This window comes from Mytilus trossulus, chromosome 2, assembly GCF_036588685.1.
Source record: "Mytilus trossulus isolate FHL-02 chromosome 2, PNRI_Mtr1.1.1.hap1, whole genome shotgun sequence".
Lineage (NCBI taxonomy): Eukaryota > Metazoa > Mollusca > Bivalvia > Mytilida > Mytilidae > Mytilus > Mytilus trossulus.
The window spans coordinates 17957592-18101770 of NC_086374.1; the positions used below are offsets into that span (position 1 = coordinate 17957592).

Sequence of the window (144179 nt, forward strand, 5' to 3'; positions counted from 1 at the left end):
AGTTGGCTTCCTTACCTTACAATTTAAGATTGTCACATTTACCAAATTTTGGCAATATACTGGAACTGTCGTCCAAGTAGAAGGTTAAGCTATTTATAAAATCCGGTATAACCCACAACGTCCTTCGACTTGAAAATACCTGTAAGAATTCAATAATATGACAGTTCTCTTCCTTTTGTTCCGTGTATCTGAAGTTTGATTTTGACAGTTTTTATTGACTTTCTCCTTTTTGAATTTATACCTTGCATGGAATATGGTGTTTTTGTTAAAAAAAAAATCACGTATTTGGACTCTGTTTTGATATTTGTTTCATTGACAATCATAGAACATCTTCTTATCTTTGAAAAGGAATTATACTTGCATGTCAATAGCATATACGTTCAGTTATACGAGATTGCTTACAACTTTTAGGTTTGGTTTCAAAACAGAAGAGCAAAATGGCGAAAACACCAGAAACTTCTCGAGAGAGACCAAGGATTAAACCAGTCAGGTATTTATATAGTGATATCTATATAATCTTTTGGAGATGCTTTAGCTTGATATTAAGCAAGCAACACTCAATCTCAAAATAAAGAATTGTTTCTTCTGATGAAACTGTCGTAATTGCTCTCTAATTAATCTTTGTTTGGTTTATCTACTTATATATATGCTTTTATCTTCAAAACGCATATAAGTCCTATGAAAAACGGACAGAGCCAATTTCTCCTTTATATGTTTATAACTGTTAAAATTTGAATACCAATAGAAGTTTGGTTTTGATTAAGAGTATCTTTTCCATATTTACTCAACCAGCAGAATGATACCTAAGCGATTGCATCTCCACCTAGGTTCGTTTGAGAATTATTTAAATATTCCTCATGTTGTGCCGATTATGCTAGATAGAATTGGCTCTTACACAAAAAGTTAAAAGTATTGCACAAACAAATCTTATAGTGTCCTCTTCTTTTTCAGTAATGCCAACAACGAGAAAAGCAGAAAGGTCAGCGGTTATTCGTGGCAATTCGGCATCTACACTTACCCAACTCTCAAATGTGCCACCACTGCCTCTTTCTGGGATGTATTTCCATGGGAACATGGAATGGTCAAGGTCATTTGGCAGTAGCTTAACAAACCAAATGCCTTCTTATCTCCATGGAGGCTTTAGGTATGACAGAAGACAACCACAAAATGGAGGTAAGAATTAAAAAAATCCATGTAAAACGAATTATAATTTTCAACACCCCAGAAAAACAAGAAATTCAGGAAACTATCAGATATCAGCTAGATAGATTTCTTAGAGGCGGATATAGAGGGGCACAGGGGACCGGGCACCCCCTTTTCTTGGGAAAAAATTGGTTGATTATATAGGGAATCACTGAAGCATGACTGGATCGGGCCTCCTCTTAAACAGTCAGTGCGCCCCAACTTATGAAAATTTCTGGATCCGCCACTGAAATTCTTCTTTAAATAGAATCAAATTGACATGGGTACGTGTTCACAAAAGAAACATAATAATTAAACACACAGTACCACAGTCAATAGTTGGTGAGTTAAACAAGAGTTGAAATAGAGATACAAGAAAATGTCACTTGAGAATGTAACATGTTTGAGAAAAGATGACCATGTATGTATAGACGTGTAATTTCAAAGAAATTCATAAATTTTCATGTGCGTCACCACGTTTCAGAAATTGTGCCTGTTATTCAATGGCATATCCTCTTTGCGACAATAAAGCATACTCGAAAAAAAATGTTATATTTAGTTTATTTCTTATGTTGTACTGTTATACCACTGTCCCAGGTTAGGGGGGATCCCGCTAACATGTTTAACCCCGCCACATTATTTATGTATGTGCCTGTCCCAAGTCAGGAGCCTGCAATTCAGTAATTGTCGTTTATTTATGTGTTACATATTTGTTTTTCGTTCATTTTTTACATAAATAAGGCCGTCAGTTTTCTCGTTTGAATTGTTTTACATTGTCTTATCGGGACCTTTTATAGCTGACTATGCAGTATAGGATTTGCTCATTGTTGAAGACCGTACGGTGACCTATAGTTGTTAATGTTTGTGTCATTTTGGTCTTTTGTGGATAGTTGTCTCATTGGTAATCATACCACATCTTCTTTTTATGTCCACCTACGATAGTAGGGGGCATTATGTTTTCTGGTATGTGCGTCCGTTCGTCTGTTCGTCCGTCTGTCCCGCTTCAGGTTAAAGTTTTTGGTCAAGGTAGTTTTTGGTGAAGTTGAAGTCCAATCGACACAATTGGTACACATTTTCCCTATGATATCATCTTTCTAATTTTAATGCCAAATTAGAGTTTTTATCCCAATGTCACGGTCCACTGAACATGGAAAATGATAGTGCGAGTGGGGCATTCTTGTCCTGGGGACACATTCTTGTTTATATTTAGTTTATTTTTGTTGTTGACAAGGTAAACAAGTTTTGATAAACATGGACAATTATTGGGAAATGAAGTCCGCTAATGCTACATAAACAAAGCGAACGAAAGTTCAGCATTTTGTTCTTAAACACGTAAATAGGAGACACAAATTAACTGGTTTTTAACAGAATTTCAAATGACATACTAATGCAATAATTCCCATATTTCAGGTGTATCACTACCTCAATGTAATGACTTTCAATATTCGGCAGCTAATAGAGGTCTAGATGGACTGTCTCCTACACAAGGATTAACACAGCTTAGACTAAGAGCTAAAGAACATTCAATAACCATGACACAATAGAATGGCAGTTATATGATAAGCAGGACTAGGTAGCTGACTACAGGTTATACATTGAGGACATTTGATAGACAACTGCATGTTTAACTCTTAGTCAAATAAAAATGGCACATTAACTGATAGTTTGTTCTTGTTCTTGTATGTTCTTTCATTTACCCTCTGTTAGTCATTGATCGAGAGACATAAAACAACCAACCATCAAATAATTGATCGATATATTGAAATAAAAACAAGAGGCTCCCACGGTCGAATAGACAGCAAGACCGGATTTTCCTGCCAGCAATATGCTTATATATAGGACGAGACCCCTAAAGGACCTTGAGAAGAGGAACAAGACCCCCAAAGGACCTTGAGATGAGGAATATGAGGAACATAGATGTTTTACTCTCATTAAAAAATTAGTCCGCCATGCATATGTGGGAGCTGTGATTTTAAAAATTGACATAAATGAACTAGGACTGGTGTTTTATAGAGCTGATGTGATGTGAAAAAAAGTATACAAAAATAAACCTGATCAAAAAATTACAAAGGACATATTTTTTAATGATTTTTATGGTCAGAATTTTGGGATTATTTCCTGTGGAGAGTGACATTTTTCACTATCTTTCGGGGTTGGGCACTTGACGGGAAAACGAATCACACTTGCCACCCCGAAAATCGCACCACATATGTCCAAGTGTCTCAGCTTCAAAACGAGCTATCATACATATCCAAGTTTACGATATGGCCTGAGCAACAGAAGAAAACGTTAACATTATGGCCTATGGAGAATATAATGCGCATATTGCCCCATATAAGAAGATGTGATTTGAGTGCCAATGAGACAACTTTCCATCCAAGTCATAATTTGTGATAGAAACCCATAATACAAGTAGGCCAAAGTACGGTATTCACCACGGAGCCTTGGCTCACACCGAACAACTAGCTATAAAGGGCCTCACAAATTACTAGTGCAAAGCAATTCAAACGGGAAAACCAACGGTCTTACCTTTACAAAAAACAAGAGTGCACACACTGAAATGTCTCGCCTTCTTTACTTATCATTGATATTATGTTGATAGTCCTAAGTATAAAGCTTTATTACAACTGTCACATAAACGTTACATTAACCAAGATATCTAAACAGACCAATGAACCATGAAAATGAGGCCAAGGTCAGATGAACCATGCCAGGCTGACAAGTACAGCTAACAATGCTTCCATAAAACAAATATAGTTGACCTAATACTTATAGTTTAATAAAAATAGACCTAAACACAAAAACTTGACACTGAGCAATGAACTATGAAAATGAGATCAAGGTCAAATAAAACCTGCACGACTAATATATAGATCATAAAATATTTCCATACACTTAATATAGCTGACTTATGGCGTATAGTATTTGATAAAAAGACCAAAACTGAAAAAAAAAACTTTGACCACTGAACCATGAAAATGAGGTCAAGGTCATTTGACATCTGTCCGCTACACATGTTCACCTTACAATCATTCCATACAACAAATATAGTAGACCTATTGCTTAAAGAATGAGAAAAACTGACCAAAACACAACAACTTAACTATAACCACTGAACCATGAAAATGAGGTCAAGGTCATTTGACACCTGTCCGCTAGACATCTTCACCTTACAATCATTCCATACAACAAATATAGTAGACCTATTGCTTAAAGAATGAGAAAAACTGACCAAAACACAAAAACTAATCTATAACCACTGAACCATGAAAATGAGGTCAAGGTCAGATGACACCTGCCAGTTGGACATGTACACCTTCCAGTCCTTCCATACACTGAATATACTAGCCCTATTGCTTATAGTATCTACGATATAGACTTGACCACGAAAACTTAACCTTGTTCACTGAGCCATGAAATAAGGTCCAGGTCAAGTGAAAATTGTCTGACGGGTATGAGGACCTTGCAAGGTATCTAAATACCAAATAGAGTTATCCTATTACTTATAATAAGAGAGAAATCAACATTACAAAAAATCTTAACTTTTTTTCAAGTGGTCACTGAACCATGAAAATGGGGTCAAGGACATTGGACATGTGATTGACGGAAACTTCGTAACATGAGGCATCTATATACAAAGTATGAAGCATCCAGGTCTTCCACCTTCTAAAATATAAAGCTTTTAAGAAGTGATCTAACACCGCTGCCGCCGCCGCCGGATCACTATCCCTATGTCGAGCTTTCTGCAACAAAAGTTGCAGGCTCGACAAAAAACGAGAACGAGAAACACTTATGAACCTCATCAACAAACGACAACTATTTATCACCTGATTCCTCACCTAGGACAGGTGCTTACAACAAATGCAACCTGATGCGGCCATTTCGCGTTTTTTCCTTTCACTTTTCCCGATTTCGCTTTCCCCATTTCCCAATTTCTCACTTTCGCTTTCTCAATTTCCTGATTTCTCGATTTCGTGTAAAGTGAAAGGAGAAAATGCGAAAAGGTGAAATGGCCGCTTCCGGCCATCATATACTAGTATGTGACTTTATCTGTGGTTGTCTTTTGTCGTATTCTAATATTTATGTTTATAAAGACAATTTTGTATTGATGGTATTCTCTTGAAATTGTATTTACACAACTTATTGACTCAGAACATTTAGAGCATGTGATAATGCATAGCCTCCTTTCTATTTGCTCATACTAAAATCCTTTAACTGTTTAAATAAGGTACCAATTTGGTGATGGTATAACGATTGTGATTAGAAAGCCCACGAGTGATAAGAGGCTGGACCATTTTGTTTACACACCAAGTCAATAAGTTTTGTTTTTGTTTACACACCAAGTCAATAAGTTTTGATTTTGTTTACGCACAAAGTCAGTAAGTTTTGTTTTTGTTTACACACCAAGTCAATATCGGAATGGCGTGGAATTCGAAAATTTTAAAACGTAAAGATTCGTTTTTCACATTGATCTATCAAGTTACTCATTTGGTTCGATACATTACACTCTAACTTTTTCTCTGCGGTTACAAAGCTCAATGTCGAAATCGGCTTTATTTATCAGTAGTCCACAACTCAGACAATAAAGTACAATACCGTCTTTGATGTTGACACAGATAACAACAGTGTCCTAAAACTGACAATGTCATTTTATAAATTACATTGTTTCAAGCATCCCTGTGCAATCAAACAGTTGATTGGATACTGCTTGAACAGTTTAAATGACTTTGAGCAATTCACTATGCTGTTGAATATTAATCCTCTCAAAAAAATGTTTGAAGAAATTTTCTTTTTATTTATGAAATCTGAAATGAAAAAAATTGACCCCCCAATTTTTTTTTTCACATCCCCCTTTCCCTTATTTCAAAACTGATCTCAATTCAAATTTCTAATGAAGTTTGCAACAATAACTACTCATTTAAAAATACATCATAAAATATTAAAATGTAAAAAAAGTGCTTGTTATCACTGAATGGTAAAGATTGTTTTAATCTATTAGTTGGTAGTAAAAGTGAATATACATTGTATATTGTATAAAACAATGATTTAAGTTGATTCAACTACTATTCTGGACAAAGAAAGATAACTCCAATTGAAATCCAATTGGAATTTCTTGCTATTGCACAATATTGTGCAATTAGATATTTCTTGCTATTGTGCAATACTGTGCAATTGAAAATATTTGCTATTGCACATTACTGTGCAATTGAAGATTTCTTGCTATTGCTGAATACTGTGCAATTGAAAATTTTTTGCTATTGCACAATACTTAATATAATAATTTTGGATCCTGATTTGGACCAACTTGAAAACTGGGCCCATAATCAAAAATCTAAGTACATGTTTAGATTCAGCATATCAAAGAGGCCCAAGAATTCAATTTTTGTTAAAAACAAACTTAGTTTATTTTTGGACCCTTTGGACCTTAATGTAGACCAATTTGAAAACGTGACCAAAAATTAAGAATCTACATACACAGTTAGATTCGGCATATCAAAGAACCCCAATTATTCAATTTTTGATGAAATCAAACAAAATTTAATTTTGGACCCTTTGGGCCCTTTATTCCTAAACTGTTGGGACCTAAACTCCCAAAATCATTACCAACCTTCCTTTTATGGTCATAAACCTTGTGTTTAAATTTCATAGATTTCTATTTACTTATTCTAAAGTTATGGTGCGAAAACCAAGAAAAATGCTTATTTGGGTCCCTTTTTGGCCCCTAATTCCTAAACTGTTGGGACCTAAACTCCTAAAATCAATACCAACCTTCCTTTTGTGGTCATAAACATTGTGTTTAAATTTCATTGATTTCTATTTACCTAAACTTAAGTTATTGTGCGAAAACCAAGAATAATGCTTATTTCTGCCCTTTTTTGGCCCCTAATTCCTAAACTGTTGGAACCAAAACTCCCAAAATCAATCCCAATCTTTCTTTTGTGGTCATAAACCTTGTGTCAAAATTTCATAGATTTCTATTTACTTAAACTAAAGTTATAGTGCGAAAACCAAGAAAATGCTTATTTGGGCCCTTTTTGGCCCCTAATTCCTAAAATGTTGGGACCAAAACTCCCAAAATCAATCCCAACCTTCCTTTTGTGGTCATAAACCTTGTGTTAAAATTTCATAGATTTCTATTCACTTTTACTAAAGTTAGAGTGCGAAAACTAAAAGTATTCGGCCGCCGACGCAGACGACGACGCCATCGTGATAGCAATATACGACGAAATTTTTTTTAAATTTTGCGGTCGTATAAAAACGACTATTAATTATAAGTATACAATTGTCATCCTGATTCAAAACTAAATTGATTTGGAAAATTAGTTTTGAAACCACAGAGAAAAAGTTTAGTGTTATCATGACCATACATATTGATATTTAGATATACTGTTCCAAGCAGGTGTAATTGATGTTGAAGTGTTGACAATTTTAGTCTTACCCGCAGAATGCGAGTCATAGGGATTATAATCGGGCAGCATATTATTATTATTAATATACTATTAGCTTAAAGTTTTATATTTAAGAAAGTGTGAATGCTTCATTCTTTGAATGTAGCCCAGATGAAGGCTTGTGAACCAAATGATTTCCGACTGTCAAATGTCCTTTGTCCTTGACCTCATTTTCATGGTTCAGCAGTAACAGTTGGAATTGTTTAGTTTTTCTTTGGTAATGAAAATGCTGTCTAGCTTAATATTAACAATATTTGGTATATGGGTTTCTGCCAAGGTCTACATGTCCCTCAGGAAGGGTGCACATAACCTCGACCTCATTTCATGGATCGTTGGTAAATGGTATAAATTCTGATGGTTTTGCCTGTCTGTATACTACAAGCAAAAAATTAATAATAGTTTGTTTAGGGAATGATTGTAATATGTGCATGCCTATCTGACCTTGCCCTCAGTTTCATGGTTTATTACTTAATGTGAAGTTTTCCTGGTTTAGTTTGTATTACAGACACTGTATGCAATAGGTCAAATATACTTGGTATATGGAAGGATTTCATGGTGTAAATGTTGTATGTGACTTTGACCCCATTTTCATGGTCTATTGGACAATTGTTAATTTTCGTATTTTTGGTCTGTTAGTCAGATCACATAAGGCATTATAGATTATTTATATATGGTGTATGGTATAATTGTAAGGTAAACATGTTGGTCATGCTGGGTTCCTCTGACATTGACATCATTGTTAATTGTATATGAAACTGATAATAAAACCATCATATTAGAATGTCAACATAACACCAAATCATGCATAAAGCAGGTGAGACATTTCAGTACTATACAATATATGTTAATCTTCAGTAGTATAATCAGTTTTCTGTTTTCTCTTAATGTGGTGGAAGATGAGGAGGGAAACATAAGTGCCACTATTACAGAAATAAGTGCTTGGTTGACATTGAAACAGTGGAATAATTCAAAGTTTTACAAAATTCTGACAAGCAGTTCAGGTAAATATCTCAGAAACAATAGTGGGACAGAAGGATGAATAAACTGATGGACAAACTCACCCATCACTATATATCTGTTCCAGACCATATGAGTATTTGGATCCTATGCATATACTCCTTCAGTCCAACCATACTCATACTGTCAGACCGTACGAGTATATTCATAAGGTATAGTACAAGCTTACATGTATTTGGACTGTATGGGTTTATGGAAAACAGAAATTTATCAAAAATATTTACTGAGTTTTTACAAATTAATATTATTACAATTATATGATTGAAGTGAATAGTGAAATATTGAAATCAAATAATTCTTAATTTTCTATCTAAATACTAATTTTGCACTTTTACCATGATGACACATGCTGCCACAAGGAACGTCAGATTCTAATATTAAGGGAAAGAACATTTATAACAAAGGGTGGAAGGTCGAGAGGGGAAATGCTTTGATCCCCAATTTTATGGAAAAAAAGTATTCTGTTAAAGCAGATGACAAAAAATATATTCTGAATCCAGATTTTTCCCATACTTTATAATGTTAAATATTGAAAAAAATATTTTGATTGATAGCATTGAAAAACTCAATAAAACTTATAGTGTATAAAAGCTCTGACTCGAACAAAAACCCTTAACATAACTGCTTTCCAATAACTTCAATTCAGTAAGTAATATTCAATTTCATGTACATGTATTACTGACATGCTAAATCAGGAGATTAACAAATTAAATTAACGCGACTTTTTAAAAAAAATAGTTAAAACTTTTAAAAGATTTTATTCCAATTACAATAGAATTTTTATATATTTATTCCAGATTTCAGTTATGTTGATCTGTAATATACATTTGCATCTAATAAACTTGACCAACTTCTTTAAATCAGGTAGACTGTATGTGTACGGTCTGACCGTATGCGTATTTTTGAATTTTGAAAAAGTACTTATACGGTGCGGACCGTACGCGTACGGTCCAAATACTCGTATGGTCTGGAACATATCCACTGTTTAAGAAATTGTCTACAAAGGATCTTTATGTAGTTCCAATGAGAACGAAAATATGGTTTCAAAGGCATTCCTATTAAGGAATATTTGTCAATATTGTGTAAAAATATCAAGTAAGCTGTGGACTCTAGTTTCAGTTCAGTAACTAATTGTAAATTTATGACACTGCAAGAATCATGTAAAACTTAGATACCATTTTATTTAATTTCAAGCTACAAAACAAACCAGACAGAGGTAGAAACAATAACATGGATGTTAAATCAACAGATCTGTAAAATAACTCATTGAAATAAAGTATCTAAAAAAAGCATACTTTATATCTTATCCAAATGATGAAGTATTTGGTGTAATGTCTGTAAAAACAGTAAATTTGAGTAAAAAGAGCCATTATTTGCCACTATAATTACCAGAATAAGAAGCTATGTTTTAATAACATAATGAAAATGTTAATTCTGCCGGTGTCATATGGTATTTTGAACCACATGGTATTTTGACCAAGGGTTCACTTTTTGGGGGTTCAAAATACCATATGACACTGGGTCATTATAGGATGCAACTGGCAAATATTACTTAAAATGCACCTTTTGAAAAAACATCATATTCACAAGTCCCATGGCTAGATTATTCATATCTTCATTTAACAGTTTTGCAATGATAAACATGTCTAATATGGACAACTCTGTTGTCAGAATATTTAACCAATGATGATAATTTTTATCTTGCTTTACCCTTATCAGATCTACACCAATTTGAATAGCCAAAGTTAATGTGCTGATAATAAGTCACAACAGTCCTATTAAGTGTTTTGAATGATATACATACATATTAGCTGCTCAAGACAGTATAAAGCTTTTTGAGATTGCTTTTGTTGATCAGTTCTATGTGATACATGTAACAATGTATATATAGTCTTCTCATATAAGACAACTTATATAAATAGAAGAAATAAGTAATAATTTAGTTTTTTCCTAGTCTTATTATAAATAGAGCATTGGTTTTAATAAAACATGAATTGTGTCATTATCTTAAATTTGCCAGATACAGTAACACTTTCATTAAATGTTTTATTTATTAGGAATAAAAGATCAATTGCTTCTATTTTTCTGTCACTAATTTGATACCTTATAAATGCTTAAGTATAACTATCAAGAACTATTTTTATATATCTTCTTGTATTTGAAATTGCCTGTGTCTGGTGTGCCAATTTTTATCTAATTTGAAAAGATATATATATCATCATGATACAAATAGCATAAGTTTTATTATAGGAAGTACAGTGAAAAATAACAGATGCTGCCCAGTTAGAATACTATAAATTAAATTAAACCTTAACAAATAACTTGGTTTCCAGTCTACATGACCAGAAATTACCTATGTAATAGTAATTAGAGATTTTTGTTATCAGTTAAAATGATATGCAAATTACTTTAGACCTACAGAAAACATCTTCCTATTGAACAAACATAGTTACTGTAGTTTATTTTTCTTGGATCTGAATAATAAAAAAGAATCAGAAACAACCTGGTTGCAGACTAGTTGGAAGATACATTATAGCTGTTGCACTCTCATTTGAGTCATTTGTTTTAAGTAAGACTTGTTGTAAATTGTCTTCTGTTGTTTCATAAACTTCGCCATCTGTTGTGATGATATCCTGTACTAAAGTGGCAGGTTGTGAATCAAGTGTCTGAAAGATCTGAGGTATGACTGTCTCTACATTGGAAACAATCTGGGTTGTTATCAGGTTTGTTGGCTTCTCATGTATTCGAAGGTGTCGTAACAATGCAAACTTTGTGTTGAACCTTTTCAAACATGAATTACATTCAAAAGATCTGGGATTATGATGAATAGATTTTATATGTTTCTGTTGACAAGATTTTGTCTTAAATGAAGTTCCACATATATCACATAGATACTGACGGATGTTAGAATGCATAGCCATGTGTTCATTCAAATGTGTCTGAAAAAAAGAACATTTTTTTTTAAAATTTCACTTTTTATCACCTTGTAGAAATAAAAAAGTTACAGTTGTGCACCTGCTGACGACAACCAAAGCCCCGATTTAAGGTTGCTTCACAAATATCCTTCTCACAACTCCAAAATATACATACATACCTAACTTTTGTAATAGTTCAACGACTTTCACGACCGCAGATTAAGTTTTCTAAATTTATCAACTAGAAATGAAAAGCATTACTGTGATTGTTTTTGATTCCCCCATTTTGTTTTTCCCAAGTTTTTTTTCTAAACATTCTTTGAAAAAGAAGACATTGATTATAGCGTTTTTACGCCTGATAGTTTAGCTTCTTTAGTTTTAGATGGAGAGTTGTTTCATTGGCACTCATACCACATCTTCCTATATCTAATTATGATCCTATCTCCCTGGTTTTTTTTTTACCTTCTGTCTGATTTAAATACCTGTTATTATTTCAATGTGTCATGTGATCTACCCCAACTCTTTTGCAATCAATTATAACATGAAGTATATGTTGTGTACGAAAACATTTGATATGACTAAGTTTTAAAGGGAGTTTGTACTGCCAAAATTTCAGTTTGTCCATTCAAGCCAGTAGGTTACTGCATATTATCATAATTATTGCAAGGTTATTAATAATGCAAATATTGCAATTCATTGAGAATCACAATAATTCTGAAATCTGAAACCTATTTCTATACTTATTTTAAAATCTCTCAATAATCAAACTCACATTTTTGTAAATTTCTCAAATATTAGTATCAAAATTTTAAATGCACATACCAGTAATAATTTCGTAATTTATAGTATTAAAAATAGACGTACCTTTGATCTGAAAGGCTTCTTACATACTGTACAGTGGAAAGAATAGTTCCTGTTTAGTTTATCAACGTGGGTTATTTTGTGTTGTGAGAGAGCATCCTTCCTTTTAAATGACTGACCACAAATATCACATAAGAAAGGTCGATGATCAGTATGTACATTGTTGACATGTCGTACAAGATGTTCCTTCCTGATGGATTTATAGGAGCAGAGGCTACACTGGAAAGTCTGCTGTTCTTCAGGCTTATCCTCAAACTGTTGTAAGGCTAACATGATGTCACTACTACCCGAACCACTCAGGTCTTTGTGAAGTCTAAGATGAGCAGCATAACGTGAAGGCATCATTGAAGTGTAATCACATTTTGGACATTTATAAATAGTTTTCTTTTTCTTTTTTGATATGGCCAAATCATGTTTGATTTTCATATGACGATCGAGACTTATAAAATCATCTGTAGTGTACTTACATTGGTTACAATGCATGACATTTGAACTGTGTGACATTTCATGACGTCGTAGTGCCCCGTTACGGATTGTCTTGTAGTTACATTGTTTACAATAAAACATTTTTCTAACAGTTTCATGGAATTTTAAATGTTTAATTAAATGACTGTGACGTTTTGATTTAAATGAACACTTATCACAAAAGAACTTGAAAGGAGTGGCAGCTTCATAATCTTTCTTGGATTTCTTTTTCGTATTTGTTTTTGACTTTGATGGTTGCAATTCTGGAACTTCTGTCAGAAAAAGAAATAAATAGAGTTAATTTTTTGTTCTGCATCACTAAATTATTATCTATTTGTTTGATATTCTACTAGATTACTAATTTTAAAACAAACTTTGTGACCTTTTGCTGTTGTTTTTTCTATGGTCAGGGTTTTGACTCTTTGCAACATTCCCAATTTCCATTCTCAATTTTATTTTTGTCTGAAAAAATCCAGAAGAAATGTAACATCAAAGCTGTGTATAAAAATATTTTTCTGTTTTCTTATGATGTAAAATTTGATAAATATACATGTAGGCAATCCATTTTTACAGTTTAAACAACCTATGTCATTTCAAATTTATTTTTTACTGTAAGTCTTTCCAACTTTTTACCTACCTTCAAAACAAATTTGACTAGCTCTAAGTGCAGCTTGAATTTGATCTTCTTGAGGTAAGGTGTTTAGTCTGGTACTACCTACATTATTCTGTATAGAATTGGGCTCATCAAGTAAACTGGTTCCATTTGCTATATCATTCTCTTCTGAACTGTCTTCTGATGTAATAGACGTATAATCACTAGTTGAAGCTGTGAAGACTTCTCCCGTAGATTTTAAAGGTTCTGATTGGATAAATGCAGCTTCATTGCATGTATTTGTGTCAGCAGATAAATTGTCATGTGACTCATAGTTGTGTACAACGTCATTGTTTTCTTCCATATCAGTTCCTATAGACTGATAATTATCAAGTAAATTAGTAGCAATAACTGGCTGAGTACTAAAACATTCCATAGTATTATTTTCATTTGTCCCTGGTATTGATATGTCCTGGCCTGTCTCGTTACAATTTGTCTTCCCATTTGTTGTATGAATACTAGCATCAGTCGTCACGTCTGCAGGTTGTTTGGTGGACCGATTTGGTTTTGTATTACAGTCTTTGACAGTAACAGTATCATCTTGTACAACAACAATCCTCTGACTTTGTTTGACCTTGTCATTTTTTATCTTCATATCACTATGTTCATAAGCTATTACAGCTCTTTTAGGTGCCTGCAAATATTTATAACAGAGGTTGGAAAATTCTTAAATTTTAGAATTATTAATGTGTAAACTTATTAAAAAAACCTTAAATATTTTAGCCATGACTTTCTTTTTAAAATCTAGCATGCATGAATGACACCTTTTTTCAGGATCCTTGATTATGACATCAATAATTTGTTCTGAAAAAAAAAACCCAGTTTCTATATATATACCAAATAATTGCTTTGTGTCGTACCAAAACATTTATCTTGATTTGTTATCTTGCAAATTCTTCTATAGCTGTTCATAAATTAACAATTTGAATTCAAATAACCATGATTACAGCAAAATCATAATTTGATTTAAAAAATAATAAATGCAAGCTATACTTTATTAAAGTTTTAACATGGGTAGGCATTATATTCATGATTATTTTTGCCTGAGCAATAGTGAGGGCTAAAATAACATGAATATAATGCCTACCCATGTTAAAACTACAATAAAGTATAGCTTCGTGCTTGCATCAATTATTTTGATTCTGATAAGGATAATTAATGTATTTTCTATGTCTGATGTGTAAAACTTAAGAGTAAAGTGATTGTGTAGGCACTTCCATGAACCTCGTTTTTTTGTTTGTAAAGAAGCAAACGGCTGGCACTGTAATTTTTCAGAGGGAGGAGTTTTTGAACAGCCAGCATGAACAGTTGTCGTATCTAGGTGAAATATGCCAATTTCGGAATGCAACACATTACACTCATAATAAATGAATAAGTAACAAAGATGTGCTTTATTTAAGAGTTTGGAAGTGTTTTAAGTTAATGAAATATATTAAATGAATACCAATTTGATAAAATTCATTATTCTGCAGTAGTCAATATATGCATTTACAAAAAAAAATATTGGATTTAGAGCATGGGTTTATTCATTAAACGAAAGAAGCATGTCATATTAGAATACAATAAAATCAGTGAAATGAAATGGCTACAGTGGTCTATTTACAGCACGATCCACTGGTAATCTCAGAGTCCAATGCTGTATAAGCATGATACAAAATGTATAAAATAATTCTTTGTTAACTGAACATTTAGATGTTCAAGCTTCAGATTCTCTATTTATATTTACTTCCAAACATATTGGCATATTTTATGACAGAACTTTGCTTGTATTGGGACAAGTTAGATGTTTAATTACAGTACACTTAAGAATTAATATTATTTTGTTTTTAATCTTATTTATGGAAACGTTTATTTTTGTGCATTTTTTAGTTGTATTATCATATTATAACTTTTAAATATAAGTATGGTACATATATATACGATGTATATAATTCTGGACATGATCCATCTACCATAATTGTAAATGCAAGTTACACTATTCTGAATGTACAAGGAAGATAATTACCTTCCTTTTTCTTCTGCTTGTCCTCGGTGTATATTCTTCATCCATGTCTTCATCAACAGAATGAGAGAGGAATGTAGAAGTATTAGTGTTATACCTCCCAGATTGTTTTATTTCCCGCCCAAAAGCTGTGACAGAGGGCAGGAGGATTTCACACATTGTACCACAGTTGACTAATCCTTGTTTTTTTATTGGATAGTTAGTCTGAACAGCTGTATCAGTTGTCTTAGGTTTTTCTGTCTGAACACATTTGTTACAGAATTCTCGTTTCTTGTATTCTGCTGACTGTTTTTTACCAGTTCTTAATAATTTCTGTAGTCTTTTCTGAAGCATCAGCAACGACCATAACTCTCCAGCGACAGTATAACTTTCTTCTTGTTTTGTAATTTGGAACACATCACCTTTTTCTAACTGATCTAAGTAACCAGAATGGTTGGTAAACATCTCAGCACATATGTCCTCTGACAAAAATGCAACTACATGTGAAAATATCTGAAAAGAAAAAGCGAAGAAATATGATCTTTCAATTTGCATTACATAAACTATATGATTACATTGTCAACTAATAAAGGGAATATACTAAGTAATTGTTTGTTCGTCAATAACTTTTTTCACATAATTCAGGGTGATTCTTGATGAAACAATCAGAAAATCTGACATCAATATCAAATGGAATTGTTCACCTCTAATTTCAGTTTTTTTTATATATATATATTTGATGTCCCTGGTGACCACTGCTCACACAAAGTGTAAAAGTGTCTTCAAAATCAACAAGTTTTCAAATTTAAACCTCTGCTTAAGGAAATGAAATTTAAGCTGATATCAAAATTTTACCAAAAGCTGTATTTAAATGTATATTAAAACTTTAGTTAAAGCTGTCAATATTTAAAAATATATGCATTTCCATTTTCCGTTGCAGATGAAGCAATAAACCAGAATGGAATTTTAAACATACCTTCTTTTCCTCATAAGGTTCATATGACTGTATTCTATATTGTAGACTTATGTTATTGTGAAAGTTATCAGATGGGACATTGCCATTGGCAACCACATCAGGCATGTAGTCAGTGACAAAGGTCAATGTCTGGGTCATGTTGGGAACACACAACATTTGATTACCAACAATAGGGAGACCATCATTGGTTGAAATTTGATTGTCCACATTTCCTGATGAAGTAAATACAATCTGATTGGTACTTTCAATAAGACTTGATGCTTCAATGTTGTTTTGTGATAATGATTCTACACCATTAACAGACAGAAGCTGTCCATTTTGAACATCACTAAGACCAGTCTGTAGGGTAATACCATGCTGGGCAAGCAGCCTGCAAAAAATACATTAAATACATATATAATGCAGTACTTTTACTTACAGAACATGCAATTTCTCATCAAATTTAATAAATTACACAAATCAGCACGACAATCAACACAAGAGTGTATACGCTGAACTGAATTGATTTTGAAAACACTTTTACCTTGAAGTTACATTAAAAGTATATGTAACATTAAGGTTTTACAACAAGTATCACTTAAACTGAACATTATGATCAATGTTCTATTATAATGAGGTAATAATCAGATAAACCAGGATTCCAGTCCTGTAAAGTTGTTTGTACTATATCCAGAATACCATACACATTTGTTGAGACTATATATAGTTTTATATATCCAGAATACCATACACATATTGTTGAGACTATAATTTTTAAAAGAATCTGCATACAGGCGGCTCATAACTACTACCACTGTTAACTTTATAATGTTTCTAAACTTAAGTTATTATATTTACCTTGTTAGGGCTATATTATTGCTTCCATCTACATGTAGCAGTGGGATGTTAATAACTTCCAGTCCAGCTGTATTCTGGCCTTCTTGTGGGCTATATTAACAAATATATGTTTAAGTAAATTAATGTATGTAAATATGAAGAAAAGAAAAAAAGTATTCTCCAACTTTTTCTTAACATTCTCAAATCTGGTCTATTAAAGAAAAATAAATTAAATCATTCTTCAGTGGTAATGCTTGAAAGACTTAAAAGAAAAAGTTCAGCATGCGAAACTACAAAAAACAGAAACTTTTGAGTATGCCAAAAAAAACGCAGTAACTAATCTAATTAAATAAAATATCTTATCCAGAATCGTACAAAAATTCCCACCAAGATTTGTTAACTGTTATATATCTAGTTGATGCTAGGCCTGAAATATTTTTAAACTGGACAGGTTTACTGGTTAGTCTGTAGTTTTTCAGTTGTAAATACAGCCATTTTTGTCCATTTGGCCCCTTCATGCCCTTTGAGCTCACTTTATTTTGAAACGATGAAATTATAGCAATACACTTACCAAAATGTGATTAGGATTTATTTAACACAAAAAAAAATTATATTGTCAGAATCCAACCTTATTTCAAAACAATGAAAACAATTACATGTATAGCAAATACACTTTCCTGATTATTATTTAATTTGTTTAACACAAAACCAATAAACAGGGTGCACACAGATTTCGGGGCCAACGTGTAGGATGCAAAAGTGAAAGTGGGAACGTGAATGGGCATGAATGTGTTTTAGGATGAACCGACCCTGATTCTCATATGATTGCTATTTTGTTAATTAGACTCTCCACAATTAGTCCGAGATTATTCTGCTGTCCAACGGCTGTGAAAATTGGTACCATAAATGTTATTACTACCACTGGGTCTATGCCTTTGCTGGTGGACTGTTAGTCCTCGAGGGTATCACCAGCCCAGTAGCCAGTACTTCGGTACTGGCATGAAATAAGGATTTTTTGTGTTATTAAAATTTGCTGTTACAAAATGTTAGAAATTACCATAAATTAAGACATATATCTCCCTCATGCAAAGCTCTGATTCCTTTCATGGATTTGGCTATGCTCTTTGGACCTTTTGGATTTATATAGCTCTTCAACTTCTATATAATCATGATAACATGTACAATGTATTAGCTTAGGATTTCAAATATTTTGGCCACGAGCAAAAATCGCATACATCGCAATGTTAACAATATCGTGTCCACATTGTGTTTAAATTATGTATATAGAGTCTTTACCTTTATGTTTACATCGTTCACATGGTATACATTGCGATGTTGACAATATGTTGTCAACATCGTGTTTATATTGTATATATAGAGTCTATACCTTTATGTTTACATCATTCACATCGTATACATCGCGATGTTGACAATATCGTGTCAACATTGTGTTTATATTGTATATAATATTTAACTTTTTTAGTCTTTTGGAAAATGTTGTTTGTGCTGTATTTCGACCCTTCTACAACGAAATTTGTTTTACATGCATACGTATAAAAGTGGGGTTTTTATCCAACGCAATCATTGGTTTCAACGTAGTTTTCAATTTAGACTTGTTTATATCGCGATGTTGACAATATAGTGTAAACATCTTGTTGTTGTTGTATATACATTTTTTTGTTGTTCTTTTTTTGAATAAGTTATGCAGTTAGTTATATAGTTTAAATTGTTTTCCAGCTGTCATGTCGGCGTCTTTTATTGGTAACTATGCAATATAAACTTTGCTCATTGTTAAAGGCCATACGGTTATCTATAGATGTGCCATTTAGTATGTATGTACTGGAAATTTGACTTATTTGCAATCATACCACCTCTCCTTTTTTATATATATACCTTTCTGTTTAAATTGTTCACGTAGCAATGCTAACAATATTGTGTCAAAATTGTGTTAATATTTTATATTGAGTCTATGGTACGTATATAAACGTTAAACTAACTGCATTTGTTTGCACCTGTCCTTAGTCAGGAATCTGTTGTTCAGTAGTTGTCGTTTGTTAAATTGTTCATACGTGTTTCTGGTTTCTCGTTTTTTACATGTACAAATATATTACACCGTTATTTTTCCTGTTTAAATAGTTTTACACTAGTGTTTTTCGTGCCTTTTAAAGCTTGCTACTCCATAAAAAAAAAAAACGTCCGTGTTAATGACAATACTTTGACCTATAGTGGTTTAATACTTATAAAACGTGTAACTTAAATGCAAAGTTGTCTGATTTGAACTTATACCGCATCTTTATGCTACTAATAATAATTCATTGAAATTTTGCATGCAGACGAATCATTCTTAAATTACAATATTTAAGGCGGAAAAAATTTGGGTCACCGATGTTGTTTTCAAGATATAACGTCATCAAAAAGTTTTAAAAAAAAGTCAAGAATCGCGTTATACCGAGTATAGAAATAGCGCTTTAAGTTGCTAGTTGAAGGCGAAATTATAGAAAAACGATCTTTAACTACAGTAGTATAACTAAAACATTCAAATGTAACTTTTACCTTATAAACATTTATTTTCTCAATTTCCTTATTTTTCAAGGCCTTTGAACATTTCCCGCCATTTTTAATTTATATTTATTATAGATTTTTCTTGAAATAAAAAAAGTCTACTAATGTTTTTTCCTTCAAACTTTTGCATAAGTTACAGCATCATGGGAGATTTTAAAAGCATAAATAAACTAGATGCTCTAAAGAGCCTGTGTCGCTCACCTTGGCATATGTGAATTAAACAAAGGAAGCAGACAGTTCATGATTTTAAATCAGGAATCTGATGTACAGTAGTTGTCGTTTGTTTATGTAATATATACGTGTTTCTCGTTTCTCGTTTTGTTTATATAGATTAGACCGTTGGTTTTCCCGTTTGAATGGTTTTACACTAGTAATTTTGGGGCCCTTTATAGCTTGTTGTTCGGTGTGAGCCAAGGCTCCGTGTTGAAGGCCGTACTTTAACCTATAATGGTTTAATTTTTAAATTGTTATTTGGATGGAGAGTTGTCTCATTGGCACTCACACCACAGCTTCCTATATCTATAAACAAAGGAAGCAGACAGTTCATGACAAAATTGTGTTTAGGTGATTGTGATGTGTTTGTACATCTTCCTTTACTGAATATTCTTGCTGCTTACAATTATCTTTATCTATAATGAACTTGTCCGTGTATTTTCAGTGGAAAATGTTAGTAAAAATTTACAAATTTTATGAAAATTGTTAAAAATTGATTATAAAGGACAATAACTTCTTTGGGGGTCAATTGACCATTTTGGTCATTTTGACTTATTTTTGAGTCTGAAATTGCTGCACATTATTGCTGTTTACAGTTTATCTCTATCTATAATAATATTCAAGATAATATTAATAACCCAAAACAGCAAAATTTCCTTAAAATTACCAATTTAGGGGCAGCAACCTAACAACGAGTTGTCCGATTCATCTAAAAATTTCAGGGCAGATAGATCTTGACCAGATAAACAATTTTACCCCTTGATTGCTCTAAATGCTTTGGTTCTTGAGTTATAAGCCAAAAACTGCATTTTACCCCTATGTTCTATTTTTAGCCGTAGCGGCCGTCATAGTGGGTTTGCCAGGTCACAAAACACAATTTTTAAACTAGATAGCCTAATAATGATTCTGGCTATATTTGGTAAAATTTGGCCCAGTAGTTTCAGAGGAGAAGATTTTTGTAAAAGTTAACTAAGATTTACGAAAAATGGATAAAAATTGAATATAAAGGTCAATAACTCCTAAAGGGGTCAACTGACCATTTTGGTCCTGTGACTTATTTGTAAATCTAACTTTGCTGAACATTTTTGCTGTTTACAGTTTATCTCCATCTATAATAATATTCAAGATAATAACCAAAAACAGTAAAATTTCCTTAAAATTACCAATTTAGGGGCAGCAACCCAACAATGAGTTGTTTGATTCATCTGAAAATTTCAGGGCTGATAGATCTTGACCTAATAAACATTTTTACCCCATGTCAGATTTGCTCTAAATGCTTTAGTTTTTGAAATATAAGCCAAAAACTGCATTTGACCCCTATGTTCTATTTTTAGCAATGGCGACCATGTTTGTTGATAGATCAAAATTTTGGATACAATTTATAAACTAGATACCCTAAGGAACATTCAGTTGAAGTTTGGAAGTATTTGGCCTAGTGGTTTCAGAGGAGAAGATTCTTGAAATAGTTTACGACGACAAGGACAGACGACGACGGACGCCAAGTGATGGCATAAGCTCACCTGGCTATGCCAGGTGAGCTAAAAAGGGGGATTTTTAACACTCGGACAATAACTCAAAAAGGCTTTCACCAATGTCCATAAAACTTTGGTGAATTGTTTATATCTATTGATGTAAGCTCCCTTTCAATTTTTATAAATTTCAGATTTTACATTTCTGTGTTATGAATTTTTATGCTTAAAAAATGGGGGATTTTCCAATTTTGGGACAATAACTAACATTTTCACAAAATTGTATGTTTGGATGAAAAATTAAGACAACAAACTTAGTGAAATTTGAGGTAGCCTTAATGGTGCCAATTTTTTTGTGCATTTTCATTTATTATTTGGGGGGGGGGGGGGGTATTTGACAGGGCTCACAATATTTCTGGTTGATCATATAAATTCATTTAAAGCATAAAAGACAAGTTAAAAGAGCAACAGGCATATCATGCGCTAAAGCCCAGCCCTTTATTCCTTCTTATTCTGCAGTATTTACCCATTATTCTGTTTTCCGTAAACCCCAATACAATGAGACCCTTCCTCAAGGTTACATATTTTTAATTTAATTATAACAGTGGTAAAAAACATGATATGTTCATTATCATTTTCCTGCTTAATTTGAACCTCCCTTTGGGCGGCTCGCTATCTTATAAATTAGCAACTTTTACAATGGACTCAAAAACGGCGACGTCATAATACAGTCACAACACTATAGCAGCCCCGAGAACGATGCGTATAGTGTGATTTCCCTTTAACGATGTCAACAATGTAAACAATATTTAAGAGATCAAAAATGTCAACAATGTTGACACAACATCAAGTTAACATTGTAAACATCGCGACGTTAACAATGGCAACGATGTAACCAATATATGAGGGTTCAAACAATGTAAACGATGTTGACACAACATCGTGTTTACATTGTAAACATCGCGATGTTAATGATGTCAACGATGTAAACAATATATAAGAGTTCAAACAATGTCAAATGTTGACACGACATCGTGTTAACATTGTATACATCGCAATGTTAACAAAGTAAACGATGTTCACACAACATGGTTTTAACATTGTATACATCACGATGTCAACGATGTAAACATTATATAAGGGTTCAAACAATGTAAACAATGTTGACACGCTATCGGGTTAACATTGTAGATATCGCGATGTTGACAATATTGAATAAACATCCTGCACTGGACATGAATGCTTTTGTGGATAGTTGTCTCATTGGCAATCACACATCTTTTTAATATCACAAGTCGGATCTGTACTTTGTAACTTTTGTGTTTTTGTTCGGATTTTATGTGCTTTGTATCGAATTAATGAGTTAATCTCTTTGCAAATGATATTTTGAGTTTGTTTTCATTTGTTTTAATCAGAACTAATGTTCTTTACACAGAATTATCTTCAGGTAAACCACTATTTTCCATCGCTTCACTTTCAAAACATCATCTTCGAGTACCGGAAGTTCATTTTCAAGTCCAGCCCGACATTGCACAAGCTTTTAGATAAGCTACTTCCGGGATTTTTTTTTATTGTAAGAAATCAAAATTTATTGCATCTCTGTCACAATATCAATCACAAATGCATAAAAAGTAAAAACAAAATGGCTCTAAAGCAGATCTGCATGAGTAGAATTTTACTGAAGCTCTCACAATCAAGTTGTCACATCTTGATAAAAGGGGTACAAGTCAAATCGGCAACTGGTCAAATCGGCACCCATAGTCAAATCGGCACCCATCGTCAAATCGGCATCTGGTCAAATCGGTATCAATTTAAAGTCAATTCGGCATCCGTTAATAGATAATATGAGGCAGGCATTACCTGTAAATGCGGACGAAGTCTGTATGAATTATTTTTGTAACTTAAATATTTGAAAGAAAAAGAAACGGAAATACTCACAGGCACTTGTTTCTGTCAATATGGGGTTTACTATCAATACCAGTATAAAAAAAAACACAAGGTAGCTAACGGGAATTTTCGTTAGCTACCTTGTGTTTTTTTTATACTGGTATTGATAGTAAACCCCATATTGACAGAAACAAGTGCCTGTGGAAATACTGTAACGTTTCCGATGTTGGTTCTGTTATTTGGGATTTTTTGTTGTGACGTTATTTAAGTTATGATGTCATATGCAATGTAAACAAAGAAACGCTATCATCAGGTAACGTTTTTTTATATCAAAGAATTATTTTAAAAAATGAAATTGGTATAAACGTATTTACACTTTTGATATTTAGCTGTATTTCGCCTCCGAATGACCTTATATCACCTCCGAATAACCTTTTGACGTCAAGCGACAATCACTTTTTAGTTGTGACTTCATATGTTTTGAATTATGAAGTCAAAGTTTACGGGAAACTGTGTGATGGCGGACAAATTTGCATACTAGTGTAAATACGTCTATTGTGTTCCTTCCTATTTATACTAGACTGATAAATAAATATTTTACTCAAAGATTCATACAAACGAGACCGGAAAAAGGAAGTATATTGTAGATTTCTGCGCAGGACTGGGATTTCAAAACATGACAAAAAAAGATTGGAACGATTTTGAGTTCATTAGTACAAAGAAAAATTCGGAAAATTTTCCCCGATTTTTTTTTTAATTGAATTTTCTACTGTTATTGGGGACTTCGTCCACATATAATATATTTTATAAATTATTCTTAAAAAAAGTATAAATTCATTTTTTTTTGGGGGGCGGGGAGTCATACATTACATCGTTAAAAAGCATCTAGCAATTACAAAACACTGATAAGTTTCAATTAACTATTTAAAGTTTTCTCAATATATTCTATAACTGATGTTTTGATAAGTTTTCTAGCCAGTGTGATTATCTTTGAAATTATAAATTATTTGTCTTGAACTTGAATTGTATTTGTATTATTTTATCATTTGATATAAAAAAAAAGAAGTGCTCCTTTGAAATAAAAAATAACTTATATAGATACAGATAAGCCTGTAAATAAAACAACAACCGCAATCAGTGTGCCCAAAAAGACCATGTTCGCCCCCTTTCACTTTCGCACCTTACACATTAGCAATCATTGTCTGTTTGCATGCTTCTTGTTAGTTTTTGTCAAGGATTTGTACAGTAAGACGTTTTGGGTTTCTAAATACAATGTAATATTATAGTAAGATATATGAAAAGTATGATATTTAGAAGTATTTAGCCAAATTACTTGTTTTTATGAGGGTAAGGTCTGTTTCAAAATAAATTGTTTTAGAAATTATGTATATTATCAAGGACTTATATACGTCCCTGATATTATAATATAAATATAAAAGAGAATGATTGTTTAAGGAGACAACTCTCCTCAAGAGACCAGATGACACAGAAGTTAACAACTATAGGTGACCGCACAGCCTTTAACAATGAGCAAAGCTCACACTGCATAGTCAACTATTAAAGGCCCCAAAATGACAGTGTTTAAAAATTCAAATGAGAAAACTAATGGCCTTATTAATGTACAAAAAATTAATGAAAACAAAAACTGTGTAGACATCAATTTTCGTGGGGTTAAAATATTGTGTTTTTGTCACTTTATAAGATTTCATGGGGATTTAATGTTGTGGTTTCCATTAAATAGAAGTGATATTATATGAAGGTTAAATTTTCATGGGGGTTTTAATTTTTTTGATATATTTTTTCCACTAAAAAAACAAAATTAAATCCTCCAAGAAAATTTCTGCTATTACAGTATGTAACACATAAACAAATGACAACCACTGAATTACAGGCTCCTGACTTGGGGCAGGTCTGACAAGTAAATCTAGATAGGTCAGGTACATGTCATTACTAAAATTATGGTAATTCTTGCTTGTTTGCGTATCTAGGCATCCTTGTAGTGGACACATTTTTGTTATTACTATAGTTATCATTTATGGAATTTAAGAGCCAGTATGGAGGAAAATTTTACCAGTATAGATCTATACAATGTTAATGTGCAATGAATTGTAAAGAAGTTAGTATTATACATGTACATGTACATGTACATGTACATGTACATGTTTTATATGCACCAACTTTTAACAGATACAATGTATCTTGATCAATGAAAAGTATATTTCATGAAAATATGTTTTACTATGTAGGTTGATGTAAATCCCTTTGATCCTTTTGTTCATATATGAGAAGATAATGGAACCAGCTAGTTCTAACCAATCAAAAGGCAGTATATTCTGTAACAAAGTAAAGACGTTATTGATGAGAGCATGGAGAGAGCGTTGGCAGGATAACCATTGGGGAGTTATGTTAAAGAAGATGTTGCTTGATGTACCTGGAGAAGCAAAAGAATTGACAGGTATGTTAATAGGAGAGAGAGAATCTTATGTTTAGTTGTCAGGTACTCATGTTTATTCATTAACCCTTTATGCTGAAAAGAGACAATGTTTTTAAAAAGAAGTTTTAGAATGAGATTCACTTAGAAGTTTTATGTGAGTAATTGTACATGTACTTAGAAATTTGAATTATGTTTTTTAAATACTTACCATGTAAACATGACATCCATTTATATAATTTGTTGTGTAGAATTATTGCATGTTTGCCATTTATTTTCCTTACTTTTTAAAGTCATAAAGAATGTGCATTTGGCATTAAAATAAGAACATATTTTTATAGTCTGTTCTTTGATTCAATGAAAAACTTCTATCCTTCATGTCCTTACTACAGATATATACTTTTGAGAAGTTGATTTAGTTTCAAGATGTTTTGCCTAATGTTATCCTAAAACTATTATCTTTTAATTTATTTTAGAAATTTTAATGCAGCAAGCCTTAGTTGGACCAAATCCAAATAATCTGATTTTATCATATCTGAAGCACAGTGTTACTTCCCAGGTATATACACATACATGAATAAAATTATTTTCTAGAAAAATAAACCTGTATATACATGTATAACAATAATATATAGTTTAAGTTAGTTGAAAGATTTTCAAGAGCAGAAATCTGCATAAAATTTATAGAAAAGAATAAATTATAAATATATTTTAACAATTCAGATTCAACATAATATTTACTAATGTGATTGTATATTTTCAGGTTATACCTTACAATACTGCATTAGGACTTATAACAAAATATGATGAATTCTCTAAACCTTACTGTATACTAGGTCTCATCAATATGGTGGAAAATATTGCCACAAATTTCAGGTATTCTATCATACATGTATGTAGCTCTGTTTATTTTTTTTGAGAAAGAAATGCAGACCATTTGTAGGAAAACTGCTAGTCCTATTCTCTTAAGATGAGGCTAGGAGTCGTATGCACCTGCACAGTGTGGGACTCAAAATCACAATCTCAGTGCTGACAGGCTAGTGATACACATGACTTAGACCAATCAACCACAGAGGCCCCTATTAGATACAGATAAAACAACTAAAAGCTTGAAACTTCATATCCAGAATGATGTTAAGTAAATACCACAAACAAATTTAGGTTATGGTAAAATGCGTATTTTAAATGAAAAAAAAAATCACATAATTTGCAACAGATACAAAATTTACACTAGGATAAAAAACTTAATAATACTCCTGACAAAATTCTATATTTACAGAACTAAACTCTGTGAAAATATTGTAAATTTTACAGGACTTAAAAACTACCTCAAAGAATCTCTGGTACTAGAAAAGAATTTATTTTTTAAAAGAAAACCTTTTCATAAGGCCAATATCTGCTGGGACCCCTGGCTTCCGATTTTAGAAGACTAGTTTATTATCAAAAAGTGGTGCATTATGTACCAGAATTATTTATACGTACATTCCTTCCTTATCCACACCACCACCAATGTTATAATTTAATACTGTTATATGCTGGTTTTATATATATGCTTGATGTTTTGTCTATGTTTATAACTTCATGTAGGTTCCTCTAAGTTATTGCCTGTATGCAAATATTTGAATAAATATATCCTGCAACGGCTGCAAGTAAAATATATTTATTATTTTTTTTTTTTTTTTTTTTTTCTCCAAAATTCAAAACTTCTGTGTTTTTTATTTTATTTATTCTTTATAATTTTTTTTTTTTTTTTATCTATTCAGATTTATTGATCATTCTATATTGATAATGTTTTTAGTTGGATATATTATAATTTACAATGATTTATGAATGTATATATTACAGTTAAAGAAACTAACAAATACTAATCAAATTAATTATATGCTTCTAATGGTTAACGAGGCCGGGATAAGGTACCAATATTTGGTGTATCCACTAACAAATGTAAAAATATCAATAAAGTATGATTACTTCAAAAAAAAAAAAAAAAAAAAAAAAATTTAAACTAGATATCTATTTAAGATCGTACATAGTGTTGGTTGTTTGCCTCATTGACCCACATCCCTAATATCCTTTCTAGCCCTTACCGATAGTGCTTTACTGCAAAGGGGAAGTAACTATGTTTGAGAATTTATTTGTTGCTGCTGTCAGATTTCCATCAAGAGTTGTGTCCCATGTACCACTGATTAAACTTTTTTGTTACCATATGGTTACAAGAGCGCAATTATTCGTAATGCATTTTCCATAGGGTACCACTAGTGTTCCATATTTTTTTTCTTGAAGACTACACAAACTAGGGAAAAACGGGTGGAAGTTCCTGTTACTAGAAATGCCAGTGTTGCATTACAACCAAAAAAATATAGGGTCATGCGGCTCAAATTGACTTAAAATGCAGTTGAAAAAGATCGTCTACTTTTTTCGCTTGATGAAAAAGGCATATTTTTAATGGCTCCGACGTGCAGAAATTCAAGATATTTTCTATACTTCATAAAATGTGAATATGATTTTCGGCAATTTTTAAACCTAATTGGATAAGCTCTCGATTAAATGTAATTCCAATCCTGTATCAACCAATCAGAAGCCGTATAGGATTCTTTTCTGAGTACCATCTTGGGGTAAAAAACTTGCCGGTAAAATTTAAACAAATAATTGCGCTCTTGTAACGATTATTCATTGAAAGAAATAGAAAACAATTTTGGTTGTTTCCTTTTTAAGATAGTTTAAGTTAGGATTCAAATTATTTATGCTATTTATTATGCTAAATTTTCATCAGGTATTAATAAAAACAAAAGTAAACCTATTAAATTCCATTCATATTGCAGATATATTAAACTTAACTATAAATGCCATTACCTAGACTGAAATGAAAAGTAGAAATAGTTGTAGGATACATGTTCATTTCCTTTTATTGTCAATACTTATATTCATCCATTATGGCTAGTAACTACTTATTTTGTTTAGATTAAGCATCAAAGATCAGTTATTGTATTATTTAAAAGTGTACAAAAATATATAGACTTATGTTTGAAGCATTATAAACATTTGAAAACTATTTTATTTTAAGTTTTGTTGCAAGTATGGATAATGGTCTAACCACTTGCCGCTGTTTGCAAAGTACCATACACTGGTTACTGATAGATATATTACAATCACAACAGAGAGTAAAGGAGTCGAGGCAACCACAACAGGAATACATCTCTATCATTGATAGAGCCAGTACAGCTATACAGAAAATTATAGAATTACCAACAGTACAAGCATTACTATATGTGGCTATGTCAGATGACATGGGTAAGATTTGATATATAAACTTCATTCTTAATCCTGTATTTTATTCCATTCAACTTATCAATGAGATTTACGCTTGTTATGTAGATTTCTACGAAAAACATTTAATAAAGAAATTATCCAAATTAGTGTAAAGAAGAAAATAATAACTCATTTTACTGTTAAAGCTCTTTCATGATTTCCAAAACTGTTTCCTTGATATATATTTATGGCCTGGTTCATTTCAGATAAATTTAGAGAATTTGAACAAACAGAAGTGAATGTACGTGGAACATTGAGTCAGATACACAATGATGCTTTACCAGCCCCGGCTAGACAGAAAGTGACAGCAATGTTAAATTCATTGTCAAAGTAGGTTATTTATTCCGTCATCCAGAGTTACAAACATGAACTTGGTAATCTGAGGGTCCAGATAGTTGATTACTTATGATACTGCTAGTAGAGAATTATGTAAACTATTTTTATGCCCCTGCATACATAAACTGTATTCCATTCTCTTACCTTAGTTTGCCTCTACGCAACGACACTTATACACATTGCTTATTACCACCAAACACAGATAAAGTATTTTAAGAGTATAGTTAAGTATTGTTCTTAGTAGAATGTTGTATTCATGCAATAATCTTTTAATTAACTTGAAATTAAGAAATCAATTGATCTAGTGAAAACACCTGAATCATATGAATGAGCTGGATATTTGTCTGTAAGGTAATTATTTCACATCATTGTGAAAGTAAAGAGGATAACAAAACTGAAGTTGATTAGTTTTGCATAGTTAAAATTAAGGAATGCATTTCCATCATGCATGGCTGATTCTTAGTCGAGCTTGGCTATGCTTTTAGTTCTTTTTGGTGACATCTTTTCTTCAATGTTTAAAACTAGTTTCAGATTTTCTTTTACCTTAAGAATCATTTAGTTACACTGATTTTCAAAATGTACATCTTAATTTTTAAAATTGGCTCTTTTTAACCTTATTACTGTTTTATCAGTTGCAACATAAATCATTTATAATAAGAACTTTTTTTATATGTAATTTTCCTACTTGATTTTAGGATACAAGAATTTGCACCTCCAAGTCAGGCAGTATTAGAAGTGACTACCTTACCAATATGTCCATCCATCAGTGTGTTAGTTGCCATAGAAGCCATACTGAACCCAACCAATGATATACAGCCATTTGCAGAACAAATATCTGTTACAGAGAAACTCATGGTAGCCATTCTGATTTTAAACCTAATATAGATATAAGAGTTTGACTTAAGAGAATAATAGAAGTATTTACTGAGTTAAAACATATTTATTTATAGTGGATTGGGAAACAAGTTATTGCAACTTATATTTACCCCTTTCCACTTTGCGGGTGTGAAGGCTGTCTTGTAGCGGCATTCGCCTACTCTTTTTGGAAATCTACAAGGGTGTTTTTTTACGTGCAAGAAATATGGCTCTCTCTTAACAGGGGTCAGACATTTATTGTCCCCTTCCGATGGACTGTCATTGTTTCTCAAGACCAAACTTGCAAATGGTGTCAAGAGAGAAGTCTTTACTTTATGATACAGATCTACTAGTGGATTTAAAGACAATATTTTTTGTCTCTTCCATAATTGTTTTCGTCAGTTTAAAGCATCTTTACTTTATTGTATACAAACAGCATTGAACTGAATTTTAATGTGCGTATTGTTATGCGTTTACTTTTCTGCATTGGCTAGAGGTATAGGGGAGGATTGAGATCTCATAAACATTTTTAACCCGACCTCATTTTTGCGCCTGTCCCAAGTCAGGAGCCTCTAGCCTTTGTTAGTCTTGTGTTATTTTTAATTTTATTTTCTTGGGTACAATTTGAAGTTTAGTATGGCATTCAATATCACTGAACTAGTATATATATTTGTTTAGGGGCCATCTGAAGGACGTGTCTGGGTGCGGGAATTCCTCATTGCATTGAAGACCTGTTGGTGACCTTCTGCTGTTGTCTGCTCTATGGTCGGAATGTTGTCTCTTTGACACATTCCCCATTTTCATTCTCAATTTTAAGTTATCTTAGCTAACTTGCTAGAGGGACCATGGAAACACCATTACTTTCATTGATTTTCTATTGAAAGAATAATATAAGCAACCAATCAAATCATGAGCCATTTACAAAAGAATAATGAAAACTTGTGTTTTGTATCATATTTACAACAACTAATAAAAAATATTGTTTCTACCAAGTAAACAAGCAAACATTACTTTTATGGACTAAATACACACTTACATAGATCAGCCTGTTAGACAAATTTCAATATTTATTTTACAATTGCATTATGTATACCATGCTAATTTATGTATTTTTATTAGGGTTGGGGGTACTCCTTGCAAAAACAACACATGCAACTTGTTCAAGTTGAAGGTAATGGGAAGGGGAAAATTGCATAAAAATATTTTATAAAAAATAATGTTCAGCATTCACTTTTATATTGTTTTGGTCTTGAATTTTCAGAAGTTGACACGGCCCTATCTATATAGTGAGTTGATTAGGGCCTGTTTCATGGGTCTTATAGATGCTAATGAAAAGGATAATGAATTAAACTGGGCTGCTTTCACATACCTAAAGGTAGGAAGTTGTATATTGTTAAGTATTTAATTTTGATGAATCTTAAAAGATGTGTAAAGTTTTTTTTATAAATCCATAGAATGTTAGCTTACTTTTATGTGTCATAAATAATACTACCATTGTCTACGCCATGCCAAAGTAAAATCAATTTACATGTTAACAACTCAAAACAGTTTTATATTTTACAAAGTGAACTTGTCATTGTACTATCATGGACTGATCATTTTTAAATACTTATTTAATGGTATAGATACTACACTCTTGGACAGATTAAATTGTATGTTATTGGAAAGAAATAATATGTGATTGATTGATTAGAGACAGAACTCTAAGGTAGTATAATTTGAAATAATTTTCTTGCAGCTTCCACAAGTAGTTGTAAAGATGAACCAGCAGGCTCCAAGAAATGATTTCAGTACAGATATAGAGCAAGGCATAGATCTACTTCTTAATTCTGTTCCTCTTTTGGACTTGACTGATATTAAACTAAAGTAAGTATGGCAAGAACTGGCTCCTAGAAAATAGTGAGATATAACAAGGCACAAATTGTGAATTCCCTCTTTTTTTTAACATAACTGACATCAAACTGAAGTGAGTGTAAAGCTTTCAGTCATCAAGACAGTATAATTAAATAGTTATTCGTTTTCATTCTTTTTGAACCTGTTTAGTTATTGTTGTTTGTTGATGTGGTTCATAAGTGTTTCTTGTTTCTTGTTTCTCATTGCTTATATAGCCAATTTCAGTGATAAAAACCTACCTCATATCTTTTGTGAATTTAACACTATTTTCAAGGTGAGAGTAGAAGGTATACTACATTGATTTTTAGGTTGTGCACACAATAATTACAAATTTTTTTATTCATTGACTACAAACATGTTTACATGTTTTTCTATTCCAGTTGTGATTGTGTTCAGTTTCTGTTACTAGAGTTTACTAAGCATGATCTGATTACTGAGAGCCAGTCTCAAAGACTCTTACATAGAAGGTATTTATAATTACATTGTATGTAAAGCTGGTTCCATAATTATGGATGTATAGAAAATATTTTAATAGATTCTATTAGAAGAACATGTTTCTACTTTTAGAGGTGAGTTACATAAAACAAACAGGGGTAGGCTAGATACTTATATCATACAAGGGCATTACCACTAAAAACTAAGCAGAATAGTAAAAAGCATCTTGGGTCAATTTTTCCTATGAAAGTTGCAGTAATATTTATTATATACTTACATAGTCAATAAACTAAAAATTCACACTCAAAATGTATCAAGTAAATTGGGTCAACACTTAAGTACAGACTTTACTTCAATTTGCATGTATCTTACTTGTATGTGTGACTGTTGAGATAACTGGGAAGACAAACATATGACAATACTCTACTTGTAGGAGCACTGAATCTGAGAAACCTTCCAAGGCCAGTGATGTTGCTACAAAACCTACTCCTAGCCTAATTATTAAGGCTGAACCTACAGTTGGCAGTATCTTAAAGGTATTTACAGAGATATCCTCATAGCATTATATTTCAAAGGTAATAATCATCAATATGGAATGAACTTGTCTTTGTGAGTATTTTGAAGATTATCATAAAGTCACAGCCTTCTATTTAATTGGTATACATGTATGTCATTAACAGTTGTCTTACTATTACAGGAGGAATTTTTTTTATAATTTATAATTGATATAATTCGTCTTTTGTTGAATTTAAAAAAAAATGTGATATATTCGGGATACACGAAAGTTTTCTTTTCCTACTATACAAATGCTTATTTTTTCATCAGAAAATCTTGTGTTAAATTGTATCCTGCTGGCTTTAGAGAAAACTGTTACTGAGGGGAGATAACCTGTTTTCAATGGTACCACAAAGTTCATTAAAGGCATCTTTACCCATTGTAGCAGTAATTACAACCAATAGATTTGAAATGATAATTGGCATGAATATTATATATCATAAAGTGCTTGTTATAGAAATCCAACACTGCATCTTTTAATTGTCTTTTTTGCACTGATTTGCTTATAGGAGCTTTTGTTGTACTTTTACAGCTAAGAGTGGCAAATATGAATATTTTGTAACTTGAAGAGCCTCAATAAAATGTTTTTAGTTTTCAAGTTCTGTTCAAGCCACATGTATAAATGTTCTCTCTCAAATGTTTTCATTGCCAGTAAAAAAAATCATGAAAGCAAGGCATTTATGGATGGACATAGATATCTTGTTTATTTCAATACTTCATTTTATTTTGTTACACAAGTTTTTGTTCTTCATTGTTTAACAGTATTCTGTTATAGTTAATTAAAATACATTGTTTGCTGTATATATTCAACATACTACATGTACATTTATTTTAATTAAAGAAGCTGAAATTAAAGTTTGGAGCATAAAATTATTCATTTATTTCAAAATACCAATTTATGAACCTCATGAATATGAATGAATTTATTTATTTGCAAAAGCATTTACATGCTATGGTAATCAAAACATATATTACATATATGACACAATAATAAACAGCAGAAAACAACACATCATACAAAGTTAAGTAAGAATTTGACATCTCATTTTCCATGCTGCCTTAATATAATTACATAATAGTTATGTTCCCATAGTTTTTGATGAATTCATGAGAGAAAAGCCTGTCTAGAGAAACTATCAGAGATTTGTTTTAGTTCTTTGTATCAACTTTTTATTGTTGGTTAAGATTTTTACCTTCTTGTTTTCTTTCTTGTTATTTCTTACTCATTTACGGAAAGAAATGTTTAATTTTATTATTGGAGCTTTAACACTTCTTGTCATTGCATTGCGATGTCAATATTGTTATACTGTAATTTTGCACATATCGTTAATCCGTTAATTAAAACTAGATAGAAGGATAAAAAAGAAGACTTTAATCATTATAATCTTTCTAGTGAATACTTCTTTGAGTATTTGATTAAGTTTGTATATCACTTCAATACTAGAATGCATGAATTATTGGGGGGAAAAACCCAAAGAGGTCTAAGTAATTCATCTGCAATGATCACTAGCCTGTAAAACTGAGGTTACATCTTCCAACAAGCTCTTGAATCTAATTGTAATGGAATAAATTGTCAGTCTTCTTGTCAAAGGTTGACAAACGTTTGTGGTTCTCTCAAATTATCAGCCATGATATGGCATAGTTCTAAAAGTGGCATTAACACCAACAATCAATTGAACAATTAATCAGAAAAGGCAGAGGAAAACATTTATTGTTAAAACAAACTAAGCGCATGCAATTTGAAAAATTTCTCTAGACAGCTTAAACAGTCCTCCCTTTATCTGTTTTCTCTTTATTATCAAGAAGACTCCAATAACATTTCAGCTTCTTATGGTTGTGATTTATTTTACTTTCAGACTCTGCATACAAATGTCTCTGCTCTGAACAGCTCCAGTGCAAATGTATGTCGTAGTGGTAGTAATCTTTAGTAGTTTTGTTTAGTTTTATGACAAACAAGAGGGTCACATATCTTTTGTATAAGTTATTTGTGAAGCATGTAATAGGAATTTCCCACCTATTTACAAAAAAAAGATGTAAAAGTATTTTCTTAATGGTTTTATACTCTCCTAAAGTGGCTTAGATTTATATTTATTTTAAGAAAAAGATAAATAATCATTGTTTCATGAAATTTTATAATTTTATGTTGAATAAAAATTTCTTAAAATATTGGAGTATTATGTATAAAATTGGAATAGTGAGCTTTTAACCAGATGTGGTTGGACCTCTTTTGTTTGTCATTATAGATGTTAATGTTGTTTGGTTTGTTGCCTTCAAATATTGCATCCATGTAACAAATTATCGTCACTGGGACAATTTAGGAATATGCATGTTTCTATCAAAATCTATTAGCAATATCAAAATTGTACAAATTTACATTGAATAAGAATTATATTGCACATGTAAAAGGCATAAGTGGTTAAATCTACCAATTCTGTTCTACAATAATTAAATTCACCAGCTTAATAATGCAAAAATACAGTAAATTGATGTATTCATTTGAATCTTTTGTATTTTTAACAAGATATTAGGATTACTATAAAATATGTGTTTTCTATGGAATTTCTTTCCACAATTAAAATTGATTATCATCAAGTTATACAATTATGAAATGGCAATTATTTGCCTTTCTGTGATATATATTGACCAATAAAGAAAATTCAATCATTGCTTGAGCATTTTATATAAAGAACGATTTCATATAAGTATATACATGTACCTTCATTCTTTCACTTTTTCAAGACACTATTTTTTCTCTCATTAGTAAGGAATTCACAAATATGAAATATCCACCGTTTCTCTTGCAAAATAATTGATATTAGGCTTTTACAAAGATAGTTTTGCATGCATTATTTTAGCTTGTGCCTTGCGCTGCTAAACTAAAAGTGGATTTTGTATTAACTTTAATGATGTACTTTTCATTTCAAATGAGTGTCATTTTGTTTTGACCATGTATTTGCAACTTGGTGTTTTTCTTACTGATTCAACCAAAGAGCCATGTGAAAGTTGATACTTCTGCAATCTGGTTGATCTACTGTTTTCCTTCCTCAATTGAAGCTTGGAAAGTAACCTTTTTGAATGTTTTGTTAATAACCATCTTGGCAGATACTTGACTAGTTAATCCTTGCCCAGCTTTTTTCTAAATAGTTTCCCTAAGACTGGCTAAAAGGCACTCTAAAATTTGCAAATGACATATAAATTATCGCATGTTTGTTCTTCTTTTTTTGTAGTTGTACATCCCAACTAGGTGATAGGGAAAGGTATAAAAGGGTTCTGTTGTATTTAAGGTCACAATAGGTTCTTATATACCACTATAAGGTTTCATACAGCAGAGTCCATTTTTCCTGTGTAAGACCTCAATCAATCAACAAATTTATTTTACATGTAGTTCCAACAAATCAAATAATAGAGAGAAACCAAATATGTCTTATAAACAAACAAAAAATATGCAATGTTATTATGAAAACCCTGAAAGCATTCTATTTTTTTTTGTTTAGATTAACAATTATGTGATATACTCTTTATTTCTAACAAATAAAAGTAAACAATTGTTAGCCTCTATCAGATAAGAACACATCTCCACAGATTACAAGTGACCTTGTACTGATAGTGTTGGTTATATCTAGTAATATATAATTGCAGACATTAGATGCTGACTGTTCTAAGAACCAAGAAGCTTTAATCAGTGTATTGTGTCACATGTTATCGGGGAAAAGTTTTGATCTCATCATAGCTGCTGCTGCTGCAAACGGAACATTACAGAATTTTGCTGTCAAACTTGTCAAGTTAGTATTGTTTCTTTCAGAGCTACTAGTAAATTTGAATTGTAAATACCATTAATCCTAGATAAATCTGTATTCTTACATTAAATTATTAAATCATATGCTGGCTAAAAAGACTACCACTCATACATTTACTGTCACACCACTGTAAAGGGAGATAAACTGTTTCAAAATATCAAAAGAAAAAGTATTTTTGTTTTGCATTGAATCCAATATTTGCCAAATGATATGGCTAGACTATCACTTTGAATGTACAAATGTCTAACATGTTATTTTATTTGATTTTTACAATGCTATAGGATAAATGAGTATGCTAAACAAGTACAACAAACCCAAGGGGAGAGTTCTAAAGCAGCTCAGAACAGGGCATTGCTGTTTGATATCTCTTTCCTGATGTTATGTCATATCACACAATTATATGGATCAGAAGTAAGTCAAACTTAAACAGAATATCATATTACAATTTAAGGCACATATACAGTCTGTCTAAAAATATTTTGCTTACTTTTAGAAATCCACAAAAAAATTACAAAAGAAAAAGCACCTCTTATTATTTTGTTTTTTGAGTTCCTAATGCTGTCATCATGAGAGAAACATTTTTTTCAATATTAAGTATGTTGAATCTTGAAATATTAATTCAGTTGAATTAATATTTTATACATACTTTGAAAGGAAGGTTAAAAGAAGCTTTAAAATTATCCACTTTTTATGCCCCTGCCATAGTGAAGGGGCATTCAGATTTACCCTTGTCCATCGGTACGTATGTCCCAAAGTTGGTTTCCGTTCTCTAACTTTAATTTGCTTCAATTAAATTTTATGAAACTTAGATAAAATGCTTATTACCACAAAATACAGATCAAGTATGAATTTTGGTTCAGTCACTTGAACAGTTCTAGAGTTATATTTCTTTACAAATGGAATAATTGCTGATTTTTTCTGTTTCAGTTCACTAAACTTAAGTTAGCCATGACCAAATGTTATGAAATTTATTCAAATTTGGGTAGTGTCATTTTTACCATTCTTCAGTTATGTCCCTTCATAATTTTGTATGATATGCAAGCAGGGTTATTGTCTGTGTCCGTCTGTGTCCCATCAACACATTCCTGATTTATTCTAGTTTTGTTTCTTCCTTTGGTTTTTCTCCCTTAAAATATGTATCTGCTTTTTATTGTCTTTTTATGTGTTCTTAGGATTTTTAGCTTTAAATTAGTTTTTGGAAAGATTGGAACTTGTTCTAAATCTTTCCTTAGGCACTGGCCTCCTAAACAACACGACAGGTTAGCTACTATTACTGCATGTATTCACACTGAAATATAGTTCCCTATAGTTCTCATGTATGTGCACATAATACTCATATAAACTGTGAAAATGGGTATATTTTTGGAGCAGTTCATTCAAGAATGTAATACTACGTAATTAAGGTGTGTTGATGTGCAGGCTTTTTTTAAGCATTTTGATTAGGTAATTGAGTATTGATACAATACTAGAATGCTTGACAACTGACTTTACCAAACAATCAGGGACAAGGTGGACCTTAAAATACAATTCCCCACCTCCTAAACAGTCAATCAAATTGACCACATTACTTATCAACATCATGTTACATAATTGTAAATTGGAAAAGCATTTTTATTCCTGCTAGAACCCTGCTGTTTATGCAATTTTCAGCAATACTGTCTAATTATTAATGTTCTTTTTTCCCCACCATACCTTTAATATTCAATAATAATTCAAACTACTCTTCCAATCTTTCCACAGGTGCTATCCAGCACTTTGAATATTTAAACTAACTAGGCAATATTATATTAAGTATGGAATCTTATTTTTAAAAGTAGGTGTTTTAAACGAGTTATGATTTTTCTTTCAGATAGTAACTACAGCCCCTGATTTCTTTGACACATTTTTCTATCAGTGGGCCACACAGTGTTTACCTGAGGATAGTAAATATAAGTGTATAGATAACCACACACCTACAGAACAAAATAAAGTGGACCAGTTACTTGGTAATCTGCTAAAAGCACATGAACTGAATTACATGTAAGTTCACATTACAAGTGTGTTGGCTTCTGTTACTCTTATTTCTAGTTGGAAGCATTTCATTGATTTTGATAAGTTTATTCCTTTGGTCTGTATGTCTCTTAAAGTCTTGGTCCCCCTTCCAAAGCCTACAGGAAAAGCACATTAAAAGAAATCATCTGTCAAAGGCATTTGCTTGCTTTCAGGGGGCTAGCAGGTATAAATCATTTTTTTTTTAATATAGGATTTCCCTGTATTATTTTATAAATGAACTTAATCATAAACTTAATAGAAAAATGAAATAAAAAAATGGGGTCACAATCTGCCTCCAAAAGAAGCATACATTTTTGTTAATGTTGAACTTATAGGAGAAATAGAGGTAATATCGAAATAAAAAAAGAACTGAATTACAGAAATCGCTTAAAGTTTACAATTATTTAGTTTATGTACAGCTTATTTAAAAACAATAATAAAAAATATAGGTCACTGTTGAGTTAAAAAAGATATTTCAAATTTAATGCAAAAAATTTGCATTTTTGCACCAAAGGGAGATAATTAGGTGCTTTTTCAATGATAACACCATTTCGAAAGTCATCTGGGGTCAAACAGAATCGATTTTTTTGGTTGATTTTTTATATTATATCATCAAGTAGTAACTAATAGTGTCAAAAATAAAATTAATAAAAACGAAAAAACAAATGTTTAATTTTTCGCTGAAATTTGTGGACCCGCAAGCCTCCTTAATAGGATTTAAAAAAATTATTGAAAATTCAATGTGAACATTTTGTAGTTTTAACATGTCATTGTTTGAAATTTTGTTAAAAATGCTTCTTTTGAACATGTTTTAGTTAGTGTTATTTGAAATGTGTTTATGTTGCAGTATGACCAGGTGGCAAGAAATGTGTACCAACATGCCATTTGTGGCACAAGAAATTCTGTTTGCATGGGAACATGGTGCCTTATCTCCTGACAATGTAAAGGTAGGCTTACTATTTTATTCTTCTGTCTCAATTTTTGTAAGTGCTCAGTTAACATGTTTCTTGGAAAATACATGTCATAAGTATAGCTGCATTATGAGTTCTCTCAAACTTGTATCACAGCCACTGCAAATCAATTTCCTGTTTACTGATTTCCTATACTTTCATTCATATAAATATGATCATTACCATATATGAAATTTTTGTTTTATTTTCCCCTGAAGAATTCACTATAAATCAATTTAATGAAAACATCGTGGTATCAGCATCTCTTGTATTTTACAGATAAATCAAAATTTTTGCATTTTTTTTAACACGTCAATACAATCTTGTGTTAAATTTGTTTAGATGACCTGACTCAAAGGCAATCATACCATTTCATATCTCCTTATATTTTAACTGGTTTTTTTTTCACAGTCAATACTAAGCTTTTACATTGATAGCAGCAATAGCAGGCACAATGTAAGAGTTCAACCTTTGTAAATTTTCATGCTATTGGTTTGACCCTGTTGTTGGTCAAAATCCTTTGTTTTGCACTTGAGGCTAATAGTCATGCGTTAAGACATTAGAATCTGTACAATTCTCATCAAAAATAAGATTGTCTATGCTCTCAAACAAGAAATTTGTATGCATGAACCTCCTGAAAAAGCTCTGTTTTATAAGACAATGTCCACAATCTTTCAATTGAGCATGGTGAATTATAAAGTAACACATAAATAAATCTAAAATTTCGATATTTTTACAAAATAAAGAGTATGATAAAAGAATAGGCGGTAGATCTTATGACTTTTTAAAGAATCCATACCTCATCGTTACCATTCCTTGAATTGACCTCTTCAATTCACTATATTTCTGAAGGCCATCTTTTATTGTAAAAAGAATGGTTGCAAGAAATAAATTTTTTGTGAAGTTGATGTATCCAGTTTAAAGATGGGAGATTTATTATCATCCTTTTGAATACCAAAAGTGATGAAATCAAAGACTCAGAGAAAACAAGCTGTTCCCTTTACCTCCCAATACTTTATATTCAGTAGCTATAGAGAATCACCTAGCAGACAATTAGCAAATAGTATTTGGAAAGCCTGTAAAAATATTTTGAAACCAAGAAATACACTTTTTAATGAATAAATATACATAAGGAAATATGTGAAATCATTTCATAATCCTCTGAGTTTGACACAATGAATTATTGCTTTGTTCTGGTCTTCAGAAGTTCGACAGCAACCTATTAATAGATTTTTACTGTCTGTAAAGCAAAGGCTTAATGGATAATAAATGTCAAGGTCTGATCTATCTTTATAAGCTATTATAGAGCCTTGAGCATTAAGAAGATGAATGGCACTATTTCTTGTATCGCACACAATGATGTTTCCAAGATATGTTGTTGCTATATCTCCAGGAAGGAAGAAATTTTCTCTAAGTATGCTCGATGGATGTCCGTCATAAACCCATTTCAGATTTCCATCTTTGTCTAGAGTCACTATTCTTCCCTTTACCGAACTAGTACTCAAATCTACTATACAAATGTCTTCATTGGAATTTGTAGTTATTCGCCAAGTAAAGTCAAATATGTCTAATTTGTTTGTCCCATCTGATTTTTTCAGAGTGAAACTCTTATATTCAAATTGATTTAATTCTTCTCCGTTTGCACTTAGTTTGATAATAATTTGTTTACTTTTAGTATCTTTATTTAGATTCTTCCACAAGTCTTTGTTAATAACACCTATCAGTAGACTGTTGTCTGCAGTCGTATGAAGAGCTATAGGTTTCTGAGGAGACAAATCCTTGAAAGTTTTCACCTGTCCATCTGGATTAACACTAAGGATTTTACAATAGTTTTTCATAGTGCAAAGTTGCTCTCCTGATTTTAAGATAGTCATGTCATCTTTTTCTTTCAGATTTATTGTATTCAATGTTTTGGTCTTTTCCATTGTTATTTCTAGTTTAGTTGCATTTTTGGGACTGCTTATCCAGAAAGTATTATTTTCAGATTGCAGGATTTTCTGAATGTCACCAAAATTGGTTGTAAATGATTTTAAGATTGTTAGCTTAGGTTTAAACTCTGGGTCAGGAATAAATACTATTTCTAATTTACCTATCATTTGAAGAAGCCTATTTTGTATGAAAACTCCTTCTGAAAATTGAGGTGATTGTTGAATGTAATCTATTTCTATCTGACTTATTTCAGACAAACTTTTTTCTAGTCTTTTGATATCTGTTAGCATTTTTTCTATATCTCTAGAATCTTTGCTTTCATTAATATCCATTTTACAATATGAAAGATCACTTTTGATTTCAGATATTTTGGATTTTTGTGCAGAAATGTCAGAGCTTATTAACTCCCATTTTTCATCTGATTCATTAAGTAACATTTGAGTATGTTTTTTCACCTCTCCAATGAAAAAGTTCTCTCTTTCTTTTATATTTCTCTGTGCTTCTTCATATTTTTGACGATGAATGAAATTAAATTTGTTTAATATTTCTTCATCTTTTTCAAATTTGCTTAGAATATCCATATCAATATGGGTTTCAAACTTTGTAAGTTCTATCTTGAATTCCTGATGAATATCATCAACAGAGGGCAGAGTATGATTTCTATGATATTTTGATAAACATGAGGTACAGATCAGTTCCTCGCATGTTCTACAAAAAACATCGCACATTTTGTTTCTATGTCTATTACAGACAATAGATTTTAGTCCTAATGGCTCATCTAGTTCAATTGGTTCCCTTATCCTGGTTAAGTCATGATCTTTTCCAAGATTGACTTTAGAATGGATGCCTTTACAGTCTTCACAAATAAATTTGTCACATTGAAAACATTTCCAGCATATGTTCCTATTTTAATCACATAATCCACAGATTTTTGCTGTTTGAGAATTTGACATTTTATTTCATTCAAAGTGTCGACTGTACATTATGTTTTGAATATCTGTAAATGTTATACACAACACAACTGTTTGATTCACAATCTTATCAAAATAGTTAATGATCATCATAATTATCAACAACTTTATCGATGTCAGATGATCAGTTCATTTTGACTTTAATTTGAAGGCCGTACAGTGACCTATAATTGTTAATGTTTGTGTCATTTTGGTCTTTTGTGGATAGTTGTCTCATTGGCAATCATACCACATCTTCTTTTTTATATTTAGTCTCACTGTACCAAATGGCCAATGTGAACTAATATGTATTACTGTCATTTGCTATAAAAAAAATATTTACTCCCTTAAAATCAGCTTTAAAAAATGTATGCTGACTAATTTATTTGATCTGACATTTGGAAGTACTGTGGACACATTTTTCGTTGTACACTAGTATACATTGTACATGTACACGTTTTTTTTTAAAGCAATTGCTTTCATGCCGTCGCGTATGGCCATATTTGTGACCCAGATCAGAGACTCCGCCCAGATCAAGCCATAGTATTTTGTTAAACAGGCTCCTGGTCTGTCATTCTTAAACACCTATGTAAGTTTTCTAATGCAATACATAGCTTGAAACTTTTGAAAAACGTTAGTGGATTTAAGAAGTTTCAGCATACGTTCTTGTAGATGTATTTTTGTATTTAGGGGGACAACCGTTTGACTATCAAAAAATATAGACGTCCGAGTGAAAAAAATGCATTTTTATACCTGCGATTCCGTTTTCCGTTCGTACGATGTTTCAACAAATTATGGAATCATTTCAGTTGTTGATTTAGTATTTAAAATTTGACTGAATTATCTTTTATAATATACGGTTTTATATGTTTAATTGGTGTTTTTTTAAGAAAGAGGTCAGGTGCTCTTGTTCATTCATAAAATTGTCGTTCATTCATAAATTTATCGTAAAATCAAAATCACTACACAGGTTATCAGGTTATACGTAGTGTCAAATGATCTCAAATGATTACCTGTAATCTAAAAATAGACAAAGTTAACTGACGTATTTGTTGATTTGTTTGCGCAAATAATTTGGAGGAACGAAACCCTTGTTAAAAACACATAACAATAAGTTTGTTTTCCTTTTTTGTCATAACTCCGTAAGATTTATCGATCACTTTACTAATGAAATGGACCCGTCCAAACGTGATAGATGCCAAGTCCAGATGAAGAGATATTTACAATTTGGAATTTTCTAGTTTCATAGATTAAAAAAAGTACATCCTTTTTGGATATCATATTCAAAACTGGGTATGCATGACAAATGATGAAACCATTATCCTCGTCTTTCCAATGGACGAGTCTACTACGTTTGTTGACCCTCGACGGTCCACCGTGTTTGCAATTTTATTTCACATGTTTTCGAAATATTGAAGATCATTTTCACAATGTTTCCTGAAAATTGGATAGATATCAAAGCAACTTAGAGCTGTTTGTTCTTGTTCGTATAATGACGATTTAATGTCATGTTTGTCTGTGATGGCCTCTCTTTTCGGGATTGCATGAGAATTATAGTTATCTCGTACCGTGAGGATGACACATATCAACTGAGCAATAACGTTTGGGACTTAGTTTTTAAGAAATGATGACAAAGTAACATTATGAAAATATTTTTAGTCAGCTGAAATATATATATTTATTTTTTACATGTTTATGTCTTGTAAAATATTTTGTTTCTTTTCCGTTTTTCAACATTTGCGTCTGGAAAGTTGAAATGTTTTAACTGAAGTGTTAAATTTAAATTAATTATGAAAATTAAATCAATAAAGGAAATTATTGCCCCAGTTACAAACACTACTAGGGGATAATCCATAATAATTTCTCTTGGAGTTATATGTTTCAGCACATGTATATCTGAACCCAACTTTAGCCTGGTAAACGTGTTGTCTCCTTGTGAAATATAAAACATATTAAAAATGGCTTTCTGCTAAAGTCTTTAATTGATATAAAGTTAAAACCTTCTTAATTCTCACTAGACAACACTCCTGTCATGTTTAATTCTTAAATATATGTGGATGGAAAAAAAGTCCCCAAAACATAAACATGACAGCAATTGCTTTTACAGCCTTTCAGGCTTTGATTATGGATTTCTAATAATTAATAATTATAGGTGAACCACAAAGTTTTTTACGGCTGAAAACCACGAAATCAAATATCCAAGAAAATATAAAATACAATTTTTCCTCCTCCCAAAACTGGTTCTTGAATTGTTTTTCTTGTATCATTATCAAGATGTAGACTGTTGGTCTAATATGCTAAGCATATTGCACTATTTTGTTTAATTTATTTTTATTAGATAGTGTCTAACATAGAAACAAAATGTAATTTTAGAAAAATTTGACAACTGTTACAAATGAAGTTTGTAGTGAAACTATGTGATACTCTTGTTAAATAATTGAATATGCAAAACTTGAACACAATTTTTTTTACAACAGAACATAACTGGAATTTACTATGTACTATGTAATATAATAAAAGTACATATGGTATGGCTTTCTCCCTGTGACAACCTGAAGATTTGATAAAAATACATAAATATGCAGCTCGTCAGATTTTGTGGTATAAGCATTTAATTATTGATAGTAGATTATGTCATTAAATAGATCAGATCAAACAGTTAAAGTCCATTTCGTATCATTACATTGTTATCTATAACAGATATTTCTATATAAAGTGTATTTTTCATTTATTGTAAAATAACTTTGACCTACTGTGACTGATGTATATTTTAATAATCACCAGGTGTTGGAGACAATTATACACTCATATATATATATGAAAAGAAATCAAATTGAAAATATCAATCAACATCAAAATCTTTTCAATTTGATTATTGACAAATTTTGAACATATATATATATATATATATATAAACGCCTAAAAAGTGTACATAACAACACCAATAACACAAAAAGGAACTATAAATGTAATTATTTATAAATATTTCGGATAACAGATATCCTTCGTCAGTCAGATTCTGATGTTAAATGAATCATCTTTAAGTCTTCTTAGATTAAACTTTTACTAAATCTTGAAATTTATACAATAAAAAAGGCAAAAGACGCTTGCATCATTGCAAAAATATGTTGAATATGAAATAGGTTATATGACTAATTACATCAGAGAGTTCAAATAAATGTTTTAAATAAAAATAATAATATGCGATATGAACTAGCACAATTCTAAGCTTTAACAGTGTCGATAATTATGATGTTACAAGAAAGATTGCGTCAATAAGAATTCCAAATAAACAGCATTGAACGGTCTTATTTCTAAATAAACAGCACTGAACGGTCTAAATTTCTCAATGTTTCAGATTTAACAACTGTAGTGTAGTTACATTAGAGTCTGCGATGTTTAAAACAAACGCATTTTGAGAGTAAATTATATAGCACAAACAACATTTTCCAAAAGACCAAAAAAGTGAAAAAGTATATTTAAACAAAACGCATTTGACTAACAGGTCGAACAACTGATGTTCTTTAACCCTGCTGACTGCCATTGGCGATTGCCAAATAAAAATGATCACAAGATGTAACAAAATGGATCTTAAAATAAATTTAATACTAAACAGAAAAAAAATTTAAACTTGTGGCCACGATGTTATGCCACAAACATATGGTGTCAATATATTTTAGTACACCAGATCCGGATTTCGACAATAAATGTCTCTTCAGTGATGTTAGGGATCGAAACGGTATTTGGAAGGCCATATAAAGAGTATCCTCATTTTGAGAAAAAGTACCCTCATTTTTAGATAAACTCTTGAATTTAAAGAGTCAATATAGGATGAACGGATCATATAAACCGTAGGGAAAATATGATACAAAGCCCAAACAAAAAAATATAAACAAGTCTAAATTGAAAACTATGTTCAAACCTATGATTGCGTTGGATAAAAAACGCAATTTTTATAATTTTTATACGTATTATATATACATATCAATAATCTTTATTTTGTTATACTTTTTTTGAGGCAAATTAATACCCTAACCCCACATATTATTAAACCTAAGGAGTAGGTTTGATAAGCTCTTTAATGACTCCTATTTCTAACATATATTTCAAACTAGAGTTTATTGACTTATATCACATTTGATCATATCTAAAACAATGAATAGATTTAAAACATGTATTATTTTTTATTATTAGATAACGTATAAGGGTTCTTTTCATGATATCAAATACTAAATGTATTACACAAATATTGGTTTTTCCAAAAGTTCAATAAAAACTGTTTAATTTCCATAATTTTTTGGACTGGAAATATATAGCACAAGTGCCAACAAAATAGATCTTTTAACATAATATTAGTATAACATTTTATATATCTGACTTGTTTATTAGGCTATATTTGATTGAAATCTAGATTATTAAGCCAATTTTCACCAAAATAACTGCTTTTGCCCTATGTGGGTGAAGCTTTTAACTATTAATAAGAAAAACTGTGCAAAAATAGTTCAATTTCACCTTCTTATTGGTTTTTTTAATCAACTTGAAACATTTTTTTATCAAAAAACAAAAGTCTTAGTAATATTCTTGACCAAATATTGACCTAACTATGTTCAGTTTTGAAAGCGCTCTCACAATTGAACAATTCTTTCCAGAATGTTATGAAATTTAAATAAATATCAAAGCTTTACATCAGCAATGTCTTAAACAGTTTCGAAAGGAGTAGATCCAGTAAGGGCAGATTTTGGCCTGAAATTTCAAGTTCATCTGACGGAAGAATTCAGACACTTTTTAAACACCTAAGTGTCTATTTCAAATGATTCGATTAGTTTATGCGAAAGATTTTAACTGATTTAGTCATTAAAAACTCTCTGATTCAAGCTTAGATATAAAAAATCTGTCAAATATGCCAAAAAATGCCACTTTTCAGATGGTTTTTGTCAAAAATGAAAGTGGCCACATCCGTGTTCATTCACAACCTTTGTATATATTATGTATTATCATCAAATACAACTTGCATTTAAATATTATGAATGAACACGAATGCAGCCACTTTCGCTTAAGACGGAAACCATCTAAAATTTAAATAAAATGCTAAAATTGTGAAGATTTCAGTAATTTAGCATGACTTAATGATGCTAGTATGTGATATAAGTGTATTGTATGGTAAAAAACAGCCCATATTCATGTAGCAAAAGCATTCTTCTTTCCAATAGATAATTTGAAGATTACATTTTCACAATTTTGTAAAACTGCTATATTTTGGGGCCAAAAAGGGGTCTTACGGAACCTACTCCTTTGCTAACTGTATAGGGAGTTATGCTCCTTGGAAATGAAAATCATTTGAAAATTGCATTGTAAGTGCTCTCTAGTGTACAATTTTAGCCAGATATATGATGAAACTTATATCATAGCTTTCTACCAGCAAGTGCATGAGTAAGTTTAAAAATCAGGGCAGATCTATTATTTTAACATGGATAATGTTTCTTTGAAAGTTATTTATATTGAACATTGCTTCAGGCATATGAAATTTATAAACTTTTGTTTTCATTTATTTGCAAAGTTTTATTAATTTTATATCAAAAGCTGATATCAACAAGGTTTTGGAAGAGTGGCCATAAACTTTTTTTACAAGAGTCCTTTGGAATTGAAAACAATATTGTTAGTGAACTAATGCCTACATTTCTTGTTGAATATTAATTAGATAGTTAATGAAATGTTTTTTTCTTGTTTTTGCCATTTTGGCAGATAAAAGATGTGTAACAGTTGGAACGTTATGGAACTGTGTTATATTTTGGTATATTTTTCATTAAAAGATGTCTTAAATTTAGTTAAAGCAACATAAGTATATATCTTATATATTTTCAGACAATGGTTAACAGAAGTAAAAGTAAAATGCTATGCCTCCCTATCATCATGTCAACATGGTTATGTAGTTATATGAATACAGTAGGGGAGGAGTCTAGAGAGAAGCCATTAAAGATGCTCCAATTCTTACAGAATATCAATCCTACAGAGGGCGAAAATCATTTTATTGAAAGGTATATTGGATCACAATCAGAAATGATTTTGGAGATTAAATCTTGCTGAGGGGAAAGTTAGTTTTAATGAAAGATATATTGTAATTCAATCAGAAATGACTGTGAAGATCAAATCTTGCAGAGGGTGAAGTTGGTTTTAATGATAATTATATTGTGTATCTAATTATTGAATGATTTTAAAGATCAAACCTTGCTGAGGGGAGTTAAGTTTATAATCACTCTCCCTCTTATAAGTTGAGACATTTTGGTTTTGTTATGTTTGTCTGTTGGGTACCACAAACTCAGAAAACTCTACACATTTTACAGTTAACATTAGATGATACTGACAATATTTCCTATACTTTATTTAGTGTGTAGCTGTACACCTCCTATTTATAAGTGTTAAGGTCTTATAAAATTTGATCTGATAAGGTATTCCTTTTATTTAAAGAACTATTATATAATTATAAAAATAACAAGTAAACAACTTCATGTCCTGTGGAAGAATCAGTGTAAGTTTGGATGAATTTGGGTTTTAACATAAGAGTGATTTACCTGAGCTGGACACCAACCATAAAGTAACATGCCAGAAGTAATAGCTAGAGATGGCTGAATGCTTTCAGTGGACACAAACCTATGATTTTGATCAGTTATGTTTGTTACCCAATAATTGCTATATATTCTATCTTATTTAAAAACATTTACTGTTTGATAAAAATTTTATGCCCCACCTACAATAGAAGAGGGGCATTAGGTTTTCTGGTCTGTGCGTCCATTTGTCCTTCCATCTGTCCTTCTGTCTGTTCGTCCCGCTTCAGGTTAAAGTTTTTGGTCAAGGTAGTTTTTGATGAAGTTGAAGTTGAAGACCAATCAACTGAAACTCAGTACACATGTGCCCTATGATATGAAATTTCTAATTTTAATGCCAATTGGTCAAGGTAGTTTTTGATGAAGTTAAATTCCAATCAACTTGAAACTTAGTATACATGTTCCCTGTGATATGATCTGTCTAATTTCAAATAAGAGTTTTCAGCCCAATTTCACGGTCCACTAAACACAGAAAATGATAGTGTGAGTGGGCATCCTTGTACTATGGACACATTCTTGTTTTTGCTGTTTCTGTCAGTGTCTGTCTCTATATACTCTACAACTTTTTGTTGTGACCTTATATATAAATTAGTCTGATACTGGCGATACAATACTTCCAATTTATTTCACAATAGATACAAACAGTAATACACAGTTGTCAGATTGTAGAAAACAATTATGAAGAGGTTTTGTTAAAGTCCATACTGTAAATTCAGAAACTGTTGCATGCATTTATTATTGTGATTTTGTCATTTTAGACTAACATATGATATTATTTTTTGGCGAAATTGAGAAAAATCCAGTTTAATTCATATAAAAAAAAATTCAAATGCGAGTTTTAATTATTGCAATTATAACCCAGTTGATTTTTTGGCAATAATAAAAACTTTGCAATAATTTTTGAATTTATGGTATTTAGATTCACATTTAAATGATTAGGAATTGATGAAGCAGTGTTTAGTATATTGAACCTTATATTTTACAGATCCCACTTGATGTCAAATATCCTGAGGAAAATTGTCAATGATATTCTGCCTGTTAACATGAAGGATAAGACCAATCAACACATACCACTGAAACTGTTACCCTGTGAAGTTCTAGACAAATGTCTCAAGAATCTGTTCAGTAAAGGGTGGATAGATATGCAGAGTGTTTATACACTGGAACAACTTCTCAACCTTTGTGGTGGAGATTGGTTCAGTGATAGGGCAGTTATGGTAAGGGATTGTATACAATATAAACCAATTACCAGTACCGGTACATGTATTCTAAAAAAGAATTAGAGCAAAGGCATATAATATATCTTCATCCATTACAAATACATTTTATGTATATGTAATAAAAGTCCAGTTTATGTACATCTCTCATTTACAAGAAGTATGACTCTTGTGTCAAATTTTTTATCTTAATTTATAAATGTTTATACTATTTTGAATGACTACTTGAAATGAATTATGTTTCTATTTTAGTGTATGTTAGAAGGAAGTCGTTTAGAAGATCTAAACAAAGCTTTAAGTATAGTATATGCTATATTTTATATGGATTTAGAACCTCTGACCTTAAGTCTGATTCTGCATACCATACCTAAGTTTCTACAGTCATCACAACATACTAATCTCCTGACAGATCCCAGGGGTTATATACTGGCAAAGTTATGTGTCATGTGTATAACATCAGCACAGACAGCCAAGACAGCGGAAAAAGGTTGGGTTTTAAATCAGTCACAATCATTAGATGATATTATTGGCATATTTATATATGTATATTAAAATGAAAAACCACAATTTTATATCTGGAAATATAGCATTTCATTTTGAAGAATGTTATTTAGTCTGCAGTTTTTTAACATTATTAGTTATAATAAAACAGGTGGTCCATTACTGAATATGTTTGATGAACACATCTATTTATACAATGATTAATTCTCACCTAGACAAAAGGAAATAAGGAAAAGAAAAGTATTTTGTGTTTAAAAAAATTAAAAAAATCACTGAACAAACAAACAACTTATGATTATTTTTTATCAATTCAGTGTAATTTCTATCATAAGTGTTTCGTACTAAAGCTTTTGTTTTTAAACTTATTTTCAGATATAATGTCTCACTTAAGGAGAGGAAGAAAAAGATCAAGAAAGGAAGTAGAATTAGATGTAAGTCACAAGTTAAGAAGTTGAACAAGAAAAAAATATAACTAACCGTGCCAAATTTTTGGGATAAAAAGCTAACGCATCTTTTATACATGTCAAAGTCGTCATCTAGCATACTATGGAGCTGATAGGGTATTAATGTGTTTAAAAATCATTTTTACCCTTTTGAAAATCTGTTTTGAGGTATAATTGATTAATAACAATAAAAAAAGAAAACTAAACTGATTGATAATAAAAAAAGAAAACTAAAAGTATCAAAATTTATGAAAAACCAAATTTCTATCTGCCCTGTTGGCCTAAGATTCACAACTGCTTTTCATTTCAACCATAAAATTAAAAAGAAATACAGCATGAAATATAGTTTGTAGTAACTCTAAAAAAAAATATGAACATTTTAGGAAATGGAAGAACCAGAATGTCGTCCAGTTAAACGTAGTAAGACAATGGAGCCTGAGTTAACGTTAGATGCAGAAGGATTTAACTTTGGTGAGTACATAGGGGAATGTAGGGACTTCTTGTTTTACTGCATATCAATTCAGCTTTAATGATAGATAACTGATAAAATAGTCTTTTTTCTTATATGATTTAGATTTAACCAATAAATACAGCTCATTATTGATAATAATAAAATCTTGATTTTACATTAAATAACTTTCAAAACAACAATTGGTAGAAAATGATCAAAAATAGTTTTTTCATAGTAATATTCATATACCAGTAGGTGAACATAAAACATAAAAAGATGACAGTTATATTGAAAAATGCTTGAAAACGCAACAGAACAAATCCTTTACCAACACTAGACTCCTCTGATAAATTTTCAAATGTACACACCGACAAACAGTAACAAGTTACTTGTGGTCTAGATAAGTTGAATTTGGCACAAAATATGGTGAAGATAAACTAGAATTATGCATCTTCTATCAGGACAACCACAAGCTTAGTCAGAGAAACTGAAGCTACCAACAGAATGACCACTCACTAAAAGAAGGAATTTAAGAAGCATGTTATTGCTCAAATATTTTATACAAACATGAATTTTCAGCCTATTGGCAAAATGATAAGGGATGGAATGATGTATTCAGAATCACGGTTATTGTTCTCAAGTAAATTGTCACTTATATAGAAGTTTAACTAAAACTGTATGTATTAGGAGAGTCCAGCACACAAGGTAGGCCTCTTTGTATGGAGTGGGTTATTGCCCCTTATTTATATTAACTGGAATGTGCTGCCCAAATAATTTTTCATAAGTCTGCAAATCTCCACTTTCTAAACAAATTTCTGAAAAGGTATGTCAAATCAGATGCATATTTCTCCTTTTAATAATGATAAAAGAAATTTTTAAAACTGTGATGAATGGCATGAGGAAATAATCTTGGCTGTCCAGTATTCCCTTATTTTCAATACCAAGTATACTGGTAGTTCAATGGTTAAAACTTGCTTAAAATAACCTTGATTTGCATCAGAGACTGATTAGTCAGTTATTTTGATTTTTGAATTCTTTTCTGGGAAATTTCAAAGGAAAACCTGTGCAAATGAAAATATCTTGTTGCCTTAATAAATACCTTTGACTTCTATGAAAATAAAAAAAAGTACAGGATTAAATCTGTAAATAATTGTTTAAAAATAATTAGGGAGCAAACAAGAAAGTTATATGTTTTAAATTATAGAAATGTTACATTTTTAAAGTTAAATCTTGCTTTTAGCCTTGAATTAGTGTCAAGTCCCTTGTATGTTTTAAAAAGATAATTCTATTTTGATGTCTCTTTTAGGAAGGTAGATCCAGAAAAGCGCTTCATACACATGAAATTTGTTGTTTCCATTTTTTTTACAAAATAAAATACTGGTAAAAACAAAATAGAAAGTTAATCAGTTGGAACACCAGAAGAACTTTGTGAAATTTTGTAAATTATTTTACCAACACATAAGAAAGTTTTGATGAAAGCTTATTTTTTGTAACATTTCTAATCCTTTCCCAACAGATTTTAACATTATTCCTCATTTATTTGGGAAAGGTATCAGAGTTAAAAGTTTGGTGGAGGTTCAATACAATGGCAGAACTTGACAAATAGTTTTAAATGAAAACTAGGTGGTCCAGTGACCTTTTTTTTATTATTCAAAAGTTATATTAAGAAATTGCATGTTTCACATGTTGATCCAATACTGCAACACATTTTGTATTTTTGATGTATGTTTGACATGAAGTTAAACTATATCTGCAGTGTTGATGCACAGACATATGAGCTGCTTTGGATAAATATAAACCTTGTACAAATGAGTATCAATACAGCTGTTACTGTAAATTTAGAAACTATTGCGAGGTTTTTATCAATGCGAAAATGTGACAAAGATGTAAACGCAATAATTTAAGTTCTCATTTTGAAATATTTTATATGAATTTAAAATAACAGGGTTTTTCTCAAAATCGTAAAAATTAAAATCGCATTTAAGTCTTAACTGACAAAATCGCAATAATAAATGCAAGCAATAATTTCTGAATTTACAGTAACCTATTTTGGGTTGAAAAAATCTCTACAGAAAGTCTTTAACTGTTTGAAATTGAGTTCCTATAAGAACCATACATAACAGACCAAAATTATTCATTTCGTATTTAAATGTTCCAAAATCAATGAATGTTTTATAAATGTACATGTATACCTGCACTCACATCAGATGGATTTTTATCTGAAGCAGCTCACATCTAATAAAGATAAATCTTATATATGAAAATCAGACAGAATACTATATGTAGTTGCTAGTGTTCACTTTTGAAATATTAAAGTTTTTTTTTTAAGAAAGTTGTTTCCTAGAAATGAAACATTGTTGGTCACTTTATATCTTTTGTTCTTAGTATTTACAACATATGTGTAAGCTAACCTATAAGATTCTTAGAGACTTACGAACAAGTTAAATAGGAAAATTTATTTGCTTGTTGAAAATATTTTTTTTCTCATCTTAAATTTTCCATTTGATACTTGGACATATAAATGTTTGAGTGGTCAAAAAGTAAAGCATATACTCCTTTCTACAAAGTAAAGAAAAAGAAACTTAGGAGTAGTGCTGTGGTGGCGTCAAAAATGTATTAGTCTATGATTATCTCACTTAATCAGGAAGCACTACTGGTAGGTTAATGATATTTGGTATGCAGTTGTATTAGCACAGGAACGTCTCATTTATCATGAAGATTATTTTGTCCTGCCCCCTCAGTCATGGTCAATTAACCTTGAAATTTTTGCTTAGTATACATGTTTAAGTTTGTGATTAGGTCAGTTTAAGGAGAACCATTAGTGATAATTCAATGATATTTGGTATGCAGATGTATTAGATTAACACATCTCATTTCCATGAAGATTATTTGACCCACTTCAGTCATGGTTCTTTAACTTTGAAACTTTTACATAGTTTACAAGTTTATGTGTGTGTTTATGTTAGTTTAAGGATAACTAACCACATGTGATAAGTCAATGGTAATTGGTATGCAATATTATAAGCATTGTCACTTCTTGTTCCACGGACATTATTTGACCCTGTACCTTAGGAAAATTGGTGATAAGGTTTTGTAAAGTCTGTGTGTTGAAGTAATGACATATTTGCCTGTATGCAGAGGCTGTGTATTGAGTGTTTCATCATATTTTCCTGAGATTGTGTGTGTGTGTGTTTCAGAGACAATGATGTAAGTTTTGGAAATGTTTGTGGATTCAACCAAATTGATATTAAAAAAAATATAGCTTTCTCTTTACTTGCTTTCTTATGAATTAATTTTTATTTGTCCTTATCTTTTTTTTATCACTTTTATCAATTGATTTTAGTTGTAATGATTTATTTTCAGTATGTTTATATTTTCATATTATCTTTTATTATTTCAAGAAATTTTGTTTTTTGTTTTCCAAAATAAAAAATTGTCAATAGAATTTTAACTGCTCACAAGTCAACATGTTTAACTGACTTAAAAATAAACTGATTTCCTCAGTAAAATAAATAAAATGTTTAAAAAAAAAAACCCAGGGTTTTCTATTTTTATCCTATCAATTAAACTAATTCCTTGTTACCCACTTTTAACTCCAGAGTTTACCTTTTTTCAACATTTTTTTGTTAGAACTTTCTACCATGCGGTCAAGCTAAGAAGTAAAATTAAGCTGCTTTTCAGTCAAATTTTGGGGGAAATTAACTGTTATATGTTTTCTATCTTAAATCTTATCCAATTTTAACATATCTTTTTTATGTTCCCTCGTCTAGATTTCTTGACAGCCAAAGAAGATGGAGAGACATCGCCAACATTTGATGCTAAAGACCACTTAAATAAGGCACTTGGTAAGTACAACAAATTAACAGCAATTGAAATTATGTTTGCATTTGTTTTTAATGTTCAAAAGACAGCCAAAGATAACAGAGGGTTAATCAAACTCTTGGTCGAAAATAAACTGTCCATACCAATGCAAAAAAATACCAAAAGACATACAACATAGAAAACAAAGAATTGATCAACACAAACCAAATGAAAAGGGGTAATATCAGGTTCTCCAGGAGTTTAAGCAAATCCTGCTCCAAATGTGGCACCATTCATGTTGCTCAGTAGAAAAAAAATAATGTTATTGTTCACAATTTCATTAAGGTTGTTCCTTAGTTGACTAAAGGAATAGTTTTAGTTTTGTACTCTTTTTTTTTTTTAAAGAAGCATGCATAAAACAAAGTAAAGATATTTGAATAAAAATTGAAAATAGGCAGGTTTATAAGTGTTCATATAAATCATAGTTGTTAACTTATTTTCTTAGTCGTCAAATAAAATAAAGTAAATTCATTTTAGAATTTAAACTTCCATCAAGGAAAAGTAATATGTTAGTTTTTCAACTATTATTTTATTGGTATGTTGAATGAACAGCTTTATACTTCAAAGTTTTTTTTTCAGTTAATATGTTCCGATTGATGAATGCTATAAGTCAGGAGAGGAGTGTGGGTCCACAAATCAGTTTCATTGTGTCCTTTATAGAAGAAGCCATCAAATGTGGACCACAGTATTCAAGAGGTATCCTGCAGTTTATGCCTCCTCAAATGGTTAGTGTCTAAAATAAATAAACATTATAACAAAAGTAAAAATTGAGCAAAGAGATATAATTTGATAAATTTTCCAATACACCTTATCGCTATTTGTCCGCCATTACTAGAAATCACCCAGGTTCCTGTAAAATTTTGACGTCATGAAACAAAATATTTGACTCCATAATGGAAAAGTGATTGTTGTATGACGTCAAAAGTTCAAGCGGCTGGGTCAGCCGCGATTAGCAATAAGGTGTATAAGTACTGTATATATAAGATTTAAATTTGTATAAGTTGTTGAGGTGCTTTAACACGTTATTTATAGTCTTTACTATGTCTGTGATCTAACCAGATGGAGACACCACAATCAGACTAGAAATGAAGAAAAATCTGGCATAGGAGTAATTTCTCTCCTTGAAGTCATTTTTGTTAAGGCTGTAATTTTTGTCGCAGAAAGCTAAACATAAGGATAGTGAACGGCAGCATTAGGTGAATATGTCTGGAAATTGTCATCCTGAGCATGACCTTTTTTTCATGGTTCATTGGTCAATCTCAAGTTTTCCTGGTTAAGTTTGTTTCTTAAATACTGTATGCAATAGGTCAACTATATTTAAAGCATGTAATGATTGTAAGGTGTAAATGTCTGTCTGGCAGAGTACATCTGACCTTGACCTCATATTCATAGTTCATTGATCAATGTTTTCCTGGTTGAATTTGTTTCTTAGATATTATGTGTGATATGTCAACTATATATATAAAGCATAGTTGGTGTATGGAATGATTGCAAGGTGTACATGTATTTCCAGTTTGGTTTATCTGACCTTGACCTCATTTTCTTCGATCTTATTAAGGTTATGTGTTATTCTTGTCCAGCTTTATATTTGAGACTATCAACATAAAACCAATGGTTAGTAAAGAAAGTGAGACATTTCACCATGTGCACTCTTGTGAAAATAAATTGTTTGATAAGGGCTAGTTTTAAAAAAAAACTGAAGAATCAAATGTTGATAGGCTTTAGATAGTGTAAATAGAGAAGGAAAAGTAGCACATCTTTTTGTAAAATCTAATGACAAAAAGTTTAACATTTTGTGATATTCTTTATTTTACAGCTGAGTCAGATCATGAGAAACATGCCTGCTGTGTTCACAAATCAACAGATACTTCACATCTGTGACCTTTCAACGTTGACAGGAAGGAAGTGGGCTGCTAAGGCTGTGTGTCAAAATGCAAGATATAAACATGACTATGTAAATATAGACAGAAACAGCTGAATATCAGATTTATTTAAATGTTGAACTCACTAGCTTGATTTTTAATCAAGAATTCTGATCTTTCAGTAGCATGTGCAATGTGACTAGAAACTTTCATTTGTTTCTGAAGCATCGTGATCATAGTGTATGAGGAACTATATCTATACCAGAATGTGTTCAATACTGTTGTCAATTCATAATTATGTATGTTAGGCAGACGTGCATAATGAAAAGTAGTAAATTAGAAGTTGTATGATCTCTTCCAGTAAATACAAAGGCAACACTAGAATAGTACTTTTTGTACCAGTTTTGTATCCACTACAGTTTCTGCAGAATTTGACTGTATTTGAGAAATGTTTTGAGAATCTTTTTTTTCTTAAGCATTTGCTTCTATAGAATCTGTTGCATAATTGTACTGGTGCCATTAAATTGTCATAAATATGAAATAAATGAAGTGCTATGGTTTATTGTGTTATCTATTGCCTACTACCTCTGTTGACTATTGTGGAAAGTGAGATGAATGCTATTGTTTCATTGGCACCTATCACCTCTTGATTCAAAAAATGCATCTCATTTGTCTTATGGTAACTTGTTTGTCTGGAGGGCAGGAGGTCGTTGCTTCAAGCCAGCCTGTGCAAACTAAACATTTTAAAATTGGTATTTTCTTTTTCTCACCTTATCATGCATTATGAAGAAGTTGGAGCAAAGACTAGTCAGCTTAGACTTAGAATAATGTGCAGACAGTACCTTAGTAACACCCTTGTTAAAAATACTGCTTAGCGTGTTTGGTCAATTACAAAGCAATGGTTAATATCATATTAACATGTTCTAGACTCTAGTCCTTAATATTTCTATAATTAGCAGCAGCACTTCAAACAGTCAAGTCATCCATCTATCCTTTACTCAAGTACATGTAGTCATTGAGAAGTCCAATGTTACACATTAAACACACACACAAATAAATTTCAAGATAATTGAAAATTATAAGACAATATTCACGACCATATAAGAAGACAATGACAACTTCCAATAGTATGTCTCTGACATATTCCAGAAATCTAACCCTTTTTGGTCTGATCTTCAATTGTTGTAGCTGTTATAATTTAAACATCTTGGACATATACTTATCATCAATGTAGCATTGATAGCTTGTTATCTATATACACTAAAACAAGGTACCTATTATCAATTTGTAATGTGTACCAACTATTCGGAAAGGAAGGGTATTTGCATTTCATACCAGGTTCAGAAGGAATTATATTTGAATTGTATGCTATAAGTAGCTTCAGAAAGCAATTATATCTGTATATGACTGTAATAAATATTTAAAACTTTAAAGACTGAACACTTTTATTGTGTTAGCATGGCAATTTGTTTGCTTTTTTGGATAAGACAATTATTATAGGTAGACATTATCAAACAGTGTTCCAGCTAGGATTTCAAAAGGGCAGGGTGCCAATCCTGAAAAGGGCATTTAACGCGTGATATGATAATATGAAAAGGGCATATTTTAATAAAAGATGTTAATCAAACATTGTGTTTATTTGTTGAATCACAGGTTATACAAGAAAAACATCATTAGCCCATAGAATTCTATCTTTCTACTTTTAAGGCTGAAAAACTTGTCAAGCAGCTTGTCACACAATTTTTTTTTATCATTGCTTGGCACAGTTGAACTTTATATGCAGTATGTTTTTAAAGGTGACCTGTTTCATACTGTTTCTATGGTCTGCCACATTTTACCAGTTTCACCTTTCTACCCCTGTTGTGCTTAATGGCAATACAGCACAAAACAGCTGTGCTCAGTAAATTGCACAACTTTAGGATATATATAGCAACAGTGAAAAATTGTATCAAAAATAAAGAATACAGAAAAAGATGACCAAGGCACCCTACCAACACTGCTACTAAGACCCTCTTTAACTTTTCCCATAACTCAAAATAAATACCTAAACATATATATTCTTAAGCAAGAAGTGTGTAGACATATTTTAGAATATGGGAATGGGTTACTCAATGCTAGGAAAAAAATCAGATTAAGTTATCTTTCTTTATTCGGGTGTGCTCCTTCTTTGGAGGAATATAAACAGCATGATGTAAATATGATCACAATATGGCGGCCCATTTTGTTATTTTCGTATCAAAAATGAAGGCAGTCAATGACAAATACGTCTGAATTTAATGTTTATTTCACGGAAAACAAGTAAAACAATGTCTTCAACGAGTTTATTATGGTTTTCAACTTTCTGTCATTACTTTTCCTCCATGAAACTACGGTAAACATCGCAAATTGTGCCCAAGTTGTTGTATGCACATTTCTTCAAGGATAATTGCCGACTGACCGATTGATTCTATTTGAATAAATTAATGTTGACGATCATTAATGACCCATTCGATAAACGGATTACCTATAACAACAGATTATGACACCAGTTGTAACCGTTGATTAGCTTGGGGTCGAAAACATAGTCATAAACTTTTCCCCAGGTAAAATTTAGTAATTAGCGTTTCATATCAATTATATACGAACAAATTAATATGCAATCGATCTTCAAAAAAGGCAGGGCGCCCTGGAAACTGTAAAAAAGGCACAGGGCGCCACTCGGAAAAGGGCGGGCGCCGCGCCCTCTGATAACGGCCTAGCTGGAACACTGTCAAAGCAAAAAAAAAAAAGCCCATATATAACAAATAAAAAAATAACCCATATATAACTAATAAAAAAAAATAGCCCATACATAACAAATAAAAAATAGCCCATATATAACAAATAAAAACATAGCCCATATATAACTAATAAAAAAATAGCCCATATATAACTAATAAAAAAAAATAGCCCATACTTAACAAATAAAAAATAGCCCATACATAACAAGTCTACAAACCAAATGCTTCAAATAATATCATTTCAATATTGACTAATTAAGATTTGTACTACAGTTAATCTAATTCAGTGGCAATAAATAAAAATAACCATAATAGCCATATGAATAACAACATATCATATAAACAAGTAGGTTTTCATATTTATTTCTGTTACAAATGGTTTTTCACTTGACTCTTGTAATGTAGCATTAATCTTATTACTGTCTTCATCTTTATATTAGCCCTGTGTTTTCCTTCAAACTTTATATTACATCTGCTAAAAGAGCAACAGAAGTCATTATAGTCATACAAGAAATTACTGTTCCATTTCTGTTTGTTCAAAATCAAGTAAAGAGGCATTCCTATCCTGGATTTTTTTCATGGCAAATATTGAATCATCAGTTTAAAGTTCATAGTTCAAAAGCAGGAAATCTGGCATTAGAAGGATCTAGTAAGTCTGTTAGGAAATATATTGTACCTGCCATACCTAAAACAAAAATTACAATTCATTACCATACAATTTCCCTTTATTCAGCATACAACAACAGGTCAAAGATTAATTTCCATATTGTTGCTGGGCTTCTAAAATGTCGTATATGACTTTTTTGGCTAAAAATGTTTTTTGACACCAATGGTCTGGGCGGGAGAAAATCTTAAGTATTACAAAATAGCATACAGTTAGACCAATCAAAATGTGTGAAATCAGACATATTACAAAATTCTTAATGTCAGTTGTTTGTAAAGTTTGCTTCCAAAATGTTGTATGAAAACTTGAAAATTGTTGTAGAACTGCTTTCCGAAAAAAATTAATTGTACATTTTTTTATTTCTGTGAAAATAATTTAAGATCTTGGATAATCCAGAAATATCAAAGTTTTTATTTCACTGCTATTTACAACAAGAGTGCACACGCTGAAATGTCTTGCCTTCTTTACTAATCATTGATATTATGTTGATAGACCTAAATATAAAGCTTTATTACAACTGTCAAATAACCTCAACATTAACCAAAGAAAAGGAAACATTGATCAATAAACCATGAAAATGAGGTCAAGGTCAGATGAACCATGCCAGGCAGACATGTACCGCTAACAATTCTTCAATACAACAAATATAGTTGACTTATAGCTTATTAATTAAGAAAAACAGACCAAAACACAAACACTTTTAAAAACACTTAGCACTGGACCGTGAAAATGAGGTCAAGGTGAAATAAAACCTAAGTAACAGACATATAGATCATAAAATATTTCCATACACCAAATATAGTTGACTAATGCATAAAGTATTAGAAAAATAGACCAAAACACAAAAACTTAACTATAACCACTCAACCATGAAAATGAGGTCAAGGTCAGATGACATCTGCCTGCTAGACATGTACACCTTACAATCATTCCATACACCAAATATAGTAGACCTATTGCATACAGTATAAGAAAAACAGACCAAAACACAAAAACTTAACTATAACCACTGAACCATGAAAATGAGGTCAAGGTCAGATGACACCTGCCAGTTGGACATGTACACATTACAGTCCTTTCAAACACCAAATATACTAGACCTATTGCTTATAGTATCTGAGATATGGACTTGACCACCAAAACTTTACCTTGTTCACTGATCCATGAAATGAGGTTGAGGTCAAGTGAAAACTGTCTGATGGGCATGAGGACCTTGCAAGGTACGCACATACCAAAAATAGTTATCCAATTACTTATAATAAGAGAGAATTTAACATTACAAAAAATATTAACTTTTTTTTCGAGTAGTCAATGAACCATGAAAATGAGGTCAAGAACATTGGACATGTGACTGACGGAAAGTTCGTAACATGAGGCATCTATATACAAAGTATGAAGCATCCAGGTCTTCTACCTTCTAAAATATAAAGGTTTTAAGAAGTTAGCTAACTCCGCCGCCGTAGCTGCCGCTGGATCACTATCCCAATGTTGAGCTTTCTGCAACAAAAGTTGCAGGCTCGACAAAAATGTTCAAGTTCACATACAACATTTTGGAATCATGCATTTTGCCAAAATTTTCAAAGCCTGTTTGTGAGATATTTTTTTCTTGAAAAATTTGTAATTTACAACATTTTAGAAGCCCAGCAACGATATGACATTTATATTGTCTTTTTCATGATAATGGCATGTAATTTTTGAGAACCACGGAACATCAATAAAAAACTGACAATCCTAGTCAATTAAGATTGGAGTCAATTGCACCCAGATGAGCAGGGTTCGAACTCACAACATCAGTGTTGACTAGCTAGTGAGTACAGGAGTAACTACTGTACCACTCAGGCACTGAGGCCCATTCTTCAAATTAAGTACATGTCACCTGATTATCTTGGTACAAAACAATGAAATATGCAAATGCAACAACTGATAAAATTAGTAAGAGTAAAGGGTGGTCAGCTCAGTGACAGAATAATGTCTCAAAGGTAAGGGGACATGTCTTACTGTGAACATAAACCTTGTTTACATGTACATAGAAACAAATCAAGATCAGTGTGATTAGTTCAAAATAGGGTTCATTTTCCTATCATATTACTATAACATGATTTCGTTCTGAATATGATGTAATTGCCGCTGGACATTAAAAACAGCCATTCATCATCATCATCAATAGTTTCTTTTAAAAACGATTTTGTGTATTTCTAATTTATGGCTTATGAACATGAAAAGAGCATAAAGATAATATTTCTCCACTTTGAACTTAAGGTGGTACCTAACACTACAGGGAGATAACTATGTAAAGGCAGTTAAACGATTTAATTACTTTGTGTTGTAAAGGGAATATTAAGCTTCTCAATGATCAAAATTGGTGTTTGTCAAACTACTATATAACCAGTGTATTTTTTCTGACAAAACGGTTGGTTCAAAATTTTTGAAATTTTTATACTTTTGTTAAAAGATCAAAGTTAATACTTTGACAAAATTTTATGAAAATTAAACGAGCCAAATTAATTTTAGACAAGGTATTGGGTACCACCTTAAACAACTTTTATAATTTTTTTTATAAAATTGCATTTGGACTATTATAAATTAAGGTTATTTTTTCATATAGTATTGTAAACATCTATATCAATTCAGTTACCTTCAAATAAAGAGTATGGTGTGTCTGCACTTCTACATCCATGTTTACCATAATTAATGCACCATTCGCCAAACTGAAATGAAAGTTTTATTTTTAGTGAATATTGATTAAAATGTCAAAAAGGTACAAAATGTGAGTACTCCTTCAACATATTAAAAGGGTTTTGGTAGAATAAAAATTGAACCATTGAAAAAAACTAAATTGTATGGTGCAGGTTTGTTCCTATGAGTTCAATACTGACAAATGTATTATTTATAGCTCCTTTGTACAGCAAGTGCTTGTTTTTTTAGGTTTCTAAAATCAATGTTTTCTGAGAAATAGGAGTTTTTCTATTGTAAAAAAAATGTCTCTTTTTGTGTAATTCTGTGTAAGAATGCCATTGAAGATGAGATACATGTATGATTATGGTGGCCAGGCACACATTAGTTGTTCTGTTTTAAGATTTATTTGTTTGAAATATAAGAGTCTTTACAGAAATATCAGCAGCTTTACTTAAATTTGTTACAGAACATTAATTTTTGTTTCACCCACCTTATAAGCCTGATATAAATATTTCTGGTCATTGGTCAATCTGTACATAGCCAGAAAAGCATAACCATTTCCAGCAGTACCATGACATATTCCATAACCTTTCTTCAATATACCTCTCTCCCAAATTACTGCAGAACATCTTTTGGCTGCTTCTAAATACTTCTCATCTGAAAATAACTAACAAATTAAGGTAGATTTCTGTTTACAAATTCATCCTAGACATATTCAATTTCCTTTAAATCACATTATTAGAAAATTAACAAACAAGACATTAAATGAAATTAATTCAACACCAAACATGCAAAAAGACTTAAACTATGTCACAGAAGTCAGGAAGTTTGAAAAAATAAAACCTGGTGGATATAATTTTTCATGGTATTATGAACACAATAAGATGATAAGTAAAAAATCATGAATTTTCCCTCTAACTGATGTGTGTTTAAAAATCCTCATATTAAAATTATTACCTGGTAAGCTTTTATAAACATGTAAATCCAACCAGGAGCACCATGACACCAGTGTATCAGCTTGTCACCTGAAGAGCTTCCAATTGACGAGGGACAGTTCCCTGATGGAAACTGTAATGACAACATCCAATCAACTGTTGGTCTAACTAAAGTTTGTAATGTGTCATTGAAAGATGGATCTTTTACCTTTGAAAAAGATATATACACTCATTATAGATTCAAAATAAAAATATGAATGCAAATGCCTGAAAATTATGGTCGTCATTATTACATATTTGTAATTGTTTCAAAGATATTAGAAAAGGCTGTATATTTGCAATTAGAGTCATTTTTAGTAGAAAATAATATTTTGTATGAACTTGAATCGGGTTTTAGAAATTCATTTTCTACTGATAGCTGCCTCATACATTTAGCAGATCATATAAAATCAAAAACATGCAAATGCTTTTTTTCTGGATGAATTTACTTAATCTACAAAGAAAATTTGATACAGAGTGTCTGAATAATTTTTTTTTTGCTAAAACTTTTCTGGTGGATCTTAAAAATGTTTAACTTAAAAAAAAACTTCATTTGTGTGTGTGTGTGTGTGATCTATGGCAATAAGTCTCTGATAAAATTTAGTCTGCTCTTCCATTAAATATTTAATTAGATTAAAAAAAAAAAAAAACTTTGGAAGATACCCCTGACGACAGATCAGACAATGGTTTTTTGTTGAACAAATGACTAAAAGTACATTGATGCCAAATACCTAATAGTAACATTTAAAAAAAAATGGCATATAAGGATAGTAATGACACTTTGTGGATAAATTTATAATTTTTCAAGTTCTAAATTGACAGTGTGTCATCACTACAATGGCTTCCATTCTTACAATTATAAAAATTAGGTGGCTTAATGGGGAGATAATTTTGATGAAGAAGAAAACTGACTGCACCATGTTGCAGAGTTTCAAATAGTATGTTAATTAATCTGAATTAATCTATAAAAACCTGCATTAACAAATACAAAATCCCAGCAATGCCATGAGCTGCTCCAAGATATTTCTTTTCATGCCACTCATACATTAAGGGAAAGTGACATTGCTCCTGTTGTGACAGCCTCCTTCCAGAATCTATAATAGAAGATGCCACCTACAAATAATATTTACACTTAGTTACATTAATAAAATGTAGATCAATACATCAGACTTTATCATCAATTCCTAAAATTCAATTATAAAATTGATATGTTTTTTCTTGTTATCTTAACTGAGTATCACAGTAATAAAAAAAAAAATCTATTATCAGAGACAATTGAACTATGTGAATAATGTACCACAGTAGCATTAGTTTAAGGCAGAGATTGTCTTTTTTCCCCAAGTTTGATTTCAATTGACACATAAAAGTCACATGATTACATCACAAATCTCTATAGAGAATCAGCATTTAGAGGTAGGTTTTCATCAGGGTTATGAGATACATAATCCAAAAGTATGGACAAAATTTTGCCTCAGCCTGTAAAATTCTAGGCAGATGCAAAGAAAAATATCATGTGAAATGACTTTTTCAACATACTCTAAAAATCCTGCGACTCTCCTATTGTTAACATGGCTGCCAAAAAAGTAATACTTAGTGACTTCTGATGCATGCAAGATTTGAAGACAAAAAAAAGCAAAACAAAACACTAAATAATTTTAAATTCAAACAGTTTGTAATGAAAAACTGAATACAACCTTGCTAATGAGTGCATTATCCATTACTTCTTCTCCTATGTGATGTTGAACATAAAACAGAGAATACAGATATCCAACACGCCCATAAAGTGCTTCATTTGGCAATGCTCTATCAATACATACTGTATCATGCAACCCTGCAAGTCTATACATAATAAAAATAGTAAAATTATTAAATTATAAAAACTTTGTTCTTTTTCCCCCACACCTCTTTTACAATTTACTGAATAACTTGTAATTGATTACATTTGTTTTCTTCAGAAAATTGATAACTTACTTATAAAAATAAATGTATGTTACACAAATACCTAAATAATTAAAATAGTTTATCAAAAAATAATGTATGTATGTAAGGTTAAATAGTGTATAGCATGAAAGATCACATGTATTTATATAAAACCATTATAACAGATCCAAAATAGAATTTACCAAGATTGTCAATTTTCCTAACAAAGGTCAGTTGTTCTCTCCAACTATTTCCATAAAATACTGCTATGAAAAAGTTGAAACGTTCTAAAAGTGGCATTCAAAACCAATCAATCAAATAATCAATCATATCAATCATATCCAGAATTATAAAATGAGGAACACACCTTTATGGAAGAAAAATAAATGTCTATGCATTAATCATAGTTTCTTCTTTATCATGGGAACCTAGTCTTGCTACATTTGAATATAAATGCCACTTTCCATTCATCATGTTGAGCATGACAGTTGTTATCCAATCATTTGATGTGTTTGAGTTTTTGATTTGCCATTTGATTAGGGACTTTCCATTTAGAATTTTTCTGGGAGTTCAGTATTTTCATTGAGATCTTTATAATACTGTAAATTTAGAAATTATTGCGTGCATTTATTATTGCGATTTTGTTAGTTTAGACTTATGCAATTTTAATTTTCATGATTTTAGAAAAATCCTGTTTAATTCATATAAAATATTACAAAATGAGAGTCTAAATTATTGTGTTTACAACTCTGTCGCATTATTCCCAATAATAAAAACCTCGCAATAATTTCTGAATTAACAGTAACATAGAAAAAATACTACCTGTCAAGACAAGATTTGCTGTCATCCTCATGTTTTAACATGTGATTTATAACAGCACCAATAGCTAAAGGTCCTGCATCCCCACACAGAAAAGTATATTTTCTCCCCTTCAAATGGCGAAGAGGTTTTTTCAAGTACTCTAGTCCTGTTTTCAAATACTGTTGGCTACCAGACTCAAGTTTCCTGTGTAGATGGATATGGAGAAGTGCAATGCCTGAATCAAAATAAGATTGTTAAATAATTTGATTGGCAGTTGTAAATACTATTGTTGTTTGAAATAATCAGGTTTGGTTTTCATACAAGTCAAACATTTTTTTTTAATTTGAACTAAAATGTTACCCATCACCATTTTCTACACAAATGTAAGGTAACCTTGTGACTTAAGTAATGTTGTTGTTATTTGATAAGACAATACATGGTGCATCAATTCATGATATGTTATCACTTTACAGATAAGGAAAAACAAAAATGCAAAGGAACATTGTGCTATATTGTTGCTCTTCATCTAAAATGTGACCTTCAATATGAAGCAAAATCAATACTCTCTAACTGTAATTTCATAATATTATAACCCCTTGTACAAATGTATGTGGAATTCTTTTCTAGATGTCAATCTATACATTGCATTAATTGAAATCTTCCATATCTAATAAACTTATTACATATGTGCCTATCCCAAGTCTGTTTTACATATTTGTTTTTAGTTAATTTTTTTGTTCATAAATTAGGCTGTTGTTTGAATTGTTTTACATTTATCATTTCTGGGCCTTCTATAGCTTACTATGCGGTATGGGCTTTGCACATTGTTGAAGGTCATATAGTGACCTATAGTTGTTAATTTCTATGCAATTTGGTCTCTTGTGGAGAGTTGTCTCATTGGCAATCATACCACAACCTCTTTATAAATATATATATATATATTGTAAGCTATAAAATTTGTACTTTGAAATAAGAAATAATTGACAAAATGATAAAAGCTAGAGTATATACCTGCAGTTCCTGTATATACTGTATAGTTACTGTCATCTTCACTTTCCAAGCCTCTATATAGTTTTTCTAATAATTTATTGATGGCTCTTTGAACATTTTCTTTCCGTTCTGGTTTCAACTATAATCAACATAGACACAATTAACATGTTAAGCAACTATAATCAAACATGATGAGGTACATGTCATTTGCATGTACAACAGTATTATTATTTGAACATTTTGTTGATTTAAAGTATCATGTTAAAACTGTTCACCAGTAAAATTTTGCAATTATAAGCCTTAAGTGATACTTATGTTTAGAAGTCTTTTCACAGATACAATGCAAATGGCATTGTTTCATTGTCTTATCCATACAGCTAACCCTTTTTTATATACAACACTAGATTCATGTAGATTTGATATTCATGTGTAAAATAAAAGTTTTTTTTCAATTTCTTTCGGAACATACATTTTGTAATTTTATCCAGTAAAATATGTTATAGAGTATGTGGGAATGATATTGTTTTGTATCTATTGTGATATTCTGGAACAATGAACAATGTTGGGATCTATATAATAGTTGAATAAACATTCAACTAGCAGTGAATGAGTACATGTATATAGCCATGTGTTAGTTGGTTATTACCATCAAAATTCAAGAACATTGTATATAGTGATTGTCATGCATTTTAACTTAATAAATGGTTTCTACATGTAGTTTTCATATTACAAATACTATAGAGTTTTTGTTTTTAAAGTCTAGCAAACAACAATGTATAGTAAATATAAAGGATGGGTGAATAGTACCTGAACTTAAGGTTTTAATAAAAATTGTCCTTAGGCCACACCAATTTAATTTCTTGTTCTACGGATTTTTGGACTCCAAAATTTGGGGCGAGCGAGCGATTTGAAAATTTAAATAAAAAAATATTTATTTTGCAAATTCTTGAGGCGAAGCTTGAAAAGTAAAGGCGAGCGATTATAATTTTTTTTTGTAAACATAAAATAGTAGGTTTCGACAATATTAAAACTTGATTTATCACTTGTACTTTGTTATTTCTTTAATCTCTGAAGTATTTTTTCCCTGTTCACCAAGAAATATTTTAATCTGGTCTATATATGTGTGACTGACAATGAGACAATTCTCCATCTAAGTCATATTCAGTTTGGGGGCAACCCCTTAATGTTATAAATATCCCTTTTTTCATGTTTTATGAGTGACTGATCAATATAAGTTATAATATATTTGTTTGTACAAAAGGGCTCATATTTTCTCAAAGAACTATACATCTATATGTATTAAATGGTCAAAACATGCCCAAAAATTTTGTAATATTCCTAGACTTTAACCATGTTAACACATTTACTTTGACAGTTTAATATTATTCAAAATAAGTGGACCCCTCTTTTAGAAAAAAGTTGTTTAAAATATGATGTAACTCTCCTCTTTTTTAGTACAAAATTCTAAGTTTTCAAAGCTTTTGAATAGATGAGCTAAAAAATGTATACAAATCCTTGGTATTTCTATTTTCTTTTCTACATCAGTAAAATCAGACCCCTTGTCTGAAGGAAGATTGTTCTTAACCTGATAATAACAAACACAGGTAAAAGTTCGACCTTTTACATGGGGCTTTGATACAGACCAAACAACAAGCTATACAGGGCCCGAAAATTATTAGGGTACATAATTCAAACAGAAAAACCAACGATCTAATTTATAAATCCAAACGGGAAAATACCAATGAACAACATCAATAAACGATAACTGCTGAACGACAGGCCCCTGAATCAATCAGGACAGGTGCATAAACATGCAGCGGCTATGGATAGTTTTGTTTCGCCAGCATACAATATAATTGCCGTTGAAGGCAAATCCTTCAGAAGTTCTGTACTTTATTCTAACAAAGAACATATTTTGATAGGGAATATAAGTAAGGGGGAAAGAAACCAATGTTTTGTTCTTAATACCAGTATACACATGTATATTTCCGCTTTTATAAATTTATATCGGAAATATTCTCACAGATATTTAAGAAGTGTGCATGGTGGTGTGCTTTTATGTTTAAAATCGTTATATACAGGTTAGACTGTGATTTTAAAAACAAATGTTGATATATTTTTATAATATTTACAAAAAAACGGTGCGGGAAATGGACATGATTACATTTCCGGATGCGGGAAGCAGGAATATAAAAAATAAAAAAAAAATCTGTTTTGAGAAAAATAGGTGCGGGCGGGTCCGTTGAACAAGGAATCAAATTGGTGTGGCCTTACAGGGGGATGTATTTTTTCTAAGAGTTGATCGATGTATATTTTTTTTTATTATATCTTTTTTTTTTTTTGTGTGTGTGTGTGTGTTTATTTATTCAATGTATCATATGCTACCATAAAAAGAATATACTGTTGGCACGTAATATTGTATGTTAATTAGATGTTTTTTTGGTTTTTTTAGGGAGACGGATTTATAAAAGTTTTTCCAAACTTGTTTCCGAATCCCATATTTGAACTTTATGTAACATTGTAATATTTGTCATTTTTCATTAATAAATACTGTTTACACTAATGTATATCTGCGTTCTCTGAAAAGGGACTAGGTATCAAAAGGGAAAATATAGATGTTGCAAATTGTCTCCATTGAAGTGTGGTTCTATCCATTTGGAGTCCAATGTTATATGTCTGTGAGGTACAATGTACTTTTGATAGACAAACATGATGTGGTACATGAACAAGTGGGTCTCATGGGGTTCTAAGCGTGAAGCGTGATTGCCAATTTTTTTTGTAAGCATGACATTTGAAAGTCAAATTATTGTGCCCTGAAAATGGGAAATGAAGTCTTGCAGGACACAGGCAGTTACAAAAGAAAATTAGAATTTGTTACGTACTAAGTGTAAGCAGGATACTGGAATCTGACAAAACAGTAAGCAGGATTCAGAGTTAGACCACCCACCCCTCCTTTATTAGATCCTAACAATGTGAAAATTTGGTAGATTTAAATGCAAGATATTTGATAATCACTAAAATCATGTAAACATTTTTATGTCCACAGTGGAAAAGAAAAATGACATGCAATAAGATATTAATATATCAATGAAAGGGGCCACTACTATCACACCTGTCCTTTTGGATCAGTCAAATACTCATCTCTATGCTGAGGAAATGGATTTTCAAATTCTCTCTTTTCACTCATATTTTTGTTTTGGTAAGTTGATACAATTTTAATAAATATAAATGTAAAACGAATTATATTTTTCTCCCTAAAGTTATGTATTCATTTATCTTTCAACAAAATTCAATTTATTTTCTATAGTTTCCTACATGTTGAACATGAAATAATTAGAAGATCGATCGAAAGTATTATTTTTAATTATATATATAAATTCGTTTTGCTTACAAATTTGACATTTGAGATAATTGCTGGTTGTTGAACAGTTTAGTTGACAGGTTGATCACATGCTACTGTATAGATGGAAGAACAAGAAAATGACAAGAATAATCTGGTTAATGACACAAGATCTTATTCAAGCAGATATGGCTCTACATCTCACGGATCAGACAGCTATGAAGAATTGTTAAGGGGGAGTGTACCCTGTCCAACATGTAGAGGAAAAGGAAACATACCAAAAGGTTGTCAGTTTGTTGTGACTGTTATTCAGAATGTTATCATATCTATTTCATATTGCAACATACATATGAAACTGTACAATTAAATAATTAATTAATTTTAGCTGGATCTAAATCCCTTTATCAGTATTATAATATGGGGGACGTTCCGACTCACTCACTGTTCGGTAGTTGTCGTTTGTTGATGTGGTTCATAAGTATTTCTCTTATTATATAGATTGACAGTTGATTTTACCTTTTGAATGGTTTTACACTAGTTAATTTGGGGCCTTTGATAGCTTGCTGTCTGGTGTGCCACTCAGCAATCGCTCTAACATAATTTGACCTATACATGCTATAATGGTCTAACCAGTCTTTGCTCTTACTTCTATATGTCACAAGCTAATAGGAGAATCAGGAGATACAAATTTTAAGTCTTTTACTTGCCAAAACCAAGGCGGTCATAGAAAAATGAAATTATGATTAGTTTTGTTAACCACTGTGTTACTGTTTGTTTTACTTTTGTTACTACAATTTATTCACAATGAGGCCTAAATTAATATATTGTTTGTTTCCCTTATCCCTACTCTGACAAGCCAGGTGTGGGTAGGTAGGTAGGTAAATAATTTTATTTTTCCCAAAAGCCTGAATATTATCGAGTAGTAATTTTAATATTTTGTAGGATAGTTTTGGTGACAACCCCCATAAAATTTTCTGGATTACTGGACTTTACAATTACATACACCATATTTTATCCTTTTTAATTTTTTCTAATAGAACAAGAAGGAGAACTTGTAGCACTCATTCCTGTGAGAGATAAGCGACTTAAACCAAGACGAACGTAAGTAATCCAACATATCAGACAAATGTATAAATTGAAATACTCATTATGTTATCATTTCAGGAATGCAACTTCATCTTGACACATATTCATGTACCATATAGAACAGTCTTACCTTTTACATATTTTTTTTAACTTAATCTAGCATACAAAGTACAATGTATCCATCCTGATATGTGAAACAATCTCAGCATCCATGTAAATAATGTTTTATTCAATGTAACATACAAAGCATAACTTCCATCCTGATATGTAGTGAAGCAGTCTCAGCATCCATGTAAATATTTGTGTAACTCAAATTTTATTCAAAACATAACTTCCCTACAGATATGTAACACAGTCTCAGCATCCATGTAAATAATGTTCTACTCCATTTAACATACAAAGCATACATTCCATCTAAGAACAGTATATCTATATGTTCCTGATTCCATTGATAATATTTAGATCAAGGTTACATGTAGCAATATAGAAAATTACAGTGCAGCTCCAGCCAGTGCTGGTGGTCATCTCCATTCAATATTCATTATGATAGTATGCACATTGGGAGTCAACTACTTGATGGTACCATGTTCCTACCCTATGAAAGGGACATGTATATAATGTATTTTTTCTTTCAGAAGAAGACTCGCACCAGCAATACTTTGGATTATTTATTTATTAGCTTTGTTGTACAATTTATTCACCAAATCATAAAAGTTAAATCACACTATTGGGTAAATGGAAATAACAAAATTCATATAGACTTCAAGACAACTTTTAACTTTTACAATGCATATAAAAAAGTTAAATATTCATCAGACATATGCATGTTTTTATAAAAACAAGCCCAATTTCTGGGTCTAGATCTAGACCTGCTTTGAGGCATGATATTGATTGAGATAAAACGTAACTAAAGTGTAAGTGATCATTCCATTCCAGAGAAGCCAATAAATGTTTGTCAAGAATTTTCCTTGTACAGTGAGTGTTAAAAAATTTCCAATTATTGGCAAACAGGAAGTAGTTGCTCTGCTGGTGTAAAAATTGCTTACATGCAACATCTCAACTTAATCAAGTTCCAGACTAAATATAAAGTTTTTTGCCTCTTAAATAAGTCTTAATTTTTATGATCTTTCTGCACATAAGTGTCCAGATTATATTCATCTGTTAATTTTCTAACATATTTTTTCAAGTCTTGGATTTTGGAATTTCAGGAGTCACAAAATGACTGTTATCATACCTTTATATCTTTTGCCAAAATTTTGGTTTATTAATAACTGCTATGACCTTGACTCTTAACATATTTGCCCAAATTTCAAAATGCCTTCTTCCTCTTCTAATTGTTATCATGTATATATATTTAGTTTGGAAAAAAAGTTCTGAAATGATGACTACGGATACCCATACTCAGTTCTTGTGGATGTCATTAGCTTAAGCTATATAATGTAAACCTAGTTTGAATTTCTCACAACTCAACTCGCAATAACACACTATTACTGTCAGTTTAAGTTGCATTTTCTATTGTTCTTGACAGAGTTATTTAGATTTTTTTATATGACCACAAAACATTTTACAGTTGTATAAAATTATGATGTTGTCAGCTTCGTCATCGTTAGTACCGATTATCAGGTTGTCTGCATATTGATATTGTAAAATATCAGCTGCAAGTCACAATATGAAGCTTATTTCTGTAGAGTGAGCACAGCGAACGAGATAAAAGCCTTCATATTGTGTTGAGCAGCTGATATTTTATAATATCAATATGTAGATAACCTAATGATCGATTTATCGGGCTGTATTTGCATCTTTTGAAAGTGTTTTCTTAGTTTCACCAGCAACCAAAAGATGCTTTGATAACTTTGGGTCAAACTTATCAATGTAATGGCCCCAAACTAATTAGGAATTAGGGGTCAAAAAGAAGCATTTTTCTTGTTTAGGACCATTATTTGTGTATAAGTGTATGGATCACTATCAAATTGTACCAAAGGGATTATTATTTGGGCCTGTTTTCAAAGTGGTCCACAATAATGTAAAAAGGGTCCAAAATTAAACTTTGTTATTATTAAAATAAAAATGAATTATTTGGCTCATTAGAAATTCCGAATCTATCAGTATTCGTGTCTTTAGATTTTTGATTTTGGAACAGGTTTTTAAATAGATCTAAAATTTGATTTTAAGAAAACTTGAATTCTAAGGGTTCTTTGATATGCTGAATCTTAACATGTCTAAAGATTTTTGTTTTTTGGACCCAGTCTTCAGTTTGGTCCAAATCAGTGTCCAAAATTAAATTTTGTTTGATTTCAACAAAGTATGAATATATGAGCTAGGTTCTTTGATATGCTGAACATAACTGTATATTTAGATTAAGAATTTTGGAATTCTTTATCAAACTGGTTCACATTGAGGTCTAAAGGGTCCAAAATCACAAAAATGAACTCATTCATTCTTTGTCAAAAACTATGCTAAGTCAAATATTTAATCACAATCTGTATTGCACAAAAAATAGAAATTGTAAGTAGAATCATAGGTAGAAATAGATACAGCATTAAAAATTAAAGGTAAGTTTTATAGATTTTTTAAGACTTTGTATTAATAACAAGGATATTCTGACAAAATAATTTCCCAGTTTTTTGTAATTTTTTTTGAAGAACTGTTTCTTTGTTATGCTGAAGGATTATTTTTCAGAATGCTATACATGAACACTTTCATTTGATTCAGCAAACCACTTTTAAAAACTTAGCAAACATTGTCTTTTAACAAAGTAATTGATTTAATTATTGGTGTATTCTTAATTTAACCCTATATTTAGATTTTGGATATTGGACCATATTGTAAAATTTCAATTTCAAATTTATCGATTCTTTGACAACATTCATTCTGTTTCATAATATTTTAAAAATTACAATCCAAATTCAAAGTTGTATTGATGTTTAATGTATTGTCCATACTTGCCCCAACTGTTTAGGGTTTTACCCCTGTGGTTGTATCAATCTGTGCCCAACAGCATTTTATTGAGATATCACAAAAGATGTACAATTATATTTTAATTGTACATGTAATTGATAGTGTTCTGCTTGTAGATCTGGTAGTTAACAAATGAGATATACTATTATGTCCAACTACACTGTGACTTGAGCTATAATCTAATATATATTAGTTCTACTACAACTTTATGTACCATAGTGAAACATGTTCAATTTTATTCCAGATGCCTGTATGTAGGGATAGCTGTATTTACTTGTATTGTTACGGCTGGACTATTGTTTTTCTTCTTTTCTCAAAGAGATGTTACCATAGCTAGTAACGCATCACTGTTATCACCACATAATCTCACCATAGACACTGCAAAGAAATATGTTTACTTTGAAGTCACAGTATGTACAACATTTACAATCAATAGTAACAAATATTAGTTTATTATTCTTTCATTTTTTTTTTAGAAAAAAAAATTGTTTACTTTTTAGCTCACCTGGGCCGAAGGGCCAAGTGAGCTTTTCCCATCACTTGGCGTCCGTCGTCGTCGTCCGTCGTCGGCGTCCGTCGTCGTTAGCTTTTACAAAAATCTTCTCTGAAACTACTGGGCCAAATTTAACCAAACTTGGCCACAATCATTATTGGGGTATCTAGTTTAAAAAATGTGTGGCGTGACCCGGTCAACCAATCAAGATGGCCGCCACGGCTAAAAATAGACCATAGGGGTAAAATGCCGTTTTTGGCTTATAACTCAAAAACCAAAGCATTTAGAGCAAATCTGACATGGGGTATAATTGTTGATCAGGTCAAGATCTATCTGCCCTGAAATTTTCAGACAAATCGGACAACCCTTTGTTGGGTTGCTGCCCCTGAATTGATAATTTTAAGGAAATTTTGCTGTTTTTATACGACCGCAAATTTTGAAAAAAATTTCGTCGTATATTGCTATCACGTTGGCGTCGTCGTCGTCGTCGTCGTCGTCGTCGTCGTCGTCGTCGTCGTCGTCGTCGTCGTCCGAATACTTTTAGTTTTCGCACTCTAACTTTAGTAAAAGTGAATAGAAATCTATGAAATTTTAACACAAGGTTTATGACCATAAAAGGAAGGCTGGTATTGATTTTGGGAGTTTTGGTCCCAACATTTTAGGAATTAGGGGCCAAAAAGGGCCCAAATAAGCATTTTCTTGGTTTTCGCACTATAACTTAAGTTTAAGTTAATAGAAATCTATGAAATTTTGACACAAGGTTTATAACCACAAAATAAAGGTTGGGATTGATTTTGGGAGTTTTATTTTCAACAGTTTAGGAATTAGGGGCCAAAAAAGGGCCCAAATAAGCATTATTCGTGGTTTTCACACAATAACTTTAGTTAAAGTAAATAGAAATCAATGAAATTTAAACACAATGTTTATGACCACTAAAGAAAGGTTGGTATTGATTTTGGGAGTTTCGGTCCCAACAGTTTAGGAATTAGGGGCCAAAAAGGGACCCAAATAAGCATTTTTCTTGGTTTTCGCACCATAGCGTTAGTATAAGTAAATAGAAATCTATGAAATTTAAACACAAGGTTTATGACTATAAAAGGAAGGTTGGTATTGATTTTGGAAGTTTTGGTCCCAACAGTTAAGGAAAAAGGGGCCCAAAGGGTCCAAAATTAAACTTTGTTTGATTTCATCAAAATTGAATAATTGGGGTTCTTTAATATGCCGAATCTAACTGTGTATGTAGATTCTTTTTGGTCCCGTTTTCAAATTGGTCTACATTAAGGTCCAAAGGGTCCAAAATTAAACTTAGTTTGATTTTAACAAAAATTGAAACCTTGGGGTTCTTTGATATGCTGAATCTAAAAATGTACTTAGATTTTTGATTATTGGCCCAGTTTTCAAGTTGGCCCAAATCGGGGTCCAAAATTAAACATTGTTTGATTTCATCAAAAATTGAATAATTGGGGTTCTTTGATATGCCAAATCTAACTGTGTATGTAGATTCTTATTTTTTGGTCCAGTTTTAAAATTGGTCTAAATTAAAGTGCAAAGGGTCCAAAATTAAACTAAGTTTGATTTCAACAAAAATTAAATTCTTGGGCCTCTTTAATATGCTGAATCTAAACATGTACTTAGATTTTTGATTATGGGCCCAGTTTTCAAGTTGGTCCAAATCAGGATCTAAATTTATTATATTAAGTATTGTGCAATAGCAAGTCTTTTCAATTGCACAGTATTGTGCAATGGCAAGAAATATCTAATTTCACAATATTGTGAAATAGCAAATTTTTTTTTAATTAAGAGTTATCTTTCTTTGTCCAGTATAGTAAGCAAGAAATATCTGCAAGAATTTTTTTAATTGGAGTTATCTTTCTTTGTTCAGAATCAACTTAAATCTTTGTTATATACAATATACAATGTTTATTCACTTTTTACTACCAACTGATAAATTAAAATAATCTTTACCATTCAGTGATAACAAGCAGTTTTTTTTACATCTTAATATTTTATGATGTATTTAAATGAGTAGTAATTGTTGCAAACTCCATTAGACATTTTAATTGAGATTAGTTTTGGAATAAGGGAAAGGGGGATGTGAATAAAAAATTGGGTTAAATTTTTCTCATTTGAAATTTCATAAATAAAAAGAAAATTTCTTCAAACATTTTTTTGAGAGGATTAATATTCAGCAGCATAGTGAATTGCTCTAAGAGAAAACAAAAATTTTAAGTTCATTTGAATACATTCATTCTGTGTCAGAAACCTATGCTGTGTCAACTATTTAATCACAATCCAAATTTAGAGCGGAATCCAGCTTGAATGTTGTGTCCATACTTGCCCCAACCGTTCAGGGTTCAACCTCTGCGGTCGTATAAAGCTGCGCCCTGCGGAGCATCTGGTTTGTTATTATCTTGAATATTATTATAGATAGAGATAAACTGTAAACAGCAATTATGTTCAGCAAAGTAAGATTAACAAATAAGTCAACATGACCGGAATGGTCAGTTGACTCTTTTAGGAGTTATTGCCCTTTATAGTCAATTTTTTACCATTTTTCGTAAATCTTAGTTATCTTTTACAAAAATCTTCTTCTCTGTAACTTTCGGGCCAAATTAATCCAAACTTGGCAACAATCATTTTTGGGGTATCTAGTTTTATAAATGTGTGGCGTGACCCAGTCAACCAACCAAGATGGCCGCCACAGCAAAAATAGAACATAGAGGTAAAATACAGTTTTTGGCTTATAACTCAAAAAACAAAGCATTTAGAGCAAACCTGACATGGGGGTATAATTGTTTATCAGGTCAAGATCTATCTGCCCTGAAATTTTCAGATGAATTGGACAACCCTTTGTTGGGTTGCTGCCCCTGAATTGGTAATTTTAAGGAAATTTTGCTGTTTTTGGTTATTATCTTGAATATTATTATAGATAGAGATAAACTGTAAACAGCAATAATGTTCAGCAAAGTAGGATTGACAAATAAGTCAACATGACCAAAATGGTCAATTGACCCCCTTAGGAGTTATTGTCCTTTATAGTCAATTTTTAACACTTTTCATAAAATTTGTAAATTTTTATTAACATTTTCCACTGAAACTTCTGGGCAAAGTTCATTATAGATAGAGATAATTGTAAGCAGCAAGACTGTTTATTACAGTAAGATTTACAAACACATCACCATCACCTAAACACAATTTTGTCATGAATCCATCTGCTTCCTTTGTTTAATATTCACATAAACCAAGGTGAGCAACACAGGCTCTTTAGAGCCTCTAGTTTCTCTGTGTTTCTATAACTTCATAAAGAGTTATTTACATTGTGACAATAATTAATTCATGTTTTGTAAAAAATAATCTTTAGAATAGAAAACAAAACAAATTAAGATACCATTAAATTAGTCAAACTAACTTAAAGAATCTGCTCTATGGTCAGGTTGTTGTCTCTTTAGCACATTCCCCATTTCCTTGCTCAATTTTATTAATAGCATGGTAAATACCAGATAAGTAAAAAAAACTCATAAAGAAAGTATTTACAGTTTCCTAGTTTCTTAATTTAACCGTTGTTATGCCCCACCTACGATACCATCTACGATAGTAGAGGGGAATTATGTTTTCTGGTCTGTGGGTCCGTTGGTCTGTCCGTTTGTTTATCTCTTCAGGCTATTTAATTTATTCAATAGGACAGTTCACTTTCCAAAGTTTAAATGAGCAGATAAACACCAACTAGTTCATGTAGTTCTGTGAAAGATTTTATTTACTTTCAAAATAATGTCAGCAGGACAACATCATCAAGTATGTAAATGTTGATTTTTAGGTAAAGATTGCATGAAATTCAATCAAAACCTTATGGGACTGACTTGATATCTAAATGTTCCAAGGCTGATCACTACCTTTTTGATACAAAAATAAAGTGCATTGATCATAACATTTTATACATCCTATTCTTAACATTTCCTAAAATTTATCAATGTAATATATGCTCAGATATTCAAGACACAAACTGATGTTAAACTTGTCAAGAAAATTACATAACTTTTGCATGGTGCAAGAATCTAATATCTGTTCCAAAAATATAAATTATGTCATTATCAACCTATTCTTTAAAAATTGCAGTTATCTTCTTTTGTCTAGAATAGCTGTTAAATCAAGTGCAACCAATGCAATATTTAATTTTTACTCACATAATTTGAAGCAATCTTTACCGTTCAGTGCTTTCAAGCACTTTGATTAACTGCATTAGGTAGGTCTGATTTGAAGTTACATATTAATAATAATAATCTTTATTTTCATAAACCGTAAGATACAATGGTACAGAGATATACATACATTTAGCAATGAAAACAAACTTATTTATAATAATATCTATCACACAAACATACATACAGGCATACACCAATTATCATTTTTAAAAATACCCACATACACATATATCAGTATGTACAATATATTCAAAATGGGGGTTATGCTATTAGGGGGTCTCATTGGGGGGTTACGATCCTGGATCCCGCTTACTGTTTTGTCAGATTCTCGTATCCCGCTTACACTATGTACGTAAGCAATTCTCATATTTTTATCATTTCCCGTTTTCACGACACAATAATTTGACTTTCACGCGTCACGCTTACAAAAAATCGGCAATCCCGTGTCACGCTAAGACCCCAATGAGACCCACTTATTATCTTGAGAACAAATTATTTATTTATTTTGCGTATAAATCTAAATATTTTAGTCTTGTTTGTACAACTCATATGACATATATGTATTATTTTTCTTTTCAGTATCCATTCAATATTTCCAACTTGAATTACTTTCCTATAACATTAACACAGACTTCTATAGCAGTACAATTCAACGTTAAAGTCATAAATACAACTGTGTCTAGCTTTACTTTAAATGTACCAATGAGATCAACAAGAAAATTTGATGTCAATGTTGGAATCACTTTCAGTAAAGATAACGGATTGGCAGCAATGGCGTAAGTATATTATTGAGTAAAAATTGTGAAACTTGTCTAACAGTGGTGTAGCTACCATTGATGCAACAATTATGAACAATGCACACTTGTGTGCACAAATACAAAAGAAAAAAATAATATTGAAACAAAAAAAATAAGAAAGAGAGAGAGAGAGAGATAAAGTATGAATAAATAAAACTTGGGCACCATTTACCTGGTTTTTTCCATATTGATTGTCAGATAAAAATGCCATCTTGACAAACATTTACTCCTATTTTGGGAGAAGACATTTGAACAAAAATAATGTATTGGAAGCAAAAGCTGATCTGTTTTATTCTCAGTATAGAGTCAGAATAGAATGCCAGTAAAAATTCATCAGAATAAACAAAATTTTGGGGGAATTCTTCCAAGAAAAATGTGTACTAGTTCATATACTACACTCCAAAAAAGGTAGATGAACTAGAATTAAAAATAATACAAGACTATATATAGCTAACAAAGACAACACTTAATAATGTTTATATTTTTTACAGGAGCAGATGTAATAATCCAGAACCTTTCTTTACTCAGTATGTGATGATATTTCTGTAAGTTTAATATACATTCTAATATTTCACCATGGTAGTTTATTAATCAGAGGGGAAAAAATAAGAAAAGGGGAAAAGAAAGAATTGAGGTGTACATATGAAAAAAGATTGAAACTTGAGGGATGCACTGTTTTATCTTAATGATTTCATTATGAAAGGGTCCAGGATGGCTGAAAACACTCATTGGTGTGAAAATGGAGATCAAAATGATTGTCAGGGCTATACATGATTTTAGTTATTTCAGAAAAAAGGTCAATGTTTAAAATCAGGTTATTTTTGCATATAATGTTTTAGTTTCTTCTCCGAAATATTTTTTCCTGATTAAATCTGTATTATATGTAAGTTGTACAGCAAGCATTCAGTTTCAAATCAAATTTATGCATAAAAATGTTTTAAGTAGATGGGGTATAATTGCTAATGAGACGTGCAACTCTCTATCATAGAATAAATGACATAGAAGTTCACATCTAGCATAAATGGCATAGGTCACCATAAATAATAGTTAACAAGTATTTGTATTGCAAATTCAACATTTTAAATTAAGGTGTACTGGTGAATTTCCAATCAAAGATATAGCATTGTTTTCATTTTGTATCTCAAATTTTGTATTTACTATTTAAAATGTAATAAAAGTTAAGTGCCATTTATCATATACAGACATTAAATTGAATACTTTTTTAATTTCAGGACAACAGCCACGTATTCCTCTCTTGGACATCAAGAACAGACGACAGTGAATACTTATCCTTTAGTCGATTGTGGAAATCATACAAATGCAGAAAGCTTAATTTTCTTGCCAGAATATTCAACATTGATCAGTTGATAGAAAGAAGAACTCTCTAACAGAAAATGATAGGCTGTCTTCACCAATGATTACAGCAGTCAGCAATAAGAGGTCATAGGAAAGAATAAATCAGCATTTAGTGGAAACCATAATCATTCTACAAAAATATGTCTGTTATCTTCTCTGAGCAGTTTGACATGTCAAAGTATGGAGACAACACAACATATGTCCTTTTGCACCTTTATATTTTCTGAGTTAAACATTGGGTTTAACATGCACAATAACTTCAGACTTGTCCTAGTCTGGTTAGTCATATTCCTGCCTGTGCAAATAACCAGTTATTGTGCCCTGTTATGATGTTATAAGTAGTTTTGTGCCCCATTATGTCCTCTTAAGCTTTCGAAACAAAATTTATAGATGGGGAATGTCGATTTCAATGACAAGGGAATTTATAAATAAATAAAAAACATCAATACTTAAAGAAAATTTTGCATAATGTTTAAGGGTTATAAATTTTAATGGTTTGGGAGCTTTGTAATGATGAATCTATTTCAATGGAAGACAAAAAGTGTTTGATCTTGCCAGATGGAATATAATAAATTTGTTTTAATTGTTTAAGGATTCGTATTATATGTGATAAATAGATTATAACATGCCCTTTTCCATATGGACACTGTCATCATCCTACCAACCATTTGAGCTCTTGACTAGCACCTTGGGCTAATATGAGAGTCAATGGAGGATGCTAGAGCTGATATGGAAGGAACATGTTGTAATCTATAATTACTTCACATGTGACAATACTATAGGGTTATTGCATGAATATTGGGGAATGTTGTCCCGAGTAGAATTTTATATTGCACGAGCTTGCAAGTGTAATATATGTTCTACGAGGGACAATATTCCCCAATATTCATGTAATAACCCTTTTATTGTATAGCAATATAATATTTAGAAGTATAAATTGGTATAAACTGACGTTTTGTCGTTGATGACGTCATGAATTTAGAAGATATATTGCACTAGTGCAATAATAGAATTTATTGCACGATAACTTTTGGTTACTTTCTGTTGGAAATATTATATTGCTATACAATAAACGTCTTTATTTATTTTACCTAAAAAACATTGTATTTGTATTAATTTCTGTTTGTAACTTATGCTTTAAATAGAAATCTGAGTAATTTGTTTTGTTTTTACCCAATATTGGAAGTAAAGTGCTTTAATTTATATTAGATATGTACTTTGTTCATATGCTCTTGCTTTTTTTCGTCTCAAGTATTATAATTCATATATGTGTAAAGGTATCACCTTATAGTATTCATTGTTTTGTCTCCACATTTCTTGTCCTATTGTTTCCGAGTTTTCTACAAGTCTTACCCCTAGTCTTTAACTGCAGGTTGTGGTTATATATTTTGAACTGTTCTTCTTATTCATTAATATGGTACGTTATTATGAAAAAAATTATATCACTTGCACATTATAAGGTAGACTCACAGATTAATGTATTCATGTTTTTTGGGCTACTGAGCTTTAAATGAATATTCACACATCAAACATATTTGCTCATACGATTAAAGGTGATAGCTATATTTATATTTGTTATATATGTACTTTTTTAGTTTCATATTTTAATATTTTATCATAATATTGATCACCAAAGAGCTTATTCATTATTGAAACTCTAGGTTAACTGTATTTAATTTTATTTAAAAGATCTGTGATTTTTAACAGTAAGAACATTACAAGTAATTTTTCTGTTGATATATTGATATCCATGTTCTATTACAAATAAAAATGTGGTTAACTTGAAAACCATTTCACTGTCATTTGTAATACTGTAAATTGAGATTTTTGAGGACTTTGAAGAAAATACCAAATTTAAACGTACAAAGACGATAAATCAGTTACCAAAATTTTGAAAGATTAATTTTGGTGATACAAAAGTCAGTTCAAGTACAAATTTGGTTATTTCATTTTTACTGTTCTTGATTTATGTCCTTTATACCGTTATATGCAAGGGGGGATCATCTGTGTCTCATGGACACATTTCCCATTTATTTTCCAAAACAGTTGTAAAAAGTCAGATAAAACTCATTATTTTGTTCATTTAGATGTAAAGCACTACAAATTAATTGCTCTCAAATTTTGTTTATTTCATTTAAGACCTTAACTAAATTTATTCTATTTTAAAATCCAAGATGGCAGAAGACACCAGATCTACCTTAACTTTAACGTTGATTTACAGTGTTAAAATGACATGTAGCAATCTATATATAGATAAGATTCATTAACTTGTACAACAAAGTTGTGTCTTTTGTACTTATGTTAAAACAAAATGGCATTAATATATTTATTTGCATATTTAATTCATTATTATGTTATTGCATCTATTTATAAAGTTTCATGAAATAAAAGATTATTTTTATTAAATGTATAACTGATTTAAATTACTTGTCTTATGATTTGTCATGGAATAGAAGTTCCTTTAAAATACTAATTCCAAATGGAAGACATTCTCATTATTATTTCCACGATAAGAAATATTAAGTGTATTTTCTAAAAGAATTAAGGATACAGATACTATTGCACTGTTCATGACTAAATTTCCAGAGGAACCTTTGTAATTGGACAAAAAGGTATTTTGACAAATGAAGAGAACCTATAGGTTGAATCATGGAAGAGGACATAATATTGTATTATTATATTTATCACATTTATGTTAAATATCAAAAGACTAACATGGGAATTCTCACTTTTCAGTTATTTTGTTAGAGCATTTGATAATGCAGACTTATAAAACTGTGTAAGAATAATTGTCATGTTTTTTTTTATTGAAAAAAACCCACCTATATTGACCTATTGCTTATAGTTTTGTAGAAACATATCCAGGGAAAACTTAACATTGACCTTTGAACCTTGAAAATGATTTAAAGGTTAAATGAACCATTCCAGACAGAAAATCTATGCATTAAATATAGTTGACTTGTGGCTGATAGTATCTATGAAAAAAAAATAGCCAAGAAACTTAACATTGACCAATGAACCATGACAATTAGGTCAAGGACACCTGCCACAGACATCTGCACCTTACAATCATTCAATACACCAAATATAGTTGACCTATACAGCTTAAAGTTATAGAAAAAAGACAAACATAAAAACTTAACACTGAGCAATGAACCTTGAAAATGAGGTTGAAGTCAAATAAAACCTGCCACACTAATAAGTACATCATAAAACATTACCCTACACCAAATATAGTTGATCCATTGCATACACAGTATGGAAAAAAAACTCCATTACACAAAAACTTAACTTTTACCACTAAACCATGAAAACCAGGTCACGGTCAGATGACACCTGCCACCTGGAAATATACAACTTACAATCATTTTATTCACCAAATATAGTAGACGTATTGCTTATAGTATCTCAGATATGGACGTAAGTGTATTTTTGTTGTTGGGATATTCACGCCGTGTCCACTCTGTTTTTAAAGGCAGTGCTTTAAGGCCTGACTTTTAAGTCATGAGGTTCATCTTTTCATACTCAATCTTTGCTGGGGGTCTTTTGGCCAGAAATAGATCCGGAAATGTTCGAATTTCTCCTCTTCTTTTTCTTTCTTTCTTTTCTTCGTATAAGCTTCCTATTATAAGGAACACCCCTTAACGGGTAATATTAAAATATCAAAATATTTAAAAGGGGGGAAGAAACAAGGATAAAATATATTACATTAAGGTAAAATCCAGAGGTGGTGCACTATACATAGACAGTGAATTGCAGAAAAAACAGAATCATATCATATAAAATATAAAATTATTTACATTAAAAAGATAAACCGATCTACAGAGGTCATTTAACTCAAATAATTAGTCAATCATTTTACCAACAAATAGGTTCTTAGAGTTTTATAACAACACTGAATATTTGTTATAAAATATAGTGAAATAACTATATATACTATAACATTAGTTTATAAAATTTAGTCTTCTATTTGAATTTTCCATTGTCTATATTTCAGTATCTGTATCTTAATGATAACTGTCATTCGTCTAGCTTTTTCAGTAGAGATATCCTCTTGTAATGAAGCTTGAAACAGAAGTGTCTTGAAAGCGATTCCAGTTTAAGAATTAACTCTTCTTTGAATCCAAGTTGTTTCGTATATTTTGTACAATCCAATACAAGTTGTGTAACTGCTAGTTTATTGTTAAATAGCAGCTCCCAAGTTCCAGGAGGAGAGTTTTCATTCACAAGTTGTTTAATGGGAGTGAAGTATTCTTTTCTCTCATTGCATAGAACTGGACACTGTGTAAGAATATGCAGTATATCCTCTATTTCCCTGTGGCATAGCAGGCAGATGGGGTCAATTGTATATTGGCTGAACTTGTGCTTGTCGGCTTGTACCATGTAAGTCCCTGTGAGCATCCTTACTTTAGTTGAGGCTTTTCGAATTTCTATCAGATTCTGCTCTACTGAGTCCCATACAGGATGAGTTGAGTCTGCATTGCCAAAGTTGAGGTTTAGAAATTTTAGAGAGGACATTTGTTGAGCTTCCTCTTTGAGTTTGAGGGTCCATAGGGATGTGATTTCTGTTTTTACTAGTTTCTTCCAGGATAGTTTTGATGGAATTGAGATGTTTTTGTCAAAGATATCTGGTAGATTATATTTTGCTAATAATAATGCAGTTTGGAAGAAGAAGCTGTTGTTGTTGTCAAAATTCACTGCAATTTGTCTGTTGATGATTTCTTTTATTTTATTGTTGGAGCAGGTTGTAAGAGAATGTAAGAATGTCAATTTTCTCTTGTGAATTTCTGCTTCTACAGGGAGAACTCCGAGAAGTAAGTATACCGCAGGTTTTGCTGTTCTTGTGGCAAGAGTTTGTATTGCACGCAGAGTACCAATATGGAACCTCTCCAAAATCTGAATCTGGGTCTTTGTTAAAGAAAGGATTTCAAGACCATATAGAAGTCTTGGTAGCACATATGTCCTATATATTGTGTAGGAGATTTTAGGGCTTAATCCATTTGTACCATGCAGTCCTGAATTCATAAGGGCATATTTTGTTCTTCGTGCAGATTTTATACGGTCTTCTATATTTACTTCATTTTCTTTTTTGCTTGATCTTTTTAGGCCTAAATGAGTAGTTTCGTTTGAGAGTTCAATTGTATTATCTGATAATTTCCAGTTGTTTGTTCTGTGATTCTTTGCAGATCCGTAGCAGATAACTTTCGATTTTGTTGGGTGGATATTGTAATGATGTTGATTTGCATATCTTCCAATGGTGTTTAGCATTATTTGTAGTTCTGCTGGATCAGAGCTTATCAGGGCGATGTCATCGGCACATGTAGGCGCTCCACAGTAAATATCTCCCAGACTGAATCCTGTTGCATTTTTCTCTAATTCTACAAGGAGATCCTCTACAAATATTTTATACAGATGAGTTGATAGTATACCTCCCTGTCTAACTCCTTGGAGTATATTAAAGCTGTCACTAAGTTCTCCTTGCCATTTGACTTTGGAAGTAAGGCCAGAATATAGGTCTTTGATGACAAACCATAGATCTGGGTGTATATTCCTATCTAGCGTTTTGTCATGGAGTATCAGATGCTGGACTACATCAAAGGCAGATTGGACATCAACAGTAGCCAGATAAAGAGCGTTGTTTTTCCGTTCACATTTGCATTCTGATATAATGAGACTAGCTATAAGTGGACATAACCCTTCTGTAAATCCATATTGTAGATCAGTGTTAGGAGTAATACTGAGTTTGCCAAGTATACAGAGTTCATGGAGTTTTGATATCACAGGGGTAACCGTGATTCCTCTATAGCTGGAGACTAGGCATTGATTTTTTTCCTTTTTAAGTACAGGAGTTAGAATTCCAGACTTGAATTCAATTGGGACAATTCTGTGAATGAGTATATCATTAAATATCTTTGTAAGCGTTGGTGTGACTGTTTCTTTAGCAAGTTTTAGATGTTCTGCACATAGTCCGTACTCATCAGGTGATTTGCCACTGTTTAAATTGTCAATAGCTTTGGAGACGTCATCTTCTTTGTATGGTTCTATTGTTGTTTGTTGGTTATATAGAACTTCTTCCACGAGATGCTGCCTTATTTGGCATAGTTCCAGATATGAGTTATCAAATTTTGATTCTTTTGGTATACTAAGATCTTCATAGTACTTTGCGAATGCCTTTCTCTGTATAGCAGGATTAAATTCTAGTTCGCCCTCTATATCTATACCTGTTGAATTTGTTCTAGGTTTAGATCTATTCCTGTTTATTAATTTGTAAAATAAGTCTGTGGATGGATTATCCATAATTTGCTGATATAAATTCAGTCTATCTTCAGCATGTTCCTTTCTTTGCTGACTGCGGAGATTTTTCTTTTCTGCTTTTAGTTGTATCCTAACTGGGTGGTCTGCTTTTTTGCCTTCGGATTTCCATTTTGAGTATAGTTGTTTGCAGTTTTTTAGATGTTTTTTTACTCTAGGTGATGCCTTCCATTTTGGACCTTTCAGTTTGATGGGTTTGGTTGGTACTGCTTTGTTTGAGGCTGCAAGTAAGGCTTTTGTGATATTTTGGATACTGTTAGATGGTTTTTGAGACAATTGCAGCTTTGAGATTTCAGTCTGAATAGATTCTGTATAGAGAGGGAGATCGGTCTGGTCCCATTGAAGTTTATGAACTGTTTGGATTTCTTTATTGGCTTTGGTTACATCAGTTGGAATGGTAATGTTAGTTGTTACTGATACTGGCACATGAGCTGAGACATTTGAGGGTGAAATGTTCCATATTGTATAGTTTTTAAACAGATTTTCTTTAGAAGAGAAGATATAATCTATTTGGGAACTTGATTGTCCTGAATGGTGAAAGAAAGTTTGCTTGTCAGATTTATCTTTATCAGCAGTAAGGTTAAGTTCTTGAATGAATTCCTTTAATAATTGATCATGCTTATTATTTCTGGTTTGTAGAATTGTCCCATTCAGATCCCCGCAGAGTATAATAGCGTGAGTATTCAGATATTTTGTTGCTATGTTATGAATGAGGTCGAGACATTCTCCATATTCGTAAGACGAGTCTTTGTCCATAGTTGGCATATAGACGTTTATAAGACATACGTCAATGTCTGATGAAATCAGAATAGCTATCACCCTCTCATTTCCATCAGGAAGTTTTTGAATTTGGCTGTTCCATTGTTTTGGCCATAAGATAGATACTCCTGCACGCCCTCTAGGAAGTTTAAAGCCTGATAACGGTTCGTTTGTGTCATGGCATCTAGTGTGATTATCGTGGTCAGGGAGGATTGAGTGTAGCATATTTGCTTGGCAATCCCAGAGAAAATGTTCTTGCAGGCATACAATGTGCGAATCTTGAGATAGGAGCTGGAGAAAAGATGTATTTGATCTCACTCCCTCTATATTACAGGTTGTTATTCTGATATTCTCTCTGTTAGAAGTAGTTCCTCCTGAAGAAGCTGATCCGGTGGCTGTTCGTTGAGGCTCATCTTCTGAAAAAGGTGGTTCTTTTCCTCTGCTGTGATGTTATCATCTTTGGGCGGGTTAGATAAGTGTCCCCGTTGTTGACGTTTGTCAGATACCACTGTCCTGTGAATAGACCCTTTGTTGTTCCGAGCCGTTGTACCATTTGTGCGATGAACTGGCTTCTCTGAGGTAGAGGAAGACATATCATGATGAATCTGATCGTGTACGATTGGATGAGAGGAGTGTATAATCTGTGGTGCAACACTGTCTTGGTCCGATGATATGTCTCCAGGTAGTTGGGAGCATTGTCCTGCGAGATGTTGGTTCAATGGATCATAATTGAGTACATTATGGATCTTACTTGGGACAACTTTCTGATGTTGTTGAGCAGATGCAGTAGCTGTAGTCATGATGTTAGGATGAGGATTTCGTTGCTGTTGTGGGTATGCATGTGGAGGATGGTTGCTCCTTAATACAGGATTGCCCGTATTGATTGTTCTATTCTGGACAGATTGACTATGGAGGTAAAAGGCGTTAGGATGACTTCTGTGACCTTGAGTTATATCTGGAATTGTTCGAGCCTGAGTAGGTACTCCTGTAAACAGTTGAGGTGGTTGTCCATGATGAGGTATGTATGGTTGATTGAAGTGATTGTGAGGATATGGTACAGAGGTATGGTGATGCTGGTTATGGACCGGATAAGATGAATATGGTTGATTGTGCTGAATGTTGATAGGATGAGGTACATAATGTTGATGCATTTGATTTTGTCCATTGAATGGTATATATGGATTTTGAGCATAATAAGGTGGAGATGGATAGGAAGAAGGATTCTGATGTAGAGGTCTGACCTGTAAAGAGAGCTGATTGATAAGTGAAGAGTTGATAATCATGTTTTGTACCATTTGACTTTCCAATAGCTTAAGTCTAGTTTCTAGGAGGTCTTCCCTGTGATTGCATTGGACAGTTCTTTTGGGGCAGCATGTTTCTTGTTGAGGTAGTTGTTCTCTGAGTTGAGCTCTAGGTGGTATATTAAGATCTCCGTCTCTATTTTGTGTATTTACTTCCGTTCTGCCATAGTCCTTGAAAGTTTGCAGTACATTCCGGAGTTGTTTAACCTCATTTTCCAAATTTATAATTCTTGTTTTCTGAATGGTATTAATATGTTGTTCAGAGTCAAATGGTTTAGCTTTTGGTTGCCTCTTGTGTTCTTGTTTCCCTTTCGTTCGAGTGGTTGGATCAAGGGACCTTTGTTTAGGTGCATCTGCCATAGGAGTAATATCAGACACAACTGTAGCTTGTATATGTTTTGATTGATCAATTACTTTTGGTATGCTTGGGGAGTTTATGATGTTGATCCCATTTTGAGCTTGTTGGTTTTCTAAATCATAGAAAATTTTCTTTGGAGTTGTATGATCTTCATTCTCCTCCTCAGTGTGTTGATCTGTGTAAGAACGAGGTAGCTCAAGGTCAGCTGTTATTATTCCTTCATTATTATTGTCATTTCTTTCATCTAGGATATTGGCTTGTTCTGAATACAATAAGTCGTCATTGCACTGCTGGCAGTGATAATCAGAACCCTCATAAAGTTTCAAATCGTCTTCTTTGATGTTTGAGCATATGTAATGGTACCAGTTGTCACAGGAATCACAGGCTATGCCTTCGTTTTCTACTGGATCCTCACATTTAGGACATAGAATTTGACGGGTTTTCTCCTCAGTCTGAGTACTAGATGTTTCAGTGGCATCCATGATTGCGGGTATTGAGGTGGTTTTTCCTTTACTCTCCATATTACTTCTTACTTTTGTTGGTTGCAATGACACTAATTGTGAGTTGTTCTTTCCATCCTGCAGAATGACTGTTGAAGAACAATCCTTTAAATTTGTGAGTTGTGACTGGATAGTGTTGTTACAGATGTTTAGTTCCTTAAATTTACTTTTGATTTCAGAGCAAAGACTGTCAAAGATCTCATTGATAAAGATATCAACTCTGTTTCCATTAACTGTCATTTTGTTTGTAGTGTGGAAAAGGTTGATAGTAAATTTGAGCAGGTTTCCTGGTTGGTTATTGTTCTTTCTGTTATAAACTTTGTAACAGGAGTCAATCTGGAGATTAGAAAGTTCCACTCCGTGTTGCTCGAGTACAGTATAGTTGGTAGATATATCCCTTGATTGTAGTAACGTTAATAATCTAGATTTTGCAAGTTCATATGCTGCTGTACTAAATTCTACTACAAAGTTTTTACCAGCTTTCATCTCAAAGGTTAGATGTTGGTAGTTGCATTTCGCAGTTTTGGTCTCCATAGCCTTCTCTCGATTGATAGCATAATTTCTGTTACTCTTTGTTGTCTGGTTGACTTGCTGTAAATTGCCCGTTGATAGAGCCCTTTTGTATGTTCTTGTCTCCATTGATCTATCCATGATGTTTATCTGATTCCGTACTGAATTTACTGACTGTTAGAATAAAACCTTGATTGAAGGGTTATCCAAAGAAAAAATAAAAAATCACTAGTGTCTCACCTGGCACCACCACAATTCACCCTGCTATTAGTAACAATCTGTGTTAAGTGTTTGGTATAGCGCGGAAAAACCACACTGACCAATGAGGGTATACTCTAGAGCGGAAAACTGGCAGTATAGTATAGCGCGGAAAAACCACACTGACTAAGGCTGCGAGTAGACTGAAGCCCAACTGAACCAGTATAGCGCGGAAAAACCACACTGACCAGTCAGAGGGGTGGAGGAGTAACTGGTAATAACCTGGTGAATTATGTTTGTGCCAGATAGATGACCAGAGCTGATGATTTGATATTAATATATGTAGCTGTACTACTGGATATCAGTACGCAATAATATAATTAGAAGTAAATAGACAAAGTACGGAGACGGTTAAGATACAGAGTGAGTTTTATGTAAATCTCCTTGTAGATATTTAAGTTATGGTAATTAAATGTAGGACAGATTACAGGTCTAGAATTAAATGACTCTGTCAAAAAAGTTACAATGTACTTCTTTTAAAATTGTTATCTACTTACTAAAAATGTCTTTTAACTGAGGAAAGACTTTTAAAATAAAAATGAAAGCTTTCTCTAGTTTTAAAAATTGGATCTGATTAAAATTAATAGTGAATATAAATACAATGCACCAAATTAAAAGACAAACAATATCAGAATTTAAGGACAAACAGTATCAAAATACAAGTACTTTAAGAAGGTTACAATGTACTTCTTTTATATTTATTATGTACTTAAAACCAAATAAAAAAACAAGTAAATGAGAGCAGTCTCTAGATCTAAAATTTGGGTATATCTAAAAATAACAGTGGAGACAAAATACAATGCAGCAAATTAAAAGACAACCAAGATGACAGTTAAAATGACAAACAATATGGGAATACAAAGAAAATAAAAGGATTTTTTTTTTTTTTTTTTTTTTAAGAATACAAATATAAAATTGGTATAACCTTACACTGAGGTTATAACACAGACACTGCAGATGTATCGTAGTCAGATATTGTGATTAAAATCTAAAATAATACTAAATGTCAGATTACAACATGTGATATATTGCAACAAGAACCTATTGATTAAGATCTAAAAATGAGAAAAAGTCGACTATAACCTGTATATGTATTGATTTATATCTCTCTACAACTGTATTGAGTTATCTTTTATTTAGTCCAACAGTCACGGAAGATTTGCACTACAAGCTTCTTTAACCAGACTTTGGCCAGAACTGGGTCAGGGTGTATTCCGTCTGGATAAAGAGCGACGTTGAAGTATTTTCGTTGTTTCTTTCCCTTGTGGTTTGCTGTTTTACAGTTTGAGGTTCTATACAAGTCGTAGGAGAAATCCGGGGAGTGTGTGCCAAGAGAGGAATTGATGTTTTTGACTTCTTTATTTAATAAAATAACTTGCTGTTCGAGTAGATGATCTTGTTCCAGAAATGTTGAAGGGTTTTTGTGATTTTGTTTTGAATTCCAGTTGACAATCGAATAAAATGGCGTTTCCAGAAAGGTGAGTTTACAATTTGGGTATTTAGCAAATAATTGAATTATCTCTTTGTATGTTGTCGTGACTTGGTCTACTGTTTCTTGAGATTTTGTAGATGAAAGGCAGATGTATCTCGTACTGCGATCAAATGACGTAAGATTGCAAGTGCCGACCCAAATGTACAGCCAAATATCTCCAATGAGTTGAATTTCTGTTTCCAGATTTGTTTTTAACCAATCAATAGCCTCATGTACTTTCCTACCTCTCTTGCACCACCAGATGATGTTACTCTGGTCTTTGTGAATGAACTGTTGTTGAAGTCTGACGCCTTTACTATCTGCTAGTATAACAGGTCTAAGAGTCCTTTTTCCTGTAGGTCCCTCAATATGCTTATTTCCAAACTTGGTTAATTTTATCAACGACATAAACCCAACAATAGTTTTAATACAGATAATACACACAGAGAGGAAAAAGATTTCAAATGTTTCAAAAAATGTACAGATTTATGCCTCACTTAAAATGCACAGAATAATATATACCTATAGTCGGTGTAGCGCGGAAAAACCACACTGACCAACTGAATTAAACAATGACTGGGAAAAAAAAAAAAAAAAAAAAATAAATAAATAAAAAAAAAATTACAAGATGGTAATTATATTAAATAACTTTAACAAGTTGACAAGAATGAGAGGCTACACACCTGTACTAATTTTTGTACTAATAGACAACTATACCCTAGTTAAAATGAGAATACAGTTTCTCTTTATTCAATTCAAAGTACAATGGCACAGGAACATATATATTAACAGAATGGCAGTATAAATAACAGATGAGAGTGTTAAGTGTCAAGTTAAAATGCCGGTATTATCCGAGAGTGACACCACCACTGGATTTTTTTTTTATAACCTTCAATAAATTTAACAAATTTACCAGTAAAAATGTAACCTCCTGTCTTAACCAATTTAGTTAATGAAAAAGACAAAAGAAAGCAAACAAAAAAAAACAAAAAAGAGAAACAAAGACAAGATGTCTTCCCCTTATCAAACAAAGATGGCTACTTGCCGGGAAAATGTGAGACTAACTATCTGGATCTGACAGATTTCTCGGGTTTATCAGGGATTTAAAATTGTGTATGATACAAAGGGACTAAATGTGAACGTGTAGGGATGATTGTGCTATACAAAGGTTTCCAAAACCAAGTGAAATGCAGGAATGTTGAAAAATTTTCAGCTGAGCTCAAACAGTGCGTCCTTCTTCTCGGCCTCACTTTCAATTTCAAATTCTATAGATATAGGTGAACTAGGTAAAAAAGAACTCTAAATCTTAAATTCTACAAACCACCTCTGTTCTATGGAAGATAATGATATAACTGGACTAGAAAAACACACAACCTGTAATTAACTGCCTTTACAGCGCTTTCGCGCTTTGATTGTTAGATGTATTTCTATTTGTATCCATATAATAATCTAAGCCTTTGTCAACTTGGTTTTGGAGTTTTTGGTCCCAATGGTTTAGGAATTTGGGGCCAAAAAGGGGCTTTAATAAGCATTCTTATTGTTTTTTGCACAATAACCTTAGCAGAAGTGAAAAGAAATTTTTGAAATTTAAACATAAGGTTCATGACCGCAAAAGAAAGGTTGAGATTGATTTTTTTTTTGTCCCAACGGTTTAAGAATATAGGGCCAAAAAGGGGCTCACATAAGCATTTGATTTGGTTTTCACTTAATAACTTTTGTATAAGTAAATAGAAATCTATGAAATTTAAACGCAAGGTGCATGACCTCAAAAGGAAGGTTGAGATCAATTTTGGGGGTTTGGGTTTTAACAGTTTAGGAATAAGGGCCAAAAAGGGGCACCAATAAGCATTTTTATTGGTTTTCGCACAATATCTGGTAAAATAAATTAGAAATTTATGAAATTTTTAACAACATAAGGTTCTGACCAACAAAGGAAGGTTGAGATTTATTTTGGGGGTTTTGGTCTCAACAGTTTTGGAATTAGGGGCCAAAAAGGGGCACAAAGAAACATTTTTCTTAGTTTTTTGCACAATAACTTTAGTATAAGTAAATAGAAATATATGAAATTTAAACATAAGGTTAATGATCACAAAAGGAAGGTTGAGATTGATTTTGGGAGTTTTTGTCCGAACAGTTAAAGAATAAGGGACCAAAAGGGTCAAAAATAAGCATTTTTCTTGGTTTCATCAAAAATTGAAATAAAGGGGTTATTTTGATATGCTGAATCTAACAGTGTAAATTTTTGGTCCTGTTTTCAAATTGGGTTACATTAAGGTCCAAAGGGTCCAAAGTTAAACTAAGTTTGATTTTGACAAAAAATGATTTCTTGGGGTTCTTTGATATGCTGAATCAAAACATGTATTTAGATTTTCAACCGGATTTTTGTGACAAAAATGTCGGTTATTGATTTGGGGATGCTCGGCGGCCGGCAGTCAAATGTTGTCCGTGCATTAACTCATGAACCCTTCAACCAAAGCTTTTAAAATTTTAATATGTTGTTACTGACACCTAAATGAAGGTCAAGTTCAATAATGGCGATTTTGACTTTTACTGTTCAGGAGTTATGGTTCTTGAAAGATTGAAAAATGGAGTTTCCAGTCATGTCCGTGCATTTACGCATGAACTGTTCTACCAAAGCTTCCAAATTTTAATATGTAGTTACTGATGACTAAATGGAGGTCAAGTGTAATAATGACGATTTTGACTTTTACCGTTCAGGAGTTATGGTTCTTGAAAGATTGAAAAATGGTGTTTCCAGTCGTGTGTGTGCATTTTCTCAGGAACCATTCAACCAAAGCTTTTCAAATTTTAATATGTTGTTACCGATGACAAAATAGAGGTCAATTTAAATAATGACGATTTTGACTTTAACCGTTCAGGAGTTATGGTTCTTGAAAGATCGTAAAATGGTGTTTCCATTCACGTTGTTGCATTTACTCACGAACCATTCAATCTAAGCTTTTCAAATTTTAATATGTTGATAATGATGACAAAATGGAGGTCAAATTTGATATTGACGATTTTCACTTTCACTAATCATCAGTAATGGTTCTTGTGATATTGCCAGGACACAATCTACCATGTATTTAGATTTTGGATATTGGACAATAATAAGTAAATGTCCAATTTAATTTTAGACCACATTCATTCTGTGTCAGAAACTTATTTTGTGTGAACTATTTATTCACAATCCAAAATCAGAGCTGTATCAAGCTTGAATGTTGTGTCAATACTTGCACGACTGTTCAGGATTCGACCTCTGCTACGCATCTGGTTATAGTTTGTTCTTATGTTGTACTGTTACACCACTGTTCATGAATAGGGTAGGGTTGGAATCCTGATAAAATGTTAACATGCCACATTCTGTATGTATGTGCCTGTTTTAAGTCAGGAGCCTGTAATTCAGTTGTTGTTGTTTGTTGATGTGGTACATATTTGTTTTCGTTCACTTTTTTGTACACAAAGTAGGCCATTTGTTTCTCGTTTGAATTGTTTTCCAGGCCTTTTATAGCTGACTATGCAGTATGGGCTTTGCTCATTGTTGAAGGCAGTACAGTGACCTATAGTTGTTTATTTCTGTGTCATTTGGTTTCTTGTGGAGAGTTGTCTCATTGGCAATCATACCAAATCTTATTTTATATTGATTATGAAAACTTAACCTTGATCTATGAAATGAGGTTAAGGTCATATAAAAAAAAATTGTGACAGTACTTGCAGGCTCAACAAAAACACTAACCAATTTGCATGAAATTTTTGGTATTCAGTTTTGTTAGCATTGACACATCTCAAATCAAGGATATTACTCAGCCCTGCATCTTCAGCCATGGTTCATTGTCTTTAAATATTATACATGTTTAAAGTATTGCTTTTTCAATTTTCAAATGTGTAAATAGTATATTTGTGTTAAGAAGCAAATGAGATGGACAAGGGCACAGGTAGAAGATGCTTTATATACACATGTATACTAAATAAGAAGTTTGATTTTCATAATTTAATATCAATAATTTGGCACATTACAATATAACAATTGCATAAATATATTATTACCCAGTGACTTGTAAGATCTCTTGTACTTAATAAATGTTATAAATTTACTTTTAATTTAGCACTTGAATGTAGCTCATTGCCTTTATGGCATTACTTTAAGATTCACATTTACATGGCGTTCAATTATCAACTGTTCCTAACTATCTAACTTCAGTATTTCTGTTGTCCCGTTGTTGTTTTCCTTGGTTTTCATTTGTTACCCAGATTTGTTTTTTCTAATGCGATTATGACTTTTGAACAGAGGTATACTACTACTGCTATTATTCCAATGATAATCACAGAAGAGATCCCAAATCCCCAGTAAATTTTAAGCTTAAGTATTTTTGATAACCTATTCTTATGTGTAATTCAAACAAGAGTAAACACACTGAAATTTCTCGTGTGCTTAACATATCTTGATTGAATTTATGTTTGACAAAAAATATAAAAGTTTTACTACAAGTTTCACATACACTAATCATTAATGATGACTTGAAAATGAAGTCAGGGTCAGCTGAACCATGCCAAACTTTAAAGTATGTTTTTCTTAGTTGTGTCTGAGATGATCAGAAAATACATTTAACATGTATCTTCATCAAAATACACTGAATTCTATTAATTTTGGTCAGTAATATAACGTAGTTACAATTCAAAGCCATACTTGTCAGGATAATTCTTGTAACAGTATACCACAGAGATTCAATTTGAACATCTAGCTCATTTACAATTTATATTTCAAACTCTTTAAAAAAAAACTATTTTTAATTCAAGAAGAGTCTGAGACATTGTAAAAATAGAACATCATCATTGAATTAAATGGACCTAAAGTAATTACAATAAAAAACTTTAGCATTCAAAATATTCATCAAATAACAACCTTGACTTGAATAGCATCATTTTAAAAAATTACACAATATCACAATTATCATAATTGTATTGTTCTACTTCTGTAAAATTGAAATAAATATAAATCATAATAATTTATTACTGTAAACCAACTTATTTTCACAGGTATTTTATTTTGTATTTAGCCTTTCTAACCCAATTTGCATTCATTCAATTTCATGATTTTTAAAAGTTCTTAATAAGTCAAGGCAAGATCCAAGTACTAAATTTTCGTGACAATTTGTATTCATGTTATTTTTCTTTTAGCGAAAGTCCTGAAAACTAGTTGGTTAACAGTATTCATACATATTTAAACAGTTTGAGATTTATTTGTTACACTGTGGAAAATGTGTTTATCAACAATTTGTCAATAACAGATATACAATTCATAAACAAAAAACAAACATTTTGAAAACGTAAATAAAGTTATTATAAACATTTAAAATAAAACATAATAATACCATAGAATCTTTGTGATCTTGTTTTCAGTAATTTGTTTCATGCACCCTGATTAAGATAAATGTTTATCATTACAGTAAACTTTTCCTCTGCTGTACCATTCATTTCTTTGATGTCAATAATCTTTGCTCAATCATATTAGTTCATTTCCCTGTTGGAGCTTTACACACACTAACTTACTCTGTCTTTCATACTCTTTTCCTGTTGCTCTGTGAACTATTTCCTGAACTCATACACTAAGGAGCAGAGTCATCTTTTCTGCGTTGTCTGTGATAATAGATATCAGGTATATTCACATATATGACCACAACCAGTAGGACATTGTTTACTGATTGTTAACCATTCCTGTATATGATTTATATGACCTCCATGAGAACAACCTTGACACCAAACAAACAATCCTTTCACAGGTAAGTGGCTGAAAAATGATTTAACTGGTTCAAATATTATTGTAATATCTACAAAAAATTTAGCGAAATACTGGTACTTTTGGGTGAGGAAATAGTCTATAACTTCATTTGAACATTGGTGGATAGTTGTGTAATTAAGCAATCATATCACATCTCCTTATTTTTGCATAAGTCTTTCTGACAGCTTTTCACTTGAGTCATAGATATTTGTAACGATAAATGTTTGTGGTGTCAAAAAAAACCAGGTTTTATTCTCATATTCTGTCATATGTTACAAGCCAAAACTGTAAGAATACTGATTCATAAATTCCTCTTTTCTAATCAATTTTAACATTCAGTGTTGAAATATAAATGATTTAATAATCTGCTATGTACAGTAACTTTAAACCGGGAAGAATTAATGATCAGAATATTTATTTTGTTGAATGTGGGAATTATATGGAAGAAAATTAAATTCAAATTACTGATATTATAAAATCAAACTTATCTCCAATTTTAACTTTCTTTACAGTTTTTAAGTATGTATAAACAAGGATTATTCATGTTTAAAGTTCACATGACTCTGAGTATATTTTTGCAGAAAATTATCACGCCATTAATCATTTATCATCAGACAGTCATAGTGCAGATTATAGTTGACCACACTTACCATACAGCACAGGAATTGATCATAGATTTACATTTATGACAGAGCCAACCCACGATTACACTGGTTACATGTGACTACACTTACCATACAGCACAGAAATTGATCATAGATTTCATTTATGACAGAGCCAACCCACTTTGGTCAACACACAATTACACTGGTTACATGTGAGCACACTTACCATACAGCACAGGAATTGATCATAGATTTACATTTATGACAGAGCCAACCCACTTTGGTCAACACACGATTAAACTAGTTACATGTGACCACACTTACCATACAGTACAGGAATTGATCACAGATTTACATTTATGACAGAGCCAACCCACTTTGGTCAACACACGATTACACTGGTTACATGTGAGCACACTTACCATACAGCACAGGAATTGATCACAGATTTACATTTATGACACAGCCAACCCACTTTGGTTAACACACGATTACACTGGTTACATGTGACATTGATAGTTGTTGACTGATGATTCATCATAGAAATGCTGCCTAAGTGACTCAAATTTATCAATGTGTTTGATATAGTCCACAGTTTGAACCTCGCTAATAACTCTGAAAAAAATATAGAAATAATATATACACCTCACTTTGAAAGATGCACTTGCCCATCCAAAAATAGAATTGCTTCGACAGTGCAAAGCTTTGGAGGTGATTCCAATCACATATTCTGTATTCTTCAATAAACAAGACTACCTCATGGCGGTTAGAAATCAGTTACCAACTAAAAATAATGTTAACATAGCTTCAGAGGAAATAAGAACATCATTAACATAATAACTACGTTTTCGTGTAAATTCAGATTTTTTTGCTTGCATTTATTATTGGAAATGTTTAATAGTGGTTGTTTTCTACAGGTCAACTGTTCATTGGACTCACTAGTATATTGATAAGGTCAGCCTGTGATAATCTATAATATTACCTAGGTAAGATATAAACCAATCATCTTGTATCTCTTCAGGTATTTTAGGTCTTCGTTCTCCTAGAACTACTAACATGCATACTGTGGTCTGTACATCTCCCTATAAAGGAACAGCTCATATCATTTAACTAAATTGAGTAAATATATATCTATTAAAAAGGTTACGATGTTTTTCAAATAGATAGACAAGAATGATATTTCATTTTGGTATAGGAATATCTATGAAAAATGAAAGGTATTGCTTAGGCGAAAACAAGTGCACTCAATTATTTCAAAACAAATTGCACTTCTTTTCTTCGAGACTTACTTATTTTTCTGCAAACAAGCTTTTGATTATGATAAATTTTCAAAATTTTGGCTTTTTGTAGACCATGTTTATACTTCACCTATTTACAACTAATTATTTGATCCATAAATGCTTTTTCTGCAAATGTGGAACATCCCTAAATGATTTTTAACATTTTTGGGATTGATTGATTGATTGTTGATAAATTAGGATATATAATGACAGTCAGCTATTTTTGGTGGAAGAAGAAGGCTTATCTGAACTGAACCACATATTTTTGAAAGGAAAAGGGTTTGTTGAAACAAATCAATTTATCTTATACCAAATAGTTTGTATTTTCTACCAAAATAATAACTGACAGTTGTCGCATTAATAGTAGAGGATGAATTTTAATATCAATATCTGTTATTTTTTCTTTTATGTTCTGTATTGATATATAATTGATTGTAATGAATAATGTTTGTTCATTGTTTGTGTGTTGATATCAATAAAAATCTTTGACTCTTTGGCTCTATGATATAATATCCTTTGGTATATCAGTTATCTATGTCATATATTTTACCTCTTCAGCAAAGTATTTTAACATTTGTTCCACACAATCAGTAAATGCAAACTCGGATATCTCAACTTCTTTCATCAGTAATAACATGTTTATGTCCTCATTGACCTTGGCATTGTGGTTGTTTGCAGGGTTTGCCTCAGTTTCATTTGCACTTAAAGGTGGTGAGTCTTGATTGTTCTGTTTAGGGACCTCTGAGGGATCCTTTATCTCATGTCTTGGCACAAAAGCCTCTTTTGGTAATTTAAAATCCTTTAAATATAAAAATTTTACTAAATCTAAATTACTATCCTTTCAATGTTTTTTTTTCATTTCCTGATTTGTTTTTATCTTTGAACACTCAAATCTTGGCTTGTAATATATAGATTCACACAGTACAGCATGCTGACATGAAGCCTGATAATGAATTTCAAGAAGCTATTATATGTTGTTCCTTGAATATGGCCATTATGCTGAAAACATGAGAATTCAGTAAACATAAGTTGATGAAATATAGATTCCTACACTGCAACAAGTGTATTACAATATTTCTCCACTGGAGACAGATAAATTTTATCATTTAAAGAGCGAGGCTTGCCAAGTTTTTTTAAATAATTAAAATTTAACTGTTGAGAGTGCAGAAATATCGTAATTCACAAGTTATAGTGTTGGAATATGTTTCTCTGATGATTCTTATAATTCTTTATAAGATTTATAGAAACTTGTGTTCTTTATATGCAACATCATGAGGCAACGTCCCCTTTTTTCATGACGTCACAATAGGAAAATTCTAAAGAAAACAAAACATTTTGACGTCATAATCAAATTTTGACTTTTATCATTTGCTGAGAACAGATTTTTTACTAGTGAGAAGAAATATAGATTCCTACACTGCAACAAGTATATTACAATATTTCTCCACTCGAGACATTTAATTTTATTATCTAAAGCGCGAGGCTTGCAGGGCTTTTTAAATAATTAAATTTAACTGTCGAGAGTGGAGAAATATCGTAATACACGAGTTATAGTGTCGGAATGTCGGAATCTGTTTCTCTAATGACTTAAATCATTCTTTTTCAAAGGTTTTCAGAAAGTTGTGTTCTTTATATGTGACCTCATCAGACAAGGTTGCCTTTTTCATGACGTCACGATAGGAAAATTGAGAAGAAAACAAAACGTTTTGACGTCATAATCAAATTTTGACTAATCATTTGCTGAGAACAGATTTTTCACTAGTGAGGAGAAATAGTTTTCTCACACCGGTCAGAAAATGTGAAAATAGCACCAAAATTAGAGAAACCTTTTCTCACACCGGTCAGGAAATGTGAAATTATTAAACAATTAGGACTTACTGGTCCAATATTTTCCATATGACCAAATGTTGGAAAAGATTGTTCCACATCTGCTCCTCCAAATAAAATATCCCATTCCACAGGTGGATTAATCTGTCCTCTGGCAATACTGGACAGGTCTGTATCAGTCATATCATCATCCTCTACAAAAAAGTAAAACAAATCTACAAAAATTGATGTGGAAATCAGATGTATACTGTACAAATATGATCTTATTACTCTATTCAATTCAAAAATGCTCTTGGTACAAAACTGTTTTGTACCAAGTTTGGAGATATGTTTCTAAAATCATGACATTGATTTTCTTTCAGTCCTTTATCTATAGATATAACATAATTCTAGATTCAGAACAGAGTAAGTTTGACTTTGATTTGTATCTTATTTGTAATTGGTCTAATTCCAGAAGCATATATACTCTGTCAGATGAATGGGGACTACAAAGAGTTGGTGGACCTTTCTGTGCTGTGGACTAGATAAATTGCCTTCATACATGAAACTGAAATTATTACCTTATACTGTAATAGATCAACACTACACACGTTACCTGAGGTAGCATCCATTGTTTGTTTATCTTTCTCTGTAGACTTGGGGGTATCTGGCTGATTAACTGAAAATACACATGTACATGTTATAACAATTTTGTGACTGGAAAGACATTTTTAGAAGGATAACCACTTCTGACCTTCAAAATATTTTTGTTTCCAAATTCAACATCAATTGCAATAAAAATTGTTTTCTTTTGTGTTTTATATTAATCATAATATATGCAAAATTAAATTGTATCTACCAGGGCAAAACTCTCATAACCTTTTTTCAGATAGCACTGTTTTTTTTTTTATAATTAGATTGTATATTGTTCAAAGGAACCTTGTGAAAGTGAAAACATATTTACATCCCTAGGGTGGGGGGGGTGCTGTTGTGGGAAAGACATTCACCAACTGCTAGCCAGCAAATTTATCTCAATACAAGACTAAGGTTTATACCAAACAAAATTTTCATTTACCTTTATCTTTAGGCTTTTCACTAACATTAGACATAACAGACTCTGTTCTCAGTAAGTTCTTAGTTACGGTTGGTTTTGTATAAATTGCTTTCAACATTCTCCAACTCTGTGCAACCTGCAAAAAGTATTTCATTTAACCTTTATACTTGCAGAAATTTTTACCCTCCTTTACTCATAATGTTTAAGTTCTATTTTTCAAGTCTATAAAAATATATTATGACATGCTCTTGGCAACTTGCATGGAATATCACTCTTCCTTATATCGTACTAATTAAATAAATATCATTCATAAATTAATTAACAACATTAAATATTGTCCATAAGATCATATTATAGTTCTCTTGATGTCTTTAATGGTTTTTCTGTATTGTGAGGTGTTTGCAGTCTCATTGACATATAACACAAAATTCCTTTATTCAAATATTTACCAGGTAAAAATTTGCATGTTCCTATTTTTAACAGAATAACGTACATACTTATCTTCATAGATACCAATTTTTGACATTTTATATTTTGTGATAAATACCTGGAATCTGTCATTTTGATCTGAGACTTGAGCATTATGTTCACACATTTCTTCAAAAGATCTTCCATGAAGAATATACTGCTTGGCACAATTGACAAACCATTCCATAGATAGTAACTGTGGATATTCAAATAAACTATAAGCATCATTCATATATGTCAAACATCTAGTCATGGCAAGTTTTAAACTTTACAATTCTAAGACATCTAAAAATGTCATTTGGTCTGAAACAAAAGAACATAGAATTATGCTTTGAGTTTTGCTGATAAATATTCTTAAATTATAAAAAGAATAAATCTTTATGAAAATAAAGAGGCATCTTAGTGATCACAGACACCCTTGTCAGTAGCAGTTAAGAAATCATGATTTTGTTTTGTGGTCAAGTAAATTACATCAATATTTCATAAGGTTTTCCATTTATCATTTCAAAGCAACAATTTAAAAAAAAACTTCAACAATTAAGTTCCATAACTCTGTAATGGTAAATGTGAAAACAAGAAAAAATATATTTATGTAACAGTATGTTTTGTGGTGGCAATATGTTTCTTGCGAAAAGCCGTTGAACTATTGTTTTAAATCCTCAATATAATAATTACCTGATGGCAGTTTGTATAGGAGAAAACAAAACTTTTAGCATCAATAAACTGATCTCCCTTATCAGGTTGTTTACTAAACATGGAGTATTTCTTCTTCTCTAAAAAAGAATTTACATTTAGTGAAAAAATATTAACAGAAATACCAAACTCCATGCTTAATTAAAAAGGGATGGTTGTCAATTAAATCTGACAAAATCAAATTTCAGACTTTATCAACCAAGGGAATGAATGGAAAAAAATTGTGGTATTCCTAACATGTTGTATGGAAAATCTGATTAAAAAGTATGGCAAAGGAATCATTACTATTTTATCATGATGTAGGTCATGCTATTTATAACTTGGTTAGTTTATAATGAATTTTGTATATGACAACAACTAGACATGTCAGCTAAAGTAGTAGGACAAATTTGAGTGTACCCAAAATTCTAATTTGAGAGAAAAGAAAGTTCTTTTAAAATCATGATATGAACTTTTTATATAGATTAGACCGTTGGTTTTCCCGTTTGAATGGTTTTACACTAGTAATTTTGGGGCCCTTTATAGCTTGTTGTTCGGTGTGAGCCAAGGCTCCGTGTTGAAGGCCGTACTTTAACCTATAATGGTTTAATTTTAAAATTGTTATTTGGATGGAGAGTTGTCTCATTGGCACTCACACCACATCTTCCTATATCTATTTAAAAATATGAAAAAAATTGACATAATTGAATGTTCTAACTGTCTTAGTGCATCATTTAAAGAAATCCCACTGAACCAGGACCTCATACCACATACACACCAGGATTATTGTAAAGTTCTTTTGGATCATGCAGCATTGTTGCCAAAGTGTAGAGGATATAGAAACCTAAACATCCAACTCAGCGCATTTGCCTTCACAGTGTACAAATCATGTAAGAAGAATATAAGCAGCATGGTGTGTATTCAACATGGTTAAAGTTGCTTTTTCAAAATAGCATACTTCTAATTACAGAATGCAATCAATTATCAAAATTTACTCGTTTACCTTTTCTCTACAAATATAAAAATAAGAAGATGCGAAAGCTTAAATTGAAACAATCTAATCAAAAATGTTTTCATGGGACAGAAATTCCCCTGTTTGTAAGCATACAACAATTCTGCAATTTTTCAATTTACCATGGGACATAATTCAAGAATGACAAACGTGTCTTCACTCAAATTCATACTTGATATGTCTTCATTAGCTTTGTGTATAAGTTTCTAAATAGTAGATTGAAGCAAACTGATGTTAGATATGGAAATGACAATTAAGCAATTTTTACATTTATTTACAGCTTTTACATTAATGCTAGCAAGACAAATCTTTGTTTGTCTTGCTTGCTTTGCTTGTATTAATGTTTGCTCAAGCATGGCAATTAAGATAGGCGGGGCTTCAGCTTGTATACATCATACTTAAATTTGATTGGACGTTATGTTTGAAGTTAAGGACAGTCACACTAAATTTTAAAACATCACAAGATGACAAATATAAAGCGCAATTGTAACAATGGAAGCCAAAAAATTGTATTTGTTTTTTTCTCGAAGATATGCATTTTTTATCATCCAACTGAAAAGACTGTCGTCAAGTACTTTTAGTAAAACAAAAAAGCTTTTCGAACACACCTACTCTGATTTAGTGATTCGAGTGATTCATTGCATAGGTATTTCATTTGACCCATATATTTCATCTTTTAGTACTGTGATTTTTTTATGTTATAACGTCAAATCTGAAGCGAGATGATGTATCAAATATTCTTTCTTTCTACGTTTTCAACACAAAATATTCATCTCAAACACACCTTAATAAAGAAGGTGCACTTGATTTTCCAATAAAAGGGATAAATTAATTAAGGGGGGATGACTTAATTGTTTTATTTATTATGTCTATTGTTATTGAATATTGCTCACTTTGGATTAATTTTTGCTTGTAAACCTTCAAACTGATTATTCTTTGTTTATAGAGAAGGCGATAAGTGCTTTCTGTTATGTTTACTTTAGTAAGAAATTTTTTAAAAGTGAATAGAAACAAATAAAATAACAATTTTCTTCTCAAATACAAGTGTTTTATTGTAAAAAACAACCATTTGCATAAGTTATTAATTTATCTATTACATAGTTAAGCAGAACAGTTAGATATCAAGTCGACGACATGGTTATCTATGATATCAAGTTTGATGAAGAAAATACTTCCTTTTTTTTTAATTAATACAGACGGAGAACATATCAATCTATAAGTATACTTATTTCCTTGTCTGTTCTTCCATTACGTGACTCAAGAAAAAAATCAAAAAAATGGTAACAATTGTACCAAAAAGAGAAAAACGAGCGAACCTTCTTATGTTAGGGTGTGTTTGAGATGAATAATTTGTCTAAAAAACGCACAAAGGAAGAACATTTGATACATCATCTCGCTTCAGATTCTATCATTTTTATATAGCAAAGCTACAGGTTGACTTTATAACATAAAAAATCACATTACTAAAAGATGAAATATATGGGTCAAATGAAATACCTATGTAATGAATCACTAAATCAGAGTAGGTGTGTTCGAATAGTTATTTTGCTTTTCTAAAAGTACTTGACGACAGTCTTTTCAGTTGGATGATGAAAATGCATATCTTCGAGAAAAAACAAATACATTTTTTGGGCTTCCATTTCTACGATTGCGCTTTATATTTGTCATCCTGTGATGTTTTAAAATTTAGTGCCCTTAACTTCAAACATAACCGTCCAATAAAATTTAAGAATGACGTATACAAGCTGAAGCTCCGCCTATCTTAATTGCCATGCTTGAGCAAACATTGATACAAGCAAAGCAAGCAAGTCAAACAAAGATTTGTCTTGCTAGCATTAATGTATTAGCTGTAAATGAGACAAAACTAGTGCACCATGAAAGTAATGCAATTTCAAACTTGATCTGAGATTGGTGGTAATAAGCACAGTGTATCATATTTGGTTGAGGCAAAGTAAAGAAAGAGGGCAGAAACCACAAACATACCATTTTTTCATTAATAAAGGGACATAACTCTAATAAAAGTGACAGTGATACCACCCATATGTGAAATTCATCAGTGATTTGTGGTAAAAAGCATTGTGCATAAATTTCCTTACATTTGGTTGAGGTAAACAGATTGAAAAAACAACACTTTCAACAAGAAAGTGTCAATAGTACATGAATGCCCCACTCGAACTATTATTTTCCATGTTTAGTGGACCGTGAAATGGGGTTCAAAATTCTAATTTGGCATTTAAATTAAAAAAATCATATCATAGGGAACATGTGTACTTAGTTTCAAGTTGATTCAACTTCATCAAAAACTACCTTGACCAAAAACTTTAACCTGAATCCTGGCAAACGGACGCACAGACGGACTTACGAACGGACGTACAGACCAGAAAACATAATGCCCCTCTACTATGGTGGGGCATAAAAATACATATGTATGGACAGAAAAGGTTCAACCTTCTTGCCCCTTCAGGGAGCAGAAGGGCATAAAAAGCAAATTGCCTTCTTTGCTTAATTTATTAAAAAAATTCACACAAATAAAGATCTTTGATTAAGATTTAATAGCATTCTCCAGATTTAAAAGGAAGTCTCATGTGAGTAACATATTAAAATTGGTCAACCATAATTTCAATATATCATTTACCTTGTAGTCGTCATAGATCTCTAATAAGCTCCAATCACAAGTTACCTTGCAACTATCTAATTCACTAACAAAACATTCTAAGAACGATAGTTTCAATAGGCCATGAATTTTATAAAACTTTACTGATAATCTTTTTTCAACAAGGTCCACGAAAATCTTGTCCTGCTAACTACACTTGACCTATAAACTAATGACCAATTGATCTCAACTTGATCTATAAGCTAAGGACCAATATGGGATTTTCTTTAAACAAAGCAGATCATATGTATTGCCTAGGGAAACAGCATACATTTGTCTCAATTTTTGTCAAGGCGAGATAAAAGCTACCATCTACTACTGGAAAAAAGACTTAGCTAACTTCAGATCAAGAAAAGTAGCTGGTTTTAATTCTTCTAAAGATTAGATATTTCTTCCTGTTTTTCAATTTTGACCCACGAAAAATACACAAGATCACAATTCTATCAATTGTCTTTAAAAGTTATTCACCAAAAGAAAAAGATCGATAGTTTACTGCAGTTTTGTATTATGTACGACAGCTTGCATTTTACAACCTCTCTTCCCATCAGCTGGTAACCTTATCATTAATTGTAAACAGGCATTTTACTAGAAAGTTAAATGAATGTCAGATGTCTTTATCTATGAAATAAGATTTTTTTTTAAAAGTAAACAGTTATAATTGACAGCAAACAAACATTGACAGATAAAAAGTGAAGGCTATAACTCAGAATACACCTTGGTGAAATTATAAATTATAAATGCAAAGGTATAAAATTTCAACATTTTAAATTTGGAACAAAACAAATGAATTTTCCATCAAGTAAAATAACAGCAAGTCCATAACACTAGCATTTAACAAACTACAGACACAATAACACCATACCTTTACATTCTTCTATCTCTGGGATATTGTGCTGAACAAAGTTGTCTATACAATGATTAAATGCTGCAGGATGTATTATATACAATTATAGGATAAAACAAAACAGGCTGCCAAAATCTCAACTTGTGATCAATTTAAACTTCGCATAACTTTACATAACCATTATGTAAGATTTGAATGTTTTTTCTCTCAATTTTTTCAAACATTTAGAATTTTTTGTAATTTTGGCAACCATTTCTGAAAAAGCAGCAAGCGCAAATGAAATACCAACCTCTATGCCAAGCACCTTAAGAAAATAAATATTCGGTAACAATACAATTAACAAGTTTGTATTTGTCATTAAAAGTTGCATTCCTAATGAAGAAAATCTTTTTAAGTATAAAATCTGCAGATGATTTTTTCTGTATTCATATGTTACAACTGATAGAACTGTCCATTAACCTTTTGCTTTACTTGATTTTTTTAATCTTCCAGTATATATATATACATTTATTATTATGATTAATGTCATAATTGCCTCTCATCTAGAATACATGGTTTTCTATATACTGTAAATTCAGAAATAATTGTGTGCATTTATTATTGCGATTTTGTCAGTTTAGACTTAAATGCGATTTTAATTTTTACGATTTTGAGAAAAATCCTGTTTAATTCATATAGAATATTTCCAAATGCGAGTTAAATTATTGCGTTTACAACTCTGTTGCATTTTTTCGCAATAATAAAAACCTTGCATTAATTTCTGAATTTACAGTAAGTCAAGTATCTGCAAGTCCAACCTACCTAGTGACTTTGTCTTGTCTTTAGTAGCTTGAGTTACATGTCCAATAACACTGACATCAAGACCATCAGGTACTACTTTGTCTGCTGGACGTATTGCATCTTTGAACACATGTTGGTATAGGAAGTTATCTTTGCCACTACTATAGAACGTATGACCATCATCTTTTTTCCATACAATTCCTTATATAATGTAATAATAATTTACATGTTTAATCATTTTTGATAATCAAAAGTTTAAAGATATTACTGCATTAGCATAATCTGATATTTTAAATAGTCACTTGTTATAAAGTCTCATAACCAAAAGTTCCAAATTAGAACCCATTTAGCAAAAATATCAGTGGGAATTATAGGTATTCTTAGAGACTAAACAATAAGTATTTCATAGTTTGCCTTTATGCACATCTTCCAACATAGATATACACAAAATGGTCACATTATACATTGTATATCCACAAATGAAGCATTCAATGAAAACAGTAAAAAATCTACAGTAACATAAGATGTTCACAAAAGTCAATGTTTAAAATTGAGCAATTCTAATATATATCGCAGGCATCATTTTTTTTCAAAATGCACAGTAAGTATGAACTGCTGAATGATTTGTTCTAAAAATGGTATGAAATAAAACAAAACATCAGTTATTTAATTTTTTGCAGAAGTGAAATAAGGCATGTATGTAATTAAGGTACTCCCCATTACAGTATCTTGGATCCATTTGGATATAAGTTCAAACTTATTTTTCTATGATTTAGTAGGGATTCAAAATCTTTATAAAACTATATAGTAGATGAGGATAAAGCTATGTAATAAAAGTAGTGTGGAAAGTTTTGTCTGTTTTTCTAATAAGCATTAATTCTTACATACTTTAGATTTTTTATCCCTGTGAAAATGAGTCTGGTAGGGGCAATTTGATCATACCCTCATGTTACATTCTCAAGTACTTTTGAATATTCTTATAATGATAAAACTAGTTCTTAGGTCTTTTATGATGATGAGCAAACTAAGTGTTATTAGAATGCTAAATCTTTCAAAATCTGTAAACAGTTTATTGAACATGGTTCACTTTATAGTTGAATCAAGATTTTCAGTTTATGAACCATGATATTTCTGAGGATCTAATGTCCTGAAGATAGCTTTTTACCTGTAGCAACATTTTTATGTTCCTCAAATGAAGCAAAGGGTATATAAGGTCTTCGTACATCCCATACATTGATACTAAAGTCTATCACTAACGAACAACTAGCTATATGGTACTTCCGTTCTGGACGCCACTTAATCCTGGCTACGGAGGCTATGGTAGGTACACTATGGAGTAACTTTCCCATAGAATGATCCCAAATCTACAAGGAAACTATTTGTTATATTACCAAAAACAAAAATGATTCTGTCAACAAAAATGTGTCTACTTACTTTAAAGCAAGGTTAATTTCTATGTCATTTGGTCTCTTGAGGACAGAATCATTGGCAATCCTACCACATCTCCTTATCTTTATATAACTTTGTACAAAATACACCCATGTTTTTCTCTTCCTGATAAAAGATGTCTCTAGGTGTAACCAGAGGAATTAATGATAAAATAATGCATATTGAGTCATCATAGACTAACAAAAATACCATATGAAATAATATAATAGAATTATTAATCTGTGGTAGCTGTTTTCGTTAACCCATTAGCACCTAAGTGACAATTTACGTCAAGTACTGTACAAGAAACTTTTTTTATATTTGTTTTTAGTTGGTTGAATGGTTTTAATGAACGCTATGTATTCTGCATGTGAAAAACTTATCAGCTAATCTGCCGAAAATAGTCAATTCCATTTTAAGTACTTCAAAAACTCTACCCAACATATTTTGTTTACAAATTTCATAATCAACTAGAACTCACCCATAATATTGCTTGTCCGTGATTGAATTAAAGTATATAACTATGTGTAAGCCTTATTATAGCCAGGATATTTTGTATTGATATTGTCGTTTTTACCCCATGACTGCTGAAAAATTGGACCTCATTATTTTAGTATTATAGATACAATATCCTACCTTGATTGTCCTATCTCGCCCACCTGTAGCTAGCCATTTTGGTTCTGATGGATGCCAGTCTAAACAGAACATAGGTCCACCATGAGCAGTAAACTGCTTTTCTGGACTGTTTAACCTTCGCATATCCCAAATCTGCACATATATAACAAAATAAAGGAAATTCTGACAGAGATATCATAATGGTTATTATACAGATTTATTGAAAATGGTAATTCATGACAGTCATGTCAATACAATATATTTCAAGAATTGTAAAATTGAACGGACTATTTATAAAAAATTCTAAACACAATGGACCACTTTCAGGTTTGTAGCATTTCTGTCAAAAACTTTGGATTATGTGAACATCCCTCGTGCAATATGGAATGAATGGATGAATTCTATTTCTTATTAATTGGGGTATCTTCAATTGCTTCCCATGTTTAGCTAGGGGCTGTTAAATATGATACTATATTTCACAAATTATTTGGCAAATTTTGTTTTTATATCTGTAATTTGTAAATTGATTATCAGAACTGCTGTCAATAGGGAATTGTGATTATTAAAGTACCTACGAACAAAAATTATTTCTAGTTTATACTGCAGAATGAAGATCACAAAGACGTTTTGTGAACTTTAATGGAGCAAGGATACAGAAGATCCCCTCTTTCTGATTAATGACAGTAAATTAACATCTGTTTACAACACTCTTTGATTAAGGATACATTGCAGATGGGACAAAATTATACCATTTCAATTATCAATCAATTACTACTGGATAAAAGAAATGTTCTTCTAGTTAATTTTCTATAGTATGTTATTTTCTGTCCATTTACCTGTACATTTCCACCCTCATCAGCTGCTGCAAAGGCAAAGTAATTAAAGTTTGATGGACAGAACTGAACATCACGTATACTAGTTGATCCTACTGAAAAAGTAGAGGCTACTCTCTTAAGTCGGATATCCTGAAATAAATGAATGTAAGAAATTGTAATTATAAGATGTGAAAGCTGGTTTTTTTTGGATATAGATGGTTTTTAAGTATTAACCATATTCATTTTTTTGTTGTATGAAGAACATCTGTTAAACACTTTTAAACTCATATAAAACACAAGAGAAACTGATTTTTCTAATTCACAATGAAATTGACTGATCAATTAAAAATTAGCAGGTACAGTATAACACAATATTCTTACCATCTTGTTTCAAAATGATTAACTTTCTGTTTAATAAAAGTTTAGGAAAATCAAACACCTAATTATTATACACAGTAGTATAAATACATTGCAAGTTGGAAGGAAATAAGTTCATTAAATCTTTTTTTTTTTTAACTATTTCAGTATTAACAATTTTTAAGAGACTTATTTCAAGGTAGACAAGATCAGAGTTTAAATCGTAACAACATAAGAATTTTTAGCACCATCAATCTAAGCAGTATTAAGACAATCATTGTTGAGGGATATACATGTTTTGGGATAACATATAACAAATCATCCCTTCGTAAATTTTACGGACACCATCACGAGTTGGTTGACCGTTATGGAAAAACCGTTTCACAAATGATATTGGATATGTTCCTTACGTCATAACTACAATCCCCTTCCCTTTCATGAATGTGACCTACCGAATTAGACTACTTACCGGATTTGATATCACATAAGCAACACGACAGGGGCCACATGTGGAGCAGGATCTGCTTACCCTTCCAGAGCATCTCTAGTTTTTGTGGGGTTCGTATTGTTTATTCATTGGTTTTCTTTGTTGTGTCATGTGTACTATTGTTTGTCTGTTTGTCTTTTTCATTTTTAGCCATGGCATTGTCGGTTAGTTTTAGATTTATGAGTTTGACTGTCCCTTTGGTATCTTTTGTCCCTCTTTTATATGCAGGAGTAATCAACAAAGTATACTTTAAATTGGGCAGAAAAAGCTTAAAATCGTTGCTTGATAAAGCACTGAAACAAAATTAAAATAATAACAAACTAACAGAGAATCATTGACTTTTATCCAAGTTTAGTTGCTTTTTTTTTAAAATTGACAGACATATAAGTTTGAATCAAAGGTACCAGGATTATAATTTATTACGCCAGACCCGCGTTTCGTCTACATAAGACTCATCAGTGACGCTCATATCAAAACATTTATAAAGCCAAACAAGTACAAAGCCTGAGAGCTAGTATGATCTATCTGGTCTTGAAGAGATATTACAACTATAATATATCATTCTATCTAAATTATACTCCTATAACTAGTTAACAACAAAGTGTTCTTACAAATATCTTCAGAGATCCATCATGAGAACCACTAAGTATATAGTTGCCTTCAACCTGATGGAAACATACTCTATTAACTGTACGAGTATGCTCCTGGAAGATAAAATCTGAAAGATACAAATATCAAATCAAATATATAATATGCCAAAAATGAAAACATTTGATTCTGAACTTTCTGTGAAATTGACATCCCTTCTGTGTTTTATGAGATGTTGTCAACGGTAGATTCAATTTGAGAGATTTGTTTTAAAATGAGTTTAGAATAAATTTATAAAGCAAACCCCTTTTTGTATTTAAGGCAATGTACATGTTGCAAAAGGAACTTCTAGAAATCATGCAGATAAAACATTGTTTTCATATTGATAATGCTGTCAGATCAAAATGTTGACAAGGTCATTTATATATAAATATCAACAGTTAGATTGATTTTGAGAGTACATTTCACTTTTAATCTTCTATACCAACTATTAATTCTACTGTCAGCTATAATATGTAGTTTATCTATTTTTTCTGTAACAATCATTTCTAATGATCTTACCTTGTTTACTTTTAGAAGGTTTATTCAAGTCCCATATAACAACTTTACCATTTGTAGCTGCTGAGGCTAATATATTATCTACAAAGTAAAAGATATACAAAGTTATTTGAAAAATTTATAGGTAAATGAATTCATATTGTGTGTCAATATCAATAAAAGAAGATTCACATATTTCTTAGGGTAAGAATTGCCCCCAAGATTTATTATTTTTAAATTTTGGCCAAAATCTACTTTTAAAATGAAATAGTTGTAATAAAGCTATAAATAACTAAATGTGTTGAAATGAGACGAATGGCCCTGTCTCAAAAAGTTAAAAAAAAAATGCAATTTCAACAACACATGTGGACACAAACATGATGGTAGTTTCACATATCAAAAATCAACTCAAAATTATAGGGTATAGAAAAAATTCCGTATAATTGTGATATTTAACAATTTTAAAAGTCGTAAACCCTTAAATTTGACAAAAATCAGTGGAGCACAACACAACTTAAACTTGATCTGTAACTCATCATGGTTAACTCACATAACAAAAATCAGCCCAATATCTGAAGGTGTATCAAAAAATAGTTCATATAACTGATTTTCAACAATTTATCAAAGTCCAAAGCCAGTAATTTCGTCAAAAATTAGATAAGCGGAACGAAACTTAAACTTGATCTGTAACTCATCATGGTTACCTTACATACCAAAAATGAGCTCAATATCTGAAGGCATTAAAAGTCGGTATAGTAAAATGGTTTGTTGCAGAATGACGGACTGGGGTAAGACTATGTGGCACCGACAACTTCATTGCGGGGCTATAAAAAAATCTTTTTGCCACATCACTTATTTTATAACAAAGTCGAAATTCAAGGCTTTATTTTGGTAAAAGTAAACCTTGTGGCTTGTCCCTTATATTAAATCAAAAATATGTTTCATCTTTGGTTCCCTAATAATTGGCAGAAAAACTTTAGTACTAGCTGAAAATACTTTTCATGTCTTTTCCATCAGACCCATTCATCAAAAAGTTTTCTTTTGAACTTAAAGTTATTAGCTATCTATATGGATTAGGAATTTTTAACTCAAATTAAAACAAGATAATTTTTTGCAATCATTTGAAAACAGATCAAAATACACTATGTTGATTGTTACTATTATATGTTAATGCTATTCAATCTTGTATTACACAACTTTTTTTTTTAACACAATTTTGTTTAAACTAACTTACCATCAATATGACTCCAAGCAACATCAGAGACACTAAAATCTAAATTCAGTTTACGTCCAACTCGAAGGTTAAATTTCTCTGTGAATTCATCATCTTCTACTGTATATATCTTAAAAACTAAAATTGATATCATAATATTTTAATGATGTCTTATTATTATCATAGTATGCAAGTTTCTCCTGTATGTATACATGGAAAAATAAAGAAAAATCCTGAAGCAGACATAATTGAACTTGTCCAATGAGATCTTGGATTCATAGTGTCTGAAAATCTTGTTTTATAAAATATTAACTTATTTGATTTTATAGAATTATAAATTGAGATAAAACTTGAAATTTCAACAGGGATAAAAAATTATTCGATACATATCTATAATTGTAACAACTTCAAAATATCTGTTGAAAAATTGTATAGGTGATTTGACTCTATTCTACCTGCCTTCTCCTGATTAAGTGCTCTGTTAGAGAATGCTCGTTCAACAGAAAGTGACAAAATAGATATTGTTGAATATCCTCAAATAAATGTGCTACAATGAATCATATTATTTCATTGGTTGTTTAGTGTTAAAACATTTTTATTATTATGAATTCACTAGTAATGATTGGCTAGAGGTATAGGGGGAGGGTTGAGATCTCACAAACATGTTTAACCCCACCGCATTTTTGTGCCTGTCTCAAGTCAGGAGCCTCTGGTCTTTGTTAGTCTTGTATTATTTTAATTTTAGTTTCTTGTGTACAATTTGGAAATTAGTTTGGCGTTCATTATCACTGAACTAGTATATATTTGTTTAGGGGCCAGCTGAAGGACGCCTCTGGGTGGGGGAATTTCTTGCTTCATTGAAGACCTGTTGGTGACCTTCTGTTTCTTTTTTTTTCTATGGTCGGGTTGTTGTCTCTTTGACACATTCCCAATAGTTTAAGACAAATTTAAAATAAGAGTTTTCTTATTCAAAGAATAAAATCTAAAAACTGAACTGTGACTTTTTGTCCTGTGGCTTTCTGTTCTACATTCCAGTAATGAACATATCAAATTATTCAAATTAAAAAGTCTTGTTTATTTATATTTTTACTTAGATTTTATAGAGGAACTATTTCCCCTTATACATACCATTTCTACCTGCTACAACTACCCTTGAGAAATCTCTGTTGAGATCCATGGCATTTACAGCTCCCTCACAATTAATCCCATAGCTGTTATGTGGATTATTGATGGATACTGAAATAAAATAGATATTTCACTAGCTTTATAACTAAAATTTGAAGTTTTTCAACAATAGTTAGATTTCTTTTCTCTCCAAAAAACAAAAATTGTGAAGAAAAAATAAAAACCAGTAAAAAAACTAGAGGCTCTAAAGAGCCTGTGTCGCTCACCTTGGTCTATGTGAATATTAAACAAAGGATGCAGATGGATTCATGACAAAATTGTGTTTTGGTGATGTTGATGTGTTTGTACATCTTACTTTACATAACATTCTTGCTGCTTACAATTTTTTCTATCTATAATGAACTTGGCAAAGTAGTTTCAGTAGAAAATGTTAGTAAAAAGTTACAAATTTTATGAAAACCGTTAAATATTGACTATAATTTAAAGGACAATAACTCCTTAGGGGTCAATTGACCATTTTGGTTATATTGACTTATTTTTAGGTCTTACTTTGCTGTACATTATTGCTGTTTACAGTTTATCTCTATCTATAATAATATTCAAGATAATAACCAAAAACAGCAAAATTTCCAATTCAGGGGCAGCAACCCAACAACAGGCTGTCCGATTCATCTGAAAATTTCAGGGCAGATAGATCTTGACCTGATAAACAATTTAACCCCGTGTCAGATTTGCTCTATATGCTTTGGTTTTTGAGTTATAAGCCAAAAACTGCATTTTACCGCTATCTTCTATTTTTAGCCATGGCCGCCATCTTGGTTGGTTGGCCGGGTTACGCCACATATTTTTAAAACTAAATACCCCAATGATTGTTGTGGCCAAGTTTGGTTTAATTTGGCACAGTAGTTGCAGAGGAGAAGATTTTTAGTAAAAGTTTGTTAAGATTTACGAAAAATGGTTAAAAATTGACTATAAAGGGCAATAACTCCTTAGGGGGTCAACTGACCATTTTGGACATGTTGACTTATTTGTTAACCTTACTTTTCTGAATATTACTGCTGTTTACAGTTTATCTCTAACTATAATAATATTCAAGATAATAACCAAAAACAGCAAAATTTCCCTAAAATTACCAATTCAGGGGCAGCAACCCAACAACGGGTTGTCCGATTCATCTGAAAATTTCAGGGCAGATAGATCTTGACCTGATACACAATTTAACCTGGTCAGATTTGCTCTAAATGCTTTGGTTTTTGAGTTATAAGCCAAAAACTGCATTTTACCCATATGTTCTTTTTTTAGCCATGGCGGCCATCTTGGTTGGTTGGCTGGGTCACCGGACACATTTTTTAAACTAGATACCCCAATGATGATTGTGGTTAAGTTTGGTTTAATTTGGCCAAGTAGTTTCAGAGGAGAAGATTTTTGTAAAAGTTAACTACGAAGGAGGACGACGAGGGACGCCGGACGCCAAGTGATGGGAAAGCTCACTTGGCCCTTTGGGCCAGGTGAGCTAAAAAGGACTTAATTCAAATTTACAAATTCAAACATGTACAAGTACGAAGATTTGCAACCTGCACTAGTAATACCTTACTGGTAACATCCATATCTTAAACTTTTACATAATTGAATTAGAAATAATTATTCCAGTAATACATGTTGTGCATATATATATTTATATATATATATATGTGTCATGTGTTTCTTTTTATATTGATGTATAAAATATATACCTCTGTCATGTACAGCTTTACTGACATTATGCATTACTGACATTTTCTGTAATTAGCAACTACTTCATTCTGTTTCTCTGTTAAAGTTCTGTAAATAAATAAGAATATTAGTGTCGAATCAACCAAATTAGCATGAATAGTTTTGTTTAGCCTTTTATATCTAACATTTATAGAACACTTATTAGGTATGATAAGGCCTTTTTTTTTGCCTTTTAAATTCAGAAATACAAAAAGTATTTATATAAACATGATGAATCTACCAATTAACTTCCTTGTCTAAATTATATAACACTTTCTTGTGTGTTCTTTTTTACCCTGCTCAAACTAGCAGTTACTTTTTATAAGAGATTGTATGTAACCAAATATTTAATGTTTACGGGCCAACTATCAAAAACAATTTGAATTAACCTCTTTTTTATATGACTCTGTAATTTTAAGGAATTCAAAGCAGATGCTTAAGTTTAGTAAAGAATATTAATATGTTTGTCAACATCAGATTTACATGTTTACATGTTTTTATTAAGGTTTAAGTATTATTATAATGTCGTAGTTCATTACAATGCAATGTAAATTCTTGACATCCTGAGAAAATAAAAGTACAATTTCTTTAAAAATAGAAGTAAAAAGTTTTCTTTTTCCAAAAATAATTTAAAAAAAACTTTGACGAAAGTAAAGCATTGTGTCATCATCATTATCGTATCGATATTTTTTATTAAACATTAAAGTTTATAATTAAATTGAAAGATTTTTCGTATGCAGAATAAACACAGGTCTCTTCACAGGTAAATAATCTGTGCCCTTGCAGATTTTATTTTTATTTTCTATCATTCTAACCAGTGGTAAACATATACATGTTGTTTATTCTTTAATTATATAGGTAGGAGACCAATCAATTAAATTTGTAACAAAAGCATATAGCAAATTATCTTTCAGGCAATCTGTTCAGAGGTTAGCAAATGTAATTAGTGTCATCTACTAATCAACATCAAAGACATTTTTTGTTTGATATACAATCAGTGGCATGTGTCAATCTTTATGTTGTTGATGACTAAATTTAACACATGATTTAGTCTGCAATTCTCTTATATATTTTAGTTAAAGATAAGATAAGATAAGATAAATAATAGTTTATTAAAGTGTCACATATTGATCTACATTGAAATACATAAAAAACGTTAACATCATAAAAAAAGGATCAATACCCAGCCTATAAAGACTTACGAGACACTGTATATACAAATAAAAGCTATAACAGTTATACTGAAGGAAAATGTTTTTTTTTTTTTTTATAAAAAGGCATATTCATGCATTACATGATTTAAAACTCATTAAAAATGTACACACAATTATAAAATATCTATTCATGACTGCTTCAAAATAATAATATAGAACTTACTAATAAAAATCAACAATAAATACAAAAGAGGTATAATTACAGTTTAGTTCGCTTAAAAACGCCACTAGGGTAAAGGTTAAATAAATAAAGAAAAAATAAAATAATCAGTAAGAATTCAGTTATAGTTCAGTAAAACTTTTAGTAAAAATTACAGTAAAACTTTTAGTAAAAATTACATTAAAACTTTTAGTAAAAATTACAGTAAAACTTTTAGTAAATTACAGTAAAAATTTAACGATTAATTCAAAATAAATTCGTCAAGTAAAGATTTACAAAGTAAAAAATACAAAAAAGGAAATTTAAATCAATGCATTTAGTTTAAACAATATTATATAAATCTTTTACGTCTCATAAAACATTTATGGAGTGTATTAGCCAAAAGTGGTTGGATTTCATCACATTTCATTAAAGATGTAAACTTGTGTGCAGTAGTTAACATTTCAAAATTGTCAATTAACTGTTTAGCATTTTGAAAAAGTTCAAATCTAATGTCTGAATAAAGCGGACAGTTCATCATGAAGTGTATTTCATTTTCTACGGTTGAATGGTCACATAGTTTACATAATCGTTCATTCAAGGGTATCTGCGGTCTGGAATATCGTCCCGTTTCAATAGCCAATGGCAACGCTCCACTTCTAAAAAGTGTCATTGTTCGTCTTACGGAACGTGGGATGTTACGCTTTATGTATTGTTCAGTTTTAACATTTTCTTTGTATAAGCGATAAGTTCGTAGTTTATTTCCGTTTGGCTGATTTCTGTCATTAAAAAGTTCTGATAAAAATTCATTATTATCTAGAATTGTCAGTTTGTCTCTAATTAGATGTACTGCTGTTTTTAAAGATATTTGAGTGTTATTGACTAAATCTGCACATTCAATAGAGTTTATAAAACCGGTCACTTGCTTGTGCCATCCTTTCCGACGTCTTGAGGCCCAGTCCGACACCGTTGAAATAAGTCTGTCATCATCTGTGCGTTTCAGCCTACATAATAGACGGATGCATGACAATTTTTGTTTATTGAAACACGTTATCTGTCCTAAATCGCCACGTACTGCGGAGTTTGATGTTCGTTTTCCTACAGCTAGAAATAATTTGCAGGCTTTGTTTTGAACACTGTTAATCACACTATATTGTTTTGTTCCCCATATACCACTTCCATAGAATAGGATAGGCTCAACTGTTGATTCATACAGCTTGAAAAAAACACGCTGAGTCATACCTCCACTACTTATAAATTTTCCGTATAGGGCGCCTAGTGCACGACTAGCCGACTTGGCCAATTCTCCAACCGCTTTTTGCATGTTCAAATATTCATCCAGCCAAAGGCCTAGGTACTTATATGAATCAGCATATCCGATGTTGGTATTAGAGCACGTAAATAAATAGTTACTACGACTAATTGATGGGTTTCTAAAATGCACAATCTGTGTTTTGCCTGCATTAATATGAAGTTTCCATTCATTACACCAAGATGTTACCACGTCCAACATTCGTTGTAGTTTCGATTCGTCAGGTGCAATAAGCGCAATGTCATCTGCGTATAGCAAAATACTCATGATAATGTCGTCTATTTTGATACCACACTGTAGATCGTTAATTCGTTGGGTTAAGTCATTAATATAGACGGCAAAAAGGCTCGGAGAAATCAAACAGCCTTGTTTAAGTCCGGCGTCAACATTAAACCATGGAGTGAACTGATCATTTACTCTAACTGCACAAGATACGTTTTCATATAGCGACTGTAAAGCTGACATAAATTTTCCTCGTATACCTGCATTTGAAAGTTTATACCAAAGTAGGTTTCTTTGCACCGTATCGAATGCCTTACGCATGTCCACAAAGCAAACGAAAGTTGAAAGTCTCGCTATTTTACGGTCATTGATAATGGTGTGTAATGTATAGATGTGTTCCTCACAGCTACGTTTTTCCCGGAAACCGTTCTGTTCGTCACAGAGAATATCATTAACATCTAGCCATGATGAGAGTCTTGCGTTTAAAACATGACAATAAATTTTACTCGGAACAGAAGTAAGTGTTATTCCTCGGTAATTCAGAGGGTTGTTTCTCGTGTCTGATCCACATTTGAAAATCGGATTGATTATTCCCTTTGTCCATTGATCCGGCACTTTCCCAAGTTCGAAGCACCCATTGCATATTAAGTGCAAAAGCTCTATTGCTGTTGGGTTTTTCAGAACTTCAGCAGGAATTTCATCAAAACCAGTAGCCTTACGAAGCTTTGCTCGTTGTACTGCAACAATAATTTCTTCGCGTGAAATTGGTTCGTTCAGCTCTGTGACATCTGGTTGATTTTCTCTGGTTTCGTTGTCATAAGCTGGAGGTCTGACATATGGATTAACACTAAATAATTGTTCGAAGTCAGATTTCCATTTTCCTAGAACTACGTTTTTATCTGTTTTCACAATTCCTTCATCGTCTATAATTGACCATGGTATACTTTGGTTGCGTTCATTGGACATGCCTAGTTTGCCAATAGATTTCCAAAAATCTCTTTGGTTTGACGCCATAAGTTTTTCTTCGAGTCTGTTCTGCTTTTCAAGTAGGTGTTTCCGCTTAAATTTCCGGTTAATTCTGTCAAATGTTTTCCTTTCGGAGCAGTAGTTGGCTTTTAGACTTTTCTTTTGACGACTTGGACCTGTACATTTAAGCCACATTTTCTCGAGTGTACACACTTTTTCCCACTGGTTTTGCAAATAGTCGTTCCAATATGGCTTATATCTCGATTTACCGTACCTGTTGAAATCCGGTTTCGGTTTCATTTTAGGAAGTTTATTATCCATTTCATCTTTCAACAATACACAAAATTCGTCAAATGCTGACTGAACGTTGTTTTCGACGTTGATTGCATTTTCAATACGGTTAATCGTTTCGTTAATTCGGTCTCTAATTGTATTATCCAAGAGAAAATTATCAGGAATATTATTTACCCGGTACTTTCTAGAATTTGCCGTTGTTTCGTCGATAGTATGCGTATTTCTCTCAATACATACTTTAGGGACTCTTATTTCACAAAGCAATATTGAATGATCCGGAATTTTTTCCGGGTTGTAATTCACTTGATTAATTATGTCTATCATTTTCAACACTTTAAAATCTAAAAAATCATTGAATTGTTCATGCGGTACACACATATAATCCACAACGGATTTGCCTTGTGGCGATATATAGGTAAAATCATTTAATCCAATTCTTCCGTTTAACATTGCGAAATTTATATTCGTCAAGAAATCAATAAAAAGATCACCGTTATAATTTTCATTCACATCAATTACTGACCTAGGGCTTATTTCATCAACTCCTTCTATGTAATCCGATTTATTTCCACAGCGAGAATTGAAATCACCGCATATCACAATATTTCCGATCGATTGATTACAGTAAACCTGTTGTAGTAGGTTTTCAAAAAAAAGTTCTTGATCATTAAGCCGACTAGATTCATTCGGAGGCAGGTAACATACTGCCACACAGAGAATAAAATCCGAAGATTTACTTTTCACTTTAATCCACAATATATCTTCAACGCTGCTATCGAGCGTTGTTATGTCGTAAAATTCGAATAAATCGTTCTTTAAAAAGGCACCAACACCACCTGATCCACGTTGAGCATTGATGTGCAGATTTTCACGATTATTTCCAATCCATGTATAGCCGTCGATGATTGGTTTCTGTGATCCTTTAAGGAAAGTTTCACAGACAGTAAAAATATCGCAGTCTGTGTTTTGAAGCACAAGTTTCCGAAATCGAGCGTTGTCATTATCTTTTATCGACCATCCGCGACAGTTCCATACTCCACACCGCAATCTGTCCTATTGGCGTTTTTGAACGAGTCTGTTTCCGACAAAGACCAACTCATTTTCTTTTCCGATTTCTTTGAGTAAAGTCCTGACGTTGCCCTGGAACATTCTTGTTTCTACTGGTAGATCATTGTCAATATACACTTTTTTATAAGCTGGGTTATTCTTTAAGTTACGTTTGTTCTTAAAAATGTCCTTTTTCTGTTCGTTGTCTTCAAGTTGGACTACCACTACTCCATTATATCTTTCGTTTCCATTCTTTCGGGTCACTTTCTGAATTTTAACATTTGGAATAGAAAGACCGTCCCTGAATAAAGTTTGTACCTTGTTCATTGTAACTTCTGCATTGTCTTTTTCTCTTTCATCATATGCTAAGTTTTTAATGATCACATTATTTCGGATGTCTATACTGTTTTCATCTTTTTTCTCGAGAATAAGGTTTTCACAGGATTTCTTCACGTTGTCGATTTTAAGATTCATGGTGACCATATCATCTTTTATCTCTTGTTTAACCTTCCCAACTTCTGTGTCGATGTGTGTTTTCAGGGCGTTTACTATGTTTGCTGAGATCTTTTCTTCAATATTTGCTTCTAGTTGATTCATCCGGCTGTTCATCATTGTAAAGCTAACCGATATATTGTTTGCTAAGTTTTGTATAGCGGAAAGCAGGAACGTTTCGGACTCACCCAGTTTTGGTAGAACAGTTTGTGTTTCCCAATTTACAGTTTTTAATTTCTTTGACTCGGCACTTTCTGTATTACTTTCTGTACCAGAATTCGGTCGTTTTCTTGTAGAGCTGGGTTTGTCTTCTATTAATAAACTACCAATGACTTCACTAGATGAATGACCATTAGAGAAAAGTTGACCAGTACTCACAGTGTTTATGTCCATACCAGTCGCCATTATGGTTTTACTGGATATTATATAAACGAAATATAATATAATCACACTTCAGATGCAAATAAGTTCTGATATATTCCTTTTCCAATAAGTTCACATTAAATGCACAATAGATTAGTAAATATGCTGCTATATCCACTCACTTTACGATATATTAAGACGATTTTGCAAGAGACGAAAAAACACGTCCGTCTATTACCAATGTAATCGATCATCTAGCAAATTATCTTTCAGGCAATCTGTTCAGAGGTTAGCAAATGTAATTAGTGTCATCTACTAATCAACATCAAAGACATTTTTTGTTTGATATACAATCAGTGGCATGTGTCAATCTTTATGTTGTTGATGACTAAATTTAACACATGATTTAGTCTGCAATTCTCTTATATATTTTAGTTAAACGTGCCAAGTGCATCGATCATTGTTATAAACTGCATGGTTTGATATACATGTAGCAGGTATGTACCGTATTTAAATAACTCTTTAAAACTGAACACATTTTCCTTGAAATGGGTGAAGCAACTAGAATATTTTTCTACTTGCAGATAAATTATTTGAATCAATAGGTCTGTTCGCCCCCTTTTGTGTTCACACCCTTTTGAAAGGTTTGAGTTGAATAAGATTTTAATCGTGCAATAGTTAGTACATGTATATTGGTCTAAAATGTAGAATCTTATTTTTTAATGTTTTTTAAATAAAATTAAGTGACATTTAAGAAATGTAAACAGGTTGTCTTTTATGAAATATTTGGACGATTTTGAATCAATAAATGAAGAAATGGATAATGAATACAACTTAACGCTATTTGTCCGCCATTACTGGATATCACACAGGTTCCCGTAAAATTTTGACATCATAAAACAAAATATTTGACGCCACAATGGAAATGTGATTATTGTATACAACAGAAGTTCAAGCCGCCAGGTCATCAGGGATTAGCGATAAGGTGTATATTATATATAGTATCAAGATATCTCATACATGTTTATGACTAATAAAAGAAATTATTCCTAGTGTTCTTTATTCTAAGTTAACATGTTACCTGAATATAACACACTCAAAGTACATTTCTTTGTTTTGGGAATCGCTGCACATTTTAATTTTATTGTTGAAATTCATGAAATTATTAAACTAATGAGTGTGTAATTTGATCTCTTTGGCTAATCATATTTATTTATTTCCAATGGGTTGTCACTAATGTTTGCTTACTAACAATTTTGAATTGACTGTCAGTTTAGTTAGATTCTCTATCTTTATTTGTGAAATATATTTACAATGTATAAGCCTTGTTTATAATTTGTGCTGTAATAAAACTGAATAACTTTTTATTTCTTTTATGAGAAGCCAAATTAATCGCCAACTCACTGAATAAAATTCATTTAAAAATTATTTATGAATATATTTTGATTTAAATATCTTAAAAAACATTTTCTATTATGTCTATAAATTCAGACTTTTTTTTTATAATAAAAATAGGATGCAAACAAACTTCATGAACTTAGGGGGCAAACATGTAGGGTGCGAACCTGTAGGGTCCAGTTGCATTATCTGTGATAGACTGAGTGTAAGTCAAACAACCTATGAATGAGTAAAATATTATCTTAAAACGTAACGACTAGTTTTGAATACAATTTTGTTGACATTGTCTTTTCAGTGTTCATTAAAGAAAAGGAATACTGACTTAATCTTCTTGGGTATTGGGAGAGGATACTTTCACTTCGTTGAAAAAACACCTGGTGGGTACTACGTCATCAAATTCTGTGCTGTAAAAGTCAGTCCGTTTCCGGTTGTAGATTATTTCGGATTTATGTGCAAGGGAAAACATACATACCAAAAATGAGTTTTAAAGAACCTCAGAGATCCCCATTTCACAGAAACTCTCCAAATCATTGCAATGACCAAGGGCGCACACATGCTTCAACTAACAACACAGGACCTATACCAGCGTGGGGGAGTCCTGCTGTAAGTTGTAGTCCAAGAGGCAACATGAACAAGCCACAGGGACCTTCCTATAACCAGCACAGTCCTCGAGGAAAAGAATTCTCACACAATTCACAGTTTAACAACAGCCCTAGAGGAAACAGTGCTCACAATAAACCCTATAATATGAGCCCTAGAGGAAACAGTGCTCAAAATAAACCTTATAATATGAGCCCTAGAAACAATTCATTTAGCACACCAAGTACAACACACAATAATTTTTCTAGTCCAAATGATGTCTTTAAAACACCACAGTCACCTCTAAACAGAAGTTATACATCACCAGGAGCATATAACGGTTTTAATAGTAATGGGAAAAGATCATACAATCAACGTTTCCAGCAGGTATATACATTTAATATATTGTTTTCATGATTTATCTTGAATGAAACAAACTCTTATATGATAATGAAGTATTGAAAGGCTATTTAAATTTGTTGTCTTGACGTGACAGTAAAAGAATAAATGTCTTTAATACAGTACATGAATCAATTTGACTACAAAATTATCTCCCCCTTCGTCATCCTTGCTATGTACAGGCCTTTAAATTGTACATGTATATGTAATGCTAGTATCTGACTGAAAAACTGATATTGTAACCTGAATTTGACATCATGATTTTATAATTATTTTCACTTTATATTAATCTACATGTACATCCCTTATGATAAGTAGACCTTTAAGTTACTCTGTAAACAATATAAACAATATATATCATTGTATATCAACATAAACAAAACTGGGAGCTGACAAAAACATATGAAAAACACCAATTTTAACCTCTAAAACTATGTTATGTCTCCACTTAGTTATTTCTGTTACCAATATAAGTAACGGTGAAGTCTTAAAAGATCATGAGTTATGATACATGTAATATAAGATAAATTAAAAAATACACACGGTTTTAATCTGATAGTAAAACTTGAAAACAGAAATTAACAAATACTCATTAATGGATTCATCACATTCATATACAGACTTATTGAAGTCATGAAAATCTAAGCTCTTAATTACTGATATTTGATCTACACATCTATGGTCTACAGAACAATTTTAAGATGTAAATTTATATGTCTGTGCACTTGTTATTTGCACATTCTTTTATACCTATATATGTCAGGCTAGACATTCTGATATCATGGTTATTAGTTGTTTGGAAACAAATTTGGAGGTGCTACATGTATATACATTAGATGTTATATTATAATTTGTCCATTGGACATGACTGATAATCATCCTTGTAAAATTTAAAATTAATTTTGAAAATTTTAACACTTTACAGAATTCAAGACGTGGCGGATTTAATTCACAAAGAGGCGGCAGTTCAATAGAGAATTATTATCATTTTAGTATGATTGAAGACCCTTGGAAAAATACATCCCCAGTACTTGTAACAACAAGGTCTTGACAAAGAAAAAAGTATTTTATTCAAAATGGTCCCTTACTTTGTGTAAGGGTTTTTAGTTAGGCAGCAGGCCTGTTATTGTGCCAATCATCTGTCACATAGTTGCATTAACCTTGTTGAAGCTAAAAATATTATCAAGAATACATAGTTGGAAGAAAAAAATAAGAAAAGTTTAATCATCACCAATTAAAGAAGTTTCTGTAAACCAAATCACCATGAATATTCCATCATTTTATGAGTTGACTAACTAGAAATTTACAGGCAGCTGAATTTTACCATTTTATTAGAAAATTTATATTGTTTTATAAAACTGAAGAATTACTTTGTTGAAGACATGAACTTTTAGCTGTAAAATGTATTTTATATTTATATGGAAACTTAAATTGTTTTCATTCAGGTTGTTTTTATATTAAACTACATGTATAACACTATTAAAGCATATAGATAATTGATTTTTATACTAAAATTTTCATTGTTATTTTAGTGTGTTAAATGATTTGAGTTTCTGTTAAAGCTTAAGCAAAATTCCACATTTACTATAATGCCATTTCATGCCTGACAAGATTTTGTGAGGTGGAAGAATCTGGTTTTAAAATGATCAAATTGCCTTTTTATGTTGTTTTATTTTAGGAAATTTTAATATTGAACACAGTCTAAAGAATGGACAAATTAAACCTTTTATACTATTGTGTCATAGAAAGAAATTTCATGAAACAATCCAGTATTATGTTTGATATTTTGACTAAATCATATTAAGACTTTTATTTGAGAGATTTTGGGGATCATTGCACTCACTGTTTAGGAATTAGGGGCCAAAAAGGGACCAAAAACAATACTTTTCTATATTTCTTATTTCTTGACCAATTTCAATGTAGTTTTATTCTTAAATTCTTAGGATTCTTTAATATGCTGAATCTTATAGTGTATAAGGTTTTTGTATTATTGGCCCTGTTTTTAGCTCACCTGTCCTGAAGGGACAAGTGAGCTGAGCTTATGCCATCACTTGGCGTCCGTCGTCGTCCGTCGTCTGTCGTCTGTCGTCCTTCGTCTGTCGTCGTCTGTCGTCGTAAACTATTTCAAGAATCTTCTCCTCTGAAACTACTGGGCCAAATACTTTCAAACTTTAACTGAATGTTCCTTAGGGTATCTAATTTATAAATTGTATCCAAAGTTTTGATCTATCAACAAACATGGTCGCCATTGCTAAAAATAGAACATAGGGGTCAAATGCAGTTTTTGGCTTATAACTCAAAAACCAAAGCATTTAGAGCAAATCTGACCTTTGGGTAATATTGTTTATCAGGTCAAGATCTATCTGCCCTGAAATTTTCAGATGAATCAGACGACCCGTTGTTGGGTTGCTGCCCCTGAATTGGTAATTTTAAGGAAATTTTGCTGTTTTTGGTTATTATCTTGAATATTATTATAGATAGAGATAAACTGTAAACATGAATAATGTTCAGCAAAGTAAGATTTACAAATAAGTCAAATGATGGAAATGGTCAGTTGACCCCTTTAGGAGTTATTGCCCTTTATAGTCAATTTTTAACCATTTTTCGTAAATCTTAGTAATCTTTTACAAAAATCTTCTCCTCTGAAACTACTGGGAAAAATACTTTCAAACTTTAACTGAATGTTCCTTAGGGTATCTAGTTTATAAATTGTATCCAAGGTTTTGATCTGTCAACAAACATGGTCGCCATTGCTAAAAATAGAACATAGGGGTCAAATGCAGTTTTTGGCTTATAACTCAAAAACCAAAGCATTTAGAGCAAATCTGACCCGGGGCTATATTGTTTATCAGGTCAAGATCTATCTGCCCTGAAATTTTCAGATTAATCAGACAACCTGTTGTTGGGTTGCTGCCCCTGAATTGATAATTTTAAGGAAATTTTGCTGTTTTTGGTTATTATCTTGAATATTATTATAGATAGAGATAAACTGTAAACAGCAATAATGTTCAGCAAAGTAAGATTTACAAATAAGTCAAATGATGGAAATGGTCAGTTGACCCCTTTAGGAGTTATTGCCCTTTATAGTCAATTTTTAACCATTTTTCGTAAATCTTAAAAATCTTTTACAAAATTCTTCTCCTCTGAAACTACTGGGCCAAATACTTCCAAACTTTAACTGAATGTTCCTTAGGGTATCTTGTTTGTAAATTGTATCCGAAGTTATGATCTATCAACAAACATGGTCGCCATTGCTAAAAATAGAACATAGGGTCAAATGCAGTTTTTGGCTTATAACTCAAAAACCAAAGCATTTAGAGCAAATCTGACCTTTGGGTTATATTGTTTATCAGGTCAAGATCTACATTGTATCTGCCCTGAAATTTTCAGATGAATCAGACAACCTGTTGTCGGGTTGCTGCCCCGGAATTGATAATTTTAAGGAAATTTTGCAGTTTTTGTTTATTATCTTGAATATAATTATAGATAGAAATAAACTGTAAACAGCAATGATGTTCAGCAAAGTAAGATCTTCAATTAAGTCAATTTGACCAAAATTGTCAATTGACCCCTTAAGGAGTTATTGCCCTTTAAGGACTTTTTTCACAATTTGTTCATCATGTCGACTTACTTTAAAAAATCTTCTCCTTTGAAACTGCTGTATCAATTTCAGCCAAACTTAGGCTAAATGAGTTTCAGAGTATTTAGTATAAATTTTATATTTTATTTCCTTGTATGTCAAGAAACATAGCTACTATGGCTAAAATAGAACATAGGAGAAAATGATTATTTTTTTTGGCTTTTGAAGAAAATAGGACGATCCAAAAAACATTTAAATAAATTGAAAAGCCAAAATAATCATTGATGAGAGATTTAACCAAAAGAATTAAGGTGAGCGATTCAGGCTCTTGAGAGCCTCTTGTTAAATTGGTCCACAATGTGGTCCAAAATTAAACTTTGTTTGATTTCATAAAAAAATGAATTATTGTGGTTCTTTAATATGCTGATTTTAATCGTGTATTTAGATTTTTGATTTTTGGTCCCCTTTTTAACTTGATCTACATTAAGGTCCAAAGGGTCCTTAATTAAACTTTGTTTGAATTTAACAAAAATTGGGTTCTTGGGGTTCTTTGATATGCTGAATCTAACCATGTATTTTGATCTTTGGGCCTGTTATTAAAATGGTCCACATTGAGTTCAACAGGGTTAAGAATTAAACTTCTTGTTTGAAATCATCAGAAATTGAATTCTTGGGGTTCTTTGATATGCTGAATTTAACCATGTATTTAGATTTTGGATATTGGACCATAAAAGGTAAATGTCCAATTTAAAAATTTTATGTTCGAAGACCACATTCATTCTGTGTCAGAAACCTATGCTGTGTCAAATATTTAATCACAATCTAAATCAAGCTTGAATGTCGTGTCCATACTGCTACTTCGCCCAACTGTTCAGAATCGACCTCTATGGTTGTACCAAGCTGCGGCCTGCAGAGTATTTGATTCAATTGGCCGTTTCAGAATCTTAAGCATCATTGGTAATTTCATTGTTTGTACCCAAAAGTGAAAAAAACGTTACGTCATTGGTTGAATTTCCATTGTTTACAATATTTTAAACCAATGTATATGCAACAGTATATCCATATAACATCACTTCAGTGGTATTTTAAAAGGAAAATTCATCATTTAATGTATGTTTAGGCATTTTGTGAATTTAAAACTATGTCTAATTGGTTGTCAGGGTGAATTTTGATGTAATTTAAAAAAAAAATATCAAACCAAAGGTAGTTTTAGAATTAAAAATGTCTATACATATAAATCAGTGGTCTGGAATTTTCACAATTGTACATTCAACTGAACCATATTATGGCCAACATTCAGTTCCCTCACAAAATCTTATCACACATTGTACCCTGTTGTAAAGATGTGACATAAATATATATTTATCTGTTTTGTATTTTAACTTTGCCTTGTAAACTAAAATTATTGATTTTGCTTGTTCTGCATATTACATGCAGGCAGATCTTTATATTACATTTGTGTTACAATTAAATTCACCTTTCAAATTTCAAACAGCTGATTTTGAACAAAGTGTTTAGATTTTTTTTTTTTTTTTTTAAAGTTAAACATTAATCAACATGATAAATTAAGATAGAGTAAACATGTAAAGTTTTGATAGCAAATAATAAAAATTGTCATATGATTTCTTGTATTCATTGCCCTATAGCAACTGTAGCAAAAGCTGCAATATTAAGATAATAATAACAATAATCGACAAAGAGTAAATAGGTTTAAGCAGATTGTTTGCCTTAGCAAGTTCTTTTAAATTTACACTGCTGATTTGAAGACATTAGTTATAAATTCTCCACAAATTTTGGATACCTGTCAATTGCAAGGTTTTGAAACTAAACATCTTTATTATCTCCCCCTGATTCTGTATTATATAGCTTCATGTAGAAAAGTAAGATATATTTATGGATTTTGAAAATACAGTCTAAATTTGAATTGTGCATATAAATTGTTTGAATTTGATAGATGTCTATGGGATGTCTATATATATATAGCTTAAATGTCAAGATGATTTGTCAATGCAGTGCTTTGAACTACATTTAAGAAATTCAACACAATTTATAGTTACTCTGGATATCAAAATTCTCTGTACAATGTGAATGATTTTTAAACAACTGCAAAATTTGAAAAAATTTTCGTCGTATATTGCTATCACGTTGGCGTCGTCCTCTGCGTCATCGTCGTCGTCGGCGTCCGAATACTTTTAGTTTTCGCACTCTAACTTTAGTAAAAGTTAATAGAAATCTATGAAATTTTAACACAAGGTTTATGACCACAAAAGGAAGGTTGGTATTGATTTTGGGAGTTTTGGTCCCAACATTTTAGGAATTAGGGGCCAAAAAGGGCCCAAATAAGCATTTTCTTGGTTTTCGCACTATAACTTTAGTTTAAGTTAATAGAAATCTATGAAATTTTGACACAAGGTTTATGACCACAAAAGAAAGGTTGGGATTGATTTTGGGAGTTTTGGTTTCAACAGTGTAGGAATTAGGGGCCGAAAAAGGGCCCAAATAAGCATTATTCTTGGTTTTCGCACAATAACTTTAGTTTAAGTAAATAGAAAATAATGAAATTTAAACACAATGTTTATGACCACAAAAGGAAGGTTGGTATTGATTTTGGGAGTTTAGGTCCCAACAGTTTAGGAATGAGGGGCCAAAAAGGGGCCCAAATAAGCATTTTTCTTGGTTTTCGCACCATAACTTTAGTATAAGTAAATAGAAATCTATGAAATTTAAACACAAGGTTTATGACCATAAAAGGAAGGTTGGTAATGATTTTGGGAGTTTTGGTCCCAACAGTTAAGGAATAAGGGGCCCAAAGGGTCCAAAATTAAACTTTGTTTGATTTCATCAAAATTGAATAATTGGGGTTCTTTGATATGCCGAATCTAACTGTGTATGTAGATTTTTAACTTTTGGTCCCCTTTTCAAATTGGTCTACATTAAGGTCCAAAGGGTCCGAAATTAAACTTAGTTTGATTTTGACAAAAAATTAATTGGTTGGGTTCTTTGATATGCTGAATCTAAAAATGTACTTAGATTCTTGATTATCGGCCCAGTTTTCAAGATGGTCCAAATCGGGGTCCAAAATTAAACTTTGTTTGATTTCATCAAAAATTGAATAAATGGGGTTCTTTGATATGCCAAATCTAACTGTGTATGTAGATTCCTCATTTTTGGTCTTATTTTCAAATTGGTCTACATTAAAGTCCAAAGGGTCCAAAATTAAACTTAGTTTGATTTTAACAAAAAATGAAATCTTGGGGTTCTTTGATATGCTGAATCCAAACATGTACTTAGATTTTTGATTATGGGCCCAGTTTTCAAGTTGGTCCAAATCAGGATCTAAAATTATATTAAGTTTTTTGCAATAGCAAGTCTTTTCAATTGCACAGTATTGCGCAATGGCAAGAAATATCTTATTGCAAAATATTGTGAAATAGCAATTTTGTTTTTAATTAGAGTTATCTTTCTTTGTCCAGAATAGTAAGCAAGAAATATCTAATTGTAAGAATTTTTTTATTTGGAGTTATCTTTCTTTGTCCAGAATCAACTTAAATCTTTGTTATATATACATTCACTTTTTACTACCAACTGATAAATTAAAATAATCTTTACCATTCAGTGATAACAAGCAGTTTTTTTACATCTTAACATTTTATGATGTATTTAAATGAGTAGTAATTGTTGCAAACTCCATTAGAAATTTTAATTGAGATTAGTTTTGGAATAAGGGAAAGGGGGATGTGATTAAAAAAATTGGGTTCAATTTTCTCATTTGAAATTTCATAAATAAAAAGAAAATTTCTTCAAACATTTTTTTGAGAGGAATAATATTCAACAGCATAGTGAATTGCTCTAAGAGAAAACAAAAATTTTAATTTCATTAGAACACATTCATTCTGTGTCAGAAACCTATGCTGTGTCAACTATTTAATCACAATCCAAATTTAGAGCTGAATCCAGCTTGAATGTTGTGTCCATACTTGCCCCAACCGTTCAGGGTTCAACCTCTGCGGTCGTATAAAGCTACGCCCTGCGGAGCATCTGGTTGGTTATTATCTTGAATACTATTATAGATAGAGATAAACTGTAAACAGCAATAATGTTCAGCAAAGTAAAATCTACAAATAAGTATTGTCAGTCAACCCCTTAAGGAGTTATTGCCCTTTATAGTCAATTTTTAACAATTTGTCAGTTTTTGTAACTTGTACAAAAATCTTCTTCTCTGAAACTACATGGCCAAATTAAACCAAACTTGGCCATAATTATCATTGTTGTATATAGTTTAAACAAATGTGTCCGATGACACCGCCTAACAAACAAAATGGTTGACATGGCTTAAATTAGAACATAGTGGTAAAATGCAGTTTTTGATTTATATCTTAAAAACTAAGACATTTAGGGCAAACCTTTCAAGATTTAAATGTCTATCAGAATAAGATCTATCCCCTCACAAATTTTCAGATGAATCTGACAACTCGTTATTGGGTTGCTGCCCTAAAATTGGTAATTTTAAGGAAATTTTGCAGTTTTTGGTTATTATCTTGAATACTATTATAGATAAAGATAAACTATAAACAGCAATTTTGTTCAGCAAGTAGGATCTACAAATAAGTCAACATGATAAAAATTTTAAGAGTACCCCTTAAGGAGTTATTGCCCTTTATAGTCAATTTTGAACAACTTTTCGTCATTTTTGTAACTTGTACAAAAATCTTCTTTTCTAAAACTATGGGCCATAATAAACTAAACGTAGCCACAATCATTACTATCGTATCTATTTAAAAAAAGTGTCTAATGACCCCACCTACCAAGATGACCGACATCAGTAAATACAGTAATAGGTGAGCGACACAGGCTCTTGAGAGCCTCTAGTTTTAAATGCAATATCATTATTATTATTTCTAAGTAAAACAAGAACTCCAATGCATCAGCAGGGGGGAATATGCCTCATGACTTAAATTCTTGTTGTATTTAATATAAAGAATTCACATATAAGGTACTTCATCACACGAGTTGGAAGCACCAATGCACTTGAAAAGTGTATACAAAACATTCTTTGGTTTTTGGAATGAACTTGTCAGGTGGCAGCAACAACTATATATATCATGTATACTTCTTTTTGTAGAATAGCTTGAGAATCTTTGTATCTTATAATATGAAGTTTCTGCTGGGCCAGCAACAATTAGTTATGAATAAGTGATTATTGCAATGCGATGACATCTTTCATTTAAGTTGAAAGTCCAAATTTCAAGATTTTTTAAATATTTCTTCATCTTCATCAAGAGATTTGATCTAAAAAACAGCTATTAACTTATAATTTAGGAACAATACTTAGAATGATGCATTTTGCAAAAGATATTAATTTCCATTTATACAAACTTCAAAGGTGTTTGTATCCTGCTATCTCATATTGTATTTTCTTGTGGTCTTGTATTGTATTTTCTTGTAGTGTTCTATTGTATTTTCTTGTAGACTCTTATTATATATTTCTTGTGGTCTCATATGGAAATATTATTTCTTGTAGTCTCATATGGAAATATTATTTCTGTAGTTTCAGTAGGAGGTTGTGTAATCTTTTGTTTGTGTAATCTTTGTTTGTGTAACTGTTGAGGGATCCTGATATAGCAAATCTCAATAAAGTCAGCATTGCAATATGATAGCTAGCCCACATTAAAATGAGCAAAAAGACCAAAATAACTGCTCCAAAACAAACTACAACCAAGGCAAATATAAGGGGTTTCTGTGTGTAAACTAAAACATAGTCTCAGCAAATCATACTGGCTTAAAGCAGAAAGACAGTTAGAATAATAATATTTATTAAAAAATCATTTAATTTTGGCCCTTGAGAAACACTCAGCATACAAACGCAATTTTGAGTTCCTGCCTGAGCAAGTCAGCTTGCAACCTTCAGTGTAAGGAAGAACCTGCCTGCCCGACAATGCGCCAGCCGGGGAATGTGAAGCGAGGGTTCTCCACTTAGGTGATGAGACTAGGCGTCTCATCGGCAGCCAGGTAGTGCAAGGGTCTGCCTGGGGGATAGCCCATGTACTCGTGAAGTAGCAGGGGTCTATCAAACTGGCACTGGAATAAATTTGATAAAATTTGTCCCCGAAATGCTTGGGGATGAATGAAATTTTAGAAATGACCAGTGATAAAATTCCATTAAGGAAAACTGAAATAAAGAAAAAAATATCACTAGTTTAAGCTGAGTTGTTTCTCTAGTCATGAAACAATATTGAAGGTGTTATAGGAAGGGGAAGGTGGGAGGTAAATTGAATAATAGCACTGTAAAACTCCATCAACTAGTCAGGCTGCTATGAACCAAGAAACTGATTATACAAAGACCATGCAATAGGCTTTACACACAGATTGGGTACATCTAACATCCAGGGGAGGAGACTGACCTACTGACCCTCAAATAATATACTATTTATTGTGTAATCAGTATTAAAGAGATCTGGTATCATATTCTGCTTCCTCTCCCACAGTGATTGTTTGTGACATGTATCTGATTAAGACAAGATTAGTGTGCCTCCTAGTGAGATTCCAGTTGTAACTTCAAAGTGTCAAATGTTAACAAGTGGTCTGTGTATGTTAATTAATTGCATCCATAATGTCAGCATCTTTATCATAAAATTAATTACTTGAAAACTGAAATTACTTTTCTGTTTGTATAAACAATACTTAAATTACATATAAGTAAATATTTATACAAACTTCAAAGGTGTTTGTATCCTGCTATCTCATATTGTATTTTCTTGTGGTCTTGTATTGTATTTTCTTGTAGTGTTCTATTGTATTTTCTTGTAGACTCTTATTATATATTTCTTGTGGTCTCATATGGAAATATTATTTCTTGTAGTCTCATATGGAAATATTATTTCTGTAGTTTCAGTAGGAGGTTGTGTAATCTTTTGTTTGTGTAATCTTTGTTTGTGTAACTGTTGAGGGATCCTGATATAGCAAATCTCAATAAAGTCAGCATTGCAATATGATAGCTAGCCCACATTAAAATGAGCAAAAAGACCAAAATAACTGCTCCAAAACAAACTACAACCAAGGCAAATATAAGGGGTTTCTGTGTGTAAACTAAAACATAGTCTCAGCAAATCATACTGGCTTAAAGCAGAAAGACAGTTAGAATAATAATATTTATTAAAAAATCATTTAATTTTGGCCCTTGAGAAACACTCAGCATACAAACGCAATTTTGAGTTCCTGCCTGAGCAAGTCAGCTTGCAACCTTCAGTGTAAGGAAGAACCTGCCTGCCCGACAATGCGCCAGCCGGGGAATGTGAAGCGAGGGTTCTCCACTTAGGTGATGAGACTAGGCGTCTCATTGGCAGCCAGGTAGTGCAAGGGTCTGCCTGGGGGATAGCCCATGTACTCGTGAAGTAGCAGGGGTCTATCAAACTGGCACTGGAATAAATTTGATAAAATTTGTCCCCGAAATGCTTGGGGATGAATGAAATTTTAGAAATGACCAGTGATAAAATTCCATTAAGGTCCAAAAACTCAGATGGAAACATATGAGTGCCCCCAAGGATTTAGGAGTTTGGATTATTCACCTTCAATAAAGTCATGAGAAAAATAAACAAAAAAAATAATGAAAATATATGTTACATACTGATTCATAATAATGTTACTACATGTACATGTATTACTAATGATATTTAGTATTTAAAGATTAGAAGTTAATGATAAAAATTTCTTAACAAAACTGCATACTTGTTAGGAAATAAACATGAGAATTTTATAAACAAATGTATCCAGTATTCAAAACATTAAGTGATGCTATTAACATAGAATTCAGTATCCCAAATTTGAAAATGTTATAAAAAATGATATTCAGTATTCCAATTTAAAAAAAAAATGCTATACAAAAATGCAATCCAGTATCCAAACAACACAATGAACAAGATTAATTCAAAATTGTATATGTTTAAAGATTCAAACATGATTATACTACCATAGTCAGTATATTCAATGATGAGAATGCTATAAAAATGATATTCAGTATATTCAATGATTAGAGTGCTATAAAAATGATATACAGTATATTCAATGATTAGAGTGCTATAAAAACGATACTCAGTATATTCAATGATGAGAATGCTATAAAAAATTATATTCAGTATATTCAATGATGAGAATGCTATAAAAAATTATATTCAGTATATCAATGATGAGAATGCTTTAAAAAATTATATTCAGTATATCAATGATGAGAATGCTTCAATGATAGAGTGTGTCAGTATCAGTTTCTGAAATACAAAAGCTGCACCAGATGGTTGATAAGATTTGAACCTTATAAGAAATGCAATCAGTTTCAATTCAGAGTGGGGTCCTTATAAGAAATGCAATCAGTTTCAATTCAGAGTGGGGGAGAAACTGCCTGTATAACAATCTGCTAGTTTAGGTAATGTGGAGCGAGGATTCTCCACGAAGAGTGAGACATGGCGTCTCATTTGTAGATGTTTGTATGCAAGGTATGCTTGGGGATATCCCTGTGCTAGTACATTACCATACAGGCATGAGAACTATAAATCCATAATTCAAACATGATAAATTTTCCTAAACAAATTTGTGAAGAAAATGCCACTCTGTTCAGTTAAGGCAATTATAAAATAATACTTTCGGGCTAAAAAATTCTCATCATTGAATACGATGTTATTATATGCAGTTATATATTTAATAATTTTTTACGAGGTGTGTCAAATTTCACAGCTATAAAGTTCTGTTAGATTCTAGGGTATATGTAGTATTAAAGCTATGTATACTTCCATCTGCAATTTATCATTATGTGAGTAAAAGTTTAAAATACATTATACTCTACAGAAAATATCACTATATATATATATCCCATAGTATAAATATCTTTAACATCAATAAGACGATATAAACAATCTCTATAATATTTTAAATAAATAGAAAACTGTAAAGATCCTTGGTTTTGACATATTTTAGATGTAAAGTTGTCTATTTAAAAAGTGTATGTTGTCCAATTTTAAGAATTCAAATTGCTGGAATAGCTACATCCCGAGTTATGGAGTAGGTTTACAATAAGGTTCGATATAATATACTTCTAGACTGCTTGGGCACTGACGAGGCTGTAGTTTGTCCTTTATGATACATCACAATTACGGAGTAGGTTTACAATTTTGGTTCACAATCACTAACATACTTCTGGAATGTTGCACGGGCACTGATGCGGCTGTACTACTGCCTTCTAGTCAATAGCTAATGTGCTACATGATCTCATTGAAAGGTTGGAGAAATAATATGTCCACACAGATAACGGAACTGATATATACACTTATGTCCATGTTGAAATGCATTAAGTCTCATTTCAAAGTTAAATATCTGCCATGTCTGTAATGTAATCCTGTTTGAAAACCTTCTGAACTTGATAAAAGTGAGAACTAGTGCTGAATGTGCTTTAAACCACATAAGCTGGTAGAATATGATAAGAACACTGGCAATGTTCATGCTCTGTTTAATATGTAGGTACGACTGAGGTACAGTAGAATAAATGTAAAGTTTAAAACAAGAGTGGAAGTATATCCATGCCAAGTAAGTCAAGCTGTAATGCCACATCCAAAGTAAAAAGAAGAACTTGATCATGTTGATAATGTCTAATCCTTTGTTGTAATTCTGATGAAACCAAAGTGCATACAGGATGTGTCTATGTCTCCATTTCCTCAGTGTTAAAATATGCAATATAAGAAATGAAGAAAGGTGTCAGTAATAGGCAATATCAAAAGCTGTACTTATGTAATAATTCTATAAATGTAAACTGTATAACAAGAAAATAACAGTTTGACTTATTTAGAATAATTCAAAAACTGAATAAAATATACTAAAAGTATCTTATATCTTATCTATCTAAGATCATGAAACTACTAAATAATTATTTGCAGAATGCATGAAGGCAGGGTATATATGAAGACAGCAAGTAAAAATAATATAAAAAAAGAAATAAAGATAAAATAAAGCATTGATCACTATATACTAATCCAAAAAATAAAAAAAAAATAAAAAATCAGGATAACTAAAATTCCAAGTGGCTGTTTCTGAATAATATTAAAATTACAAAAGTGAATATTTGTTCAAGCTCGTCTCTAAATGCCTTCAGATAATAATAATGAAAAGAAAACACCAAACACCATACATCTGTATATAAGAAATAAAAGTTCAAACAAATATACTTGCCTAGAACAGTTGTGTAGAATGTAAAGCCACTTCAATATATAACACTCATGTGCATGGAAATCTCTGTATGGTCACAAATATATAAGGATCTGATGATATATAGATCCTGCTCGATCACATAATACTCTCTAGCACAGTAACATGGTTAAAAACTTCACATGAAAAACTACACAAGTTTGCAAACAATATAAACTCAGCTGTGTATAAGTAAATAAGATCCAAAGGTGAAATAAACAAGATAGTTCATATCGCAAGAAGTAGATATCTAAAATTAGTATGGTAGCGGTTGAAAAATAATGCAGCCACATTGTGACATAATAATGGTAAAAGTTAAAAAAACAAATGAAGTCCAGTGAATAAATTGAATAATAGCACTGTAAAACTCCATCAACTAGTCAGGCTGCTATGAACCAAGAAACTGATTATACAAAGACCATGCAATAGGCTTTACACACAGATTGGGTACATCTAACATCCAGGGGAGGAGACTGACCTACTGACCCTCAAATAATATACTATTTATTGTGTAATCAGTATTAAAGAGATCTGGTATCATATTCTGCTTCCTCTCCCACAGTGATTGTTTGTGACATGTATCTGATTAAGACAAGATTAGTGTGCCTCCTAGTGAGATTCCAGTTGTAACTTCAAAGTGTCAAATGTTAACAAGTGGTCTGTGTATGTTAATTAATTGCATCCATAATGTCAGCATCTTTATCATAAAATTAATTACTTGAAAACTGAAATTACTTTTCTGTTTGTATAAACAATACTTAAATTACATATAAGTAAATACTATACAAATGTTGAGCAATGTAATTGTGTATTACTCATGTTATTTTTTTTTCTTAAATGTTGAAGTATGTTATTGACAGTAATCAAAAAGTAATGTAATTACTTTAGAAAAAGTAATCGATTGTAATGGATTACATATTATTTTTTTTTGCACAAAAATCCTTCATGTAATCGATTATTAATCGATTACATTTGTCAGTAATCGTGCCCATCCCTGCTGCTGGCATATGTCTATTGACCTTTACATCATTTTCATGATTAATTGCCTGCTGAAAAACTTTTTTTTTTGGCACATTATACATTGTATAAACCACCTTTTTCTCAATTGTTACATCATTCGCCCGATTTGTACTTGCATGAGCAACATGACTGATGTCACATTTGAAGCAGGAACTTCTTACATTTCTGAGGTCAAGATTTTGATGTCATTTAGTTTGCTCTATCTTATATTTCCTTTCCAATGGCTAATATGGATCTGTTAAATATTCATTGGTTTTTTTTTTAAATTGAAATGCTATGGCATTGTCAGTTTTCTTTTTGGCTATGAGTTTTGTATATTACCGATATTTATAGGCCAATTAGTTAGAAAACAATATTGGATATATAGAATTGTGTATGGTAAACAAAATTGTCAGGCAGGGTTCATGTGATTCAGACATTATTTCATGGTTGGGTAAACAACTTTTTAAGTTTTGATGAGATTGTATTAGCTTCTTCAGCTAAATATGTCATACCTCTACTATATTTGGTGAATAGAATTGTAAAGTTGATTGGGCTCCTTCTGACCTTCACTTCATTTTCAAGTTTCATTGGCTAGTGTTTTTGTGACTGGTACTGTTTAGTTTCTCATGACAGTCATGTACTATAGGTAATGAGGGGGGCAAGGGGTTTAACTGTTAAATAAAGCTGTTATGGGGCATTTTAATTCTTTGTTATCTGTTATTCTGAAAATAGATTTACTGTTA

The 144179-nt window shown here is 31.5% G+C and overlaps 7 protein-coding genes across 12 annotated transcripts in view; 4 read left to right on the top strand and 3 right to left on the bottom strand.

Annotated features, from left to right (window-relative positions):
• The window catches only part of LOC134704951 (retinal homeobox protein Rax-like), a 27778-nt gene extending 24960 nt beyond the window's left edge, over positions 1–2818 (top strand). The window contains exons 4-6 of the mRNA XM_063563734.1: positions 412–490; positions 952–1173; positions 2593–2818. Coding sequence (XP_063419804.1) covers positions 412–490; positions 952–1173; positions 2593–2726 — 435 coding nt within the window. The 3' untranslated portion in view covers positions 2727–2818. The remainder of the gene's footprint in view (positions 1–411; positions 491–951; positions 1174–2592) is intronic.
• A 6991-nt stretch (positions 2819–9809) lies between these two features.
• On the bottom strand, positions 9810–23136 carry LOC134706647 (zinc finger and BTB domain-containing protein 49-like). The gene is made up of 7 exons (XM_063565769.1): positions 22990–23136; positions 17336–17425; positions 16499–16868; positions 15547–16035; positions 13527–14175; positions 12428–13161; positions 9810–11587 (listed from the first exon to the last, which is right to left on the bottom strand). Exons 1-7 carry the CDS (start codon positions 23022–23024, stop codon positions 11141–11143), a joined length of 2814 nt encoding a protein of 937 aa, XP_063421839.1. The 5' UTR covers positions 23025–23136; the 3' UTR covers positions 9810–11140.
• Positions 23028–58413, top strand: LOC134706646 (mediator of RNA polymerase II transcription subunit 24-like). 5 transcript variants are annotated; one of them, XM_063565764.1, is made up of 25 exons: positions 23028–23131; positions 25692–25900; positions 26353–26435; positions 26640–26752; positions 28941–29167; positions 29392–29515; positions 30217–30376; positions 31638–31751; positions 32115–32242; positions 32650–32736; positions 33138–33240; positions 35116–35160; positions 36899–37041; positions 37338–37467; positions 38906–39075; positions 39935–40034; positions 48779–48951; positions 50504–50735; positions 50988–51222; positions 51609–51667; positions 52063–52150; positions 52818–52835; positions 55901–55975; positions 56571–56716; positions 57808–58413. In XM_063565764.1, the coding sequence occupies exons 2-25, from the start codon at positions 25738–25740 to the stop codon at positions 57967–57969; spliced, it is 3078 nt and encodes a 1025-aa protein (XP_063421834.1). In that variant the 5' UTR covers positions 23028–23131; positions 25692–25737; the 3' UTR covers positions 57970–58413. The 5 variants fall into 5 exon arrangements, with proteins under 5 accessions (XP_063421834.1, XP_063421837.1, XP_063421838.1 ...); XM_063565765.1 differs by lacking the exon at positions 23028–23131 and adding an exon at positions 23168–23189; XM_063565766.1 differs by lacking the exon at positions 23028–23131 and adding an exon at positions 23260–23278.
• Positions 58414–60121: 1708 nt separating this feature from the next.
• On the bottom strand, positions 60122–71848 carry LOC134706648 (lanC-like protein 2). Its single transcript, XM_063565770.1, has 9 exons — positions 71750–71848; positions 68659–68776; positions 67669–67882; positions 66621–66765; positions 65899–66039; positions 64910–65095; positions 64443–64619; positions 63912–63984; positions 60122–61297 (listed from the first exon to the last, which is right to left on the bottom strand). The coding sequence occupies exons 1-9, from the start codon at positions 71822–71824 to the stop codon at positions 61221–61223; spliced, it is 1206 nt and encodes a 401-aa protein (XP_063421840.1). The 5' UTR covers positions 71825–71848; the 3' UTR covers positions 60122–61220.
• A 196-nt stretch (positions 71849–72044) lies between these two features.
• Positions 72045–85283, top strand: LOC134706650 (transmembrane protein 106B-like). The gene is made up of 6 exons (XM_063565771.1): positions 72045–72261; positions 73015–73078; positions 76266–76431; positions 81293–81489; positions 82002–82055; positions 82743–85283. Exons 1-6 carry the CDS (start codon positions 72102–72104, stop codon positions 82876–82878), a joined length of 777 nt encoding a protein of 258 aa, XP_063421841.1. The 5' UTR covers positions 72045–72101; the 3' UTR covers positions 82879–85283.
• Positions 85284–98311: 13028 nt separating this feature from the next.
• On the bottom strand, positions 98312–128044 carry LOC134706651 (GATOR2 complex protein WDR24-like). 2 transcript variants are annotated; one of them, XM_063565772.1, is made up of 20 exons: positions 127975–128044; positions 120187–120274; positions 118457–118564; positions 117350–117466; positions 116140–116217; positions 115602–115708; positions 114168–114296; positions 113353–113484; positions 112454–112652; positions 111310–111489; positions 110798–110812; positions 106003–106100; positions 105407–105523; positions 104881–104995; positions 104422–104484; positions 103878–104020; positions 102550–102798; positions 101702–101801; positions 101142–101334; positions 98312–100123 (listed from the first exon to the last, which is right to left on the bottom strand). In XM_063565772.1, exons 2-20 carry the CDS (start codon positions 120227–120229, stop codon positions 99988–99990), a joined length of 2322 nt encoding a protein of 773 aa, XP_063421842.1. In that variant the 5' UTR covers positions 120230–120274; positions 127975–128044; the 3' UTR covers positions 98312–99987. The 2 variants fall into 2 exon arrangements, with proteins under 2 accessions (XP_063421842.1, XP_063421843.1); XM_063565773.1 differs by lacking the exon at positions 110798–110812.
• Positions 126652–130666, top strand: LOC134706652 (M-phase-specific PLK1-interacting protein-like). The gene is made up of 3 exons (XM_063565775.1): positions 126652–126751; positions 127948–128618; positions 129556–130666. The coding sequence occupies exons 2-3, from the start codon at positions 128130–128132 to the stop codon at positions 129679–129681; spliced, it is 615 nt and encodes a 204-aa protein (XP_063421845.1). The 5' UTR covers positions 126652–126751; positions 127948–128129; the 3' UTR covers positions 129682–130666.
• Positions 130667–144179: the final 13513 nt, after the last annotated feature.

What these genes read in the sequence shown, in the direction of transcription:
- LOC134706651 (XM_063565772.1), bottom strand. Translation starts at nt 120,229, where the DNA reads ATGTCAGTAATGCATAATGTCAGTAAAGCTGTACATGACAGAG. An exon ending in TAAAGCTGTACATGACAGAG is followed by an intron (nt 118,565 to 120,186) that starts GTATATATTTTA and finishes ATTTTATTTCAG; the next exon opens with TATCCATCAATAATCCACAT. An exon ending in ACATAAAAATGTTGCTACAG is followed by an intron (nt 111,490 to 112,453) that starts GTAAAAAGCTAT and finishes ACATTATATAAG; the next exon opens with GAATTGTATGGAAAAAAGAT.
- LOC134706647 (XM_063565769.1), bottom strand. Translation starts at nt 23,024, where the DNA reads ATGGAAAATAGTGGTTTACCTGAAGATAATTCTGT. An exon ending in TTACCTGAAGATAATTCTGT is followed by an intron (nt 17,426 to 22,989) that starts GTAAAGAACATT and finishes TTGTTAATATAG; the next exon opens with CCCACAAGAAGGCCAGAATA. An exon ending in AATAATATAGCCCTAACAAG is followed by an intron (nt 16,869 to 17,335) that starts GTAAATATAATA and finishes TATTTTTTGCAG; the next exon opens with GCTGCTTGCCCAGCATGGTA.
- LOC134706646 (XM_063565764.1), top strand. Translation starts at nt 25,738, where the DNA reads ATGGAACCAGCTAGTTCTAACCAATCAAAAGGCAGTATATTCTGTAAC. An exon ending in ATGTTAAATTCATTGTCAAA is followed by an intron (nt 29,516 to 30,216) that starts GTAGGTTATTTA and finishes ACTTGATTTTAG; the next exon opens with GATACAAGAATTTGCACCTC. An exon ending in CAGTTGGCAGTATCTTAAAG is followed by an intron (nt 33,241 to 35,115) that starts GTATTTACAGAG and finishes TTTTACTTTCAG; the next exon opens with ACTCTGCATACAAATGTCTC.
- LOC134706650 (XM_063565771.1), top strand. Translation starts at nt 72,102, where the DNA reads ATGGAAGAACAAGAAAATGACAAGAATAATCTGGTTAATGACACAAGA. An exon ending in AAAAGGAAACATACCAAAAG is followed by an intron (nt 72,262 to 73,014) that starts GTTGTCAGTTTG and finishes TTTTTCTAATAG; the next exon opens with AACAAGAAGGAGAACTTGTA. An exon ending in CGACTTAAACCAAGACGAAC is followed by an intron (nt 73,079 to 76,265) that starts GTAAGTAATCCA and finishes ATTTTATTCCAG; the next exon opens with ATGCCTGTATGTAGGGATAG.
- LOC134706652 (XM_063565775.1), top strand. Translation starts at nt 128,130, where the DNA reads ATGAGTTTTAAAGAACCTCAGAGATCCCCATTTCACAGAAACTCTCCA. An exon ending in ACAATCAACGTTTCCAGCAG is followed by an intron (nt 128,619 to 129,555) that starts GTATATACATTT and finishes AACACTTTACAG; the next exon opens with AATTCAAGACGTGGCGGATT.
- LOC134706648 (XM_063565770.1), bottom strand. Translation starts at nt 71,824, where the DNA reads ATGAGTGAAAAGAGAGAATTTGAAAATCCATTTCCTCAGCATAGAGAT. An exon ending in AGTATATACAGGAACTGCAG is followed by an intron (nt 67,883 to 68,658) that starts GTATATACTCTA and finishes ATTTTGATTCAG; the next exon opens with GCATTGCACTTCTCCATATC. An exon ending in ACCATACTCTTTATTTGAAG is followed by an intron (nt 61,298 to 63,911) that starts GTAACTGAATTG and finishes TTTTTGTTTTAG; the next exon opens with GTATGGCAGGTACAATATAT.